Source organism: Bufo bufo, chromosome 5, assembly GCF_905171765.1.
Source record: "Bufo bufo chromosome 5, aBufBuf1.1, whole genome shotgun sequence".
Lineage (NCBI taxonomy): Eukaryota > Metazoa > Chordata > Amphibia > Anura > Bufonidae > Bufo > Bufo bufo.
Window position 1 is genome coordinate 88722170 of NC_053393.1, and position 126315 is coordinate 88848484.

Consider the following 126315-nt stretch of genomic DNA (forward strand, 5'->3'; position numbering starts at 1 on the left):
ACAATATGAGGACTTTCTCAAAATGGCTCCTCTGCCAGTTGTTTGAGGCCAAAACTGCTTTCCCTCACTTCTCATATACACTTGCTGTAGCCAGCAGCTCCCTGCCAGCCAGATTGGATTACTGAGAGACATGCCTCCTCACTCTGAAGCCTAATGCAGGTATGCAGTGTGAAGGACTGCCCCTCCATCTTCCTGTCTTCTTAGCCAGAGACAGACAAGCCATAGCAACTGAAATTTAAGGGAGCAGTGGAAAGGGACAGAGGACATTAATGAAAGCTTTTATTATAAGGTAATTACAGATCTTTTGACAATCATTGACAGACTAACTCAGATATACCTGCCTAGCTCTAATAAACTAGCAAAGAAAATAAAAATGTCAGTTGCCCTTTAAGACATGTCTTGGCCACCATATCTGCCAGATCTAGACAGTATACCATCCGTTGGAGCCACTTGAACATTTTGTCGCTCCCGAAATGGGCACCCCTCTCATGGGCTTTCCGGGAGGCCTCCGGTAGCAATGACATGGGGATGACAACCTGTTGCCGGTACTGCAGCTCTGACTGTAAGTATATGATCCGACTCAGGAGGCCCTGGGTAACAGTCAGCTTATCCCACTGCCTCAACAACTTTTGGCCCTCTGGAGTCAGACGGGCCCACTCTTCTGGCCGAGGCCAGATCTTGGTCCGGACCCATTATTTCACTTTCCATAGGTCCAGGCAGCCATTCTGGACTCTCTCCCAATCCGCCAACGTCTTTCCTAGCACCATGGGCATCCTGGACGCCACCCCACTAGAATGTGCCACGTCCTGGAACATGAGTAATCGACAAAGTTTCAGTATCCTCTAGCTCCTCATCAGCACCCTGAGTTGACAACCCTACAAGGACTAGGGAGAGTGCATCGGCTTTGCCGTTCTCCATACCTGACCAGAACTTGATGCGGTATTGGTACTTAGAAAGGTGAGCTTGGCATTCTACAGATGTGCTAATGGGTTGTTGTCTGTCATCACGGTCCCCTCTGTACCTGTCAGGTACTCCACGAACCTTTCGGTCGTGGCCCACACCAGTGCCAGTAGTTACAATTTAATCAAAATCAGAATCAATTTAAAGAAGCTATAGTTGTCAGTGTTGCGCTCTGACTCCCTTAGAGACCGGCTACCATAGGCAATGATACTCTCACGTCCATCCTAGACTTGGGATAATACGACCCCCAGACCATGTAGACTTCCGTCAGTATACAGCAGGAATGGGGTGTCGAACCGCACATAAGCTAGAATCGGGGCACTGGTCAGCGCCTCCTTCACTGCTTCAAAGGCCTCTTGTTGCCGGGGTCCCCACTCGATGGGACTATTCTTTGGGCCCCCCGCAGTGCCCCTTGATAACTTGTTTAATGGGCCCACCAAATGAGCAAATTTGGGTATAAACCTCCTGTAGTAGCCGGCCAGTCCCACAAATGCCCGCACCTCTCGTAGTGTACACGGCTGGGGCCACTTCTGGACGGTCTCCACCTTGCTGGGGGCCGGCTTTACCCACTCCAGGGTGACCAAATGTCCCAAATACTCTATCTGCAGTTGGCCCATGGTCTCGCAGCCATCCTAGGACCTGTCGCAGCTTCTGGAGATGATCCTCAAAGGAGGCCCCAAACACTACTATTTCGTGCTGGTATATTAATACCGACTCAAAGGTGACATCCCCCACACAGTGCTTCATCAACCGTTGGAATGTTTCCGGGGCATTTGACAGGCCAAACAGCATCCAGTTGAACTCATAGTCCCATAGGTAGGATGAAGGCCGTCTTTGCTTTGTCCTTCTTGGCCACCGATACCTGCCAATAGCCACTGGCCAGGTCAAGAGTCGAGAAGAACTTTGCATGACTCAGGGAGGACAACGACTCCTCAATCTGCGGAAGGGGTCAGGCATCCTGGATGGTCTAGGCATTCAGCTTCTGATAATCCACGCAGAACCGGAGACTCCCATCTTTCTACCGCACCAAGACTACTGGAGCAGCCCAAGGACTTTGACTCTCCTGGATCACCCAGTTTTCCAACATGCTGGCCACCATATCCTTCACTTCCTGGTACATTTTAGGTGGGATTTGCTGATAACGTTCCCTGATTGGTGCAGCATCGCCAGTGTGGCGGAAGCACACCCGAAGTCCTCGTCTTGTCTCGAGAATGCCTCCTGAAATTTCCAAAGGGTGTCTTCCAGCAACTTCTGTTGTCCTGGAGTCAGGGTCTAGCAGTCCACCCCCATCCGGGCCATGATCACTCGACCGTTCCATTCCGCTGTCGGGGTCTCCCTTTAATAGACCTCTACAGCATAGGTCCAGGCTGATCTCCTATCTGGCTGTAGCGTGAAGCTCCTTCATTGAGGGATATCCCCTTTGGACACATAAACTTTGGCCAGCAAGGCATTCCCAGGAACGGTTAACTCTTTAACATTGAGGCAGTCTTCAACATTGAGGCAGCGTACAGGCACACATCCATCCTTCACAATAGCAAGGGCCTGGGCTACCAGTGGGCGAGTCTGCGTTTCCTCTTTGTAAGCGGACTCGCTCAGGACCTCCAGTCCATTCAGTTGTTGTCCAGCCCCCACCGGCAGCAGCAATATTTGTTCTTGACGAGGTGGGATCTTCACAGGCGTCCTCCACGGAAACTTCACGTATCCAATGGGCCGACCGGACATGTTGCTCTTTTGCAGACTACAGCTCCTCACCATCTGCTGTAAAACCTTCTGGGTCGGCCGGTGTGTGGTGGCCCGTTGCCAATACTTCGGCCCTTCTTTGGCATAGAGTTGATGGTCTAGGTCTCTCAGCACGTTCATACCTAACGCCATTTCCATCCCTCTCCGGGACGAATGGTCCACCAGCACGACCCCCTTCTTGCCGACGTCTTGCCAAAACAGTCAGACCCGCATCCAGATTATCCGTCGGACGTCCATCTCTCTGTTATTGTCAGCGCATTTCCTATAGTGCTGAGGCACATCTCCAGAGCACACGCTTCCAGAAATCTTTATCTCTAGCGGCACCAGTTTGATAAAGGCCAAGTGAGGCCGAAACGTCATATGATTGGTACAATTGCATCCTTAAATAAACTCCAACAATCTTGCAATCATATTGCTGGAGTATTTCTTCTGTTATTGGCAGCTGTCAGCCTGAGAACGCTCCCATCTTCCAGCTCCATCATATGTCCAAAGTGTCTTTCGAAGAACTCCAGAGGCATAAGGGTGCAACCCGACCCTGTATCAACTAGGCAGCGTACCTTCTAGCCTTCCAACTCGGCTTACATAATGGGGCTGCTGACATACAGATCGTCTTCCACAAGCATAGGGCTTAGCTTTTGGTGTACCGCCGCAGGATGCCCAGCTACTTCGGCAGTCGGAAGTTTAACGTCAGCTCAAACTTAATCTGTTCTGGGCAATCTCTGGCCATATGGGCGTACTGTTGACAAGTCCAGCAGACGGGCCCTCTTTTGACGAGCCCCCACACCTGAGTTATCCTGGGTGGAGTGGCGCAGGGCACTGGGGTAATTTCCGGAGGCCGGGGTGATCTTTCCTTTATCTGAGACACTTCCAGCCGAAGTTCTCTCAATTCTGTCCACAGGGCCTGGACCTCATCCTTTAAGGACTCTTAGTCTTGAGATGCAGACTGACCTCCTGTAACATGGGTGCTACTCACTACTCTTGCCGCCACAGGCATTTGCTCTTCCTCTCTCTAGGCTAGGTAGACGCTATAGAATGTCATGTCGGGCGTCGTCCGGGTCATCTCTTGCAGTTTGTCCTGTAAAAACTTGTTGGAGAGCCCCACTATGAACTGTAGTAGCCGATCCACCTCCCGGAAGGCTCCCATGCCCCTGTATTTCATTTAATGTCACCTGTAGGGCATTGGAGTACTGCATCAGGGTCTCGCCCTCTCACTGTGGTCGGTTGAAGAAGTGGCTCCGCAACTGCACTACTTTAGTATGCCCCCCCTCCCTGGGCTCTCTCCAGCAGGGAGAATATTTTCTCTAGAGTGTCTCTCTCAGATTCAGGCCTTACCATCACTGTCCGTCTGACGTCACCCTCTAGAGCCCCTAACGCAACCTCTGCCCGCAGCTCGGGGGTCAGGTTACAGATTCTAAACGCACTTCGCACCCTTTCAGTCCAGTCCTGCAACGTCATGTTTTTACAGTCAAATTTTGGCAGATGACGCAACAGCACCCCCATGGGGATGTACCCTATTGGGGCGGGCATGGCAGGGGCAAGTGATGGTGATGGTGACTCTGAACAGAACAAATGCCTTTCCAAGAAGCATATGGTCCCGCAGTGTATGTAGCTTTGCTCCTCCACTCTCATCAGCGTTCCTGGAAGCAATCCTTATTCCTCTGGTCAGGATCAGGGTCTTGGACACGATCAGCTTCACTTAGCTGTAGCTCTGGTCACTGAGGGACGCCGCGGCCACAGGCATTAATAATAGCATATCGCTCCAAACACTGTGAATAATATCTACGGCGGATAGCGGAACACATCATTTGATCCTCCGTTCATCACCGCCAGGCTGTTTCCCAACCAGGACAACAAACCATGAGTAAGGGCATTACCACCAATCCCTACTTTTCATGTGTATTGCGGGAACTTTTGAAAGCTGCTGGTAACGAATCTCCAGCACATGTTACCTCACTTTTAATACTGAAAAGATACAGTGGCAAACAAATGGAAACATATATCCATCTGTCACAACAGGCAACACGATCTTCCTACAGTGGATGAATTAGTTATTTTAATTTTTAACCCTTGCAGCTACATTGCAGACTATATAGCTATTGGAGCAATTTCCCTTCAGGTGGAATCTTTCCCTTTTTTTCCTTGTACAGGTGGAACTCTTTTTGTTTTATTTTAGGTGGAAGTACTCTCTTTTTCTAGGTGGAAAAATCGTCTACTTAGGTGGAATTATCTCACACTTTAATACAAGGTTCCTTTTTCCAACACCTACCTCTTCTGAAGGCACAGGCAGACAATGGCTGCAAAAGCGCCTTGAGGCGATTCAGTTCGCAATTGTAGCACTATACAAGTTATTCATTCAACACAACCACTATACCTTCAATAGGTGGACATATATATTTTTTTCATAATTATTTTTTATTTTTTTTTCATAATAACCTCTTTCACATTTCTTATTTTGTGATAGGTGGAGTTATTTTTATTTTCATTTTATTTTTATTTCCTTGTATTCACTTTAACAAAAGTATTTGGATTGTGGATAGATTTTAATATCGTCCTTCTTAGCCCCATAATATTGATTTCTACTGGTATTAGCATCAATACTATACTGATTTATCTGATGAATGTTGATATATGATTTCTACTTTGCCTGAATTGAGCCATATAGCTACCTGAGGACAATCCAGAATAATCATTGCAGAGATTCTAACATTTATGGTCCACCTGACCTAGGTCTACGCAGTTGAATATCTCTGACATTCCCACTTTTATTTTTTATTTATTTATTATTTATTTATTATTGAATAAAACTGTTACTATATACCAGCAATTTGTTTTAAATAAATGACACATGGATTCTTCCAAATGAGGTGTGCACAACCACTCTATATAGTATACACATCACAAATAAATAAATAAATAAATATAATATTCTATTAGAGTCAATATAAAATAAAGACAATAACTAGATATTAAAAGGTGGCAGTTACTTACAGGAAAGGAGAAGCACAAACAACCTGATAATTACATAAAAATAATACATATACAGATTGAACTGTTCAAGCAATACACATCAAGAGATATAAACACAGATAGATAAACTATCTAAAAGTACGCAAGTTTGAAAAACAGTACCAATCTGCCAAAATGTAGATATATCAATTCAGACCACAGGCCACTCCAACCCCAACACACATTTTGCCAATAGCTTCCTCCAGGGGATTATTCTGGGTTGGACTGCCTGACTCTTTCTGGATAGCGACCACACCCAGATGACTCCTGACTGGTAATTTGCTTACTGCACGCAACTTCTTAAATAGATGATTTTCTAGGTTGTGCTGCGAATATATACAAGGGCATCTTTATAGACATAGGAAAATCATGCATTACAACATGATGGCAGATTAGGAGGCTGAAAAAGCCTGACAAGTTCCCTTTAATGCCCAAACACGACCACTGTTAAAGGGTGTAAGAAGTTGTACACTTTGGAAATCCCTACTTATTAGAATGTCTCCTACTGATACCCCTAGGATATTGCCAGGAGACCCTTTCCTCCATTCAACTGAAATGGGAACAATGCTGCTGTAACCAGGTAAGGCCAGTGCAGAGTGCACAGAGCTGTGTTGCTCCGGTGGCTGGTTCCTCCGCACAGCTATGTACCTTCAAACAGCCAATCGGCAGGGTTTCCGGGCGTCTGACCTCCACCTATATAAATCCTATGAATAGCTCATCAATACCAAATTCTGGGAGACCACTTTTAAGTAAAATATATCTTAATTTTCCAATTTTAGGATCCATTCAGACGTCCGTGTGTGTGGATCCGCAAAATACGGACATCGGCGATGTGCTTTCCGCATTTTGCGGACCGCACATCGACGGCACTGAATAGAAAATGCCTATTCTTGTTCGCAATTGTTCTATATTTTTCGGGATCGGAATTGCGGACCCGGAAGTGCGGATCCGCAATTCCGGATCCGGGCAGCACATCGTGCTGCCCCATAGAAATTAATGGGTCCGCAATTCCGTTCCGCAAAATGCGGAACGAAATTGCGGACGTGTGAATGGACCCTTAGAGCGTACGTTTCCAAGGTCAGAGAACTCGCGCACAAGGTCGTATAGGCAGAGTTTCCTGGGAGAGAAAATTATAATTCTGCTGTTGGTGATACATTTCTACACAAAGGTCGATAGATGCATCACACTGTAAAGATGATGGATAGCCATTCACAAATACAGCAGGAGAAAAGACTGATTGCATAAGCAGAGGCATCATAATATGGAACCAAGAGCCGGAGTGTTCAATGGAACCTAGCACATAAATTAGATTATGGCGAGAGACTGTAGCATCTGCATTATGACAGCATTGCTAATTCACGTCACTTTGACACCATGATCTTTTTTTTATTTAATTTCCTTTTTTTTTCCTTTTAAGCTGGATCCAAATTTGTTTTTGTGTAAAAGTATTTTAGAATGTTTTATACAAGTATAGTTTGTGGATGTGGAGTTATAATTAGGGACGTACACAGATCTCATAGGGCCCCATTACAAGACTTATTATGGTCACTCCCAGGCAACACAGAACAGAAAGTGTGACGCCCCAGATTCCTGACAAATTTAAGATTTTTTTTTAAATTAAACAGAAGTTTTAATTCCAAAACAAAAAATTAATAAAAAGTCGTCCTTTGCCTTACCTACTTTTTCTGACTTCTAACTCAGAAAAAGTGGAACAAGTGTTTCAAAGATATGGTGCTCATTCCGAACACATATTTCACAATGCAGAACAGACAACTGGCATAAAAAACAATGATAACCTCCCCTTACCCCATACAGTTCTAAATCATGTTTCCCTTCAGATAACATATTACTAAACTGGTTGCCTGCAGCCACCACTAGGGGGAGCTCAGTGCATAGGAATTTATACAGTTAACAATGACAGCAATGGAAGTTGTAAATATCTCTTTCGCACTGAGCTCCCACTAGTGTAGGGAACAGAAGGATTTCCCACCTCCTCAGGACTCTTTAGCAGTTGTGTCTGTTTTCATTGAAGGTACGCCACTGGCCATGATGCTAAACTCCACCAGACTTATGTCAGAAACTTTCACTAATCCAATGGACGCTGAAGACACTGCGTGGTATCAATGTTTAGAAGGCAGCTCTAGTGTGTGTTTAGGGCTAGACTAGCAGTGTGGAGTCTAAAGGATAATCTAATTTTAGATTATCTCATTATCTAGTAAAGCTCCACAAAAAGGATGGAGATATGTACAAAGGAGGCGGGCAGTGCTCCAAAAAATATGGCATTTGCACCATGCGTTTTTTGCCACATTGTGATCCAGAATTTGGGTGCATCGGCCTTAGTAAACCACTAGGTGGTGCTCACTGCCAAGACAGTTCCTATCGTGCTCACCTACCCACCGTATAAATCCATATGTTGTGAGACCCCATGGCGGCTGCAGGCAGCCTGAGGTTTATCATTTAAAGGGGTTGTCCACTTTCTGGCTACCGTTGTGTATGTAAGATGACTGTATGGCCTTTGCTTATGTGCTATTTGCTGCATTTCCTAAGCCATGCCCTTTCACTGAGCAGATATTCTGTGCTATTTGCATAGAGGTCCTTATGCAGCACGCCAGACCCGCAGGGTATTGCGATAGTGAGGTCACGGTTATGGGCAATCGAGGGTTACTCACTTTTTGGAGGACCCTGGGCAGGCATGCGGCAGTGAAGGAGAGGTAGACACATGTTCCTCTGGGGCACACTCTGTATGTAGGGACCAGGCCTGATGGTGGATGAGGTGCCCTTGATGTTGCAGGTGTTTTGAGTGCCTGGGGCAAGGTCCCTTTAAGGATCGTGACGCCAGTGCCTGTAACGGTGGCACACCGTTTTGTAGGAGCAGTAATTAAGGTACACAGATGGTATGGTGAACCAAACGTTGCTTTACTTGGAAAACAGTCCAACTTTGTACAGACAGTTGCTTATGCAGTCCCTTATATCACAAATGCCAAAAGAAGGCTTACTTTCAATATGGCAGGTAATAGTCATGCAAGATACTTGGAGGGTAAACAGTTAATGCTTCGCAGACAAGGCTGCTCTATCCCCACAGCTATTCTAGCTGGCTGGATCCCAAGGCCCGGATGCCCAAATGCTGGCTTTAATCCTTGGTAATAAATCTTCCTCCCGTATTGACCCTTGCTTCTATTTTATTGTACCTCCGCCCATCAGGTTACTTATCTGAGCTGGTTGTACTAGCACTGCTTTGCTTGAGGGTAGTGCAGGTTTCTCCCAGGAGGTACATCTCTTCTCTTGGGGTAATCTTCAGAGCTAACTGTGGCTCACTTTATCATCAGGCAGGCTATGATCCTTCACTAGCCCCCTGGTGGCAACTAGAAGTCTGGACTATCCAGCTGCATGTCAGGAGGAGGCCCTCAGCATATCTCTGGCTAAGATGCCCTCTCACTTCTGTCTCCACAGACTCCTGACTACAGACTAACTCCTCCCTGTCTGGGCCTGAACATTTATACTAGGGGCTCTCTATCTCCCTCTAGTGTCTAGGATGCCTAACTACACCCTAATAGGCCTGCTATGCATGACACAGGGAAAACATTGCATACCAAAGCACATAGAAAATACATTAAAGTACATAGTTAAATATATTACTGTCACTTAGGAGTATGAGTAACACGTGACCCAATTGACCCTTGTGTAGTGCCCACCCCTACCTAGTGGGACACTACACTATCCACTGATGGAGGGTGATGTGACCAGACACATTACTCAAACACCGCCATTCTAACACACTGTGCTAAGCTCCCAACAGTGAAGGTTAAGATGGAAGATGCTGTATATTTGAATGGAGGAGACTGAGTAATTTGCCTGGTCACATCACCTTCCATCAGTGGCCATTTTATGGGCACAACCCATAGTTGCCAACTGTCCTGAATTTTCTGGGACTGTCCTAGACTGTAATGACAGTCCTGACAAATTTGGGCTGTCCCAGACTAACATTAGCCTAATGCATAAGTGTGCATTGCTGTGTGGAGTCAGGGTATTCTTGGGAATGGGTTTTAGATGCCTCAAATTTACCAACTTAAACATTGGTAAGTATGTAGCACCCTTGTGTGGACAGCACAAAGGATTCGTCCAACAAGCCGCTTACCTAATAAAATATAGAAAATTAAGCAGAATGTCAACAAAGACTATATTAGTAAATACCATATAATCATCTTACATACACATTGGTCAACAATAGCCAGAATGTGAACAAGCCCTTTAAGTATATGGAGCTCTAAAGGGAAGCAGAAAATTTGGGGAGTTTCAACCCTGTAAAGATATAAATTAGTGCACTTGTCTCGTGGGACATAGTGCCAGTAGGGTGAGTTTTTGCAGTAGGACCCTATTTAGTATACCCCTGACGCTGCCCCCCATCCTGAGTCCTCCATCTTGTTTTCTGCATGATCAGTATTTTTTTTTTTTCTTTAGCGCTAAATCTCCGAACCAAACAAATGTTGTGAAACTAAATGTTAGCGTTGAGAATCTCACAATCTCACTGAGAAAACCGTTCCCATATTTCTTTGTATTACAACGTCGGCTTACTTTCCATTCTCAGGACAAAAATATATCATGATGGCTGGGCTCTATCTGAGGTAGGGGTCAGAATCTGACGTTGATGCGGCAGAAGGAGGAGAAGGGTATCACTCTCACAGTTTGCCCTCTGCCCTGATGTACTGACGATACACGGAACCATTCAGGATAATGGGTGGCAGCCGCAGCTTACATAGCTTCTAGTGGGGCACTACTTTATTATTTACTGCAGATTTCAATACTAACCATGTCTCTTCTTCTCGCTTTTAAAGGAAAAACTAGCGGATAATATGGCAAACGTGGCTACTGAGAAGAGTGCTGTGCCCTTAAATCAAGGGAAACCGGAGAAAAGTGAGAATTTGAAAGCACAAGAACCTGGCGAGCAAGCGCAACGTGAGGAGAAGATGGATAATGTCATCTCATCCAAAACAGATGTACCGGCGGAAGCAAAGAACAGATCCTACATTATAAGCATGTCTCCTTCAGCTAAGGTGGGAGAAGGAGAAGTTCTCACTGTGGAAGTCAGAGAATCGGAAAAGAAAGCTTAGTTTCTGCGTGAAGGACTCTTCTTATCATCATTATACGGTAGTTTTATCCTTTATCTGAGGATATTCTTTACATTGAAGGGGGTTCTCCAGGATTATAAAAAAAAATGACAGCAGGGAGTAAGCTGAAATGTTAAAAAATAGCCATTACGCACTTCTTAAAGGGAACGTGTCGTCACTGCTGTAGGAAATGCTGCTGGAAGGCTGCAGTACTACTGCGAGCGCCGCTGCCTCCTCCAACAGCTAAAAGGCGTAGCATGACCTATCCAGAGGATAGGGCATCCGCTATAAAGTCTCATGAAACCCTTTTAACAGCATTTAGAGACAGGGACATAACTAGGAAAGACTGGGCCCCATGGCATATTTTTGAATGGACCCCCCATGAATATTACACACTGATGTGTGTATGAGGCCTTAATATGTAAAAGGAGTTTTAAATACGTAGCATGACTATAAGAAATGTGATTTAAAAATGAGCCATTACTCATCTGTTATATCCCCTGCTGCCACTAATGCAACACAAACCTTCTATGTTCAGGAGCTGTCTTGCAGGTAGTCCCCTCATTTGGCAGATCGTGTTAGACACCCCTCTTGGATATCGGGGCAGTCATGGAGGGGGTCAAGAGCACAAGTGAGAATGTAGCTGAGAACAAGCTGCAGAAATCAGGTAGAGGAGGGGGAGACACAGCACAGACTGGAAACTGTAGGCAGCTTCAGGGTCTTAACTTGCTGTTTTTACAGTAGGGGACCTCATTGACTTCCATGGGAAAGTTTTCTAGGCATGATCTGTGCAGAGGTCAGGAGGGAGTAGATAAGCTGTGATGTTTTCTATTGTAAATGGTGGTTCCTGTGTTGTCTACACTCCTTAACTTGAAATTGCAACACCAAGAATGACAAGCCGTAAGGTTATGAAAATCGGGAAGGTGGCAGGTGTTACTATGATCTGCAAGTGATCAATTTTCAAGCACCTAGCTCCAATTTGTGGCACGTGGGAGGGGCATAAAATCCAGAGTAAAAGCACAGTTTATAACCACATGAAACCTCCAAAATAAAGTTGTGTGGGGTGATTGTGTGATGGCTCATGTTCATCAATATGTCAGTTCTGGAGAAGGACAGAATCCATGAACTGAAAAACCTTGGTTTATCATTCCCGCAGATCACTATGCGCCTAGGCCAAGATGTCAGCACTGGTCAACGTTGTGTGTCCCAGTGGTTGGGAGAACAGTGATGAACTGGAATGACATCAAGAAGTGCACAATGGCAAATCTCTGTATGGATGGATCATATGATTAGAAGAATGGCACGCAGTGATCCATTCTTTACTGCAAGTGAAATTGGATGTCACATCCCAAGCCAAGGGTGGAAAACAGTGTCTACACAAACCATCAGAAGGCATCTACATGACATTAGTATATGAGCTAGATGTCCAGCTACAGGTTTTCCATTGACCTTAGTCCACCACTCTCAAGGGCTATCATGGTGCACAGCAAAACGGCAATAGAGGCTGGAATGGAGGTCTATTTTCTTCAGTGATGAGTTCCGCCTTTGTCTTGGATGCAACGATATCTGGAGATTGGTCTGGAGACCACGTGGGCAATGCTTCACAAGGGAACATCACACCAGTCCTACTCCCGGGATTATGGTGTGGGGTGGCATAATCTATGGACTGCTCTAGTCTTCATTTCAGATACACTAACAGCTTGGCATAATATTGATTTGGTTGTGGCACCAGTGGCCATTTCTCTAAAGTGTCCCAGGAGCCATTTTTCAACAGGACAACACCAGGCCGCATGTTGCTTGTGCTACTGTCTCCGGTCTTGTCTCCCATTGAGCACATCTGGCACATCATTTGCTGACAATTGCAAAGGGAGCTGCCAGCAGCAGATCTTAAAGATTTGTGTGCCCAAGTGCATTCAGCGTGGCAGAACATTCCTCATTGATAGAATGCCAAGGCGTGTAAGTGCCTCTATTTCACGACTTTTTATTTTTGGTGTTGCAATTTAAATAGTTCAAGTGTATGTACATTATCGGACAGGTGATATCTGTCATTGTAATCCTGCCTGTGATAAGGAGATAACTGCTGACAAGTAGCATCAATTATTAGGCTTAGTCGTTTGTGCAAAAATTTCAATATTTTTGGATTTTCTTTTAACATAGATGGAAAGTTAGAAATAACACCAACAAAAATTCTTTAAAAATATGATAAACAAATAAAAAAATTGATTTAAACAATAGGTTATTTTCTGATGGCACATTCCCTTTAAACCTCTCTGCCATTCCAGTGGTCCGTGCTGGTGTTTGCTTACTTTGCTGCAGCACTGACTTGTCGTACATGCATGTGACCACTGCAGCCAATCACTGGCCTTCATATGCTGGCATGTACAGCACAAGACTGCTGAGGCCAGTGATTGAATACTGTAGTCACATGGGTAGACTGGCGTGTCATCGCTGCAGGACAGTAAACAAAATGGGGGACCACCAAAGGGTGGAGTGGTGAGAATTTTTTTTAATGCACTCCCTGTTGTAAGACTTTTTTAGTTTTTTGGACAGTCCCTTTATATTGTTGAAGAGTTTTAAAATGCATACCTGTCAGTGAATGAAAATTAAAGAGTAAAAAAAAAAAGCAGATTTGTGGACCTCAAATTGTGGATCGAAAAACACAGACACCGGCCATGTGCGTTCCGCACATAATTTTTATTGTAAGGGTTGTTACTACTGCCATCAAGGCCCAGTGACTCAAGGTGGCCCAGCGCCAGCTGCGATGTACTGAATTTGATTCAACAAACACTCACCCTGTGTGTTTGGCACTCCGAAGCAAAGAGGACCTGGGAACACGCAGCTGTAAGCAAATAAAGGGGTCTGGTCTGGGGTCTAAATTAATTTAGGGTTTGGTCTGAATTAAAGGGATTGTACCATTAATATTAATGTATCCCTCCCAACAGTTATAGCCGTTATATCACTTTCCCCAAATGCTACCATTGTCTTCTAGGTGCGGGTCCCGCACCTATATCGAGAACGTAGCCCCACAAGTGAAGGAGGGTGCACTGCGCATGCGCAGCCTCCCTCTATTCATTTTCTATGGGGCTGGCGAAAATAGCCAGGCTATTTCCGTCGGCCCCATAGAAATGAATGGGAGCGGGGGCCGTGCATGCGTGGTACGCTCCCATTCACTTCTATGGGGAGCCGGCTTGGTGGTGGCCGGACCGGAGTCCTCCAGCCACTACCTTGCGGGGCTCCGTTCTCGATAAAGGTGCGGGTTCCATCGATGGGACCCGCACCTATAAGACAATGGGGGCATATCCTAGCGATATGCCCCCATTGTCTATGATGAGACAACACCTTTAAAGCACACGGAATAAGATAAGACTGCAAATAAGGTCCATTTGAAAAGAACCATCCAAGGAGAAATGGGAGCTAGAGTAATGGATGAAAAATAACTTTAGAGTGAAAATTCATTTATGGCACAACCCCTTTAACTTTTGACATCTGCAACGGAAAGGATAAATGGTGGAGTATTTCTAGGGGTAAGTGTCCACCACAGGATTTCTATGGGAAGGAGTAGTCTAATGATGATCAATTGTGCAGACTATGCTGGGATTTGAACTTTTTTTTACCACCACTACTACTTGGTCAGAAAGTGTGCCGACACAATAACTTTTACAATGGAGGTGGTTGATACTCCGGGGGAAGGTGGATTCAAAAATGTGGCACAGCAATTTCCAGTTAGGCCCCTAGCTGTATATACGCTCTTTGGTTTCTATTATTTTTGTAATATAAAATTATGAGCAGATCACCGCATAGCAGGCTACAAATCTTACAGCAGGTAGATCTGGGGGTACTACTATGGTAAATGGTTTGCAGTGTAATGTAATGTCCTGCTATACACCTTGTACACCAGCAAATGGGGTACGCCTGGCAGTTGTTGGCAACAAGAATGGAACCTACCATCCCTGTCCTTCCCTTTTGGTAGGAGTGGACTTGTCTGTCTTCCTACCAAGGGAGGGGGAAAGCTAGTTAGGGAGTTAGAAATTAGAAAGTGAGCAGTGAGGGAGCCTGTGATCCAGCTCCCGCTCCTCTGGGCCATGAGGACCATAGAGTCAGCTCATTTGTGAGGACCACTACTACAGGCAGTCTGCAGGGTCCCAGGCTACAAAAAATCTGTAAACTATGGCGTATTTGTGTCACTAGAGTGATCAAGCAATTGTCACGGCCTTTGGTTTGCGCTGTGACACTGTTGCCACACTTGCCCGCGACAACGTGTTGCTGTGAGAGCATGCTGTGGCAGTGTCTCGGCCTTCTGGGTGATTGCCGTGACTTGGTTGCCACGCATGCTGTTGCCGGTGGTAACGTATAGTTTTGTATGCTTGTGTGTGCACTTCCCCTTTAAGTGGCTTCCTTCCCTTGTCTGGTGTTGGAAGAGTTAACTCCCTTCCTAGTGTTTTGTGAACACTGGGTTTATGTGTGTGTGGCTGCTTTGGCTATTTAGCCTCTGCTGGATGCCTGAAGCTCAGGGGTACTCCAGCCTTGGTGTATGCTGGAGCTATCCTCCTGGTCTTCATATTCCATCTGTCCAGTTAGGCCCCTTTTACACGGGCGAGTATTCCGCGCGGATGCGATGCGTGAGTTGAACGCATTGAACCCGCACTGAATACCGACCCATTCATTTCTATGGGGCTGTTCATATGAGCGGTGATTTTAACGCATCACTTGTGTGTTGCGTGAAAATCGCAGCATGTTCTATATTCTGCGTTTTTCACGCAACGCAGGCCCCATAGAAATGAATGGGGGTTGCGTGAAAATCGCAAGCATCCGCAAGCAAGTGCGGATGCGGTGCGATTTTCACGCACGGTTGCTAAGAGACTATCAGGATGGAGACCCGATCATTATTATTTTCCCTTATAACATGGTTATAAGGGGAAATAATAGCATTCTGAATACAGAATGCATAGTAAAATAGCGCTGGAGGGGTTAAAAAAAAAGAAAAAATTATTTAACTAACCTTAATCCACTTGCTCGTGCAGCCGGCATCTCCTTCTGTCTTCATCTTAGCTGTGTGGAGGAACAGGACCTGTGGTGACGTCACTCCGGTCATTACATGATCCATCACATGATCTTTTACCATGTTGATGGATCATGTGATGGACCATGTGACGACCTGAATGACGTCACCACAGGTCCTGTTCCTACAATCAGCAAAGAAGGAGACAGAAGGAGATGCCGGCAGCGCGATCAAGTGGACTAAGGTGAGTTAAAAAAAAATTTTTAACCCCTCCAGCGCTATTTTACTATGCATTCTGTATTCAGAATGCTATTATTTTCCCTTATAACCATGTTATAAGGGAAAATAATACAATCTACAGAAAACCGATCCCAAGCCCGAACTTCTGTGAAGAAGTTCGGGTTTGGGTACCAAACATGCCGATTGTTCTGACGCGAGTGCAAAACGCATTACAATGTTTTGCACTCGCGCGGAAAAATTGCGCGTGTTCCCGAAACGCACCCGCACCTTTTCCCGCAACGCCCGTGTGAAACCAGCCTTAGGGCCACCATTGTGGTCATAGATGTTCTTATGGTGTCTCACGTTATTGCAGCTATGGTGTCCTGGGTTCCTGTGTGGTTTGTGGTGTGTGCTGTGTCCTTTTATGTTGGTGTGGACATCAGCACTTGTGCACGGGTTCCAGTCAGTGTGTCTGTGGCAGGTAAGTGTGTTATGGGTGTCGCTTACAGCATATGGAGATGGCAGGTATGTGTTCCCCTTGTTTTAAGAAAAAAATAAAAATATCAACAAGTTGCCACCGGCAACCAGCATGCGTGGCGAAAGTGTCACGGCACACACCAAAGGCCGTGACAGCAATTAAGCATACAGACTCCGCTTCAACGTGAGGGGAAACACATTGAGACACCACCACCACCTCAGTTCAGGATAGGCATAGCTAGAAGCCTGCATCATACAGTGTCAGAGTACAGCCATAGGGAAGGGAATCAGGAGAGAGACATTGTCCGCTAGCAAACTTCTGTGTCATCTTCTGCTACATTGCAAGCCACGATACCAGGTGCACCTGCTGTATTAAATGGTTTTGAAACCTACAATGTTGTAATCTGTTCATATATTTTGGATTATCTGGATGGCTTATCTGGTAGTCAGGGGCACGGTGGGTGGTAGTCCTGGTTTGCCGATTCCTCCTTTGTCTACTAGCGGCTTGTTAATTTATATAGTTTTTATGCATGCTGCATGTTGTAGAAAAACCGGTCTACCAAAGATGCTTACTTGTGTGGAGGTGACCCACAGTGCCACCTACAATATATACAGATGTCCTACCAAAAAAAGATGAACAAGTTATATACAGGTTCACATCTCCAGTTTATATTACCATTCTGTGTATATTTCAGTCCTATATGTCATTTATCTTAATTAGTGAGATGAGACTTTTAACATCCATATTAAACTTATTACCCTTATAAATAGCCATATAATGTGAATTCATGTAAATATTGCAGCAAGACGGATGGAAGTTTAATAGACTATAGACTTATATTTTCTACTGTCCCTGAGACATTTTCAGAAGCTTAAGTGTCTTTGTATAAAATACAATTAGGTTTCTGTCCCACAGCAATGCATTTGCTTATACAAGGTCATTTCTCCTCGCAGACGTAGATAAAAGATTACGCGTGATTGATCTTTGTTATGCTTTGTTCGTGGATTTTAAACTGTGTCATGATTTTTCAATATATACCATAGGATACATTATAATGAGCGTTCAGCGTGCCGAACAAGTCAAGAAGTAAAAGATGTGACCGCGGCACCTTTCTGGAATCAGCAATGGAGGAAAAATGCCACAGAGTTATATTATGGTATAGGGAGCACTTAAAGGGTATGTATACCTTTGGGGGGTATTTTCTTTGTATTATGGTATTGCACCTACTAAGGGTTGGAAATCATTTTCCTAATAGGTGTTCATTAAAAATTGTGGCCGGTTTGTCTTCTCTAGCTGTTAGTTTACACACACACTGCAGGCTCGCCTGTCCCCTGTTCAGAGAACTGCATCAGACGATTGCTCAATAGATTTGATCTATGTTCTCTAAGTGGTTCTGAACACTCATTCAAGCCGCATTCTGGTCAGTTTGAGCAGCCTAAATGAGTGTCTCTAACTACTTTGAAGAACAGAGATAAGAGCTACAGGATGGGCCGTCAGATCCCGTCTCTGAAGGATTTCTCTGCGCAGGGGACAGACCAGCCTGCAGTGTGGGTGTGAAAACAAGCAGTTATAGAAGACAAAGGGAGCAAAAAATTTAATAAAGGCCTATTAGGCCTCCTGCACACGACCGTTGTGTTCACCCGTGGCCGTTGTGCCGTTTTCCGTTTTTTTTCGCGGATGCATTGACTTTCAATGGGTCCGTGGAAAAATCGGAAAATGCACCGTTTTGCAGCCGCATCCGTGATCCGTGTTTCCTGGCCGTGAAAAAAATATGACCTGTCCTATTTTTTTCACGGCCAACGGTTCACGGACCCATTCAAGTCAATGGGTCCGTGAAAGAACACGGATGCACACAAGATTGGCATCCGTGTCCGTGATCCGTGGCCGTAGGTTAGTTTTTATACAGACGGATCCGAAGATCCGTCTGCATAAAAGCTTTTTCAAAGCGGAGTTTTCACTTTGTGAAAACTCAGAACCGACAGTATATTCTAACACAGAAGCGTTCCCATGGTGATGGGGACGCTTCTAGTTAGAATACACTACAAACTGTGTACAAGACTGCCCCCTGCTGCCTGGCAGCACCCGATCTCTTACAGGGGGCCGTGATCAGCACAATTAACCCCTTCAGGTGCGGCACCTGAAGGGGTTAATTGTGCTGATCACGGCCCCCTGTAAGAGATCAGGGCTGCCAGGCAGCAGGGGGCAGACCCTCTGCCCCTCCCCAGTTTGAATATCATTGGTGGCCAGTGCGGCCCCCCCCTCTATTGTAATAATAGGTTGGTGGCCAGTGCGGCCCCCCCCCCTCCCCCTATTGTAATAATTCGTTGGTGGCACAGTGTGCGCCCCCCCCTCCCTCCCTCTATTGTAATAATTCGTTGGTGGCACAGTATGCGCCCCCCCCCCCTCCCTCCCTCTATTGTAATAATTCGTTGGTGGCACAGTATGCGCCCCCCCCCTCCCTCCCTCTATTGTAATAATTCGTTGGTGGCACAGTGTGCGCCCCCCCCCCTCCCTCCCTCTATTGTAATAATTTGTTGGTGGCACAGTGTGCGCCCCCCATCGGCCCCCCCTCCCTCTATAGCATTAACAACATTGGTGGCCAGTGTGCCACCAACGAATTATTACAATAGAGGGAGGGAGGGGGGGGGGCGCACACTGTGCCACTCCGATCCGATGGTATAAAAGGGACTCCAGACTTTACATTGAAAGTCAATGGGGACGGATCCGTTTGAAATGGCACCATATTGTGTCAACGTCAAACGGATCCGTCCCCATTGACTTGCATTGTAATTCAGGACGGATCCGTTTGGCTCCGCACGGCCAGGCGGACACCAAAACGACTTTTTTTTCATGTCCGTGGATCCTCCAAAAATCAAGGAAGACCCACGGACGAAAAAACGGTCACGGATCACGGAAAAACGGGACCCGTTTTTGCGGACCGCAAAAAAATACGTTCGTGTGCAGGAGGCCTTAGGAAAACTATTTTTAACCCATTACAGATGCTATGCAATAAATTGAAAAAATGTCCCCAAAGGTGTACATATCCTTTAATTAAGGAAACTTTGTTTTAAAACCTATACATCTAGGCCTGTGATGAGCATTAGGTTAGGTTACCTATGATGTTTAGTTACCTATGCTCACCTTTGATACCTATCATATGGTCTATGAGGAGCAATACGTTAGGTCTCTTAGGTCATCTCGCACCCCTGTACTGTGTCATAAATGCCTCTGAACTGTATTCTGTGGTTAAAGGGATTCTGTCACCTCTTTTTACCCTATAGAGATGCGGACATACACGGCTAGATCGCCGCTAGCATGTCCGCAATATACCTGTCCCATATCTCTGAGTGGTTTTATTGAGTGTAAAAAAATATTTTATATATATGTAATCCAGCCTGGTAAGGAGCCCAAGGGGCTGCACTAACTGTTCTGGAGCCCAGCCAGCCATCGCCTGTATCCAGGAATCTCCTCCTTGCTCACAAAGTCAGATCGCTTGAATCTCGCGGTGCGTGAGCTCGCGCATGCGCAGTTCCTTCCCTGAGGCTGATACCAGCACAGGGAAGGAACACTATGCCAGCACTGCGCACCGCGAGATTACGGCGATCTGACTTTGTGAGCAAGGAGGAGATTGCTGGTTACAGGCGGTGCTGGGCTCCCTCACAGGGGGGCATGGCTGGGCTCCAGAACGGTTAGTGCAGCCCCTTGGGCTCCTTACCAGGCTGATTTACATGTATATAAAATCATTTTTTACACTCACTAAAACCACACAGCGCTATGGGACAGGTATATTGCGGACATGCTAGCGGCGATCTAGCCGTGCATGTCCGCATCTCTATAGGGTAAAAAGAGGTCCTTAAGGACAGTTTTTTGTGACAAAATAGTATTTTTGGCACAAATTATTACTTTATTTCAAACTATCAATTTCTTTAGTGCTTTAAATTTATTTTGTGAAATTTGGATTAGATTAGGGGTTCGTGCTAGCTTCTTCTCCTGTGACTTGCTTGGAAGAAGATTCTGCCTCCGCCTCATACTCTGAGCACACGTTATGTCTCTGCGCCCTTGGGGCCTTTATAAAACACTCCGGCAAAAGGAATGGCCCTGCAACGTAGTAGGAGTCCTGTTGCAGACTCTGTGACCTGGTCGTACTGCTTCGATGGAAGGAACACCACCCATCCTGGACCTGTATGGTGGCCGGAAGCTGCAGGCTATTACACTAATCCTTCTGGATCCAGGCTTTCCACCTCTATGTAGATTTACTTTGCTTCTTTTTTCTGAAGGATGGAATAGCTTTTTAGAATAACAGACTGATTTCTACAGATAGCTGTAAGCCTGACCACTTCTGAACCCACTGTTTTATTCTGTAAAATAAAAAAAATGCAGAGCAACCAGAAATTGTGTGTGTAATATTTCTAAATGTACATTTTCTTCCTGCATGCTTAATATGCGGGTGCTGGTATGATGTAAGAGATGTGCTGTGTCACCTACCTTCATAGGAAACTGCAGCTGCATCCTCCTCCTTCAGTGGCCTACCATGCACGCAGGCAGACCACACAACTGTCATGGCCTGTGGCCAAAGGGGAGCCCAGCCCTGAACTGCTTCCACAGCTTTTCAACTTGTGAATTTCCAGTAGCTGTCACTAGAGGGAGCTCATTGCATAGAGATTTATACAGCTCCAACTGAGTCCTATAGAAGCTGTATAAATCCATATGTACTGAGCTCCCCCTGGTGGTGGTTGCAGGCAGAGATTAAAGTGGATGTCAAGGACAAGAAAAACACAGCTGCTTTCTTAGTAAAAGAGCACCACACCTGTCTATAGGTTGTGTGCGGTATTGCATTTGAGCTCAGTTGAAGTGAGAAGAGCTGAGTTGCAACCCCACGCACAACCTGTTTTGGGGAAAAATGCAGTCATGTTTGTGTTACTGTGGACAATTCCTTTAATTAGTATATTTAGTTTTATAGCATAAGCATATTGAAATGTATAACATATAAGGGGAGAGTTATCAAAACCAGTGTAAAGTAGAACTGGCTTAGTTTACCATAGCAACCAATCAGATTCCATCTTTCATTTTTCAGAGTTCCTTTGGAAAATGAAAGGAGGAATCTGGTTGCTATGGGAAACTAAGCCAGTGTCCCTCCAGTGTGTTTTTCTTCACTTTTGATATACTTTTTGGGTCAGTGGCTTTTTTCCCCAAAATGCCGCACGATGTAGGTGTGACCCAAAAAAAAGTAAAAAAAAAAAAAAATGGGGGAAGAAAGTCTTAGAAAAGTGACAGAACACTGTGCCTGGTCCTGATTTCTGTGTACATCCCTGCCTTCCTCCCTGGTTTTCTTTTTACTGCCTTAGGCCTCTTGCACACGAACGTATTTTATTTCCGTCACCGTTCCGTTTTTGCAGTTTCCGTTTGCGGTCCATATGCGGAACCATTCATTTCAATGGTTCCGCAAAAAAATGGAATGTATTCCGTGTGCATTCTATTTCCGTATATATTCGCTCTGCTAAAAGATAGAACTTGTCCTATTATTGTCCGCATAACGGACAAGGATCGTACTGTTCTATGAAGGGCCAGCTGTTCCATTCCGAGAAATACGGAATGCACACGGATGTCATCCGTATTTTTTGCGGATCCATTTTTTGTGGACCGCAAAATACATACGGTCGTGTGCAAGAGGGTAGTGTTTGTGAACAATTACATAAAGGGCACAGGCTTCTGGAAGGGAAGGAAGATGCTGCAATCACAATATATTGAGATATATTACACTATTTAATTTAGCCACATGAACAAGTGACTTTTAAAACTAACAGTTCTAACAATACAGTAGGTACAATGGGGGTCATTTACCAAACTGGTGTAAAGTAGAACTGGCTTAGTTGCCCATAGCAACCAATCAGATTCCACCTTTCATTTTCTTTTGGAGCTGTGAAAAATAAAAGGTGGAAGCCAGTTCTACTTTACTTTTTTGTCTCCTAGGTGTTATTTTTGCAGAAATGAGATATCAGTGGGATCCATGTAATGCGGTGACTTCCACAAGGTCATTTCTGACGGCAAGACCAGATAAAGGCTTATGTGTGACGCAGCTTCCTAATGACCTGTCCATGGATTTCTATCTGTCATTAGTCTTCATTATATTCCATAGGACACATTATGAGCTACATTCATATTTTAATCAAAATGCAACATGTAGAAAAGTGAAGCTGTAACCGCGAACTGGCTGGCGACAGCCGGCAATATGAATCAGGTCAATAAAGAATGATAGACGGCGGTGACCGGGACTGAAGGTCTGAGGAAACAATCATAGAGGGAAATGTAGAATAAATTATGGCATCTGGCTGATAAATGGAGAAAATAAAAGCAGACGTCCGACCATGGTCCTACACGTTATATTACAAGTTCTACCACTGCATGACGCTGGTCTACTAGTTATGGCCTTCACTGCTGTCCGCTATGTATTTCGGCTTCACTCCAGCTCAGTTACATTATATAAAGCAGGCATGCTCAACCTGCGGCCCTCCAGCTGTCGCAAAACTACAACTCCCAGCATGCCCTAATAGCTGTAGGCTGACCAGGCATGCTGAGAATCGTAGTTTTGCAACAGCAGGAGAGCCGCAGGTCGGGCATCCCTGATATAAAACATTAGAAGTAAACTGAAATCCATTTCCTGCATCATCTAATGTTTATGTGCCCTGTCTGTCCCTCATGCTTTAAACTGCAGCTCTGCTTGTTCACATTCCCTGCTGTCTAAGCAGGCAAGCTCATCAAAAAAAAAGTACCAGGACAGAATGATTTCAACTGTAACAAACCTTTCTACCAGAGAGAAAACAATTATCAATTCTACCAAGGCAGGTCAACCCTGGCGGGATCCTTGAGATTTGTTTTCAAGATCATATAAAGCCCTGTTCACACGGCAAAAAGGCAGTTTGAATGATGCTGAGCCGCTAGAAGTTCAGCCCCACTGAATGGAGCTAAACCACGAACGGACACCAGCGGCAGCTTCCAGCTCACGTATCTGGACACCAATGTGGCAGCTTTAAACCACTGGCCACACGAATGGAAACTGCTTCAAAATGTTGCCGTCAAAAGACATTATGTGAACGAGGTCTGAAAGTCTCATGTCAAAATTCTGCAAAGTTTGGAACGAGTTGTAAATTGCACAAGAATTTATACAAATTAGTAACAAACACCAGCTATAGACAAGAATGGTGTGGTTTACAGAAGAAAGCAGACTTCTAGCTACCTGCCTAACAGGGATATCATGTGAAGTATTTAGTGCTGGATATCAAAATAAAAATTTACGAACGCTAATTAGATGTAATTAACCACTTGCCAACCGTCTGTTAACTATGTACATCTTGGCAGTTGGCACTTACCTCTTTAAGGACGTTTCTATATGTCCTTGCAGAGATCGTCGCTGCCACAGCTATAGAGAAAGGAGGGATGTTTTCTCAAAATGAGCGCGATGTGATCGCCATGCATCTGCACAAGCTGCTGGGTCTTAGCACACTCCGATCAGCACTGCATAAGGTTGTGCAGCCTCTCTGGGAGCTGTATTCCGACTGTAACTGGCCCTAATATGTAAGCCCTAGATTCAGGAGAAACCAGCAATAAAAAATGTTTTATGTTAAATGTCCCACAAAGATCTTGTTTGACCTTATGGGGGGGGGCAGTCACAAAGTGTGAAATAAAAATTAAAAAATTTAAAAGTATGCCACCATACACCACAGCTTCTAACTCCCCGAAACCATAATCCATACATCCCCTAATCAAAAAAAACTTTATGAAAAGGGGATATAATAAAATTACATATATATATATGTTTTTTTGTTGCATGTTGTGATATTAACAAAGAAATAAATACAAATGTGAAAATCAGACTAACATAAAAATAAGCCCTGTGTATCACTGAAAAGAGGTGCAAAAATGATTTACATTAATTAAACTGAAAAAAAGTTACATGTAACTAAAAATAATAATAATGCGCCTGTCAGGAAAGGCGGTAATAGCAACATCTTGAACTGGTTTAAAATACTGCCACTGTTTTTTTCATTTGTGAGCACAGGCACAGTAAAAACAATACATTTAAGGCCTGTTTTTAATGCTCACCTCTGACCATAATTGCCCACTGAAATTATAAAAGTCTTTTAGAAATGTTACTCTTCACATGCGGTGTTGTGATGTTATGCGCCTACACATCCACAGACAGGCAGATCTGTAGTTTGGAGCGCTGGCGGCATCTAGTGGTCATTTATAGTTAGACATCCTGTACAACTGCTTCTGAAAACCAAGTAATTACTCATTGCACAGCATAGGACAAAGACTCTAACAAGCAATTTCTAAAACGTGCGAATATTCTCCATGAGTAGCAAACGTTTCACACACAAGCTACAGTAGATGTGTTGCCTTTCTAGCAAATTTTTGTGATGCCACCCAGGGCAAATCCAAACTCTAAAATGCTCCTAGTCATGAGCTCAAAAACACCATTTGGTCGAATCCCTGTTGATCTAGCATTTATCAGTAGTTTGGAGCGAACTTCTGTTTTCAAGTTCGGCGTACAAGGTTCAGGTTATCTAAGAATTCTGTTATGGATTCCGCTAACCCGGACCGTAACTAGCGGGATCCATAATGGAATTCTTAGATAACCCGAACCTTGTACGCTGAACTTGAAAACAAGTTCGCTCATCCCTATTTATCAGTTATCTAGTGCAGGGATGCTCAACTCGCGGCCCTCCAGCTATTGTAAAACTATAACTCCCATCATGCACTGTAGGCTGATAGCTGTCCGGGCATGCTGGGAGTTGTAGTTTTGCAACAGCAGGGGGAGGGGACGGCCGGCAGCTCCGTGTATCCTGCTGCTGCTAGGGAATGAGGTATGTGGAGTTTATTATTATTTTTTAGTTCCTATGAAGGGGGCACAATCCTGGGCATATTACTGTGTGAGAGCAGATATCTTGGCATACTGTATTACTGTGTTGGGGCACAATCCTGGGCATATTACAGTGAGAGGGCACATATCTGGGTATATAACTGATGGGGCACAACTGGGTGGGTATAATACTATGAGGCACAATCCCGGGCATATTACTGTGAGAGGACACAATCCTGGGCATATTACTGTAAGAGGGCACAATGCTGGGCATATTACTGTGAGTAGGCACAAATGGGCACATTACTGTGAGGAGGCACAAATGGGCATATTACTGTGAGAGGGCACAAATGGGCATATTACTGTGAGGGGGGAACATATCTGTCATAACTACTGTGAGGAGGCACATAGATGGGCATAATCTGTGAAGGGGGCATAAATACTGTGCGGTGGCATAAAGGGGAATAATTACTATGTGGGCACATTTAGGGGACTGGGTGGGATTAGGTGTTTAGTTATGTTTTGGATGGAGTAAGAGGTGTGGCCTAGTGTGGAAAAAATTTGTTGCAGCGCACATAGTGTCCCTCTGCCTTCTTTTCAAAAGTTGGGAGGCATGCTGGGAGTTGTAGTTTTGCAACAGCTGGAGGCCCGCAGGTTGGGCATCCCTGATCTAGTGAATAGATGATTATTGGTTCAGATTGGAACACCCCTCGAAGAGAAGAAAAATAACCAGAGTGGGTGCATGGCATGCTAGGAGTCGTCCAAGGGGTGCAGTGAAATATAACCCCATTCCTGCCCAGTGGCGTACCAAGGGGGGGGGGGGGGGCGGCCCGCCCCGGGTGCCACTCACAAGGGGGGTGCCAGCCGCGACTGAGGGCTCCAGATGGTCTCTCCCTCCCCCTGTGCTGCTGCCGCCGCGGCCAATAAGAAGAGGGAAAGGGCCGGGGGAGGGGCTGTGGCCACTGCGCCATCAATGAAGATAACTGACCTGTTAATACAAATGCAGGAGGCAGGTGCCGGAATCAAATAGCCGGCACCCGACCTCTATGACAGGGAGCTGCGATCAGCCTCATCAGCGGCAGTTAACCCCTCGGGTGCCGCTCCCTGTCATAGAGGTCGGGTGCCGCTATTTGATTCCGGCACCCGCCTCCTGCATTTGTATTAACAGGTCAGTTATCTTCATTAACATTGAGTGCGGCCCCCCCCCCCCCAGTATAATAAACATTGAGTGCGGGCCCCCCCCCCAGTATAATAAACATTGAGTGCGGCCCCCCCCAGTATAATAAACATTGAGTGCGGCCCCCCCCAGTATAATAAACATTGAGTGCGGCCCCCCCCCAGTATAATAAACATTGAGTGCGCCCCCCCCCAGTATAATAAACATTGAGTGCGCCCCCCCCAGGATAATAAACATTGAGTGCGGCCCCCCCCCAGTATAATAAACATTGAGTGCGCCCCCCCCCCAGTATAATAAACATTGAGTCCGGCGGCTGCGCCCCCCCCCCCCAGTATAATAAACATTGGTGGGCAGTGGGCAGTGCCAATGAGGGTTAAAAAATAAAAAATTAACTCACCTCCTCCAATTGATCGCATAGCTGCTGCCGGTCTCGTTGTAATTTCTTCAGGACCTGTGGTGACGTCACTGAGCTCCAGCCTCTATCACATGGTCCATTACCATGGTGATGGATCATGTGATGTATCATGTGATGAGCTCAGTGACATCACCACAGGTCCTGAAGAAAGTACATGAGACCGGCTGCTACGCGATCAATTGGAGGTGGTGAGTTAATTTTTATTTATTTTTTTAACCCTCATTGGCACTGCCCACCAATGTTTATTATGTAGGGGGGGGCGCACTGTGCCACCAATGTTTATTATGTTGGGGGGGCACACTGCGCCACCAATGTTTATTATGCTAGGGAGGGGGGGGGCGCACTGCCCACCAATGTTTATTATGTTGGGGGGGCACACTGCGCCACCAATGTTTATTATACTAGGGTGTTGGGGGGGGCGCACTACACCACCAATGTTTATATGTTTATTATGCTAGGGAGGGGGGGCGCACTGCGCCACCAATGTTTATTATGTTGGGGGGGCACACTGCGCCACCAATGTTTATTATACTAGGGTGTTGGGGGGGGGCGCACTGCACCACCAATGTTTATATGTTTATTATACTAGGGAGGGGGGGCACACTGCGCCACCAATGTTTATTATACTAGGGTTTAAGGGGGTGCAGGTTTTTATTTTATTAAGGAAGGGTTAAGGGGTCTATTAAGGGGTGGTTAATGGGTTTTATTAAGGGGGGTTAATGGGTTTATTTCGTTAAGGGGGTGTGCAGAGGTTTATTTTATTAAGGGGTTTTATTTTTATTTATAAATATTATTGAAAACATTGAAAAAGTTTGTGCATGTTTTCTTAACTATCTTAAGGGGGGGGGGCAAACAAAGGGTTCGCCCCGGGTGCCAAATGCTCTAGGTACGCCCCTGTTCCTGCCAAGAAGTCAGGTTTGGCGCAGTGAGCAGAGCACAGGTACAGTATGACAGGAGAGCAGCTGCTGTAACCAGAGAGCAGGAGTGCAGCTGTGGATGGTCAGAGGCAGCCTGAGGTCCTGGCCAAATAGGACGGTGACTCTCCTATGTGGAAAATGTTTGTGACCTGTGATTGACTGCACCATCAATGTTCAGCAGTAAACTTCTTCAAGGTCCTGGTAGGTTTGCAGCGAGCCCCTGATGAGCCGATGCAGAGGACGGGAGTGTTAGTGGCCCTGATGAGATGTTGTGTCACGATGTACTACTTAAGTCACTCTCTGGGGTTCGGTGCAGTGAACAGGGTGTGTGAAAGGATCAGACAGACATATAAGCACAAACATTTTTTTTCACTGAGTGCAAAGGATGAGTAACAGTACATCCAGCTGTTGTCTGTACAAGGTGCAATGTCTCTATCCCCAGATGATGAGTAGTGATGAGCGGCAGGGGTCATATTCGAATTCGCGATATTTCACGAATATTTTGTAGAATATTCGCAAATTCGAATATTTGTTATAGTCTACGTTATTTTTACTCGAAAAATCGACAAGGTAATGATCGCGTAATTTGCGAATTTTCGTAATGCAAATTTTTATCGCAAATTTTTCAATTGCTGAGCAAGAACATGATTCCTCCCTGCTTCTTGCTTGTGGGCCAGATGAGAAAAAAATTACAACTATTAGACAAACAAGATTATAGCTCCATATTAGCTAAATTGCTCTATATTCGTTTTTTTCGAATATTCGCTATATTGCTATATATTCTTGTTTTAGAATATTACGAATATTCAAAAAAAACAAATATATTCGATATAGTGCTATATATTAGTTTTTTAGAATATTCATAATTTATCCCATTTAAAGTAATGATTCCTTCCTGCTTCTTGCTTTTGGGCCAATGAGTCATTGGCCCACAAGCAAGAAGCAGGGAGGAATCATGTTTTTACTCGGCAATTAAAAAATTTGCATTACGAAAATTCGAAATTACGAATATATCACTATATTCAAAATATTCGCGAATTTTCGAAGTACCTATATTCGCGATAAAAATTTGCAATTCGAATATTCGTGATCAACACTAATGATGAGGTATAGTGGCAGCCAAAATGGCAGACAATAGCACTATAGACTAGTCTCTCTCTCTCCTGATTTCCCTTCACCAACAGTAATAAGCTGACACTTATGGATATGTGTGCCTGTCCTGAACTGTGGTGATGGGTGCCTTAACTGATCCCCTCACCTGCAGCAGAGTCTGTATAGCTGTAGTGCTGATCACTCTGCTGACTGTGTACACTGTACCTTGTGGGAGATATAACTTCATCTTGTTCTTCTGAACCAGAGGTCAATAAGAGTTTAGTGATACAGTTTTGTTCAAAATAATAGCAGTCAGACATCACTAACCTGATCAATCACTGTTTTTGGTAGAAATTATATTTCTACATGGCAAATGATTTACTAGCAGGTGTAGTAGAGTAATAGAAACCCAACAGCCATGACATGCATGCTGCTGATTCTCTGTAATTCAATCACTTATTGAAAGGGGCATGTTCAAAATAATAGCAGTGTGGAATTCAATGAGTGAGGTCATTCATTCTTTGAAAAACAGGTGTCAATTATTGCCCTTATTTAAGGAAGGAAGGCAGTAAATGTTGTACATGCTGGTTACTGTGCATTTCTCTCTGAAATACTGAGGAAAATTGGTCGTTCCAGACATTGTTCAGAAGAACAGCGTACCTTGATTAAAAAATTGATTGGAGAGGGGAAAACATATAAAGAAGTGCAGAAAATGATAGGCTGCTCAGCTAAAATGATTGCAAATGCTTTAAAATGGCAACCAAAACCTGAAAGACGTGGAAGAAAGCGAAAAACTTCGAATGGATAGAAGAATAGCCAAAATGGCAAGGACTCAGCCAACAATCAGCTCCAGGATGATCAAATAAGGTGTAAAGTTACCTGTGAGTATTGTTACAATTAGAAGATGCCTATGTGAAGCCAAGCTATCTGCAAGAAGCCCCCGCAAAGTCCCACTGTTGAAAAAATGACATGTGCTGAAGAGGTTACAAGAGCACATTGACGGCCTAAAGAGAAATGGCGCAACATTTTGTGGACTGATGAAAGTAAGATTGTTCTTTTTGGGTCTAGTGGCCGGAGACAGTTTGTCAGATGACCCCCAAACACTGAATTCAAGCCACAGTACACTGTGAAGATCATGATATGGGGATGTTTCTCATACTACGGTGTTGGGCCTATTTATCACATACCAGGGATCAGCAGTTCTCAGAAACAGCGGTTATACAACTAAATATTAGTTAAGCGATTCAAAGGAAAGCAAAATCTTCAATCATTTTTCAGTTTATATAGTGAATGTTTGAGTTTGTAAAGAAGAAGACAAACACTGCTATTTTTTTGAACAGTCTAATATTCACTTTTCTTCAATTTTTTTTAGAGGAACAACACAAATTCGATATATTTTTCTTCATGTTTTGATGTGGAATAGAATGTGTAGTGTTCCCAATGCATTTGTGTGTATGGAAATAGAAGCTATTAGAAGGATTTTGAGCTTTATTTACTTTTTTAAACTTACTGCTATTATTTTGAACACAACTGTATGTCAGCTTCATGCAGGTGTGGGGGAACAGATGACCCCCCTCTCTATTCTCAGAAATGGAAATTCTTACTGTTTAGTTTCACATTCTCTTTCTGATAAGATGTCTCGCTTCTGTGTCTCCGTGGTTTTTGCTCAAGCTATGTAACGCTCACAGCGGTTGGACCTGTCAGTAAAATTCTGATATTAGACTATAGAAAGCTGCAAGGAATGATACCTAGAGGATTGGAGGAGTGACAAAGAACTCCCAGAAACTCACCGTCTACCAAGCACTGCAGAGGGAGTACACAATGGCCCCTTATCTGGAGAACCTACACCACCACAAAGACAGACAGACCCTAAGCCTGTACCATCTGAGCGCCCACAGCCTGAAGATAGAGACAGGGCGGCACAGACAGACATGGAAGCCCCTGGAGGAGAGACTGTGTAGACATTGTGACCAGGGGCCCCTGGAGGATGAGGCCCACTTCCTGCTACACTGAAGCAAATACGCACCAGTGAGAACTGCCCACTTCCAGAGACTCTCCGCTCGCATCCCAGATTTCACCTCCACAGATGAGTAGAGGAAACTCTACATCCTACTGGGGGAAAAGGAAACAACCGCGCAAATAGCCGCGTGATACGTCACTACCTGCCACCAACTGAGAGGAACATGATACCCCTTATACTGCCCCCTATACTCCCTCCCCCATGGACTGTAGCTCTCACCCCCCATACTGTCCCTTATATTCTCCACACCCTTATGGACTGTAATACCCTAACCCCCTATACCCTTCCCTTATTCCCACAACTGAATTCTCCCCCCTTGTTAATGCTTTGTTTTGCTTTGGCAATGCTAAATGTATTTGGTCCTGCCAATAAAGCTCTTGGATTTGGATAATGTATTTTTTCAGACAATAAACGAGATCACTGTTTTACAGCATCTTGCCTGTATCAGCCTTCTCAATATGTGTCCACATGATTTCTTCTTTGCTTTGAACCCCAGTAATCATAGACGCAGGGGTAATTTCCCCAACAACCTTGCAGATCCATCATGGCCTTAGACTGGAGTAGTGGTCCTCACAGACTAGCTGTTTTCATAGTCCCAGGGACCTTGGAGCAGGAGCAGATGGACGTGTTCCCTCACTCCAGGCTTGCTCAGCTATCTCTTTCTAGTCTTCTCTAGAGCTCCCCCTCCTTGCAGAAATTAGGATCCGCCCACTCCCACCAAGAGGATAACAGAATCCATAACTGAATTGTAATAAAACCCAAACTTGTAAAACACAAGTTCGCTCATTCCTAACTCTGGGAAAGTAGGAGGCCAGGGTAGTACTTGGAAGTCTTGGTCATGCTCTTCCAACCAATGTCAGACATTTGTAGCCGTGTGACATCAGCATGTCTGGGTGTACATGATCTGAAAGGATGGACTCATACCCAAATTGGTTGAGAGGGCCTTCCTCATGGATAAGTGGGCCCAGGAAATGCCACAAAAACATTCCCCAGACCATAACACTGCCACCACCAGTTTGTGTTCTTCCAGCAATGGTTGCATGCGGTTTGTTCCCTGAACCTCCATCCGTTCGTTGTGACTCAGACTCAGAGAAGGCAATCCTTAAACAATCAGGGGAGGTCTAATTCTGATACCCTATGAAAATTAAAGCCTTTTCTACAGACACCATTTAGTTACCAGAGGTGCAGCGACCATCTGTTGGCCACCCTTGGTCTGAAAGCAAATAATTATGCCTTTTTGCAACTTTTGCAGCAGCTCAGGCGAGATTGATGCCTCTATAAACCGGTGACTCGCAAAGACTAAACAGGTAGTTGCAACCGTATCTTTTTTTTAAGGCACAAAAATGATGTACAGTAGCTGTGACTTGAGGTACCAGCATTCTTTTAACTTTGGAAAGAGAACTAATTTGCATATTTTCTCTTTTAGAATCGCAGCACTGTGTGAACAAGACATTCACACTATAAAAGGGTATAAATATCCCAAACTTTTCATACAGTATGTTGGCAGAGTTTAAAGGGCATCTGTCAGCAGATTTGTCCCTATGACACTGGCTGACCTGACATCTGTGTTGGTCCCATGTTCACATTTGCCCGCATTGCTGAGAAAAATGAAGTTTTAATGTATGCAAATGAGCCTCTAGTCTAGAAGTAACAGGGGCATTGTCGTTACACGTACAGGTTCTGCTGTATCTGCAACTGGTTTACTGCCATGCACATTCCAAATTGTAAGGCCTCATGCACACAAGCCTATTTTCCATCCATGTGCTGTCTGCATTTTTTGTGGATAGCACACTTAGCCATTCATTTTATTTATTGTGGATCTGTGTGGCCATTCCACAAATTATAAAACATGTCATATTCTTGTTTGTATCGCAAAACGAATAGTCCTTTCTCTTGATAAAGCCTAAATCAGCACAGAATGTCCAGACAATGAACCAGAAGGTATTCCTGGGAGTTGTTAGCTCAGAAACAAGCAGAATTTTTCATATAGCTTAGGACGTGAATAGGGTATTATGCAAGTAATATATGTGATATTACTTTTTTTTTTTATAATAAATTAATACCGTATTTTTCACCCCATAAGACACATTTTTCTACCCAAAGTGGGGGGGGGGGGGGGAATCCCTCTGCGTCTTAAGGGGCCTTCTAGGATTACTATGATTTTTAACAGATATGCTCACGTAGTTGCTTATTTCATATACGTCATGCCGTTGTTTTTTTTTTTTTCAGTTTGGACTTTCCTGACCAGTTTTCACCATCTACACAAATCTCTCTGGTTTGTTTCCATCCTGTATGTAGCACTTCCTGTTCCTGTATCCAACCAAACCCATGATGCACTTCTCCTTTCTCTTCCACAGCTCCAGCATCGCCTCTACAAATGCCCAGCTAGTTTATTGCTCCTCCCACCCAGCTACTTACATAGACACTCCTCTATCACTGCCCCTAACAACACCCAGCTAGTTTATAGCTCCTCCTACCCAGCTACTTACATAGACACTCCCCTATCACTGCCCCTAACAACGCCCATCTAGTTTATAGCTCCTCCCACCAGGTACTTACATAGACACTCCCCTATCACTGCCCCTAACAACGCCCATCTAGTTTATAGCTCCTCCCACCAGGTACTTACATAGACACTCCCCTATCACAGTTGCTGTTTTGACACATATATGGACATATCACAGGAAGTAAACAGCTGCATGGACATGGTCACATGACCACATCCCAGAATGGAAAACAGCAATAAAGATAAAAGGATTACATTACAGAGACCTTTATAAATGATAATTTTAAAGTACATTAATGCAAACCAGAAAACCCTTTTGAAGTCTAGAACCTATTTCACAGAAAGTCCTGTTATCAGACATAACTGTTTCCATCCCTCAATATTGGAGAAAGTAAAAACAACATTTTGTTGAAATGAATCTGCTTTATATAAACATAAATGAGTCACAACCTACAATATAAAACAATATATAAAAATTTTACAATAATCGATAAGTAAAACTATTAAAACAATGGCCGACAAAATAACTAATATGTTTGCTCTCAAGAGTAGTATGCTGTAATTTTCAATATGAGTAAATGTGCAAAGAAAACCTGCAGTTTTGCGCATGGAAATAAGTCAGTTTCATAAATGGGCTGTCCCATCTCAGCTTTTCATGCCCAAGATGGAGATAACCCAAGTAAGCAAGTTACAGAAGCAGGAGAAATAACTGTGCTATTCTGTTGGTATCCCATTCACTGCCTTGGGAGTTATGGAAACCGCAGAGCCCCGACCGCTCAGATGTTTCCATAACTCTGGCCACCCTGGGTCAGTGCTTACTGTGGGTTTTTCCCATCTCGACCATGAAAGTCTGAGATAGGACAACTCCTTTAAAGGGGATGTCCAGTTGGGAAAAAGTTTGGTGAAAGGAGTGGATAAAAAAATTAAAGAAGTTATACCCTCCTCACTAATCCCTTCTGTTCCCGTTTCAGCATTTCCCAGGTTCCTGCCAGTATCTACTTCCTGGTCCTGTCTCCACACACAGGGAATGCCATCTAAGCACTAGTTGGAGCGTTGACCCGCCTCACCCGGTGGTTGGCCGAGCAGCTATTTCCTGTTTGTCAAGCTAGCACCAGGAAGTAGAGACCAGCAAGGACCTGGTAAATGATCAAACAGGAGCTGTGGTGAAAGTGGTGAGGCTGAGTTTTACTGCTTTTATTTTTTTAACTCCCCCTTTGAACCCTTTGCCAAAAAAAATTCTTCACTAGGCAGGTTGGACAATGCACTTCTAATGTGAGGGACAACTGCTCCAATGGTACTTACATACTGTATCTTAGCTTTCTTTTTGTGCATAGTCATTGCAGGTATTTGGTCTACAGCAGGTGTTCACAACCTGCAGCACTGGGGCCACTAGCCATCTGGATGCATGCAACCATCCTCATTCTAGTTTTATAGGAGCAGTGAGGCACTTGGTCATTTCGGAAAACTACAATGGAGACAGCCACATGCATGGTTACCTCGAACAGGGAAGAAGGGAACCCCCAATCTCCTGATACCTGGGTGTTCTGTAAGTGGAAACAACATTTAGGACAGATACCTTTGATATACCATAAATTTCTGAGATGATAATACCCTTTCAAGTTTTATTGCGGTCCTTGGGAGTGGTTCAATAGGACTGTGCGGCCCTTGGACCAGAAAAGGGGCATCCTTGGTCAATAGTAACTCCTGCCGCAATGACTTTTTGAAGTTGTAAGTTCTGCAGAACTCTCACCTTTACCTCAATATCAGACCATTTTAAACTAATGAGAAAGATGAACTGCGAATTGTGAAGCACCGCAGACAGTTCAAACGTATCCTAGAATTAAGAGGAGTCTCTTGGGTTTTCCATTTTCTGTTAGACTGTCTAGTTCAATATACAGTATGTTGAAATGATAAACCATGAGAGATGAATAAAGACCTATCCAATTACAGTCCCACATTATACACAGCATTTCCCAGATGTACTACAGACCCATCTCTGCGTCTTTTATATAATGAGGCTGTCACTGTGGATGACCCGGCGGCTCCAGCAAGTCACATAAGCTGTCATAAAAAATGATGAAATCAAACCCGCAATAGTGTGATAGTCGGCAGATTTGGCAGATAAGTAAAAGTTATAAAATAAGAGTTGTAACTTTTCTGTGGCATCTTAGCATATTACAATAAGGACATGTTATATACAGAAGGGTTATTATACATATATAATCTAGACCACTTATTAAGGTCACGGCAGCGTCTTCATTTGGCAGCAGGGTCATTTGGTGGCTTTAGTTTGTATGTATTAAAATAGGAGACGACTTGTTGTGGGATCTCGGCCAAGACGCTCTGTTGAAGCGCTTCCTTTGGAGCCTATGGTAAAGGAAACAAGGAAAAATTATATTAAAGAGTCACTGTACTTTGCCAAAATGTAATTTTATACAGAATGGTGTAATTAGCAAATTTCTAAATCGCTTCATTTAAAAAATCTGCCTGCATCCATCTGAAAAAAACTGTAAAGTCACGACCACTAGAGGGTCTCAGTTCCACCTAATAAGAAGTCCACTGCCTGTTGTCAGGCAAGATCTGTCCCTGGTACTCAGAAGAAGGCAGAGAGGAATTGGGGCGTTTCAGAGCTATGTAGCTGAGATTGTGAGCTTCTACACTGCTTCTGAAGACCACAGGAGCCTTTTGTGTGTCAGTAAGTGTGACCTCTCCCTCTATCTGTTCTGTGAGGTACAGAGCTGAAAACAAGCACAGTGGGAAGTAAGGGAAAGGACGTCACAGCAGTACAGTGCTGGCAGAATTCAAAGGATATACCCCTGCTTCTTAGTGAAATGCATCTATATGTGCAGCTAAAGCAAGGGATAATAATGTCTGAAAAGGACTTTAGATACGTCCAAAAACACCTATGTTTTCACAGTTATGATTGTACAAAAAAGCACAGCCATTATGCAAACTTTAGTACGCTTTACAGAACCTTATATATCAACACACATAATAAGTGCAGGCAGAGTACACAATGACCAATGCAGAGGAAAATCGGGGCGTGTCAGAGCTAGCTGAGATTGTTCACATTAAAAAAAATTAAAGTGCTAAAAAAAAAACTCTCCTGGACTGGGCTTGTCTTCCAGACTTACCATGGGTTTCAGACTATAAGATGCAAGAAAAAAAAAAATCTTAAATAGTCCCCGAGTCTATTCTGCAGTCAGGGAGCATATTCTCAGCAATTTAGTGAAATACCTGACTATTTTAAGCAAAACCAACTACTGGCCTGTTCTCCGATTCTTTAACTTTCTCCCAAATGGTGTACACGCCATGTTCACAGCCTGCCCATGCCCCAAAGTCAGGACCTCGATTTTCACCACCAGCAGACTATCAGGCAGATAGCAAAGCCTATTGGTGATTTATGCCGGCTAAAAAAGTCCTCTAATAATATCAGGTTCATAGACCATGACCAAAGAGAAGAACCAAACCTCTGCACTATAGCCTACTGACGACTTACTGTGCAAACCTCCTCGATGCTTATTGTTAGTCAGTGTCGGACTGGGGTGCCTAGGGCCCACCAGTAAAAATTTGTTTTGAGGGCCCAAACATTTAAATATTACCTGGTCACACAGCAGCAGACAAGAGTCCCTGCAGCGACTTTGATAAGGTTGGTCCTCAATAACAGAGGATACTGGTTGGCCTGTCTCTGTACCTAGAAGCCATCTCAGCCACCTGATGTATCTATGATAATAAGCTGGATAGTTTCTTAAATAATCTACCCGTTATATGAACATGTACTACATATAGATACATGTAGGCAGCATACAACATCTCAACCAGTCTACCACTCTATTGTGTTATGTGCCAGTTGTGCAGGGGATAGTAGACTTGCTCAGGGGCCCACCGGGGGATTCACCTGTACCCCTGTGGGCAAGTTCGAGCCTTCTGTTAGTGCCAAGAGCAGCAGCCTACAAGGCAGGGATCCTTGCTTCCCTCACAAAGCAACCTACAAACCAAGGAGGACAGCACCATGTGGGGCAAATCTGCCTAACTCTAAGTACCCCTTTAATACCATGCTCGAGAAATATCCTGCCCATAAATCTGAGTTACCCCCTCTCCCAGCCTGGTGATGCATTGTGTAAACCTGCCTTCTCTCTGGACGAAGCCCCAACAACGCAGCTGGAGTGGCTGGCATATTGTGCCTTTATTATACCCTGTGGAGGGGACAAGTCTTACAATGATTGTGTGCCACAAGATAATATAGCAAGTGTGGGATCATATAAAAAAAAAAAAAATAGTCTAACGCCACACATAAAAATGATTGCGTGCCACTGGCAAACATAGGTACCAGACAGAATGGCAACTTCACCAGATGTGATTTATATCAAGCAGGGTGTTAGGGGGCACTGGGGTGTGCTGACCGTGCTAATAAATGATGGTGAATAAAGTAGTAACCCACTCTTCTAACCTAAAACACCAAGAAAGGACGCACTACCCTAGACTGATGTTGGTCACATGTTGGTCACTTTTGCTTCCTTAGACGACCAGGGAATTTTCATTTTGATTAAACATTTTTCTGTTGCCTAACCCCGGGGTGCATCCTATAATCATGTGCGTCTTATAGTCTTAAAAATACCCTTTAGTGCTGGAGGTGAGGGGGGTCAGAACATGGCAACCATGCATATTACATATATTGGTGAAACCAATGGAAGCGGCCAAGACATTTGATTTTTATTTCAAATTCTGTGCTACAGTACGTAAAGGGAATGTATCATCAGAAAATGACCTGCTCTTTAAATCACATTTTTGTGTTAAACATATTTTTGGAATTTTTTATATTTTTCATAGTCACTATATTTAAAAGATGTATATAATTCTGCAATTTTCACACTGGCCAATAGGTGGAATAGGTCAAGATTTCCTGTTCTGTACAGGTAACTTCTCAGTAGCCATTATCACCACAGGCTGGATTACAGTGACAAGTAACACCTCTATATAGATAGGGCAGGATCCCCCATTCACAATAGGTGATACCACAGCCTATCTACTCCCTCCTCACCTCTGCACAGAGCATGCCTAGAATACTCTCCTATAGAAGTCAATGAGGTCAGCTCCTGTCCATTGTGTCTATGGCCCATGTGGTTGCTCTCAAAAGACAGGAAGCCGTAACATACTTTAGGCCTAGTGGCCAGTGTGAAAACTGCAGGATTTTTTTTTTAATACAGATGGCGACATTGGAAAAAAAAACACTCACCAAAAATTCTAAAAAATATATGGTTACCATAAAAATTTTATTTTAACAATAGGTCATTTTCTGATGATTTGTTTTTAAAGGAATCTATGTAAGAAAAACCTTTCTGCATATTTGTTGCTGTCAGTGAATGGAAGCATTCTTGTTTTCATCCATTCGCTGACAAACAACAGGGGCAGACCTAATATATTTCACAGCCGAGAGTCTGCTACAATTGTATCAAGTCTCGGCAATCACCTGTAAGCTAAACAGTGTGAAACATTAAAATAGAGCTATACTTTATGTATGGCGGCAGATGCATATAGATGCTATACTGCTACTCTGAATCCCTAAGGCCTCATGCACATAACGGTATCTGTTTTGCAGTCCATAAATCATGGATCCGCAAAATACATGTGCTGTCCACATTTTATCTGTGCTTTCCGCATCCCCGTTCCACAAAAGGATAGAATATATACTTGTCCACAGATAATGAGTCTGCAAAAAAAAGGGGGACGCAACATGGACCACATCCGTATTTTGCAGATCCATTATTTGCAGACCGCCAAACGGGTACAGTCCTGTGCATGAGGCCTAAATCATATTTGTGTCTTCTACCTAACATGACATTTGAATGTGTAAGGTTTTTTTCTGCACAAACCCTATCAGATTAAAATTGGACTATGTTCCATCGGATGCCATATGACAGTAACGCATGACATACAGGGCGCAAAAAGCACCATACAGCAGCACAAGCAGTCCCTGCAGCTCTGTAGTAAAGAGCCAAGACAGACTTATGTGCAGCTTACAGCCTCCAACACAAGACTTAGCCGTGCGCATGTGGCCTTCAGCAGAAAAATGCATGCAGGCATCTGCAACCTGAATAACATAAGAAAATAGCATGAATATCATCATCATAATCATCTCATCATCTACCTAGCAATAAACAAACCTGTGCAAAATTCCTGAAAGGCACAAACTGCACAATGTCTCTGATAGCCATCTCCCCAGTAGGTGATCGCAGGCCTCCGTTGTCTCCATCCAAAAATTCCATGGCACTAAAGTCAGCACCCCCAACGCCAATTATTATTATGGACATTGGGAGTTTGGCAGCGTTGACGATGGCTTGTCGAGTCTGATCAAGATCCGTTATCACCCCATCGGTTATGATCAGGAGCACAAAGTATTGCTGAGAAATAAAGAACGACAGTTTTACACAGGGGAATAGGTATGCGCCGCAAATGGATCATAGGTACATTGATGGGCGCTGAGAAATATACAGGTGTAGTAGAGGAGACCCAGAATCCTGAACAGAAAGACCTATTTGCAGAGAGCTGAAAACAGTTATTGGAATTATATGTCAATTTTGGCAAAGTCCTGCAGCCATAAAGAAAGTATAGTTTTTGAATAATCCCAGCACTTACTGAAGCCGTCTGTTGTTGCGAGGCAGCCGCAGCAAACCTGGCCACGTGGTTGATGATTGGAGAAAAGTTGGTGGGTCCGTAGAGTTTTACTTGGGGTAGGCAGCTGCGATACGCAGATACAATTCCCTCGATACCTGCGATCATAACGAATACGTGAATACAGTGCTGTATGAGAAAACAATATATAATAGACCAGTGAGGTGTTCCAGGCTATACACAGGCTTACAAAGTGGGAGCACATGGAGTACTTAATACTATATGAGATTTTGCTGCCAAATTCGGGGTGCACAGGAGTGGGCATGGAGTCTATACCCAAGTTTGTATTAGCTACTAGAAGACTGTAAAATAAGCTGGCAGGGGCATAAATATAGGGGGCACATTTATTAAGACCGGCGAATTAGACGCCTATCTTAATAAAGCCTTGCACTGGCGGTGGATCTGCCGAAGTTATGAAGAGGTGCCGGCCTCTCCACATCCAGCGCCAGTTCTAAATGTAAGACAGCTTCCGAGCCGTCTTACATATGGACCTTTTACTACGCCTGGTGTAGAAAATGGTAAATGAGACTGGCCTGGCGCCACTTCCACACCATGCCCACTTTTTTAGACCTGGCGTGAGCGGGGAGAAGTCGCAGATTGTGTAGCAACTAACTGTTGTCCTGCAATCTGCGCCTGAAATACGCCTAATATAGGCGTATTTCAGCTGAATAAATGACCCCTATAGACTTTATGCCCATGTCCTTCCCACAAGAAGTCATGTAATCCTTAGAGACATTAAACAGTATATACAGGGTGGCACAGTCGTCATATATTGTTAAAGGCGTTCTCTGGACCTCTATAGAAAAAGCCTCTTTCTGCAAACCTATGGACAGAAGACACTTTAAAGGGGTTGTGTCACTTCAGCAAATGGCATTTATCATGTAGAGAAAGTTAGTACAAGTATTGTGATTGTCCATCAGGGACGGACTGGGAAAAAAGTAAAAGTGGCCCCATGTTGTAGGGGATATCCTAATTTACAGAAGTCGGAGCAACACAAGTAGGCGGGGTCAGCAATACCATATCGCAAAATACCGTCCCATCAGAACCATATACCACAGCGCAGCATAACATATTGTCCCAAAAGCTGTCCCTCTGTGGTGGCCATCAATAAATACCATTTTCTGTCCTTCTCCTCCAGTTGTCTCCGATATGGAGCAGGGGGCTTAGGAGGTGAGATGAGGGCCACGGCAGTTGAATTATGGAGGGCATGTGTGGTTGCTGGCCAAGTATATGAATACCCGATTCTCACAGCAGACCCACCCAGCGGCAGAGAGGAAGGCGTGGGCAGCCCCCTGGGCATCGGAGTTTTCCCTGTAAGGTCTATGGCCAATCCGCTCCTATTGTCCATATTGCCTCCTTTGCTGGCTTGATTCATTTTTCCATCACATTATACACTGTTCATATTCAGGGGTCACGACCACCACTGCGGCGCACAGACAAGGTGGTCAGAAAGGAGAGTTGCTGAGCATGTATACCTATGCGCACTCTCAGGGTCCCACCCACCAGAGAGGCTGGCACCTTTTCCTATAGTGTGCAAGCCCGACCATCACTGCTTGATTTCAGGGTGCACGTAACCCCTGGATACAAGCCGTGTATAATGTGATGGAAAAATTAATCCAGCCAGCAAAGGCGGCAATATGGACAATCACAATACATTGGTAAGTGCCTTGTATTAACTTTCTCTACATGATAAAAGCCATTTGGTGTTCTGCCGCTTTGCTGATTCTGCAATTCTAGCTGGGATCATGTGACCACCTGACTGCTCCTCTTTCTTCCTGTTCAGTTGCATATTGTAGATGTAGCGAACAGAAAGAAAGAGGAGTACATCTGGTTGTGACATCAGAGGAAGAGCCTGCACCCAGTCCAGTGGTTATGTGATCCCAGCAAGGATCGCGGAATAGGCGGAGCTACAGAAGAGTAAGTACCGCTCAATGTGTCTTCTCTCCTCAGGAGAACCCCTTTAATGGATGAAGATGTTTTCGTTCAGCAGGGCAGAGTCAAGAGGTAGACACAAACATTTCACCTTTTTCCAGCTGTATTTGTGTAAGGTTGTATGCGGGGTGTTTGCCATTTGTTTAATTGTACCTGCAGAGACTGTGTTATATATGATTATTGCCTGTAGAACTATTTCTAACCTGTGCGTAGAACGACGGAAGAGGACGGATATTAGTTCCCAAGTACTGGTTCAACGAGAAGGGAATGGAGTGACCTAGTGAAAGCAAAACTGAGCGTCGCCCCTAAAGTCCGGTGAAGAGCGCCAGTCTGGAGACACCAGCCAAATGGGAAGGACTAAAGTGGGTTAGCGTAAGAGACCCCAGGAAGCATAGTGTTGCACGTCATCATTAGTGTTGAGCGAAGCGAGCTTCGGATGCTACATCCGAATTCGCTTCCTTCAAAACTTCAGAATACTACTGTATGGAGATCCGTCTCTGTACAGTATTAAAACGCATGGATCTCCGTACAGTATTAATCCGAAGTTTGAATGAAGTGACTTTGTATGTAGCATCCCAAGCTCACTTCGCTCAACACTAGTCATCATGCCAAGTGTGCCTGTTAGGCTGGATTCACAACGCCGCTATTGATTTCCATTGCTCTGCTCAATTTTAGGAGCAGAACAACAAAAAACTGAACGTCTGATTCAGGACGTAACTGACCCGAATGTAGCCAAACAGATCACACTGAAGCCTCATTCACACGTCAGTGTTTGGGTCAGTGATTTCCATCAGTGATTGTTAGCCAAAACCAGGATTAGAGCCTCCACAGACATTAGGTATAAGGCCTCTTGCACACGAACGTGTGCTGCCTGTTCCCGTGCTGTGGACCACAAATTGCGGTCCAAAATGCACGCTCACTGACCACGGGCCAGCCGCATGCGGATCGCGACGCCATTCACTTGAATGGGGTCCGCAATCCGTCCGTTCCGCAAAAAGAAAGGACAAGTTCTATCATTTTGCAGAACGGAAGCATGGAACACCACAGAAGCACTCCGTAGTGCTTCCATTCCGTGGTTCCGTTCCGTTCTGCACCATTCCGGTGTCCCGTGTAATGCGGACCCGCTGTATGCGGGCCGCAATACGGCCACGGGGGACACACGGTCGTGTGCAAGAGGCCTAAGGCAAAGATCTGCACCTTTTCTGTGTTTAGAGCCGGACCTGGTTTTGGCTCAAAATCACTGATGGAAATCACTGATCAAAACACTAAAGTGTGAATGAAGCATGACTATAATGGTAGCTGCACATGGTGAAGATTTGTGTGCAGAAAACCCGCCCAAAAAAAATGCACAAAAATCTACACCATTTATTGCTTTTTTGGGTCCAATTTTGGTGTGGGTTTTATGTGGTTTGGTGTAGATTAGATGCTGATTTTCCGCAGATCTCACCCTTCCATTGCAAAGTGCGAAATCCGCACAAGAGCCTTTTATTCACCAAACTGGCATTCGAACCCCTGTGGGTATCCCTCTGGTGCTGTAATATTATATTGCCATACTACAGTAAAGCTGACTGTTTCTGCTGTGCCCGGACTGCATCCATGACATGTGTAGCTAGCCAGCTAAGACCTGTCCTAGGTTGCTAATATAGCTTGTGTGTTTATACAGCTAGACCTGCCAATAACCTTAATACAGTTCCTATGTTTGTGTGTTAAAGACAAAAGCAGAGTTATTCACAGTGACCTCATGTTTGGATGTCATATAACTGTTATATATATTGTGTTCACAGAAGTAGAAAAGATAATATGCCTTTAAGACTCATTATATGGATGTGAGGTAAGCTCAATGACACAACAGAAACAAAAAGCATAGAGTTAAACTGTTGTTGCTGGGCAGGAGTCTAGACCAATCACAGCCAGCCTCACACACAGCCTGTTTGGGAAATTCCCCTAGCAGGAGCTGCTGGAATCATTATTCACCAGAGAGAGAATCTAAACAGACATTCACTCAACTAAGAGCTGTGTTTTATGGAAGCAGAGAGGCCAAAATAGCTATTTAGAACAGTTATATAATATTCCTATTGTTAATGTAATTATTAGAACTGTATACTGAACCAGTTATATATGCGTTTACTTACAGTTACACCAATTGCAAACTACAAAGTTCACATACAAATTCAAATTCCATATTGCAATCCAAATTGCCAGATCATACTCAACTAATCTGCAAATAGTTACTGCTAACTGCATATTGCAAATTGCGACCAAATTCAGCGAGTGAACTATTAGTTAGACCTCAGATATACCTCAGAGAGATCATAAAATGCTTAAATAACTTAAAGTGAGAGTACAGATACTCAAGAGAGAAATATATCCACTATTTTATCTTGAATGACAAGATTGAACCACCATCTTATGCATACCGCCATTTTATGATACTTTATTCAACACGTGTTTTGTACATGTACTATCTGCTGCGGAGGCGGCAGTGTTATATCAAGAAAAGTTAACGTTAATAAAGAAGTTATTTCAAGCATTTGGTGTGCTCTTTAAACCTACTGTTTCCATAGAACGGTGCTAGAGGAATTACAGAGTAACAGACAGTCTGGATAGACTAAAAGTCAGAGATATCAGAATTCTTCTAATGTCACAGCGCAAAAGGCACTTCATAGTGCGGCGCCTGCCACGACATGTACTGGTCATCCTTCATCACCTGCCTTACACTTGGCTCACATTTGTAACTGCCATTTTCTCTATCTGTTTATTTAGCTAAAACAGGTTGGTTCAAGAAAATAAAAAAATAAAAAACTCCAAATAGACAAGTATGCACACACTACCACAGTGCCCCCATGACAGAGGAGAAAACAGACCCACTTCTGTTCTTTACAGTCAGGCAGGGCGCTCCGTGTACATACATGACCATTATCATTGAGAAAGCAGATGCAGAATATGAAGCCACTTTCCCTTGCAGCCTTGTGTCAGGCTCATGAGGGCCACATTCATCCCCAGGCAAATAGGCATCAGTGATCGAGTTCAAGTCATTACCCTGCAGTGTGATTACCCCATGTGCTCACACTCTGATTACAACCTAATTGTGCAAACTCTTACCAGCACAGAACGGATTTGATGGGTCAAAATTTAGCGGGAATTCATGCGAGACCTGAAATAGACAAAATACAAGAAGTGTAGATATAGAAAGCCCATCTGTCTGAGAGCAACATGCACATACAGTCAGGTCCATAAATATTGGGACATCTACACAATTCTAGCATTTTTGGCTCTATACACCACCACAATGGATTTGAAATGAAATGAACAAGATGTGCTTTACCTGCAGACTGTCAGCTTTAATTTGAGGGTATTTACATCCAAATCAGGTGAACGGTGTAGGAATTACAACAGTTTGCATATGTGCCTCCCACTTGTTAGGGGACCAAAAGTAATGGGACAATTGGCTTCTCAGCTGTTCCATGGCCAGGTGTGTGTTATTCCCTCATTATCCCAATTACAATGAGCAGATAAAAGGTCCAGAGTTCATTTCAAATGTGCTATTTGCATTTGGAATCTGTTGCTGTCAACTCTCAAGATGAGATCCAAAGAGCTGTCACTATCAGTGAAGCAAGCCATCATTAGGCTAAAAAAACACAACAAACCCATCAGAGAGATAGCAAAAACATTAGGCGCGGCCAAAACAACTGTTTGGAACATTCTTAACCCCTTAAGGACACAGCCTTTTTTCACCTTAGGACCAGGCCATTTTTTGCAAATCTGACCAGTGTCACTTTAAGTGCTAATAACTTTAAAACGCTTTGACTTATCCAGGCCATTCTGAGATTGTTTTTTCGTCACATATTGTACTTCATGACACTGGTAAAATGAAGTCCAAAAAATTATTTTTTTTGCACGAAAAAATACCAAATTTACCAAAAATTTGGAAAAATTAGCAAATTTCAAAGTTTCAGTTTCTCTACTTCTGTAATACATAGTAATACCCCCAAAAATTGTGATGACTTTACATTCCCCATATGTCTACTTCATGTTTGAATTATTTTGGGAATGATATTTTAATTTTTGGGGATGTTATAAGGCTTAGAAGTTTAGAAGCAAATCTTGGAATTTTTCAGAAATTTACAAAAACACAATTTTTAGGGACCAGTTCAGGTCTCAAGTCACTTTGCGAGGCTTACATAATAGAAACCACCCAAAAATGACCCCATCTAAGAAACTACACCCCTCAAGGTATTCAAAACTGATTTTGCATACATTGTTAACCCTTTAGGTGTTGCACAAGAGTTATTGGCAAATGGGGAGGAAATTTGAGAATTTAATTTTTTTGTCTAATTTTTCATTTTAACCCATTTTTTCCACTAACAAAGCAAGGGTTAACAGCCAAACAAGACTGTATCTTTATTGCCCTGACTCTGCTGTTTACAGAAACACCCAATATGTGTCCGTACACTACTGTATGGCCACACAGCGGGGCGTAGAGTGAAAGGTGCGCCGTTTGGTTTTTGGAAGGCTGATTTTTATGGACTGGTTTATTTACACCATGTCCCATTTGAAGCCCCCCTGATGCACCCCTAGAGTAGAAACTCCATAAAAGTGACCCCATCTAAGAAACTAGACGCCTCAAGGTATTCAAAACTGATTTTACAAACTTTGTTAACCCTTTAGGTGTTGCACAAGATTTAATGGAAAATAGAGATACAATTTCAAAATTTCACTTTTTTGGCAGATTTTCCATTTCAATATTTTTTTTCCAGTTACAAAGCAAGGGTTAACAGCCAAACAAAACTCATTATTTATGGCCCTGATTCTGTAGTTTACAGAAACACCCCATATGTGGCCGTAAACTACTGTACGGCCACACAGCGGGGCGTAGAGTGAAAGGTGCGCCGTTTGGTTTTTGGAGGGCTGATTTTGCTGGACAGTTTTTTTGACACCATGTCCCATTTGAAGCCCCCCTGATGCACCCCTAGATTATAAACTCCATAAAAGTGACCCAATCTAAGAAACTACACCCCTCAAGGTATTCAAAAGTGATTTTACAAACTTTGTTAACCCTTTAGGTGTTGCACAAGATTTAATGGAAAATAGAGATACAATTTCAATATTTCACTTTTTTGGCAGATTTTCCATTTTAATATTTTTTTTCCAGTTACAAAGCAAAGGTTAACAGCCAAACAAAACTCATTATTTATGGCCCTGATTCTGTAGTTTACAGAAACACCCCATATAAGGTCGTAAACCTCTGTACGGGCACATGGCAAGGAAAGGAATGCCATACGGTTTTTGGAAGGCAGGTTTTGCTGGACTGTTTTTTTGTCCCATTTGAAGCCCCCCTGATGCACCCCTAGAGTAGAAACTCTAAAAACTCTAGAAACTCTAGAAAAAAGTGACCCCATTTTAGAAACTACGGGATAGGGTGGCAGTTTTGTTGGTACTAGTTTAGGGTACATATGATTTTTGGTTGCTCTATATTACACTTTTTGTGCGGCAAGGTAACAAGGAATAGCTTTTTTGGCACCGTTTTTTTTTTGTTATTTACAACATTCATCTGACAGGTTAGATCATGTGGTAATTTTATAGAGCAGGTTGTCACGGACGCGGCGATACCTAATATGTATAATTTTTTTTTTATTTATGTAAGTTTTACACAATGATTTCATTTTTAAAACAAAAAAAATGTTTTAGTGTCTCCATAGTCTAAGAGCCATAGTTTTTTCAGTTTTTGGGCGATTATCTTAAGTAGGGTCTCATTTTTTGCGGGATGAGATGACTGTTTGATTGGCATCTATTTTGGGGTGAATATGACTTTTTGATTTCTTGCTATTACACTTTTTGTGACGTAAGATGTTAAAAAAATGGCTTTTTTTTACACAGTTTTTATTTTTTTACGGTGGTCATCTGAGGGGTTAGATCATGTGATATTTTTATAGAGCCGGTCGATACGGACGCGGCGATACCTAATATGTATACTTTTTTTTATTTATGTAAGTTTTACACAATAATTTCATTTTTGAAACAAAAAAAATCATGTTTTAGTGTTTCCATAGTCTAAGAGCCATAGTTTTTTCAGTTTTTGGGCGATTATCTTGGGTAGGGTATGATTTTTGCGGGATGAGATGACGGTTTGATTGTTACAATTTTGGCGTACATGCGACTTTTTTGATCACTTTTATTAACTTTTTTGGGAAGTAAGGTGGGCAAAATTTAAATTTTATCAAAGTTATCTATTTTTTATTTTTATGGCGTTCACCGTTCGGGTAAAGTAACATGACCGTTTTATAGATCAGGTCGTTACGGACGCGGCGATACCAAACATGTGTAGGGAATTTTATTTTTTTCATTTTTAATCAGTGATAAACGTGTTTTTTGATTTTTACTTTATTTTCACTTCACTTTTATTCACTTTTTTTTTGACCCAGACCCACTTGGTTCTTGAAGATCCAGTGGGTCTGATGTCTGTATAATACAGTACAGTACAATATATATTGTACTGTACTGTATTTTACACTTTGAACAGATCTATGCCTTTTAGCACAGATCTGTTCAGCACCATGGACAGCAGGACGCCTGAGACGGCGTCCTGTTGCCATGGGAACCTTCCCAGTCTGCTCAGAACTTCGCAGACGGGGAAGGGTAAGGACAGGGCTGCGGGGGGCTGTCTGGGGGCTCTCTCCGTCTCCATCGGGGGGCTGCAAAGGCACAGCAGCCCCCCGATGGGAGAGGGAGGGAGCTCCCTGAGCTGTTAACCTTTTCCATACATCGGTCCGTACGGACCGCTGTATGGAAAGGGTTAAACGGCTGACATCGCATCGCAGATGTCAGCCGTTTATACCAGGGTGCCAGCAATGTGCTGGCACCCTGGTATACCCACTAGACGCCAACGATTATTCAAGGGGAGGCGGGCGGGGGATCGCGATCCCGCCTGCCGCACCGCCCGCCTCCCGCACCGCCCGCAACCCTCCCCCTGCACCTCCCACCGGGCTAAAATCATGCAGGGGTGCAGGGGGGGGGGGAATACAGATATATTTTAGAAATACTAAAGTTTCTGATCCCCGCGGTCCCAAACCGCAGGTCTGAATTGACCTGCGGTTTGCCGCGATCGCCGACATGGGGGGGGTCACGGGACCCCCCCGCGCATTTAGCCTAGGTGCCTGCTCAATGATTTGAGCAGGCACCGGGTTCCGATCACTGCCGGCCAGCCGGCAATGATCGGAACAACACATGACGTACTGGTACGTCATGTGTCCTTAAGGACTCGGGAAACATGCCGTACCGGTACGTCATGTGTCCTTAAGGGGTTAAAAAGAAGGAACGCACCAGTGAGCTCAGAAACACCAAAAGACCCGGAAAACCACAGAAAACAACTGTGGTGGATGAGTGAAGAATTCTTTCCCTGGTGAAGAAAATGCCCTTCACAACAGTTGGAAAGATCGAGAACACTCTCCAGGAGGTAGGTGTATGTGTGTCAAAGTCAACAATCTGGAGAAGACTTCACCAGAGTGAATACAGAGGGTTCACCACAAGATGGAAACCATTGGTGAGCCTCAAAAACAGGAAGGCCAGATTAGAGTTTGCCAAACGACATCTAAAAAAGCCTTCACAGTTCTGGAACAACATCCTATGGACAGATGAGACCAAGATCAACTTGTACCAGAGTGATGGGAAGAGAAGAGTATGGAGAAGGAAAGGAACTGCTCATGATCCTAAGCATACCACCTCATCAGTGAAGCATGGTGGTGGTAGTGTCTTGGCGTGGGTGTGTATGGCTGCCAATGGAACTGGTTCTCTTGTATTTATTGATGATGTCACTGCTGACAAAAGCAGCAGGATGAATTCTGAAGTGTTTCAGGCAATAGTATCTGCTCATATTCAGACAAATGCTTCAGAACTCATTGGACGGCGCTTCACAGTGCAGATGGACAATGACCCAATGCATACTGCAAAAGCAACCAAAGAGTTTTTTAAGGGAAAGAAGTGGAATGTTATGCAATGGACAAGTCAATCACCTGACCTGAATCCGATTGAGCATTTCACTTGCTGAAGACAAAACTGAAGGGAAAATGCCCCAAGAACAAGCAGGAACTGAAGACAGTTGCAATAGAGGCCTGGCAGAGCATCACCAGGGATGAAACCCAGCATCTGGTGATGTCTATGCGTTCCAGACTTCAGGCTGTGATTGACTGCAAAGGATTTGCAACCAAGTAGTAAAAAGTGAAAGTTTGATTTATGATTATTATTCTGTCCCATTACTTTTGGTTCCTTAACAAGTGGGGGGCACATAAGCAAACTGTTGTAATTCCTACACCGTTTACCTGATTTGGATGTAAATACCCTCAAATTAAAGCTGACAGTCTGCAGGTAAAGCACATCTTGTTTGTTTCATTTCTAATCCATTGTGGTGGTGTATAGAGCCAAAAATGTTAGAATTGTGTCCATGTCCCAATATTTATGGACCTGACTGTATGTGGGGCAAAGGAGACGCCTCCAAAACGTGTGAGTAAAATGATGGCCGTTACCACTATTAAGATTAAAGCCGTGCCCCCGGTGAAGCCACTTGATTGGGGTCAGATAAGTGGGTCATCCAGTTTTAGTATAGTAAGAAATACTGGAATATGGAATATAGTAACAAAACAGATGGAAGAAATTTAAAGGGTTGTCCAGGATTAGAAAAACATGGTTGCGTTCTTCCAAAAAACAGTACCACCCCTGTCGATGGGTTGTGTTAGTTATTGCACCCCTATTGGAGTCAAAAGGACTGAGCTGCAATATCACACACAACCTGTGAAGAGGGGTGGTGCTGTTTTATTAAGAAAGCAGCCATGTTTTTCTAATCCTGGAGAACCCCTTTAACACTGCAATGTCCATGTCTGGGGCTATATTAGTGTGCTCGGCCAAGTACCCGAGTATGATGGAAGTCAATGGGAGACAACCAGGCACCCCCTGCTCGGAAGACAAAAAGTTCTCCGATTGTCCTAGCATAATATTCAATAACCTTTCTATACAGTTTTGTCATGTAGAATCTGCCTCGTTTTTCATAGAGTTATGAACAGCGCCCTCTATTGGATTTTCCATGCAAAAGGCTAATAAGCTTGTCATAAGAATACAGTCTAATATTCTTGTCAGAAGACTATGAAACCAATAGAGGTCACTGTTCATAACTCAATAGCGCCCTCTATTGGTTTCATAGTCTTCTGACAAGAATATTAGACTGTATTCTTATGACAAGCTTATTAGCCTTTTGCATGGAAAATTTGCGATTAGAATATTCACGATCTACAATAGGAGGATATCTGACACTGGGAAAGCTGGGCAAGGCTACTTTCACACTTGCGGCAGAGTGATCCGGCAAGCCGTTCCGTCGCCAGAACTGCCTGCCGGATCCGGCAAAACGTATGCCAACTGATGGTATTTGGACTGATTAGAATCCTGATCAGTCTTGAAAATGCCTGATCAGTCAGAAAAATGCATTTAAATGCCGGATCCGTCTTTCCGGTGTTATCTGGGAAAACGGATCTGGCATTTATTTTTTTTCACCTTTTTTTCAGTCTGCGCATCCGGCATTCAGGCAAGTCTTCAGTTTTTTTGGGCCGGAGATAAAACCGTAGCATGCTGCCGTTTTATCTTTTGCCTGATCAGTCAAAAAGACATCCTGATGCATCCTGAACAAAATGCTCTCCATTCAGAATGCATGGGGATATGCCTGATCAGTTCTTTTCCGGTATTGAGCCTTTTTGATGGAACTCAGTGCCGGAAAAGAAAAACGCAAGTGTGAAAGTACCCTAATAACTCAGTGATAAAATCGGACACTGGGAAAGCTGGTTAATAACTCCCAATCTACACTGAGTTATTACCCAGCTTTTCCAGTGTCAGATATTATCACTGACTTATTACATAATTATTACATAATATTCGCTATATTGCTATATATTCTTTTTTTAGAATATTACGAATATTCTAAAAAACAAATATATAGCAATATAGCGAATATTATGTAATAATTATGTATTAAGTCAGTGATAATATCTGACACTGGAAAAGCTGGGTAATAACTCAGTGTAGATTGGGAGTTATTAACCAGCTTTCCCAGTATCAGATATCATCCGAGTGTAGATCGCGAATATTCTAATCGTTAATATATTCTAATCGTGAATTTTCCATGCAAAAGGCTAATAAGCTTGTCATAAGAATACAGTCTAATATTCTTGTCAGCAACTATGAAACCAATAGAGGGCGCTATTGAGTTATGAACAGCGCCCTCTATTGGTTTCATAGTCTTCTGACAAGAATATTAGGCTCGTCATAAGACTGTAAAACCAATAGAGGGCGTTGTTCATAACTCCATAGCGCCATCTATTGGTTTTCATAGTCTTATGACAGCTGAAAAACAAGGCAGATTCTGCTCATTTGCATGTCTTTCCCATAAGCCCATGTTTATGCAAATGAGTTTTTACATGACAAAACTGTATAGAAAGGTTATTGAATATTATGTTAGGATAATTGGAAAACTTTTTGTCGCCCTGATATTGATCTAGGTGTGCAGGTCCACCCAAGCCATCCAATAGATGCAAAATAACTGAGGTTTACAGATGAGAGCTGGTTTGGAATGTCTCATAGTACATTAGGCTGCCATTGTAAGGTATTCTGGCTGTTATCTGTCTCATGGATAGATGGATGGCTTGTACATACCTGGCTTTTGGCATATAGTTTTTGTGTGGTTGTCTATTGTATGTTGTATATAATAGGAGTCTAAGATGCATCCAGCTATCCTCTTAATGCTGTTGCTAAACCATTTTGATGGGGTTTCCATCAATTTCTAACCTTTTTTTTATGAACCAGACAGCCTCTTCTCTTCCGAGCAGGGGGTGCCCGATTGTCTCCCATTGTATTAAAATGTATTCGAGCACCCAAATTATTCGGCCGAGCACTATGCTCGAGCCGAACAGGTATTCAGCCAAGCATTCTCGCTCATCACTACAAACGTAATATCTCTGGGAGAACACCATGTAATTATTTTCATTGTACTGTACTGTGGGACCTAAAATATAGGGGGACATTTATCAAGACCGGCTTTTTCATTGTGAAAAAAAAAAAAAGCATGTGCTACTTCCCATTGAAATGCATGGAAGGCTGTTTTGAGGTGTTTTTTGGAGTTGATTTTGAGGCGGAAACTCAGTGTGAACTGGTCCTAATTGTGCATTTTATTACCTGCCCCGTTGGTGGTATCTGAGCTCCAAAGCCGAAGGCCGGGAACATTTTATCACTAAAAAATAAAACAAATGCAGAAATTAAGGAAAAAGAATGAATAATATACAAGTATACTAGTCAGTGGCTGCTGACGGCTAATTTCACATGAGCGAGTTCTGTCCGGATGCGATTCGTGTCGCGAACGCATAGCATCCATCTGAATCATGACCCATTCATTTCAGTGGGTCTGTGCACACGTTTTTCACGCATCATCTTCTTTGCGTTCAGGAAAAATTGCAGCATGTTCTATATTGTGCTTTTTTTCACGCAGCCCTGGCTCCATAGAAATAAATGGGGCTTGAAAATCGAAAGGCCTCTGGATTCAATGCGTTTTTCACTGACGATTGCTAAGGGTACTTTCACACTAGCGTTTTTGTTTTCCGATATTGAGTTCCGTCACAGGAGCTCAATACCGGAAAAAAAAACGTATCAGTTTTATCCTAATGCATTCTGAATGGAGAGCATTCCGTTCAGTATGCATCAGTTCAGTCCCTCTTACGTTTTTTAGACGGAGAAAATACCGCAGCATGCTGCAGTTTTCTCTCCGGCCGAAAATACTGAACACTTGCCGGCATTAATTTACATTGAAGTGTATTAGTGCATGCGCAGACTTTTAAAAATGCAAAAAAAAAATAATACCGGATCCGTTTTTTCCGGATGACACCGGAGAGACGGATCCGGTATTTCAATGCATTTGTCAGACGGATCCGCAGGTATAGCAGAATTGGGGGGTTTTGCCAAACCCACCCATTCTTGCACAACCCCTTTAAGTTTTTGTGATGCAGGTATCACTATATATGAACATGCGCTCGCTGACTACAATTCCGGGACAGCGGGCACTGTAGATGCTATTTTATTCTATTTCAAATTTGTCATAAGACTATGGGTAGAACATTAGTTATGGCTTTGATCAAGACAATCTGGGTAACACTATAAAGTATTATTATGTAACTCCTGGAAATAAAACATCTTAGTTTTGCTAAATAGCTATCACAGTAACATTATTCAACATTACGCCAGATATCTCACCCCCACATATCCTCAAGACAAAACGAAGAAAAAAAATATTAAGACTCACGTGTCGTAATCCTGAATAACCAAGCCCACTGACCAGATGGCATGCAAGTACTCATTGACTCCGTTGGGACTAATGTAGTGCAGGGAGTTTGGTGATTTAGGATCGCCATTTGATCCCGTGAAGTCAATTCCAACCTATTATAAATCACAGTAAACAGAAGTCACGATATAAAACACCACAGCTGTTCCTTTATATAATCCAAAAAAAAGATTCAATAAGAAAAAAAACTTTTTCTCTTTTTTACATTATGTTACGATGGGAGAATATTTTGCCCCAGTCATGGTGTAAATCCATGTCACATACTTACAACAAAGTTCATCTGGCATCCTCCCATAACGTAGTCAAGAAATGTGTATTCTACTGTAATCTAAAAAGAGAATAATCATAAGTAAGTGATGGTAAATAAATATGGCAAGCCATACGCATGCTCATCATTTTCGAATGGAGGGTAAACCACTGCCAGGCTCTTCTAGCAGCAGCTTATGTTCTCTGAGAACAAAAGGATTGGGCAAGTTGAAATTGTACAGCCTGATCCTTCCTTTCCCCAGTGGCAGATGCTGGGCCTCCCCACATGACATTTTTTTTTTATTTTGAGGTGTTTTCAGTAAAAGATCAAATGTTGTTTCTGTAGCTTCTTTATCTAGATTCCTTAATCTAGATTGAAGAAAAAAGAGGATATTTGTGCGTAGGTGAGGAACTAGTTATTTTTTAGGTTATATTTAATTTTTATTTATTTTTCTGTAAGCCATCTTTTATCAGATTCATGCATTAGTTGACCCACTGTGCGAATTCCCTTTTCTTTCCATTCTTTAAATAATGGTCTGTCTTCTCCAGGAGTAAATTCTATGTGGTTCCATAGTGGCATGTGTTTAGAGAAGAGATACGGTAGTTTGTGAATTTTTCGGATTTCTTTCCATGTTACCAGTGTGTCTCTTAGGACTATTGATCTCTTTGCTATGTTCGGCCAGTAGGTGTATTTTGTGTGCAAGAGACTTTTGAGATTTTCTGGAGTTATTAATGCTTCCACTAAGGGCTTGTTCACACGAACGTATGGGTTTCGTTGCCGTATGGCGGACCGCATATGCAATAAAATGGACACCGTTCCGTGTGCATTCCGCATCACGGATGCGGACCCATTCACTTGAATGGGTCCGCAAATCCGGAGCGGTGCGGAACGGAAGCACGGAACGGAAACCCACGTTAGCACTATGGAGTGCTTCTGTGGGGTTCCGTTCCGTACTTCCGTTCCGCACAAAGATAGAACATGTCCTATCTTTTTGCGAAACGGAGGGATGTGGACCCATTCAAGTTGAATGGGTCTGGACAAATCCCGGAGTCCTCAGGAACGTTCTCCGTGCATTGCAAACAGCAAATTGCGGCCCCAATGCATGGAACTGAATCCATACGTTCGTGTAAACAAGCTCTAAAAGAATATAAGAACTTTGCCATAGAAATTTTGTGAACATTTTGTTTATGTTTGTTGTATCTGTATGTTTTAATAATATAGGGATGGTTTGAAGTGGATTTAGTAATTTTGGAAATGTTCCCATTTTTAATTTTAGTTGACATCGTCCCATTAATGATAGTGGTAAATGTTCCCATTTTTTTAATTTTTCAGTTATTTTTTTTGAATAAAGGGGATAGTTTAATTTATATATTGTGTCAGGGCTACGTCCAATTTTTATCCCTAAGTGAGTGATGTGTGTGGATATTGGTTTTAGATTTATGCCTCTCTGACACCAGAACTGTTCAGATTTGGGATTTTTTTTAGTTCTAATAATTGACTTTTAGATATGTTAATATACAATCCTGCTATTTTAAGTCTTGAATATGTGTCAGTACTTTTTTTTATTGTTTTTGTGGTTGGGACATAAATAATATTATGTCATCTGCGAACATAGCTAGTTTTACTTCTTTTTTGTCAATATTGATTCCCTTTTATAGTTCTGATTCTTCTAATGATCTAATGTTCTATGGCCAAATCAAACAGAAATGGGGATAGGGGACATCCCTGTCTTGTTCCTTTATATAATTTAAATGTGGGAGATAGGAACCCTGGTGTATGTATTCTGGCCATAGGTTTTAAATAAAGGCCGTTGAGAAACGTTCTAAAGTTCTGTATGTTCATTTTGTCGAGCACTGCCCCCATCCAGGACCACCTTAGATTGTCAAATGCTTTTTCAGCATCTAAGGTTATTAATGTTGGATGTCCATCTGGTTGGGAACAGTGCTTAGTTCTTTCTAGTATAGTTAAAACCTTTCTAATGTTGGTGACTGATGCTCGTCCTTTGATGAATCCAACTTGTGCAGGTTTTATAAGTTTTGGCAACAGAGAGGCTAGCCTATCTGCCATTATTTTGGATATTATTTTAATATCTTGGTCTATTAGAGAAATCGGTCTGTATGATCCAGGAATTGTTGGGTCTTTGCCAAATTTTTTGGAAGTAATTTTATATGAGCAATATTAGAATGTAGCGGTATGTCGTTAAAGAGCATAGTGAGTGTTAGTGTGATATCATCTTTTAGTGTTTTGTAAAATTCTCCTGTGTAACAGTCTGGGCCTGGTACTTTTCCATTTTTGATTTGTTTGATAGCATTTTGGACTTTTAGTTCTGTGAGATCTTTATTAAGCATTAGGTTTTGTTTGTTAGTTAGTTTTGGCAATTGTAAGGTTTCAAGGAAAGAATGTAGATTCATATCTCTGTTGTCTTCGAGATATAGTTTTTCATAAAATGTGTGTAAAATAGTTTATATCTTAGGATTTGTACGTATTGTTCCTTGTGTATTTTTTAAAGCTAGTATATGGGAGGTTGTGTGATGTTTTTTTGCAAATCTTGCTAATAGTTTTCCTGCTTTGTTACCGTATTTGTATAGGGTGGCTTTGTAAGACCGACCATATAGATTTTATTTTCTATCCATAGTTCAAAATCTGATTTTGCAGTGATCCATTTTTCTTTGTTTGTTTAGTTAGGTTGTGTAATGAAAGCGGTGTATTCTTCTTTTAATTTATTTCTGGCTTTGTTGTATTGTTCGTTTATTTTGCGTTTGAGTGTGGTTATATATGAAATGAATTGTTCCCTTATTACAGTTTTTGTTGTTGTCCAATATAGATCTGGTCTTGTTTGTGATTTTTGCTATCCGATTCAAATTCTTTCCACAATTGTTTTAGTAATTCTATGAAATTGTCATCTGAAGTTAGTTGTGATGGGAATCTCCATATGCATTTGTTTCCTTTTATATGTTTGGGATGAATAGATATTGATATTGGTGAATGATCTGAGATTACTAGTTGGTTGACATAGTCGTTGACATATTCCTTCACTGATTAGTATGTAGTCAATGTGTGACCATGTTTGATGTGTGTGTGAAAAATGTGAGAATTCTTTTTCTTCTGGATATAATAAATACCATGCGTCTTTTAGTTTATTCTCTTTTATGTACTCAGGTAGTATTTTATCCCTATTGCGTGTAGTGCTGGGGCTTATTGTCTGTGTTTGAGTCATTTTCTTTCTGTCTTCTGATGTGGATAGAACTGTATTTAAATCCCCTCCTATTATTTTTAAATACATGTTGTCTTGTATATGTTCTGTTAAATTATGTAAGAATTTTCTATTTTCGCTGTTTGGTCGATATATATTGTATATAGACCAGTGTTCACCATAATGTTCTGTTAATATTTGTGTCCATCTTCCTTCATTATTATCATGTGTGTTGTGAAGTATTTTTGAATAAAGTAAGGACTCCTGCTTTTCTGTGTACTGCTGATGAGCCATATACTTCACCTACCCAGAATTTTTTCATTTGTTGAAAATCTGGGGTTTCTAAATGAGTCTCTTGTAAGAGAGTAATATCTAGATGAAAACGTTTAAGATGGCGTAAAATCTTTGATCTTTTATTTGGTGATTTTAATCCTTTTACATTCCATGAGATTATTTTCATGTTTTAATTGCATCTTTGTGTGTGTGTATCATCATCTTTTGTGAGAGAATGATACTTATAATGTATAACAGGCATCCTCAAACTGCGGCCCTCCAGCTGTTTCAAAACTACAACTCCCAGCATGCCCGAACTGCCTACAGGTATCAGCCTACAGCAGGGCATTGTGGGAGTTGTAGTTTTACAACAGCTGGAGGGCCGCAGTTTAAGGATGCCTGATATACAAGAATGGTCTAGAGTATTTAGTTTTAAGTATTTTTTCTACACCTGTGTCTTTTACAACTATTTTCTTAAATATTAATAAAATAATATACCATAAAACATAAGATATGTTTAGCTGTATGAGATTAAATATGAGAATGGATTGTTTTGCATTTTCATTTTTGTGCCTCTCTCTGTTTTGCATTTTGGACCTCACTTTTTCAGATATTTTGAGGATGTCCCATTAAATCTTCCCATATTTTTTTTTTCATTATTTGTTTTAAATTTACCCTTTAAAGAGGAGTGAGGGATTGAGAGTGGATGAAAAAAAATGTAAAAATAACAGTTATAATTGTAAGATTTTACTGTTTCTCCTACTGATATGTAAGACATCACTTTTTCTACATTTCAACATGAAGTGCAAGGAAAAGGACTTGGAGGATAGTAGGATTTAAAAGTCTAAATTATCTAACCCTCTATCGTTTCTCACCCCCATGTTCCCTACCAGTCCAGTGCCTTAGTTCCTTGTGGTTTTCTGTATATTTAGTTGATACATTTTTGGAAGAGGTGATCTGGATCTTTCACAGGTTTGGGTGCCCTTTTGTGTGTCTCTTTTTGTAGATTGGTGTAGTCTATCTTCATTTGGTGATCTCGTTCTTCTTTGTGGTTGGATGGTCGTCTTCTGTTCCGTTCTTGGAGATGTCATTGTAGTTTTGTCATCAGTTAGTGATCTGGATCGCTTTCGTAGTTGGTTGGTCTTTTGTATTTCTCTATTAGAATATATGGATGTGTTTCGATCTTCATTTGGTGAGCTGGTTCCTTCTTGTTCTGAGTTTGTTTCCCATTTAGCTGATGTATAAAGATGTTGGTTTCTATTTGGATATATCATGTCCTTTTTGAGGATTTTGTGTTTGATTAAAGCTTCTTCTGCTTCATCTGAGGTGTTATAGCTTGCTATTGAGCCATCATTATAGAAAATTCTGAGAGTAGCTGGATACATTATTTGGAAGCGAATTTTCTTATGGACTAGAACTGTGCATATGTTACTGAATGTTTTCCTGCGTTTTGAAACTTCAGCTGAATAGTCTTCAAAAATGAGGAGCCTTCTATTTGTAAGTGATCTCATTATTGCTATTTTGTCGTTGTAGGCCAGGTATTTTATGATTATTTGACGAGGTCTAATTTTTTGTAATTCTTTGTTAGTTAATGTTGCATTGCGTGTTTTGGGGTCATGGCTTAACCTATGCGCTCTTTCAACTGTGCAATTGTGTGATAAATCGAGTAGTTTTGGAAGTTCATTTCCACAAAAATATTGCACGTCTTCTTGTTTTATTGTTTCTGGTAGTCCAACAAGGCGTAGATTGTTTCTTCTGGATCTGTTTTCAAGATCTTCTCATTTGTTGGTCATTTTTTTTGTTTTCTTGTTGGAGTTGTTTCATTTGTTCAAGGTGTATATTATTTAAGTTGTCAATTTGACACACTCTTGTTTCTATTTCAGATATTTTAGAGTGTATTATTTCTTGTTGTAGAGTTATGAGGGTGGATTGTACTGTATCTTATAATGTTTTTTTAATATACGGAACACGGCGTAAAGCAACTTCAATTGCTAAGCGTTTATAGTCTATGATTTTTTTCAATATTGTGTCTATATTTACATCTTAAGATGTGTCATCCATTGGTGAGGAAGATCTTTGTGGGGATGGTATTTCTTTAGTTACAATTGGTGGACTGGGTGATCTTTTTTCCTGTTTTGGGGGGGGGGGGGGTTTCATTGTAGGGATTTTTCTTTTCCACTTTTTTTCCACTGTTATATACATTGTTTGTCCTTTTATGTTATATCAGCATAATTACAATTTTCTATTATTTATCATAAGATAGAAAAACAACTATTAATTGTGGATGTTATATTTTTCTATTGTCCTTTTTTAGACTTTTATTTTATTTATTTTTATTTCATTTACTTTGCTATACGTGTATCTTGGATTAAGTTTCTCATTTTTTTTAATTTAATTAGGTAGTTATTTGTATCTGAAGAAAAGGAAAATATCCGGTACTGGAATGATATTCAGTAAAAACTTCCTCTTTATTAAACATAACGTAAATCCAAATACAAACAGATCCTCGTAACGACTAAGGACACCTGTCCGAAACGCGTCAACAACCGCTTCGTGCGAGGATCTGTTTGTATTTGGATTTACGTTATGTTTAAAAAAAAAAAAAAAAGTTTTTACTGAATATCATTCCAGTGCCGGATATTTTTCCTTTCTTTATATTAACCTATTCCTTACGTGCACGCGGAGTTTCTACACAAGGTGAGCTGGATATGTAACATTTTGGAAATTATTTGTATCTGTCTTATTTTACTGCATAGCAGTATATGATCTGTCTGTTTCTTCAGTTGATGCTGACTATTTTAAAACTGTGTCAGCTGTCTCATGCAGGTCTTTACTTTGTATTTCTATGTAATGGCTGTTTGTTTTTCTTGTATATCTCCTAGCCTTTATCTCTCCCCGTCTCCTTCTTTTCTGTCAGTCACTCGATGTCTTTTATAGCTGGACTCTGTTTCTTATTACCTTTCTTTTATGATCATGTTTTTCTCAGCTGGGTCTATATTCTGTGTTTCTGATCACTCTTCCTTCTCTATTTATTTTTCTTATCTCCTCTCTTTCTTTTCTCTGTTCTCTCCTCCTTATCTGTTATAATTTCAGTCTGTTTTCTTTTTAGGCCTCATGCACACAGCCGTTGCGATATGCGAGCACCGGCCGTGTACTTCTCGCAGCACGGATGCAGACCCATTCACTTGAATAGGTCTCTATCCGTCCTGGCCGCCGCACGGATGTTGCCCGTGCATTGGGACCGCAAATTGTGGTCCTCAATACACGGAACGGCCGCGTGCATGAGGCCTTAATCAGCCTTCCTTGCTGTAATGAGCCCCGAGTTCGTTTATCCTCCATGACACCCTCGGCTAGTGATGGCGTCTGCTGCTGCCGCCTGCACTCCAGTGTCTGATAGCAGAGCTGTGATAACGCCTCCTTATTTCTTTACTCTAGTTTCCTTTTAGGTCATCATCTCTTACAATGTGTCTCTTATTTAAGTGTGTCTTTTGCCTTTGTGGGTAATTTATTGCTGGTCTGTGGGGGATGTTATCGGGAGCTCTTCTCTCACACTCCTCTCATATCTGCGCCTGAACCAGAAGTCGTCTGGGTTGTCGGTTTCCAGACTAAACAACCCCTGCAAGGCCTGTTTCACACTTGTGTTGTGGCTTTCCAGTTTTGAGAGCCAGCAGAGGATCTCAAAACCAGGCCAAAACTGATCAGTTTTGTTGGGTTTTTTGACCGCACACAAAACCGCTGCAATATGCGGTTTTGTGTCCGGTCTGCGAAACGGAACAAACCGGATCTGGCAAAAATATCAATGTAAGTCAAAGGTTCTGGATCCAGTTTATTTTGTCAGCGAAAAAAAACGGATACGGCGCCTATTGACTTACAATACCGAATCCGGTTTGTTCAGTTTAGATTTAATACAACCGGATCTGGCTGAAACGGATGCATCCGGATGTATTAAATGGCATGGATCCGTTTAATTACAGTTTTGAGATCCTCTGCCGAATCTCAAAACCGGAAATCCACAACACAAGTGTGAAACAGGCCTAAGTAGGACAAGCTAATAGCACTGACTACTTGTCTTCCCAAATAGTAAAATCTTAATCCACCAACCTGGCAATGCTTGACACTGACTACCCCAGAGTTTCTGTAGCTTTTCTTCTTCTGCTTCTTCTTTTCATTTATGCAGTCAAATTCCACCTGTAATGACAAAAACCTCATTAAAGTTGTATTATGCATCCAGGGCATTTAATGAGGCTAGAAGCGAGATGAATTAATGGAAGCATTACACATAAGGTCTATTCACACTGTGTGCATCTGATCGGCGGGGGTCCGACACCCGGGAACCCCTGCCGATCAGCTGTTTGAGAAGGCGGAAGGTTATATGATGGTTGTGGTGTACAGTGACCAAAAGCGGCTGTGAATCCCAGCTCTTTCACAAAATAATTGCCCATAAAACTTTAAAGGGGTTTCCAAGTATTTTTTAAATTTACTAAAGTGCTGATCCACCACAGCTACTGTCATCTTCCCCTGGCTGCAGCCAGTAACATTGTTAAGCTGCAGTGGTCACATAACTTAATAGGATGGAAGAATTTCCTCCGGCTACTAATACCTAACCTGTTCCCCTTAAATAATCACACAGACACCAACTTGCTTTGGTGAAAATGACCATGACGGCCAAACTTTATTATTCCACACATTATAAGCAACATCTTACACCATATAACATGAATAATAATAACAGGCACTTTAACACATCCTTCAACGTTATCACCTACTGCACCGTAACAAGGATCCTGGAGGGCAACCCAAACAAGTGGTATCCTCCCTAACCGTCTCACCTTATACTTCAAACTTACCCTTGGCCGCACTCACCGACCCAAGGGCACCAAATCCTTGAAGTATACAAGTATCTCCCCCTGTAGGCCTTTTAGCCCAAACAGGAGCCCCATCCTCGGCATTAACAAACCACATGAGATGCAGGCGCCAAAATGTCATGCATCTCTTAACCATTGAATTGCTCCCCAGGATCCCATATCAAGCAGCCACCAAAAGACCACCAGTGACACCTCACCTGTGGGCGTCCCGCCACACCTTAAGGGCCGTCTCCAAACCCTCCTGAATACCCAATGCCCACATGTCAATGCCCACGTCGTTAAGGTGCACACCATCTGCTCTCAAGAATTGAGGCGACGCTGCCTCCAATTCCCGATGACGTACCACTAAACCACCTTGCCTGCGAACAAAACGCCCCACCTCTTTATTCAACTTCGCCCGGGCTTTATTAATACGGTCCACCGACCTGGCCAACCGCCAACAACGTCTCGCAACCACCTCCGACCATACAACCAACAAATCAGGAAATTCCGACAATAAATCGCAGCACATCTAACTTAATATTCCGAATCACATCCCGCGATCGACGCACCCCCAGATCGTTGCCACCTACATGGAGCACTAAAATATCAGGTGGCCGATCTAAAGTGGCACACATATGAATTTCAGGCAAAACCCGCCCCCAAAGGAGGCCCCGCACACCAATCCACTGGATTAGCAGCTCTTCTGTCGGGAAACCTAATTGGCGTCTGTTCCGTCTAACGTCAGCTCGTAAGGCCCCCCAATGGACGTACGAGTGCCCGAATATCCATGCCAGACAAGGCGCCGCCCCTGAAACAAAAAACAAACAAACAGAGTTGTACCATAACCACCAACGCCAAGTCGATCATATCGCTCTTAGCAACCCCTCCCCACAACCATTCATAAAAGATGAGGCCGAATATAAGATTGAAAACAATCCGACTCCCAGTGCCTAATACGTTTTATAACCTTTTCCCCCAGACCCCACCTCAGTTGCTGTCCCTATCCGAAATGAATGAGATGCATAGTCATTAGCAGGCAAACCCGCGGCCAACAAGCATTTTCTAAAAAACAGATACAAATTGAAAGCGAGACAACTGCGAACCGTCCTGGTGAACCAACAATGTGCCTGCACTTTCAGGCCGCACACCCAAAAATTCCTCCACACAGCGCACTGGACAAAGCACCAACCCCCCCAACGACCTAAGCCACAAAACCACACCTTTTCCTTCCTGATCAGTTTTAGACTTGCGTACTACACACCACAAACCACCTTCCCACAACCCTACATCTTCCCGCAACAAACCCCCACCACCCGTGCGACTTGCTGCTACCAATTCTGAAATTCGAAAGGCTCTGAAAAAGGCTAGCGAAAAAGCAGCCCTAAACAAACGCACTTCAAATTCGGACACACAAACCGACTCCGCCTCCTCCCACAACATCTGCAACACCACAAAAGAAACTGGTCTTAGAGTGTCCCTCCGAATCACACCGCGACGATAACCATTTAACGCCTGCCGAACCACAAAACACTTAGACACATCAGCCAGTCCCCGAAGGCGCAACCAAAAAGCCACCGCCGCTACCCTCTTTGACGCGACCGAGAAAGACAAACCCGCAGCATAAAAACGTACCCACCCAAAAGACCAATAACGTCCGAAAATCATCAACTGAACTGCAACCACCCACCCGCTCTATCAACTCCTCCCACAAAGACCACACCAAGGAGTAGGCTGACCACGTACCTCTACTAAGCGACCGCCTAATCAGGTCTGCTGACAACCCCAAGGCCACACTCCAGAGCCATTGGGGACAGGGCAACCCCTGGACTTCGGCACCCGGCGCCAAGCTGCCGAAGCGATCCCACTGAAAACGAGAAAGGGAATCAGCAAGTGAGTTATCTACTCCCGGGACATGCACTGCAACAAAACATGCATTCAACCGCAAACCCCTCAACACTAGATGCCTGAGTAAATTCAACAGCGGCGGGGAGTTGGCTGTCTGACTATTAATCGCTTGTACAACGCCCATATTGTCACAGTAGAAACGCACCCGCCGATTCCTAAGCCAGTCCCCCCATAACTCAGTAGCCAAAACAACAGGGAAAAGTTCCAACAATACCAAGTTGCTAAGGAAACCAGCCTGTTTCCACTCCACCGGCCATGCCTCCGCACTCCATTGCCCCTGACAAAAAACACCATATCCACACGAACCTGATGCATCCGAAAACAATTCCAAATCCACACTACTAATCGCTGCCTCCATCCACATAGACCGCCCATTGTACTCCCAAAGAAAAGTCTCCCACACCGCCAAGTCATCCTTTACCGCAGCCAGTAACCGCAAGTAATGAAACGGGGTAGTAACCCCTGCTGTAACCAGCGCCAAACGACGACAAAAAACCCGTCCCATCGGCAAAATGCGACAAGTGAAATTCAATTTGCCCAAGACCGATTGAACCCGCCTGAGCTTGACCTTCTTAGCCCTCCGTAGGAAGACAACCTCATTCAACATATCAGACACCTTGTTTTCCGGCAGCCGACATTCCATGGCCACACTGTCAATCTCAAAACCCCAAAAACGTTATGACCGTGGAAGACCCCTCAGTTTTTTCCGCCGCTAAAGGGATCCCAAACCTCGCCGCCACTCGCTCCATCGTATGTAACAAAATGGCACACACCCTGGATTCGGCTGGACCCAAGAACAAAAAATCGTCCAGATAATGCAAAACCGAATTCCATCCCGCCTCCTGTTTCACAACCCATTCTAGAAAAGAACTAAACGATTCAAACAATGAACACAAAATCGCGCAGCCCATCGGCAAACAACAATCAACGTAGAAACAACCCTCCCATTGAAAACCAAGTAAATGCAAACTATCCGGGTGGATGGGCAACAACCGAAAAGCAGCCTCAATATCCGTTTTTGCAAGCAGGGCGCCTTGCCTGAAACGCCAAACCCACCGCACCGCCGCATCAAAAGACGTGTACGAAACTGAGCACAACTCATCAGCTATCCCATCGTTCACCGACCCCCAGCGGATAGGACAAATGATGAATAAAGCCTGAACTTATTGGGCTCCTTCTTAGGTACTAAACCCAAAGGGGAAACCCACAAATCCGGCAAAGGACATTTCGTAAAGGGGCCTACAACCCTGCCAGCCGCCACCTCCTTCTCAATCTTATCCCTCACAACGCCCGGGTGGCGCAACGCTGAGGAAAAATTCCGGGACGCCATTCTCGACCCAACTAAACTACACAGAATAATGAAACCCCCAGTAAACCCCGCCAACAACAACTGAGCTACCTCCCTATTTGGATACCTCCTTAAATAGGGCTCCATCTCCACCCTTAGGCGCCGCCATCAACCGCATCCAAAGACCAATGTCCTTGTGATCCCACCGTATGCTAGGCCTAACCGCCTTCCGCTGCCGGAACTGCTCATCATACCTAAGCCACGCCACACCCCCATAGGTCCGATGAGCCTTCCGATAGCATCCATATAGCAGAAAAGGGCCGAGCAGTGTTCGGGCGATTTTTCCCCAACTACGCTGGCCAAAATCGCAAAGGCTTGAAGCCAATTTTGAAACGTACGTAGGATCAATCTATACTGCCTCCTTTCTTCCTCCTCCTTTTTACTCTCATCCGGTTTACACCTATCTAAATTAAATTTCTCCCATGGAAGCAATGAGAAAATTTCTACATATTCATCCTTCCATATCTTTTCCCTAATCTCCTGTTTCAAGTGAGCCCCCAGCGGTCCCTCAAAACACATATATTTCCCCTTTTGCCGCGTCCGCCAACCGAACACCATCCCCCACGTCACCTCTAACTCCAGCCACCACTCCCGATCCTGAGGCCTGTGTACCGGCAGCGGCGACACTCTAACCAGCCCCAACTAAACCCCATACCATCCCCTGTTCCAGCGCCCCCAACGAGCCCAAACTGACGCCGGGGATGCGGGCGCTCCGGTACCCAACCGCGACCGCAATGACAGCATACCAGACAATACCTCCCGCGCCAAAATTTCAGAACCCCCCCCACTATGCTGTACTGAACCCCCATCCCCCCCCAACAGGAATCTGACACAACGTCCTCTCACCTGGCCGTCCCCGGATGGATTCTCCGGCAGCCGCAGGTCCTCTCCTAGGCGTCACCACAGGCGTGCCCGGCCTGTATGGCACGGCGTCCTCCACCGACGAGACGTCCCTTCCGCCTGCCGCTGCATCCTCTTCTGGATCCACTTCTCCCTCTTCCAGCAGTGATACCTCCCCCTCATGCTGCCGACGGAGGGGGAGGGTACCCGTCTTTTCCGCTGTAGTGGGGGCCTCATCACATGGCCGCAGTCTCCTCATCAATCCAACCCCTACCGGTCCAGGCTCCACAGCTGCGGCGCTGTAAGCCGCGTCCTCGTGCCGTTGGTCAGGGGGCGGAGCCACAGTATCTGCTCCTGTAACCAGGAGGGTGCCTTGTCGCCGACTCACCGCTAGGGGCCGCGACGCTCTCGCCTCTGCACTAGCTTCACCGCACTCCCTGGTCCTCGTGCGATGGGGCCGCCGGCCTGAAGACACTTGCCGCGGCGCAGGAGACGCTTCTACCTCCCCAGCCGGAAGGCCCAAGCCGACAGGCAGCCCGGCCGCACTCCCTCCACGCGCCGCAGGTAATACACTCCTGGCTCGTTCCCCGCGCAGAGCATCTCGCGGGGATACAGCCGCATGCGAATACTCCCTCCCCCCTGCAGCAAGGAAGACGGGCCTGGGGCGAGCCCGGCCCTCTCCCGCCGGCCTGCCATGCGATACTGGATTCCTCCCTGGTGTGGCTCCTAAGGCGTCGGCGGACTCGGGGGGTAGATTCAGGGCTCAAGCGTTCAGGGGCACGGATCTCCTAGCCTTGCTAGAGCGAGCAGCCATAATAGGAGGAGAAGGGGGATTCAAAGCGGACTGAATGGTCTGCTGGAGGAACTCTGCCCTGTGTACCTCCACAGCAGTCCTAACCGCCGCTAACAGCTCTTCTAGCGAACACATGACACCACAAAACTCACTGGCTCTCCGAAACACACTGGCTCTAAACTGGCAACTGCCCAAAACCCCTCCCTCTACACCTTAAATACAGCCCGCCAACCTACTAACTCCAACCCCTCCTTAGTTTAAACCAACCCTTACAATACCATATCCTAACAACATTAACCCCATCCTAGCCTACAGTCTTTCCTCCCAAGTCAATCCGCACTACGCTAGGTCTGCGCCTCGCTCCATTGCTATTATTCCAGAAAAAGCTGCAGCGGTCTTGCGTCTTATGATTGACTGCATCACTATACAGAATGTCACCGCTGCAGCCAAACAATATGTCACTGGTTGCAACCCAGAAAGAAGACAAAGCAGCAAAGCTGGATCGGAGTGGATGTAGTAACGGACTTCAGCGGCCAGGAGGTGATGAGGAGAGGATGAGCGTGATGATAGTTGCACAAATTGGAATTGTATTACTCACAGTGACTGTTCTCCTCAGTGCTCCCTAGGGTGGTGCAATGATGGGAAGGTTGCAACTTTTCTTCCCTTTGGGGCACTCCCTGGTTTTGGGGTTCTCCTGCCTGGTGTTAGTTGGTTTGCCTTTGGTGTAGGTTGGTTTTGAGATGCAAGGCAGGGTCTCCTGAAGTGTGAAGCAATGATGAGGCCAGGTTTAATGCAACAAGTCCACTGTACTTTACTGTACTGAGGCAATTCAACACCAGAGGGGGAGTTAGGTTGCCATTTTTGAATGTGCCAATGAAACTCAAGAGTTGAAGTTGTTGAAACCACTCCTATCAAGTTAAGGAGCCAATAGTCTTTTCTTAAGGAACACCCCTTTTGTGATGTCATGTCTGCTATTTAAGTGAATGTAACTTGAATAAAGCTCTCTTGTGCAGGGGGATGAGAAGATCTCTTCATGAAACCAACTTGTGTGTCTGGTCTCATTAGGAAAGCAGTATGGCGAGCTCATACTTATACTTCTAATTGATTTGGCACCACACAAAGAAGATGAGAATCGCATGAATTGCGATAACACAGGCACTGATCATATTAAATGCAGTCTTTATAGTTGGCATATGCAGTTTCCCAAGGCTGTATATGGGAGAGTGTATAAGGTAGTTTAATAGTCCAATTTGGGGCACTCTCCTTTCACTCAGTCTGTACAATCTCTCTTTTCGGCCTAAGGGCTTTAATTTCTCTATCTTCAAATATCCTACCCTCAGCAGGATACAGGCTCTCTAAACAGATGGCCAGTCTGTACATGTAATATGGTACGGGCCCTGAGGTATATTGTCCCAACCAGAATGCAGGGAAGTCTGTAACTTCAACATAGGTGTTACCCTTTCAGACCCTCTCCCTTATGTGACTGCTGGATGTGCTACTAAATCCAGTAGCTATTTCCCTCAGGGTCTGGCACATTTTCTGTCACTTGTTCCTTGCTGCTTTTTGTGGTTTACTCACTCACATTTTATCCTAGACTGAACCACTTGCTCAAACAAGGGAACTTCCTCCCTTCCCAAACACAGCCTATAGAACACACAGTGCATAAAGTACAATAAAAAAAATAAAAAAAAAACATTGGACAACCGCTGTAAAAAGAGTTCAAGGGATATCCCAAGCACAGTGGCCTATTATTCTGTAAATTATATCAGAATAACTAAAGGATAAATACCCCTTCACATACCAGGCTCCAAAACTCGAGTTGAATTAATCTGCTCAGTTTATTGCATTTCCATAGTAATATATTTTCACGCCATGAGAAGGATATTTACTTGCTGCTTGTTACTTACTGGCATTGAGCGACTTGCTTCCTTTAGGGTGGACATCGTGGTCTGAAAGATTCCAATCAAGTCATGGGAGCCATTACTGTCGTAGTCATAACACTCAACCTGAAACACAGAGATCAACTCAATAAGGCTATTTATTCTACATGTATAACAACAAGCTGGAGAATTTATTGGAATTTGCTATAATTCTGGCAGTGCTATACTGACATCCACCAGCAGGCTGTGCCAGAGAGCAGCATGCTAGGATACACGGCAGGCATGGCTGGGGCCTTCACAGACATCGGCAACCGCAATCTCATTCATGGGGTGCCGATGGGAGACAGAGCCAGTAACCGCTTACATGTCAATGTCGCTTTTGCAGACGGCATCTATGGTATTAAATGGCCTGGGTCTGCTCTTCTAGTGGTGCAGGTTGTTACAGCAGAAAAAAAACGCTGTGTAAAACAGTACTAGCAAAGTGAATAAGATTCATGTACACTTTGCTTTTCTCTTACGTACGGATTTTAAAATCTACAGCATGTCAATTGTTGGTGCATTCTGCACGTTCTGTAGTGTGGTTTTCCCCCATAGACTTCGATGGGGTTATTGTTATAAACAGAAAGTCTGCAACAAAAACTGCATAAAAAACACAGAAAACGCACAAAAAACGCAATAAATTTTGCAGATTTCTGTGGAGTTTTTTGTGTGGTTTCGGTGCTGATTTCTTTTGGATTTTCTGCATACAAATCTACACTGTGTGCAGGTACCCTAAAAGGAGATTTCAGAGTCAAACATTCATCTATACGTTTCCTATTACATCAGTTAAATGGAATTTCTTCCATTAGAACATTAGTATCCACAAGGTCAGAGGCCTTGTCCGTGACGCCCTACAGTCATGCATGAAATGCTGAAAACCTCTGCCCTGTTTACTATATACAGATAGTGGAGTTTATCAAACACGACCCATACTGCAGCACGCTTGTGTGCAGAAGACATAACACACAATGTAAAGTCCTGGAACTTTCTAACAAAGTTCCAAGCCATTTTCAATAACTCTCCGTGAATTAAAACTTTTTGGTTATACCAAAGTCTAAAAACTTGTCCTAACCATGTGCTGTTTACACCGGTACAAAAAGAGAACCCACACACACGTGCAGTTTTACTACAAATCAACGCGGTTTTCAATGCTCATTTTTTTGCAAGTGTTTAAGATATGTAAAAAAAATGCTGCAAAACAAATTGCGGTAAAATTGATGCGCCTTGTGTCCACATCTTTTGAACCATAACCATTATATGTAGCCTTAGCCTAAGGCTCCTTTCACACGGGCGAGAATTCTGCGCGGGTGGAATGCGTGAGGTGAACGCATTGCACCCGCACTGAATCCGGACACATTCACTTCAATGGGGCTGTGCAGATGAGCGGTGATTTTCACGCATCACTTGTGCATTGCGTGAAAATCGCAGCATGCTCTATATTCTGCGTTTTTCACGCAACACAGGTCTCATAGAAATGAATGGGGATGCGTGAAAATCGTATAGCGTCCGCAAGCAAGTGCATATGCAATGCGATTTTCACGCATTGTTGCTAGGAGATGATGTTAGAAAATTGATAAAATTCTATTTACTGTATTATTTTCACTTATAACATATTTATAAAGGAAAATATTAGCATTCTTAATAAAGAATGCTTAGTAAAATGTTGCTTGAGGGGTTAAAAAATTAACTCACCCCATCCACTTGTTCACGCAGAAGGCATTGTCTTCTTTCTTTAACTTTCAGGACCTGCAAAAGGTCCTTTGATGACGTAACAATCAGCGCAGGTCCTGCTGAATGAAGATAGAAGGATCTTCTATCTTCATTCAATAGGACCTGCGCTGATTACGTCATCAAAGGTCCTTTTGCAGGTCCTGAAAGATGAAGAAAGAAGACTATGCCGGCTGCGCGAACAAGTGGATGGGGAGAGTTAATTTTTTGTTTTATTTTTTAACCCCTCAAGCAACATTTTAGTAAGCATTCTGTATTAAGAATGCTATTATTTTCCTTTATAACCATGTTATAAGGTAAAATGATAAAATGAATAGAACACCTAACCCAAACCCGATCTTTAGTGAAGAAGTCCGGGTTCGGGTCTGGGTACCACATTGTTTTTTCTCACGCACATGCAAAGCGCATTGCACTTGCGCGAAAAAACTGAACATCGGAACGCAATCGCAGTCAAAACTGACTGCAGTTGCATACCTACTCGCACGATTTTCCCGCAATGCACACGCAACGCATCCAGAGCAAATCCGGGACACCTGTGTGAAAGAGGCCTAAGGGTGCATTCACATGACCGAAACGTGGATCTGCAAAATACACATGACGTCCATGATGGATCAGTTTTTTGGAGTTTTTTTTTGCGAACCCATTGACTTCAATAATTCCTTAGTGCGCATTTGCGGCCAAGCACATGAAAGCCATGAGTAGTTATCCTATATGAACGTTTAAAGGGGTTATCCAACTCCTATAAAGACCTCCAGAATGCCCTACTCTAGAGCATACTTACCTGCTCCCCAGCACACGCGTCCCTCCGGATCCCTGCACGGCCGCCGCTGCATCTCCAAGTTGCGCGGATCAAAACATCTGGCAACAGAGGAAGCAGCCGAAAGCAGGCCGCGACTGTGACCAACCTCCCTAGTTATCTATAGGAGGGGCCCTGACATTCTGAGGGTCATTATGGGGATTGGATAACTCCTTTAATTTGTATCACACAGTCATGATTTTGTGTACAGATGAAGTGCTGGAACTTTCTCCGTGAGGTTCTGGTCATTTCAAATGGTGCAAAATAAGTATGAAAATACTGCCTTGTAAACTCAGCACAGATCTACAATACTGACATTTCCTACAAGAGTAACTACACCCATCTGAAACTTTTGATTTGTTATAGGGACATATCATACGTTTTGACCGGTGGGGATCTCAGCATTGAGACTTTCAATTGAGGCCGTCTTCACTTCCGTGGTCTGCATTGAGGAGAAGCACCACTCAGCTGAGTGCTTCTAACGCCTCATTTTGGCGATTGGCGGGGGTCTTAGCACTGGGACCCTCACCAATCAAAAATTACTTTTGATATGTTTTTTTAAGATTTAAAAAGTAAAAAAAAAAAAAAAAAAGCATAGTTACTCTTTCATTAGGTTATTCCCTTTTCTTTATAGGAACACAAGTGAAGCTCTCTTTTATACATCAAGTAGCATATTTTACAAACTTAAAGATGCCTACAAAATGGCAGTAGGCAGGAGACAAGAAGTCTAGCGTCTTGTTCAGACCACCAGACAAACATTTTAGTATAATTTCTCATCTTACAAGCTCATGCTATATACAGTAAGATGTGCCCATATTCTACCCACTCAACACAAAATGACCATAGCAACTCACCCGGATAGGCTTCTCCATGTCCCCATTACAGAGAGCCTGAAGTGGTATCTTGAAGGGTCTCCACACAGGATTCAGATTGTTTTTAATGACCTACAAAAATATAGAGACCTGATACTCATAACACAGTTATGGACCATGATGCTCACATCTACATATTACATGCAGTATATACAGATGCATAGTTTTATTTTGTTAGGATCATGTCAACCACCGGGTATACTGATTGGTCTAGGACTTGGCATATACAGACTGGCAAGGATGGAGCTGTTGGACCCTCCATCAAAGTCTCGTGTATACCAAAGTAATGACTTCACAGGTTGGAAAAAATTTGAATTAAAATGCACCAACTACGTAGCATGCAATAGGATGGACTCATAGAGCTGCTTGTAGCTATAAGAGATTGATCATTACCTCTGTTCTGTGGGCCATCTGCCATCTTCCATCATCAGCTTGCCTGTAAAATTCCAAGTAAGGGTCCGATTTTCCAAAAAAATCCTGCAAAAAAAGGTGAAATGGTGAGTGATAATCAGCGTCGGACTGAAGCCCCTTGGGTCCACCAGAGAAAATGATTCTGAGGGCCCAACCACTGTATATACAGGCCCTGTTTATTAGCTGTCCATTATTGTCAGAGTTTTTATCAACCACTTATTTATTACTTCTAAATGACAGACCGCTGAAATCAACTCACCTGTTTCTATTGCATTCTGCCATTAGTATGGGCAGCATAAAGTAGATGACAGGTTCACTTTAAGTACCAAGCCATTTTTCACCTTCGTGTTAGTAATAACTTTGGAATGCTTTTACTTATCCAAACGATTCAGAGAATGTAATTTTATTTTTTTACGACGTTAGAAGGGTTAGGCTAGTTCCACACTAGAGGCAGGGGAGTTCCTGCATGCAGTACTTTTAGTCCAGCTGCCTCTCGCCGCGCTGCTGACGGAACTCTTCCCCCGCCCCCATTATAGTCAATGGGGACGGACCGGCGGTACGGGGGCACACGTGAACTAGCGGCAGGACGGATACGACAGGCTGTTCACCCGCCGGAACAGCCTGCCGGACTCCCCTGCCGCTAATGTGAAAGTACCCTTAGAAGCAATTTTTTTTAATTTTCAAAACAGACTTTAAAAAGGACCAATTCAGTTCTGAAGCCATTTTGAGCGCCTTAAAAAAGTGAAACCGCCCATAAATGACCCTATGTTAGAAACTAAACCCCTCAAGTCATTAAAAACTGATTTTACAAACTTTGTTAACCCTTTAGGTGTTCCACAAGAATTAAAAGGAAAATGGAGGTGAAATTCAAAATTTTGATTTATTTTTTTTGTGGATTTTTCATTTTTATCCATTTTTCCTATAAGAAAACATGTGTTAACAGCAAATCGAACCTCAATATTTATTACACCGATTCTGAAATTTACAACAACACCCCATATGTGATTGTAAACCTCTACATGGGCACACAGCAAGGTTCAGAAGGGGAGGAGCGCCATAAATACTTTTGCAGGGCGGATTTTTCTGGAATTGTTTTCGGGCACCATGTCACTTTTGAGGTACCCCTAGAAAGGAAACCCCAAAAAAAAGTAACCCCATTTTGGAAACTACACCCCTCAAGGAACTTATCGAGGGGTGCAGTTAGCACATTAACCAAAAAGTGTTTCATAGAATTTAGAAATGAAAAATTTTATTTTTACAGGAAAATGTCCCCAAAAGGGGTATTAGGAGAAAATGCACCCCACAATTTGTTACTCATTTTCTCCTGAATACAGCAACACCCTGAAGATCCAGGGTATCAATGTTTTGTGGATCCGACATTTGCGGACCACAAATCAACAACGGTCGTGTGCATGATCCCTTAGGTACAAGGAAAGCCTGGAGGCCTTTGTAAGGCATCTAGCTGCCATGGTAACCTTTGGGACACTGCCATCGCAGCGTGGTGGCCCGACAGGGGAGAGAAGGAGCTCCCTCCCTCTGTTAACCCCATAGATGATAATAATATTAATAATATTTATTTATATAGCCACACCATATTCCGCAGCACTTTAGATGCTGTGGTGGCTACTGACCGCGGCATCTAAGAGGTTAAACAGCCGGGATCGGTGCCAGCATCATTGCAGCACAGTGTCAAAAATTCCGTTCCACTGAGGGGGCTGCAGGGACACAGATGGCCGACAGGGGACCACAGATGGGACAATGGGGGCACAGGAGGGGGTTCAGAGCCATACCTTATTGCAGGCTCTGATCTGCACGGACACGATCTGTGGATATCAAAGCCTGCAAACAGCATTTACGCTCTGACGGCGGGACAAACATCACATGGCTGTCAATCACAATAGCTTCACCCTTGTCTGTAACGGGCAGTGGGTGTGGGACCACTGTACCAACTAACTGGTTTTGCTTTGGGTTAGTCCTAAGGGCATTATCCTGGCGGTCCCCTGGTTTTAACCCTTTAACCCCTATACAGGAATCTGGTGTTCACTCTAGGGGAGCCACCAGGCCACTACCTCTTGGAATAGTCCCAATGTAGTTGGTGGCTGACCCAAGGAGGTCAGAGAAACCAGTGTGAAGCACCGAGGCATCAGGCAATACTCATAGTCAGTTAACAGGCAGGGCAGGCAGCGGAGGGTCAGTAAAACAATCTGAGGTCAGGGCAGGCAGCGGAGGGTCAGTACAGTAGACAGGCAAAGGTCAGGAGAGGAAGCAGATTCTCAGAATCGATTAACAGGCAGAAGTTTGATACACAGGGAAACAAACATGATAGCACACTTTTACTGGTCAACTAGGAACCTAAGCTTTGGTACCCTCGAACTGGAGAAGGTACCCAAAATACCCAGGGACCTCCTACCATAGGCTGAGAAGAATTTGGGGGGTTATAAGTCAGGGAGCGCATGCGCGCTCTATGGCAGGGAAGGCCAAACAGAGAACTAAGACCTGCTGGATCATGATGAGACCCAAGGAAGGTGAGTAAGATGGTGCTCATGCCAGCCCAGAGGAGCGGGGCAGCAGTAGGCACGGGCTGCTGAACGAACAGGGTCATTAACTACTTGTGTTATTTGTGGGATTCCACCAACCACTTAATATAGATACTGTCATGTGCTTCTGTGGGTTTTCGTGACCACTAAACCACTGCCTTTCATGAAATTGCATGACTTCCCACATCGACAAATTGCAGCATGCATGTCACTCAATACTCTATGTAGCAGAAGTATAGTCCCAAGTGACCAACATAGTCTCAGTCCATGTCCTTGATAGACAAGTGGTATGGTCTCTTTAAGGACTTATTACAGTAGGAACAGCAGTAATGCTACCAGGAATAACAGCAGTAACTTCTCATGGGCTAAATGTAAAGGGGTTTTCCGGGAGTTAAATATTGGAACTCATCCTTACAATAGGTCATTAATACCTGATCAGCAGGTGTCTGACTTCCAGCAGCTGTTTGAAGGGGTGGCAGCACTCAGAAAACTGCCATGGAGTCTGCATAGTAAACCAAGCACAGTGCCATACATCTTATAGCAGTGGTACTTGGTATTGCATCTTAATTCCATTCACTTGAATGGGATAGGGCTGCACCCACATGACTGCTGTATGTGACGTCAAAGGCCAAGGAAGAGGCAATGGCACTTATCCAACAGCTGATCAGCAGATATTAATGACCAATCCTGAAGAAGGTCATCAATAATTAAATCCTGGAAAACCTCTGTCAGTTACAGGCACAGTACAACACTTAAACCTTTACTTCATACTCTCTAACACTTGGCTTGTCTTCAAGAACCACTTGACTTGATACTGTTCCTCTCCACCAGTCCATTCACTCCACCGAGCCTGAATGAACAGACTTCTCGATAGGCCTCAGATCAGCCAGTCTTTCATACCCTGGTCTCCTCAACCCACACAAACTCAACAATGGCTCCCAAACTGTAACAGTCTCTCTTCCACTGGTTTCTTTCTCAGACACAGCACAGGCATTCATATGCAGCAACGCTGTGGTACTTCCGGTCTCTCCCTTTGGCCCACCAACAGCATCATGATGGCTCCACTAGACCACGCTGCACCACTGAGGCCTCCCATCACTCTGTCTCAGTATGTAGCTCACCAGCGCTCTCTATTGGAAGGGCCTGACTGGGAGCAGGCTCCTCAGACATCTTACATGGTCTGGCTGCACACAGCTCCATCCCTCATCTCAGCTTGCATTGTGATTTATTATTGCTCAATCCAATACCTTTTTGTCCAGTTTTCTTGCTTCAACTTCAAACTGCACCACTCGGTTATCTTTTATTTCTTCTGCAAATATCTAGAAGAAAGTTATAGAATGTTATAGAGAGATATTACGGTAGCTTAAAATATAATTGGAAATCTACTTTAGTAGAAGTCATAGAGAGGGAAGCAAATATCCACAGCTACGACTCCATTGCGATCTGGTGGACCGGTCACGTTCATACATTATACAGATACCTATTATTTTCAATAGGTGCTGAAGGGTACATTCATACTTCATGGCTGCTTCACCTCATTTTAAACGGCTGTAAACCAAGAATCTTCTTTACAAAAAGCGATTTCCAATGTGGACAGCTCCTTAAAGGGGTTATCCCATCTTAGACAATGGGGGCATATCGCTAGGACATGCCCCTATTGTCTGATAGGTGCGGGTCCCACCTCTGGGACCCGCACCAACAAGGAGAACGGAGCCGGAGAGAGTTGTGGCTGGAGGACCCCGGGTTTCCCGGGGTCCATCCACCACCAGGCACAGCTCCCCGCCTCTCCCATTGAAGTGAATGGGAGAGCACTGTGCATGCGCGGCCACCGCTCCCATTCATTTCTATGGGGCCGATGGAAATAGCCGAGCCAGCGCTCGCCTATTTTCGGCGGCTCCATAGAAATGAATGGAGGGCGGCTGCGCATGCGCAGTGTGCGCCCTCCTCAAGTTTCTCAGCTCCGTTCTCCTTATAGGTGCCAGTCCCAGAGGCAGGACCCGCACCTATCAGACAATGGGGACATATCCTAGCGATATGCCCCCATTGTCTAAGATGGGATAACCCCTTTAAGGTTACTTTCACACTTGTGTTGTTTGATTCCGGCAGGCAGTTCAGTTGCCTGAACTGCCTGTCTGATCAGGGATACTATGCAAATGCACGTCATTTGCAGACTGATCAAGATCCTGATCAGTCTGACAAATGCATTGCAATACCGGATCCTTTTTTCCAGTGTCATCCGGAAAAACGGATCCGGTATTTATAATTTTTTACATTTTTAAAGGTCTGCGCATGCGCATACCTGGAAACCGGATCCGTTTTACCGGAACATTTGATACCGATTCGGCATTAATACATTTCAGCATGCTGCGGTATTTTCTCCGTCCAAAAACCGTACAGTGACTGAACTGAAGACATCCTGATGCATAACGAACGGATTGCTCTCCGTTCAGAATGCATTAGGATAAAACCGATTCGTTTTTTCCAGTATTGAGCCCCTAGGACAGAACTCAATACCGGAAAAGTTTAACGCAAGTGTGAAAGTACCCTTAATCATTTATATCGGAATTATTTATGTCAAGTTCTTAAGCCATAATGAGAAAAATGCACTTACTTTAGAGTTTACTTATAAATGGAAAATTATATATATATATATATATATATATATATATATATATATATATATATATATATATATATATATAAAAGAAAATCCGCAGCACTCCTTGAAGTAAAAAAATGTGCAATTTATTCACACATGTCACAAAAGACAACGTTTCGGTTCTCTCACAGAACCTTTCTCAAGTCAAGTCTTGACTTGAGAAAGGTTCTGTGAGAGAACCGAAACGTTGTCTTTTGTGACATGTGTGAATAAATTGCACATTTTTTTACTTTAAGGAGTGCTGCGGATTTTCTTTGTTATTTATCCTGTCCTGCATTGGGGGACTGCCGCGGGCACCCACATAACTACAGCTACATATGACGGAGTGCTGCCTGACCTTTTCTATGTATATGTATATATATATATATATATATATATATATATATATATATATAATGTATGTTTTAGAACCTGGCTAAACTTGCACCAAACAGTTAAAGAGTCTGTCAGCAGTCTTGCCCATTTAGGCAGAGGCCAGAGGAAGCATACCTTTTGTGGAGTTTTTGTTATTATATGAACATTTATTCTGCCAGATTCTGCTCCTGCAAGTGCCCAGTAGGAGGGATTTTATCATTCAGAACACAGGGAAGGGCTGTGAAACAGTTCAGTATAGAGAGCACTGCACAGTGAAACTCTACCTCTCAGTCATTTCAGGAGCAGAACCTGGCAAAATAAAACTTCATACTCACACTACTCCTGATGAGAAAAGTTCCACAAAAGGTATGCTTGTCCTGCTCTCTCCAGCCCCACCTAGTGCTGTCAGCAGTTTAGCATGGTTAAAACTGCGGACAGACTCCATTTAAATAAACTCAAATTCGGTTATAATGTAAGCCTTTGTTCAGGCTATCGTTAGCATAATCTATAATCACAAAAATACCCCAAACAACCCTTTATAGGCCAAATACAAAATTCCCTGTACCGTAATTGTTCCTTTTCCTGCTGGTCTTCCATTTTTTAATACAAGAGGTTTGGTTATTTTCTTACTGGAGACAATCTTGAGGGAAAAATAAATGTAAATTAGTTAATGTATTAAATTTATAATTTACATATTTTTCACAAAGACATAAAAAATCTTAATAATCACTGGTGAAAGCCTGCAAACAGTTCACTTCTTTAACAGTGGTTTTCACTGCGTTCAGCTTAAGCTTTCAAAAAATCTATGAATTGGGCCCTATTTCTCAAAAAGATGGCAAAAAAATTGTTCTTTTGGTATATTTTGGTACAGCTTTTATTATTGGCATCCCTAATAATAATAATACATACTGCTGTATACATATTAATTTATCCTGAAAGCCTATGGGCACGGTATGCCACTGTATATGTCTCTATATTCTTATCTGTAAACCTTGGTCACTATGATGACACTAAGGGCCCATTCACACGAATGTAAGCCACCCGTGCTGCAGACAACAAATTGTGGTCCGCAATGCACGGGCACTAGTAGTGCGAGTCCCGTATTGCAGCGTGGACCCATTAACTTGAATGGGTCCGCGATTCACAATATATGGCAAAAGATAGGACATGTCCTATCTTTTGCCGTGTGGAGGAATGGACCAAAAACCCACAGAAGCGCTTCCGATCCGTATCTTGAAGATTGATAGGGGATTCACGCGGCCGATGCCTGTATATTGCAGAACCGCCATCTGCGGACCCTTAGTATGAAAGAATGCTACTCACTTGTCCCAAAGTACATTCAAACTCTCCCAAGAAGTCATCATCATCCAGATCATATGTTTTATTATCAATATCATAAATCCCAAACTTCAGCTTCTGGACTATCTCAAAGTAGTAGTCAACCAAAAACCTCTTGCAGAATTTGGGGTTTAAATTATTCTGAATTCTTTCTGTGCGATCAATCTGCCAGAAAGAAGAGAAACACATCAGTAAGGAAATAATACATTATATTGTGCAATGCAATTACGTGGGATTAAATAAAATCTGTTAGCCGCTGCTGGGCTTTCCGTTGGGTTATACCTTTAGATACACAAAACAGTATTCAAACATATAATTGTGACAGATCCATTTACTTCCATGAGGCAAACTCATTGGGATCTTTGGGCTCCCGATGATCTGCTCTCCGTTCATGTCAGAAGAGCATGGTCGGGGACAGCTTGCCCAATAGAATGCACTACTATTGCATTGCAGCGTTATATGCCTGTGGCATCATCCTATTACACCCCGACTCTGGAAAGGTGTAGTGGGAGTACTAAGTTGGCAGGTCCGGGGTGCCTTCCCTAGACCCGCTGCTGCCATGAAAAACCATTGACACCTAATTTTGTCACACAGGAACGCAATGGGGGGAATGATAGCTCAGAGGCTGCAGTCGCATATGCCTTAAGCATCTGAAGGGTTAAGCAGCCAGTCTCTCAGTTATCTCTTGTAGGGTAAATACCTATGGGTTTAGGTATTTGTCAGGGTATATGACTGGCAGCGGTATGCCTTAGCAGGTACTCACAAAAACAGTACTGGGGACCCTTTCTCCATTGTTTATCTATACTGACACTGAAGAGGTTAACTGCTAGGGCTGACCACAATCCTGGCAGCGAGGCCAAAATATAGCTGCAAACTGCAGCCTGCTTCCCCACTGCTCCAACTGCAGCCTCCTCCCCCCACTGCTCCAACTGCAGCCTCCCCCCACTGCACCAACTGCAGCCTCCCCCCCACTGCACCAACTGCAGCCTCCTCCCCCCACTGCTCCAACTGCAGCCTCCTCCCCCCACTGCTCCAACTGCAGCCTCCCCCCACTGCACCAACTGCAGCCTCCCCCCCACTGCACCAACTGCAGCCTCCTCCCCATACTGCACCAACTGCAGCCTCCTCCCCATACTGCACCAACTGCAGCCTCCTCCCCATACTGCACCAACTGCAGCCTCCTCCCCATACTGCACCAACTGCAGCCTCCCCCCACTGCGCCAACTGCAGCCTCCCCCCCACTGCGCCAACTGCAGCCTCCCCCCCACTGCGCCAACTGCAGCCTCCCCCCCACTGCGCCAACTGCAGCCTCCCCCCCACCGCACCAACTGCAGCCTCCTCCCCATACTGCACCAACTGCAGCCTCCTCACCCCACTGCACCAACTGCAGCCTCCCCCCACTGCGCCAACTGCAGCCCCCCCCCACTGCACCAACTGCAGCCTCCTCTCCCCCACTGCACCAACTGCAGCCTCCCTCCACTGCACCAACTGCAGCCTCCTCTCCCCCACTGCACCAACTGCAGCCTCCTCTCCCCCACTGCACCAACTGCAGCCTCCTCTCCCCCACTGCACCAACTGCAGCCTCCTCCCCCCCACTGCACCAACTGCAGCCTCCTCCTCCCCCCCCCACTGCACCAACTGCCGCCTCCTCCCCCCACTGCACCAACTGCAGCCCCCCCCCCCCCCCCACTGCACCAACTGCCGCCTCCTCCCCCCACTGGTCCAACTGCAGCCTCTTCTCCCCCCCCCCACCGCTCCAACTGCAGCCTCCTCCCCCAACAACTCCAACTTTGGCCGCTTCTCCCCACCACTCCAACTGCAGCCTCCTCCCCCCCACTGCTCCAACTGCAGCCGCCTCCCCCCCACTGCTCCAACTGCAGCCGCCTCCCCCCCACTGCTCCAACTGTTAACAGCGAACTATGAGGGCAAAAAAATAAATAAAAAATAATCTTTCATTAATTGTAATCGAGGTAAAATGTACAATTAATCTTGATTTAGATTTTAGTCCTAATCCCCCAACCCTACATAACAGTAAGGTGCCTGATCTACCTTAGGGTTATATTACACGAGTAGATCATGCAGGCGATTGTCGGGTGGGAAGCGGTCCTTCCCGGCAATCGCCTGCTCGCTAGTGGAGGAGAGCACTGCTATTACATGCAGAGATCTCCACCTCAGTATTGAGACGAGCGATCGCTAATGCCATTGTTCGTCCCCATACTGAATCATTATTTGCCGGTGGCAGACTGTGATTGCACCGCGCGATCTGCCACCAGCAAACGAGGATTTTTAAACCTGTTGGCGATGATCTGAAAGATTATGTGCCCGTATAATATAAGCTTTAGCGTCTTTACGTAAGATTACAGGTAGCAGTTAAGCTGGTTAAAAGAATGCTCCAGGCAAAATGAATGCGCTGTGTTATGTGTAGTGTCATGACCTGCGTCACGCTCCACCCTCCCAGGCTCTGCGCCAAGAAGAACTCACACATTAATGTTGTGTGTGGCCATGGTGTCTAGCAGTAATGTAATAAGTCTGTGCTTAGCCCTGGCTGTGGAGAACTTCAGATGAAAAAGCAGAAACACTAATCTAGGAAGAACAATCTAATAAATGTATGAACAATGACACACCGAGGGCCACAGCAAAAAACTAAAAAAACACACAAACAAATAAGTTGTGTCCAATAGTGAATAAAGTGGTGGTCAAACACTTTACAAGTGATGGCCTGTCCCCATCTGATGATCAGCTGTTCTGTAGTGGATCCGGTGCTGGAACTCTGTTGGGAAGCGCACAGCTCCATATATTGTGCTGTGGACAGAGCTGGTTACTGCAGCACTGCTCCCTCTGAGTGAATGGTCAACAGTTCCATCCAAAACACCATGGATGGAGCTGTGTAGTTCGGGCACTGGAGCTACTGCAAAACAGCTGATTGGCGAGGATGCAGGGTGTGGGACCCCCATCAGATGGCCTGTCCTCAGAATAAGCTATCACTTGTAAAGTTTTGGACAACTCCTTTAATCATTGAAAATACTGCAAAGTGTTCATGTGACAATAGCTTAGCTTCAGCTTTCATGCATCCTCTCATGGATTTCTGATGCATTGGCCACAACACGTGGACTCCACCAAAGTGAGATTGATGGAGCCCATGAGTTAGGGCCAAATTAATTTTTATAAAGCACCATAGTCTGCAGCTGCATCTGGCCATCCATTTACCCCTCTGTCGTCACTTTTGACAAAATGTAGCATTACATGCCAGCCATATGCCCTAATGGACATTACAAGAATAAACATATGGACAGTATAACTGGGTACTGGCATCTGGCGTTTTCAATAGCCATGTTGTCTGGTGTCCATCCAGACATCACAAAATCAAAATAAGGCCTCTTTCACACTTGCGTTGTCCGGATCCGGCGTGTACTCCACTTGCCGGAGGTGCCCGCCGGATCCGTAACACCGCAAGTGAACTGAAAGCATTTGAAGACTGATCCATCTTCAAAATGCGTTCAGTGTTACTATGGCACCCAGGACGCTATTAAAGTCCTGGCTGCCATAGTAGTAGTGGGGAGCGGGGGAGCAGTATATTTACCGTCCGTGCGGCTCCCGGGGCGCTCCAGAATGACGTCAGAGCGCCCCATGCGCATGGATGACGTGATCCATGCGATCACGTCATCCATGCGCGTGGGGCGCCCTGACGTCACTCTGAAGCGCCCCGGGAGCCGCACGGACGGTAAGTATACTGCTCCCCCGCTCCCCACTACACTTTACCATGGCAAACAGGACTTTAGCGTCCTGGCAGCCATGGTAACCATTCAGAAAAAGCTAATCGCCGAAACGACGTTTAGCTTAAGGCCGGATCCGGATCAATGCCTTTCAATGGGCATTAATTCCGGATCTGGCCTCGCGGCAAGTGTTCAGGATTTTTGGCCGGAGCAAAAAGCGCAGCATGCTGCGGTATTTTCTCCGGCCAAAAAACGTTCCGGTCCTGAACTGAAGGCATCCTGATGCATCCTGAACGGATTTCTCTCCATTCAGAATGCATTGGGATAATCCTGATCAGGATTTTTCCGGCATAGAGCCCCGACGACGGAACTCTATGCCGGAAAAGAACAACGCAAGTATGAAAGAGCCCTTAGAGAAAGAGTTCGCCTGTTACCAAAATAAATGCTTTTATTTAGGGCCGCTCACATTTAGTCAACAATCGTAAAACTTGTTATGGGCCCTCTGCCCCACCCAGTTTCCACTACATGTACGTTAAACATTCCTAGGCAATATAGAACACAACGCGTGATGACCCAGATTTATAAATAAGAGTTTTTTTTAGTGGGGAAAACTTTAAAGGGATTCCGTCACCTCTTTTTACCTTATAGAGATGCGGACATGCACGGCGCGATCGCCGCTAGCATGTCCGCAATATACTTGTCCCATATCTCTGTGTGGTTTTATTTAGGGGAAAAAATGATTTTATATATATGTAAATCAGCCTGGTAAGAAGCCCAAGGGGCTGCACTAACCGTTCTGGAGCCCAGCCACCCCCCTGTGAAGGAGCCCAGCACTGCCTGTATCCAGCAATCTCCTCCTTGCTCACAAAGTCAGATCGCCGTAATCTCGCGCATGCGCAGTTCCTTCCCTGAGGCTGATGCCAGCACAGGGAAGGAACACTATGCCGGCACTGCGCATGCGCGAGATTACGGCAATCTGACTTCATGAGCAAGGAGGAGATTCCTGGATACAGGCGATGCTGGGCTCCTTTATGGGGGGGGGGGGGTGACTGGGTTCCAGAACGGTTAGTGCAGCCCCTTGGGCTCCTTACCAGGCTGGATTACATATATATAAAATCATTTTTTACACTCAATAAAACCACTCAGAGATATGGGACAGGTATATTGCGGACATGCTAGCGGCGATCTAGCCGTGCATGTCCGCATCTCTATAAGGTAAAAAGAGGTGACAGAATCCCTTTAATTAAAAAAAAAGTAATATTAAAAATAAAAAAAAAGTTTCCCTCCTCATCCACTATATCTGACCTATATGTTGGAAAAAGTGGAACACGTGCTTCATAAATGATACACTAATTCTGTAAGTTTGTTAATTCATTCTTAACACCATATTTATGAATGCATATGCACAAGACAACTGGCATAAAAACACCCACACAGCTCTATGTCTGCAGCTTTCATCATACAGTGTATTATAAAACTATCTGGCTAAAGCCACCACTAGCTCAGTGCATAGGAATTTCTACAGTTACCATTGTCTACAATGGAGGCTGTAAAATCTCTTTGCACCGAGCTCCCCATAGAGGTAAGAAAATGCAAGGTTTTCATGCTGGGAACAGAAGAAGGAATTCAGCACCGCCCCGTACCCCTTGATTTGGGTGCCATAAGCGTTTCTTGGTCTACAAATAGTTAAATGCCAGCTCTTAGTAATAGTTGCCGGGTAGTGGACTGGTCCCATTTCCCCTGGCTAGTGAGTCTGCTAATAAGCAAGCCAGAGTGAACACCTGATTTTGGTGTGGGCTGCTGCAAATTAGGCTAAGAAAGAATCATTCTTCAGGAGTCACCATTCCCGTCAGTGAGGAAAGTAGCATTGAATTATTGCAGAAGGGTGAGGACCGCTTAAAGGCCGTGTTAGACGCACGCATAAAGATAACGCACGCATATGGCTTTAGACTTTACTGCCTGTGGTTTAGGTTATATTGCTTTTGGAACCTGCCACACTACAGAGACGGACAGTCATCCGATCTAGGACTGCACTCTGTAGTTGGACATTGCATTGAAACATTGAGGAGTGGCACTCTGTTGGTCAATTGGGAGGATTGCTAGTGTCTATGGAGAGAGACTTAGGGAGGACCACCATTTTAATACTCACCTCCTATGCACAGTCTTTGGGGAAAATTCTAGTTTGTGAAGTACTTGAGAACTGTGACTTTCTTGTGTGTGTGTGTACTAAACCCCCCATTATACATTCAGCAAAGGAGAGATTTTATTGATAACCAAGACGGCTTGGTCATTGGTCACCCTACCCAATCCAAGTTGTTCTTCCAAGTTCTCCTGCCTTGCACCCCGCTGCTCACCTAACATTAAGGCCACCCCAGACACCACCAGGCAGGAGACCTTGAAAGTCCAGGGTCAGCCCCAAGGATAAGAAGCGTTGCTCCCCTTCACTTTGCTGCACATACAGCCTGGGAGAGTGCTGGAGCAGGGAATAGCCACTGTGAGGACTATGACCACCCTTATTGTCTTCACCTCCACTCCCATCCTCCCCTGCAGGCTGGTGCACTGCAGACATATTTAACCATTAGTGATTTTTATTTGCCACACTGCTACTGTTTACTCCAGCCAGTGTATTCCCTATGCATCTACTACTGACTTGAAGACTTTTGATATTACCAGGCGTGCAGACTCAATGCCCTAAAAAGGTTCAAAAATATAAAAAACACTTAATATAAAATATTTTATGTAATAATGGATTACCTCAAACCACTGCTGCTGACCACTTGTGTTCATGAGGAAGACACATAATGGATCTGATTTGGACCCAACATCTTTATCTAGTAGATTGTCACAGGAAACGCTTAGTTCCACTTTAGTTACACATTGTGCTGCCATTTGCAATTCTGAAACAATAGAGAAGATGGTTAGAAAGGAATATCCATCCATGATGCATGACTGATTACAGAGGAGGAATAGAGCCAAGCGCTTTAAATCTTCAGAACAGAGTACACTAAAGCACATAATACAGTTAATATCGTTAGATTTATGTCTATACCACCCTACAAGTTTAGACATGATTTACTGTGTACTCCATTTCTTCACATTCTGTGGTTCTGTACCAGGCTGGGCCAGAAGATTTTGGGACCGAGTTGCCTGATTTATAAATAGTTTTGCAGGAACCATTGTGGCAGCTGGTGTTTTATCAGTCCTCATCCAAGGTCAGAAAACTATGGCCTACATTTGAGAAGTTTGGCCTAACCCTACATCTACACTTAAGACATACTCCTCAGGTACAAGAGCCCAAGTGCAACCTCAACCTCCTATAGATATGTCACCACCTATAAGTCAAGAAAGGAAGTCATTTTTCATTATGTAAATTCCACTTCTCTGCCAGGTTTACACTGATAGATCACCACTAAGCTCCAATATATATTGTAAGTGTAAGGGGCACTAACATCAAAATAGTTTTCCAGTAGGATAGGTCATCAGTATCAGATTGGTGGGGGTCATACTCCCAGCACCCCCATCAATCAGCCGTCTTCATGCCAAGTCACTTCGGATGACCGATGTGGCCTCTTCCTAGGTCAGTGATGTCACATTCACCAGTCACATGGCCTGTGTCCAGCTCAGTCCTTTTCATATGAATGGCCCTGGGCTGCAATACCAAGCACACACTATACAATGTATGGCGCTGTGGTATTCTTCCAAGAGGCTGATCGGTGGCCATGCCGGGTGTCAGATCCCCACCGACTGGGTACTGTTGACCTAACCATGACGATAGGTCATCAATATTCTACTCACGGAAAACCCTTTTAATAACCACTTAAATACTACAGGGGTTTACAGACAAAATTTGCATATACTCCAGAATGTTATGAAGAGTGATCAGATGAATTGCATAGTCCTTCTTTGCCATGAAAATTAACTTAATCCCAAAAAAAACTTTCCACTGCATTTCATTGCTGTCATTAAAGGACCTGCTGAGGTCATTTCAGTAATCGTCTTGTTAACTCAGGTGAGAATGTTGACGAGCACAAGGCTGGAGATCATTATGTCAGGCTGATTGGGTTAAAATGGCAGACTTGACATGTTAAAAGGAGGGTGATGCTTGAAATCATTGTTCTTCCATTGTTAACCATTATGACCTGCAAAGAAACGCGTGCAGCCATCATTGCGTTGCATAAAAATGGCTTCACAGGCAAGGATATTGTGGCTACTAAGATTGCACCTCAATCAACAATTTATAGGATCATCAAGAACTTCAAGGAAAGAGGTTCAATTCTTGTTAAGAAGGCTTCAGGGCATCCAAGAAAGTCCAGCAAGCACCAGGATCGTCTCCTAAAGAGGATTCAGCTGCGGGATCGGAGAGCCACCAGTGCAGAGCTTGCTCAGGAATGGCAGCAGGCAGGTGTGAGCGCATCTGCACGCACAGTGAGGCGAAGACTTTTGGAAGATGGCCTGGTGTCAAGAAGGGCAGCAAAGAAGCCACTTCTCTCCAAAAAAAAAAAATCAGGGACAGATTCATCTTCTGCAGAAAGTATGGTGAATGGACCTCTGAGGACTGGGGCAAAGTCATATTCTCCGATGAAGCCTCTTTCCGATTGTTTGGGGCATCTGGAAAAAGGCTTGTCCGGAGAAGAAAAGGTGAGCGCTACCATCAGTCCTGTGTCATGCCAACAGTAAAGCATCCTGAGACCATTCATGTGTGGGGTTGCTTCTCATCCAAGGGAGTGGGCTCACTCACAATTTTGCCCAAAAACACAGCCATGAATAAAGAATGGTACCAAAACACCCTCCAACAGCAACTTCTTCCAACAATCCAACAACAGTTTGGTGAAGAACAATGCATTTTCCAGCACGATGGAGCACCGTGCCATAAGGCAAAAGTGATAACTAAGTGGCTCGGGGACCAAAACGTTGACATTTTGGGTCCATGGCCTGGAAACTCCCCAGATCTTAATCCCATTGAGAACTTGTGGTCAATCCTCAAGAGGCGGGTGGACAAACAAAAACCCACTAAGGCTACTTTCACACCTGCGTTCAGGTGTCCGCTCGTGAGCTCCGTTTGAAGGAGCTCACGAGCGGTCCCGAACGCAGCCGTCCAGCCCTGATGCATTCTCAATGGAGGCGGATCCACTGAGAATGCATCCGCCTGCCAGCGCTCAGCCTCCGCTCCGCTCAGTGAGCAGACACCTGAACGCTGCTTGCAGCGTTCGGGTGCCCGCCTGGCCGTGCGGAGGCGAACGGATCCGTCCAGACTTATAATGGAAGTCAATGGGGACGGATCCGTTTGAAGATGACACAGTATGGCTCAATTTTCAAACGGATCCGTCCCCCATTGACTTTCAATGTAAAGTCAAAACGGATCCGTATGCATCATCATGACCATCATCATGACCAACGGATCCGTTCTGAACAGATGCAAGCGTTTGCATTATAGGAGCGGATCCGTCTGTGCAGATACCAGACGGATCCGCTCCTAACGCAAGTGTGAAAGTAGCCTAATTCTGACAAACCCCAAGAAGGGATTATGAAAGAATGGGTTGCTATCAGTCAGGAATTGGCCCAGAAGTTGATTGAGAGCATGCCCAGTCGAATTGCAGAGGTCCTGAAAAAGAAGGGCCAACACTGCAAATACTGACTCTTTGCATAAATGTCATGTAATTGTCGATAAAAGCCTTTGAAACGTATAAAGTGCGTGTAATTATATTTCACTACATCACAGAAACAACTGAAACAAAGATCTAAAAGCTGTTTAGCAGCAAACTTTGTGAAAACTAATATTTGTGTCATTCTCAAAACTTTTGGCCACGACTGTACATCAATTAAGCGGATCAAAGCATTAGACTAGATTATAGACTTTCTGTTGTGACTTTTCAGGAGAAATCACTGTTTAGCATTTTCACCTTGGACCCTTATATAGGTATTATATTGAAGTTTACTGTATTTGGTTGTCAAGTAGGCTGAACTAGATAGGCTTCTGCAACCCTACAAATCTGATCTATTTACACGGACTAATGATCGGAGCAATTATCAGGAACGTTCCTAGTAACATGCTGCTGATCACTCAATGACTGAACACTAGTCCATCGGCGGAAAGCATTGTTGATGCAGACACCAAAATCATGATTTCTGGGAAGTGGTAGTGCTGTGTATACAGGGGTCTACTGCCCAGAAACAATGGGGTCATTTATCAAACTGGTGTAACGTGGAACTGGCTGAGTTGCCCATAGCAACCAATCAGATTCCACCTTTCATTTTTCACAGCTATTTTGGGAACTGAATGGTGAAGTCTGATTGGTTGCTAGGGGCAACTAAGCCAGTTCTACTTTACACCAGATTGATAAATCTCCCCCAATGAACCTCTATGGGCACAGGCAATCGCAGCAGCAATGGCTCGTCCCAATACAGATGAGATAGCTGCTGCATATAAATGCACCTCTCACCTCCACTAACGTTAAGGCATTTATCGGAAATTAACATTCAAGATAAACGCCTGTTGAGTCGGCCGTGTAAAGGGGCCTTTCCTGTTACATCTGCTTTATGGGAAGGAGATGTGTCAGATGGGGGAGAGGCGGGTGGCCTTCCTGCAAATCATTTACCAGAGACTATAGCAAGAATGGTAATTGTATCATCTGATGTAGGCCTAATCACCAGATTCAATCAACCATGTGTTAATAAGTAACAGGTACTTAGTAAACGCAGGGCCTCACAGTCCATGATCTCACAAATACTTTCACAAATGACATACAATGTGAACACTTGCTTTCTATGGATCGTTATCGTCATCTTTATTCTGCGGATTCCACATCTCCTTAGGCTGGGTTCACACCTGAGCGTTTTACAGCGCGTTCCTACGCGCTGTAAAACGCTCAACAGGCAAGAACCAATGCTTCCCTATGGGCATGGTTCTCACCTGAGCGTTTTACAGCGCGTACGAACGCGCTGTAACACGCCCTACGCCACAAGAAGTACAGGAGCTTCTTTGGGGCGTAGTGTCGCGCGTTCCCGTACATAGACTTCCGGGAACGCGCGACAATGGGCGTTCGCATACTTCCAAAGCCGCGTATGTGAGACCCCCGGAGAATCGCGCATACAGAGCGCTCAGGTCAGTACGCTCAGGTCTGAACCGGCTGTCAGTGGTATTGCAGCTCAGCCCCATTCACTTCAGCTGAGCCTAGCTACAGTACATGGACAGCTGTTTTCTGGGGTGGGGGGGGAGCAGCCATGTTTTTTCAAGCCTCTGCAGCTCATTGTAATGAGAATGGTCCATGCTCACCTGCATCCTCCTGCGGAATGCCTTTAATATGGCAGATTAATCTGTTCACTGGGGAAGGGCTCATTTCCTACATTGACCTCTGAAGGAGAAACTAGTATTACATGTAGCCATTCAGATGAATGACCATCCATGTAATGCATGGACAACCCAAGCCCACTAGAGCCATTGTCACCTAGCAGTCCTCCATCCTGGAGTCCATATAGACAGGGGTTATCTTGATGAAACACACCTTTTGAAAGCTATAACATTCTATATCCTCCGTGTTCATTTGGTGCTTACATTTCTGCAGGCTGATATACAAAGTACCCGGCATCAAAAGGGTCCATTCACACGTCCGTTATAACACTCCGTTTCGATTTAAATCGGAACGTTTTTTCGGATCCATTAATTTCAATTGCCTCTGCAAAAATGCGGACACCAATCATAGTGCTGTCCGAATCACGGAATCTGTTCCGTTTTCCTATTTTCGAGTATGCGGATCCTGCAAAAAAATTAAGCTTGTCCTACTTTCTGTCCGTTTTTCGGGTCAGTTGTCTCACTCAAGTCAATGGATCCGCATAAATGCGGATGACATGCACAAAACCATCCGAATGTCATCCGATTTTGCGGATCCGTTGACAGGAAAATGGATGGAAAAAAACCACCCAAAAAACGGAATAACGAAAACACGGAACGGATTCGGAAGCACTTTAATAAAAAACGGAAGGTTGTACTGAAAAACGGATCCGCAAAAAAAAGGAACATTTAGGCTCCATTCACACGTCCGCAAATGGGTCCGCATCCGTTCCGAAATTTTGCGGAACGGGTGTGGACCCATTCATTTTTTTATGGGAATGGAATGGATGCGGACAGCGCACAGTGTGCTGTCAGCATATGCATTTGCGGAGAACGGCCCCGATCTTCAGGTCCGCAAGAGATAGAACATGTCCTATTCTTGTCCGCAGCTTGCGGACAAGAATAGGCATTTCTATAGGGGGTGCAGGGCGGGTGTGTTGCGGATCCGCAATATGCGGGTCCGCAACACACCACGGACGTGTGAATGGAGCCTTAGGCCTCATGCACACGACCGTATTTTGTTTCCGTGTCCTATCCGTTTTTTTTGCGGATAGGATGTGGACCCATTCATTTCAATGGGTTTGCAAAAAACGCGGACAGCACACCGTGTGCTGTCCGCATCAGTATGTCCGTTCCGTTGCTCCGCAAAAAAAAATAGTGCATGCCCTATTTTTTTTCTAGTTTGCGGACAAGGATAGGCATTATTACAAAAGATCCGCAAAAAAAAACGGATCCGCAAAAAACATACGGTCGTGTGCATGAGGCCTTATCTGGAAAGGTAAAAATACTGACGTGTGAATGGAGCCTGAGCAGCAGTCATGTTTTCTGCAGCTTCATTATTCAAGCTATTAAGCTGGCATGGCTCTTGCGTTACATCTTTCCACCACACCCTGTATATTGCTGGCTCACTTCAATGCCGGGTGATTTACTTCCGTCATGTGTAAATCATTCCAGCACTGTATTCATCCATTACCGTGTCTGTAATTAACACAATCTGAACATCATCATCTCCACAGCTTTCATCTGGCAAGGCAGAGAGGAGGATGGGAGACTTTATTCATTTGTATGTATTGGAGCCAGATCCTCGTGCAGTAAGAAAAGTAACAAGACAAGCACAGTAAAGTGCATGCACCCCATACTGCACAAGAACCATAAGGGTCTCCACTATAGACCCATAGGCACCATGTGTGGCCTCTCTGTATGCTGCTGCCCATGACAGCGGTGGTACCGTTCCCCTCCACTTGGATTATACTCACTTTCAGAACTTTCTAAATGTTTACACAGGGGAGTTTAGGAGTTAAAGGGGTTGTCCCACAAAAAAATATTCTACAGTTTTCAAACCAGCACCTGGAGCTGAATACTTTTTTAATTGCATGTAATTAAACATTTAGCATAGCCACTGAGTTATTCAATAAAATGTATCTGTATAGCGCCACCTGCTGTTTGCTTTTTTCTTATTTCTTTGACCTGCTCACTCAGAAGGCCGCACATGCTCAGTTTCATCCTTCAACTGCCTCCTGGGCTGTCATAGGGAGAGCTGAGACACGCCTCCTTAACTGCAGCAGAAAGGACACTCCCCGTGAGCTGTCAGCTTGATGTAACTCTAGCAGAGGAGGTACAGGGCTGGTTCTAGCTTTGTTAGAAAGAGACTGTCATGTACAATATGATGTCTTTTTTTTTACATTAGTCATAGGATAACCCCTTTAATCAGTATTTCTGTAATAGCTCTGCAGTGTAGAATGGCTTAGGTGCTCATATAGATATCCATTGTCCATGGTGGCCTAGAGTAGTTATGGTCCAATATGCCTGGATGTCTAGGGCAGGTTTTGTGGCTAACATTTGATATTATATCAATATATTAGATGTGGAAAGATGGTCCTACAAAAAATATTCAGAATTTTTCAAACTAGCACCTGGATCTCAATACTTTTATTCAATAAAATCTGTATAGCGCCACCTGCCGAATGTCCCTTTTCTTATTTCTCTGTCCAATTCACTAAGGTGGTCGCACAAGCTCTTTTTTTATTCTTCCACTGCCACCAGCCATATCTTCTGTTAGAAGCTGAGACAATTACATACCTCCCAAGTGTCCCTCTTTTTGATCCAAGTCCCTCTGTCCCTCTTTGATCCTTAAAGGGGTATTCCCATCTTAGACAATGGGGGCATATCACTAGGATATGCCCCCATTGTCTGATAGATGCAGGTCCCAACCCTGGGACCCGCACCTACAAGGAGAACGGAGCGGAGAAAGATTAGAAGGGTGCACTGCGCATGCACAGCCACCCTCCGCCAAAAATAGCTGAGCTTCAATGGGAGAGACTGGGAGCTGCGCCTGGTGGTGGAAAGACCCCAGGAAACCCGGGGTCCTCCAGCCACAACTCTCCCCGGCTCCATTCTCCTTGTACCTATCCTAGCGATATGCCCCCATTGTCTAAGACGGGATAACCCCTTTAAATGTCCCTCTTTTTGACTTGAAGAATTAATGCATAAATGTGCATTAATAAATTTACTAAATTGCTCCTTACTAAAGCGACTGTACGGTTTCCACCTGTATATTACACCATCACTTCATTATTTGGTGCAATTTACACCTTAAAATATCTATAATCTGATAGTTATGTGCTAATATTTATATGGACATTGAAGCGCAAAAAAAAATAAAAATTTGCCGCAGGGCTCCAGTAATTGTGCTTTGGGATGAGTTAGAGGTGTGACCTAGTATGAAAAAAACTGCTGCGATGCGCGCCGCACATATTGTCCCTCTTTGAAATTTTCAAAAGTTGGGAGGTATGCAATTAGGGCGCCTTCACACATCGCAGATTTTGCTGAAGAATCCGTTCCATTCACCTGACCGAGGCCTGAAGAAATCCATGCGCTTGCTGCCCCCATTCAAAGGAATGGAACTGATTTTCAGTTGTGGAAATGTCTGCAACAAAATCTAAAGCGTGTGAAGGCCGCCTTACAGGCAGAGAGTTGCATCAGAAAGGACACATCCCCTGAACTGTGATAGGGAGAGATCTGCAGCACAGAGGCATACCCCCCGCACTGTGATAGGGAGAGATCTGCAGCACAAAGGCATACCCCCCGCACTGGGATAGGAAGAGATCTGCAGCACAGAGGCATACCCCCCGCACTGTGATAGGGAGAGATCTGCAGCACAAAGGCATACCCCCCGCACTGGGATAGGGAGAGATCTGCAGCACAGAGGCATACCCCCTGCACTGGGATAGGAAGAGATCTGCAGCACAGAGGCATACCCCCCGCACTGGGATAGGGAGAGATCTGCAGCACAGAGGCATACCCCCCGCACTGGGATAGGGAGAGATCTGCAGCACAGAGGCATACCCCCTGCACTGGGATAGGAAGAGATCTGCAGCACAAAGGCATACCCCCCGCACTGTGATAGGGAGAGATCTGCAGCACAGAGGCATACCCCCCGCACTGTGATAGGGAGAGATCTGCAGCACAGAGGCATACCCCCTGCACTGGGATAGGGAGAGATCTGCAGCACAGAGGCATACCCCCTGATCTGCCCGCTTGAATTAAATCCAACAGAGCAATTGGAGCCATGAGTGGCGAGATCTCTGGATCCATGTGAGGTACACGGCTGGTTCTAGCTTTGTAACAAAGAGACCGTCATCTACTATATGATGTCTATTTTTTTATATTAATCATAGGATAACCTCTTTGCAAATTAGACCACCAACATATGTGGCACGTGCCATCTCTACCGAGTACCTGTAGGCCTCTATTGACGGCTACATGGCGATATAATCATTCAGTAGGACAACCATGAAATAATAATTCTTTCATAGCAGCAGGTTACAGATTTATACGGTCATAAAAGATGAAGCTGAAACATGATATCTGTACTAAATAAACACAGCTGACTAAACATAGGCTTGTGCCAGCTAGGAGTAGAACTTGAGGCATGAAATCTTGATGGTCATCAATAGGGGGGGGGGGGGGGGGTACCCAGAGTCAGACCCCAACCAATCAGCTGTTGAAAGGGGCCACAGCGCTCAGGAGGTGAGCCTTGTGGGCTCTTCCTCAGCCTGTGACATCACGTCCACCAGTCATATGGCCTTTGTGCAGCTCAGCTCCATTCAAGCGAATGTCATTGAGGTGTAATACCAAGCACAGCTGATCGCTGAGGGTGTTGGGAGTTGGATCTTCACTGGACAGACAGACACTGAAGATCTGTGCTGAGCAGAGGCGGATTGGCCATGGACCCTACAGGGAGCGCCAGCCAAGCTCTCCTCATGGCCGCCAGCAAGGTTCTTAATAAACCAATTCTCTCTTATGCACCTGGCCAGCAGCCACAGGTGCCCTCCTGAATTCAAGTGTATCAACATCCTTAGGACTGTGATACAGTTCAATACTGTGGCACAGGTGGCAGTATTTTTTGCTTCACTGTGGTATTTGGTTCATTTGGGGTGGTATTTTGCGCTGCACTATGGTATTGCTGGCCCTGCCTACTTCTGTTGTCCCTACCTACATATGTTGCCCCATCTTCTGTCAATTTGGACCCGCCTGCAACATGGGGCTAGAAAATTCTAACTGCCATCAAACCAGCCGACAGATTCCCCTACTATAAATATAATCCAAATCTCCACCCCCAACCCCACCTTAGTAGACGCATCGCAACCCATCTCACATCCCTCCCCCCCACTCTTCTTGATCTGCCACATCACTGCACAGATCTCTTACCTAAGACCACCCCTCCCCCTCCGATATTTAAAGTAGAAAAACGAACATAAAAAACCTGTTTAAGTATTATTCCGGTCCAGCCAGTCTATAGAGTCCGAGGTTTCAAAAATATGGGTTTCACCATTGAATATTATGCTCAGTTTAGCTGGATAAACAAATTAATATCTAATGACCTTTTCCTGTAAATGTTTTTTTTGGCGCCATAAAACTGCGTCTCCTTTCCTGGATCTCTTTAGAGAAATCCAGAAAGAAAAGCAATTTACTTCCATTATACACAATAGTAGGACACTCTCTTGCCCTTCTCAAAACCGTATCCCTATATCGAGATGTCAATATCTTCACCAAAAGCATCTGTGGCTGTCTCCCAGGGATAGATTTACCCCCTGGCACCCGGTGTGCCCTTTCCACCAGAAACAGAGGGGAGAAATGCTCCTTCCTAAACTTTTCCTGAATATGGGTCTGTATCATGTCGGCAGGATTTATTTCTTCAGAGCCTTCGGGTAGACCTAAAATTCTCAGATGACATCTCCTAGACCTGTCCTCCAGATCCACCACCTTCTTTTTAAGAGTATTAACCTCCATTCTTAAAGTGGAAATTTCAGATTTGGATAGTTTCGCTTCGTTCTCCAAAGCCCCCACAGTTTTTTCTATAGTTATAACTCTGTCCCAGATCTTTGTAACATTATCCCTTAGCAGGACCACATCTGTCTGGATTACCCCGAGCTGCGTTGAGATGTTCTGTATTAAATCTCCATATTTTTTTACTGCGGCCAGCATTTCTTTTAATGGGGCAGACTCCACAGTAGATGAATCATTTAACTCTCCCTCCTCACCTCTTCATTCTGAAGATCCTCCTCCATTACTTCACCCACTCTTGTAATTACATTTGGGGACTTTAAAAACTGGTCTATTTTTGTTGCTTCTAATGTTTTCGGGCCCCATTTTTTTTAGACGCATGTTCCACTGAATGTCTACTTTGTTTAGGGGCCATTTCCTTCCCCCCTTTACCTTCCCCTCTTTTTTTTTTCTTTTTAAATAACCCTTTCCCTCTTCTCTTTTTTTTTCCCTTCCCCTTTCCTCTCTCTCCCCTCCTCCTCTCCCTTCTTTTCCTCCGGTTCAATTATATTTCAATACTCCAAAATGAAGTTGAGGAGCAAGGGAGGAGAAAGAAAAAACAAAAACAAAAAAAAGGACAAGCCACATAAAAAAAAAAAAGCAAAAAAATTGCCTCAATATAAACCATTCCAATAGTTTCCAATAATTTCCAAGCAGGTCAAGAAGATTCAGCAACAGTTCATCCAAGTCAGTCCCAATGCTTATTTGATATCAGAATCAAGAGTATCACAAACAGCACAGGCTGTGGGCACTTATTCACATATATATGTCTGATAAACGGCCGAGGGGTCAGGGAGACACATTCAAAACTAATAAGAAGGGTAACTTATTCATAGAGGTGGAAGATGAATTTTTCATAAAGCCAGGAGCAGACATTGAGGGAGATGAAAACAAATAAAAGCGACAAACTCAAACAGCCAAACCTTTCGATGCTAATCAGGAGTGAAGTGGAGGAAGGAGATAGCTTATTCATGAAACCGGGAGGCAGGAGGAAGCGTTGAGTCAGAAGGAGGTAGATATAGATGAATGAATCAGACCGCCAGCCTTCCAATCCTGTCTATGGTAAGTGGAGGGGACAAAGAGACCCAAGTGGGAGCCCGCAGCCTCCTAGGTCCAGGGAGCGCCAACTTAACAGACAGCACGGCGGCAACACCATCATCCAGAGTGGCTCCGTTCCATGCGGACGCCGCAATTCACCATAGCGAGGTAGAAGGATTGGGAGGAAGTGCGACGTACCTCCTCCCTACGTCATCACGTCACCAGTAATTATTTTTTTAAAGATCTTTATATTGATATGCAAATTTGCTAAGAAAAAAAAAAGGCCAGGGGGCAGTACCCATCGGCAAGAGCCCAGCTGCTCCAATTTCAACTGCACCACACTCCTCCCCTCTCGATGATTGCTTGATTGCTTAAGACGCTCATCACTGCTCTGTTGACGAAACAGAGCAGTTATATACTTCAGTTATATACTTCAGCGCGAGATTTCAAGGCCTGGCCGGTGGAGACGGCTCCCTTTAAGGCCTGTTCATACAATGCACATTTGGTAACTTTTTTTTTTTTTTGTGAAAATCCTGACCCATTCATTTCAATAGGTCTGGGCGCACGAGCATTATTTTTCACTGATCATCTTTGCGTTAAGAAAAAATAAAAATTGCGGCATATTCTATATTGTCCGTTTTTCATGTACCCAGTGTCCCATAGAAATAAATGGGTCTGCATGAAAAACAGAAGGTCTCCAGATGCAGTGTGTTTCTCACTGATGGTTGCTGAGAGATGTTGAGTTTTATTCTTCATTTTTTCTTCGTGAAAAAAATGGATGCTATCTGGACAGAAAAATGAAAACACTGCAATCACAGTGACTGAGCTTGCATGCAAAGCCATCAGTTTTTCACTGAACAGACCCTTACGCAATCCGTATCATTCATGTGAAAGAGGCCAACTGCGCTTTGTAAACACGGCCTAATTATAGACAAAGGATGTGTTTATACTATGGCATTAGAACCAGACTGGTGAGAAGAGTGGTGGCTACATCTGCCCAGAGGCATCCACGGCTCGGACCCTGCTATTGTTCTCTCACACACGTAAGAATAGCGGGAATGCATGGCTGTAGTATGCAGTAAATTATTTCTTAATTTTCTTAAAAGGTCAATCAAAACAAAAATTTCTTCAAAGTAACTTCTGTGCTCCTCTGTACAGAGGGTTGGTCAATACTGATCCGTCATATGGTCGTGTGCATGAGGGCCAGGGTATAGCTGTAGGAAGAGCAGAGGTGGCACCAAAGTCCCCTCTGCCTCCTAAAAATACATCAATATCATAAAGGACACCTGGATTTCTGCATAACTAGGCAGATTTTCTATTAATAAGATTATGAATCTGAATTACAACTGTAACAGCGGTAAACTTTGCACGCAGCTGATGTGGAAAGTCTGCAACCATCCAATTTATCTGCAAAACATCCACGCACATGCTGCAGAAACCAATTAGATGTATGCAAAATGTTTGCAATGAATCTATTTGGTGTGAATGTACCTTTAAAGTTGAACTACTTTTCGGTCTGCGGGTTTAATTTCTTCATTCATTGTCAGATATTCAGTTTACTAGCTTCATACTTTTCTCATGTGGGGTAGGCTGCCCCTTGTCCCTCCGAGTAATACATGCAGGATCTGTGTGTCCAGGATGCTGCTGTCTTCCCCCTGCAAACTACTCTGTGTATGCTTTATCTACAGCCTCTGTGAGCTGCCTTCCTTGGATCCTCTTCCCTTTTCCACAATGCTGAAATGTACAACCTCCTCCCCCTCCCTGCTGCCATTTCTAATGGTTCATGCAGACGACCGTAATTTCGGTCTGCATCTTATCCGCAATTTTTGTGGATCGAATGAGGACCCATTCATTTCAATGGGGTGAAGCAGAAGATGCTGTCCACATCTGCAAGTTCATTCCACGGCCGTCAAAAAAAAAAAAATAGAACATATCCTATTCTTGTCCTTTTTGCAGGCACAGATAGGACTTTTCTACAGAAGTGAAAAAAAAAAGAGAAAGTGGCAGACACACATGAGCCCTAACACAGAGAAGGGAAGAGGGGAGCAGAGAAAGTCATTAAAACAGGAGGCGTACTCTGACAAACTATGTCTGAGTCAGCAGCACCACCAACTAGGTGAAGGACTTAGACACATTGATTCTCTGTCACCTAGAGAATCAATATTAAATCAAAAGTATCCCCTTACAGCACTTCATACCTTCTTTCCATATGTTTATCTTTTTCCTTGGAGTTTGTGTATATATATAATTGCAAGCAGAGCCCTTGTAGCACACGGTGGATTGGTTGCTGGAGTAGGGTTCCCACCCCTTTCAATAGTAGATACATGGCGCCTTTCTTCCTGTCTGCGGTACAACCGCATGTTTATCCTCACACTGCGTCCTACCTTGTTATCGTCGGTACCTCAAGCGGCACTAGTCTGATGAAGGCACGGATGTGCCGAAACGTCACTGACCTTGCCGTAGCAATCACCATTGTGTACCTAATAAAACGAAAATTGCACTTTACACAATTTCGGCTGGAGTCTTTGTATCTACTATATATATATATATATATATATATATATATATATATACACACTGCTCAAAAAAATAAAGGGAACACAAAAATAACACATCCTAGATCTGAATTAATTAAATATTCTTCTGAAATACTTTGTTCTTTACAAAGTTAAATATGCTGACAACAAAATCACACAAAAATGAAAAAAATCTAAATCAAATTTTTCAACCCATGGAGGTCTGGATTTGGAGTCACCCTCAAAATTAAAGTGGAAAAACACACTACAGGCTGATCCAACTTTGATGTAATGTCCTTAAAACAAGTCAAAATGAGGCTCAGTAGTGTGTGTGGCCTCCACGTGCCTGTATGACCTCCCTACAACGCCTGTGCATGCTCCTGATGAGGTGGCGGACGGTCTCCTGAGGGATCTCTTCCCAGACCTGGACTAAAGCATCTGCCAACTCCTGGACAGTCTGTGGTGCAACGTGACGTTGGTGGATAGAGCGAGACATGATGTCCCAGATGTGCTCAATTGGATTCAGGTCTGGGGAACGGGCGGGCCAGTCCATAGCATCAATGCCTTCGTCTTGCAGGAACTGCTGACACACTCCAGCCACATGAGGTCTAGCTTTGTCTTGCATTAGGAGGAACCCAGGGCCAACCGCACCAGCATATGGTCTCACAAGGGTTCTGAGGATCTCATCTCGGTACCTAATGGCAGTCAGGCTACCTCTGGCGAGCACATGGAGAGCTGTGCGGCCCTCCAAAGAAATGCCACCCCACACCATTACTGACCCAATGCCAAACCGGTCATGCTGGAGGATGTTGCAGGCAGCAGAACGTTCTCCACGGCGTCTCAAGACTCTGTCACGTCTGTCACGTCTGTCACATGTGCTCAGTGTGAACCTGCTTTCATCTGTGAAGAGCACAGGGCGCCAGTGGCGAATTTGCCAATATTGGTGTTCTCTGGAAAATGCCAAACGTCCTGCACGGTGTTGGGCTGTAAGCACAACCCCCACCTGTGGACGTCGGGCCCTCATATCACCCTCATGGAGTCTGTTTCTGACCGTTTGAGCAGACACATGCACATTTGTGGCCTGCTGGAGGTCATTTTGCAGGGCTCTGGCAGTGCTCCTCCTGTTCCTCCTTGCACAAAGGCGGAGGTAGCGGTCCTGCTGCTGGGTTGTTGCCCTCCTATGGCCTCCTCCACGTCTCCTGATGTACTGGCCTGTCTCCTGGTAGCGCCTCCATGCTCTGGACACTACGCTGACAGACACAGCAAACCTTCTTGCCACAGCTCGCATTGATGTGCCATCCTGGATAAGCTGCACTACCTGAGCCACTTGTGTGGGTTGTAGACTCAGTCTCATGCTACCACTAGAATGAAAGCACTGCCAGCATTCAAAAGTGACCAAAACATCAGCCAGGAAGCATAGGAACTGAGAAGTGATCTGTGGTGACCACCTGCAGAACCACTCCTTTATTGGGGGTGTCTTGCTAATTGCCTATAATTTCCACCTGTTGTCTATCCCATTTGCACAACAGCATGTGAAATTGATTGTCACTCAGTGTTGCTTCCTAAGTGGACAGTTTGATTTCACAGAAGTGTGATTGACTTGGAGTTACATTGTGTTGTTTAAGTGTTCCCTTTATATTTTTGAGCAGTGTATATTTCTGTCTGTCTGTCTGTTCTTTATGCGTGACCAAACGACTGAACCGATCTTGACCAAATTTGGCACACAGGTACATCAGGTGTCCGGGAAGGTTTTAGACCGTGTTTCAGCTCTCTACGACGTACCGTTCCTGAGATATTCCCAAAAAATGACCTGCATTAGCCATTACAAGCCTGCAAATCTTTCTCTTCAAATCCCAACTGCTAGTGTTGATCAAGCACCAAAGTGCTCGGGTGCTCTGGCCGAACACATCGGGATGCTGGGGTGCTCTAAAAGTCAATGGGAGAACCCGAGCATTAAATCAGGCACACCCTGCTCTGAAGAGGGGAGAGTGCCTGGTTTATAGGAAAAAGGTCAGAAATTGATGGAAACACCACCGAAATGGTTCAGGAACAGCATGGGGAGAATGTCTGGATGCATTTTGAACTCCCAGGTTGCTGCTGGGAACGATGTTGTCCGAGTAGTACGCCACTTTTACAGACTGACAATAATACGCACAAAATCGAAGATAAAATTGATTTTAGAGGAAAAAAATTGTTAGGAAATATTCTTTCCTGTATATTTACTTGTATATAAAGTACAAGTGCTTCCAAAAATTACAAGGAAGTGGCACTCCTATACAACCTGTATATCACATAAAGGAGGGCCTCATTTTACATTGTGGTACAATTGTTCAGGTAGTGGGACTCCTACACTCATAAAGCCTATGCACCAAGTGAAAGGGCTGCCAAAAATTACAAGGAACTGGTACTCCAATACCCTCTTGGTTACACAGCCTTGAAAAATTATGATTGATGACCTGCTGGTGACCCTCAAAAACATTTGGAGCAAGGGCCTGCTGATCTGACCATCTAAAACATTATGGGCGAGGGCCTGCTGCCGCTTTGGTGACTCTAGATAACCTGGGGACGATCGCACGTCCCAGTGACGGCGACGATCCATTTGGATGTCTGCCCTATCAACTTTCGATGTTCTTTTCAGCGCCAACCATGGTGACCACGGGTAATGGGGAATCAGGGTTCGATTCCGGAGAGGGAGCCTGAGAAACGGCTACGGCTACCACATCCAAGCAATGCAGCAAGCGCGCAAATTACCTATTAGGTATAATTAGGTAAGGGCCTGCAGGTGAGCTGACCCTGTAAAATATTTTAAGTGCAGGCTGACTCTGTAAAAAATTATATGCGAGGGCCTGCTGGTGAGCTGACCCTGTAAAAGATTTTATGTGCGGGCCTGCTGGTGGGCTGACCCTGTAAAAGATTTTAGGTGAGGGCCTGCTGGAGAACTGACACTATAAAAAAATATTATATTTGAGGGCCTTCAGGTGAGTTGACCCTGTAAAAGATTGTAGGTGAGGGTCTGCTGGTGAGCCTACCCTGTAAAAGATTTTAGGTGAAGGCCTGCTGGTGAGCTAACCCTCTAAAAAAAAAATTATAAGCTATGGCCTGCAGCTAAGCTGATCCTCTAAAAAAAATTATATGCGAAGGGCATATATGCAAGGGCATTATATGCGACGAATAAGCATGTTGATATAATGGAAGAGGAGAAGGAGGATGAGAAAAGGAAGATTCAACCATATAATTATAAACACATTTAAAGTGCCTTTATGTTCAGCCGCTTTCCTCTGGTGGAGTAGAGAAAAGTCAGGGGCAATACAGGCCTTGTTCATTTTTATAAGTCAACCTGTCAGCATTTTCAGTTGACAGGCGGATATGCTTATCTGTTATAATGCCACCAGCATCACTAAATACCCGCTCAGACAAAACGCTGGTGGCAGGGCAGGCCAGCACCTCCAAGGCGTAGAGCGCCAGTTCGTGCCACGTGTCCAGCCTGGACACTCAGCAGTTGTAAGGCACTGAGGGATCATTAAGGATGCTGACACAGTCTGCTATGTACTCCTTCACCAACTTCCAAAAATTTTCCCTCCTTGTGACACTAGGCTGCGCATCAGGGTGAGGGTGCTGGCGGGGTGTCATGAAACTGTCCTAGGCTTTGGAAAGTGTTGCCCTGCCTCTGTTGGAACTGCTGTGTGTTCCCCTTGCCTCTCCTCCTCGGTTGGCCAAGGAACTACGGACTCTGCCTCCAGCGTTGTCAGATGGAAATTTTTGGAGCAATTTTTCAACAAGGATCTTCTGGTATTGCACAGTTTTGCTCGTCCTCTCCATCAGAGGAATGAGAGATGAGAAGGTTTTTTTGTAGCGGGGGTCGAGAAGGGTGAACAACCAGTAATCTGTGTTGTCTAAAATGCGTATAACGCGTGGGTTGTGGGAAAGGCAGCCTAACATGAAGTCAGCCATGTGTGCCAGAGTACCAACAGGCAAGACCTCGCTGTTGTCATGAGGATGACTCTAAATCTCCTCATCCTCTTACACCCACCCCCGCAGAACAGGTGGAATTAAACTTCCATGGGTACTACCCTCTGTAGCGGAGGCAACCGTCTCCTGCTCCTCCTCTTCATCGTCAATTCGCTCTGAGAAGACGAACTGAGGGTGGTCTGGCTATCCCTGTGTAATGTCTTCCCCCATTTCCACCTCCTCCACAGGCAAAGCGTCGTCCTTAATTGTGAGCAGGGAGCGTTTGAGTAGACACAGACGTGGGATGGTGACACTGATAATAGCGTTATCGCTGCTCACCATCTGTGTTGATTCCTCAAAGTTTCTTAAAACCTTAGAGGTCAGATATCCATGCCCACTTCTCGCTTGTGAATAGCGGAAGCTGACTGGAAAGGCGACGACCATGTTGCAGCTGGTATTCCACTACTGCCCTCTGCTGCTCACAAAGCCTGGCCAACATGTGGAACGTAGAGTTCCAGAGCATGCTCATGTCGCACAACAGACGGTGAGCTGGCAATTTCAAGCGCTGCTGCAGCGTTTACAGACCAGCTGAAGCGGTCGATGACTTTAGGAAATGTGCACACACGCGGCGCACCTTCACCAGTAGCTCAGGCAAATTGGAGTAGGTTTTGAGACGTGGGCTAGACATGGGATGTATGTGAGCTTCCCGAGCTCCAAAGCCGCCACCAAGTTACGGCCATTATCAGACACAACCATGCCTGGTTCTAGGTTGAGTGGCGAGAGCCACACAACAGTCTGGTCTCTTATTCCCTGCCACAGCTCTGCGGCGGTGAGCTGTTTGTCCTCTAAGCATATCAGCTTCAGCACGACATGTTGCCTCTTCCCCACTGCAGTGCTACACTGCTTCCAGCTACCGAATGATGACTGACTGGTGCTGCACGTGGATAATTCGGAGGTGGAAGTGGAGGAGGAGGAGAAGTGGGGGTTGGAGACACTAACGTAGGTGGTGGCGGAAATTCAAATAGAATTAGGGCCCGCAATCCTTGGCGTCGGTAGCACCTGTGCCATCCCAGGGTACGACTCGCTCCTGGCTTCCACAACATTCACCCAGTGTGCCGTCAGGCAAATATAGTGTCCCTGGCCGAATGCACTTGTCCATGTGTCTGTGGTTAAGTGGACCTTCCCAGTAACTGCGTTGGTCATGGCACGTGTGATGTTACGGGACAGTAATTTCCGTTCCCCACAGTCATCTTTTTGTGATTGTGGATGCTCAAGAATCTGGGAATCAGGGCACAAGATCTGTCCCTCTTCAAGCGTGCTTGGCGAAAAAGCCAAATCAAGGAATGGCGCTGAAAAGAGCTCCTCGGAATATCCGAGTGTGGGATCACTTGCTTGCCCAGACTCTCCACGGTGGGAGGAAGGAGGATCAGTGTGAGGATTAGGTTGAGCAGACTCTTGGCTACTGAGACTGGACTTGGTGGAAGACAGGGTGGTGCTTAACCGACTGGAAGCATTATCTGCTGCAATCCAACCGACCACCTGGTCGCACTGGTGTGACTTCAAGAGTGGTGTCCTGCGTGGCCCTGCAAACTGGGAAATGAAGCTAGGTATTGTGGATGATTGTTTTTCTTGTGCTCTGGCAGCAGGCACAGTTTCACCGCACCCAGGGCCACGGCCTCTGTGTGCACCATCAGCATCACGGCCACTGCCACGTCCCTTACTGCTCGCCTTCTTCATATTAAATGTTATATATGATTGAAAGTCTGTCACACGTACAGTAGCGTAGGATTTGGAAGTGTATGCGCAAACAAATTTAAAAAGGTATCTGGGATGTGGAAACGTCATACAGGAGATATCCCGCAGGAAATGTCAATGCTGTCACCAGCGGCTAATAAAAAATCACAGGGAATGTCACAGGTATTTGGGATGAGGAAACGTTATAAGTCTGCAGCATCTACACAAAAAAGTACACATGTCACAGATAAATTTTTGAAGCGCACACGTTACACTGCAGATGTGGCCCTGGTAATGTCACAGTCAGAAGTGGACACCGTCTATTGACAAAGTGCACTGTATGTCACAGATATTTTTGGGATGCGCACACATTACACGCAGATGTGGCACTGGTTATGTCACTGTCAGAAGTGGACACCGTCTATTGACAAAGTGCACTGTAGGTCACAGATTTTTTTGGGGTGTGCACACTTTACACTGGAGATGTGGCGTAGCTGTCTGCAGAGGTCTAACAACTGTACGCTATTTAGCGCAGGATGCACAAAAAATAGATATTACTTACACACACACACACACACACAATAGTCCTTGGAAGGACTTTTGGGTCTGTAAAGTTTTAGCTATTTAGCGCAGTTTGCGCTACAAATATAAGTTGCTGCTGCCACACACAATAGTCCTTAAAAGGACTTTTGGGTCTCTGAAAAAAGTTTTGGTGGTAAAAATATTCTTAAATCACTCGCTACACTGTCCCTTCCTCAGCACAGCTCTCCCTGACTAAGAATGAGCCGAACATGCGTCATCAGGGGCTATATAGCACCCCATGACATGTTCCGGCCAGCCAATCACTGTAATGCCAGCAGCCAACATGGCTACGGCATTACAGTGAGGGCAGTACTTACCTGCATGTTTTTTTGTCTGCGTAGCAGCCAAGAAAAGTGCGGGCGGAGACTCGAGCATTGCCATCGAGATGGTGTTCGGCCGAGCATGCTCAATCATCACTACCAACTGCCATACACACGGTCACATGTCCCTTATCAGCCAATAGAAGCTCGTAGGTTCTTAGTCTACACATACACACAGTTTTACTCCAGGTTGCCATAATAAAACAGCCATTTTTCTTCACTGCTGGAGGTCAGCTTTAGGCTAGGGCTACACGACGACATGTGTTGCTTGATAATATGTCGCACGACATATAGGGCACAACTACACTGCGACATTGATGTCGCACGGCAATTTTTATAATGATAGTCTATGGTGTTGCACTGCGGCATGCAACATGCTGCGACTGTGAGGCTACAATCACAGAAAAATCCATCTTAGATGGATTTTTAGCGAGTGTCGTGTCGCAGTCGCAGCATGTCGCAGTGCAACACCATAGCCTATCATTATAAAAAATTGGTGCGTCGTGTAACCTTAGCCTTAAAGGGGCGGCCACTGTGGAGGTCACTGTGAGGGGGCAGGAGCCACTTTTAAAGGGGCAGCTGCTGTGGAGGTCACTGCCAAGGGGCAGGGGCCTCTATTAAAGGGACAGCTGCTGTGGAGGTCACTGTTAAGTCAGCAGGGTACTGTTAGGTCACTGTTAAGGGAACGGGGTACTGTGGCAGTCACTGTTAAAGAGACTGTCGCTGTGGAGGTCTCTGTTAGGGGGCATGGAACAGTGAAGGACACAGATAAGGGGACGGTACCCTATGGAGGTCAGTGTTAAGGTGCTATATAGATCACTGTTAAGGGGGCAGGCCCCTGAGGAGGTCAATGCCAAGAGAGTGGGGTGCTGTAAAGGTCAAAGTTAAGGGGATGGGCTGCTGTTGAGTTCCCATTTTAAGGAGGCGGGGCACTGTGGTGGGGTCAGTGTTAAGGGGAAAGGGACTGTGGAGTTCACTAAGGGGTGGGGTATACCCGTGGGAAGCCGGGTCCTTCTGCTAGTATCATATCTCTTATATGTATAAAAATTAGTTTCTGTCTGTTCTTTATGCACGATCAAATGACTGGACCGATCTTCACCAAATTTGGCACACAGGTACATCAGGTGTCCGGGAAGGTTTTAGACCGGGTCTCAGCTCTCTAGAACGTACCGTCCTGCATTAGCCAATACAAACCCCCAACTGCCATGCACACGGTCACATATCCCTTATCAGCCAATAGAAGCTCGCATGCTCTTAGTCTCCACATACACACAGTTTTACTCCAGGTTTCCATAACAACCCAGCCATTTTTCTCCACTGCTGTAGGTCAGCTTTAGGCTAAGGCTACACAACGACATGCACAGCTCAGCAGACAGTATCACACAGGATAGGATAAGATACACAGCTCAGCAGGCAGTATCACACAGGATAGGATTAGATACACAGCTCAGCAGACAGTATCACACAGGATAGGATTAGAGACACAGCTCAGCAGACAGTATCACACAGGATAGGATTAGATACACAGCTCAGCAGACAGTATCACACAGGATAGGATTAGATACACAGCTCAGCAGACAGTATCACACAGGATAGGATTAGATACACAGCTCAGCAGACAATATCACACAGGATAGTATTAGATACACAGCTCAGCAGGCAGTATCACACAGGATAGGATTAGATACACAGCTCAGCAGACAGTGGGGCCGGGTGCTGTAGAGGTCACTGTTATGGGGGATACTGTCGATATGTTTTAACCACACACACAAACATTAAATGAAATAGATGAAATATACCCGTGCGAAGCAGAGTCCTTCTGCTTGTCTCTTCATAAAATACACTATCAGCCATATGCTAATGAGGCATTAAGGTGCCCTGAGGGGCATTATTCTCTTTCAAAGGTGCCCAGAAACTGGCTGCACTCTTCCAGTTCAACTGAGGGCATCAGCTTCAACTGTTTCACTGGGCATGCGCCGTAAACGTCACTGGATTTGGCGCATGCCCAGCAAAACAGTTGAAGCTGATTCCCTGAGTTGAACTGGAAGAGCGCAGCCAGTATTCGGCACTGCTCCTGTTGGCTATGCTGAAGGGAAAGGATGGGCGTTGTTATCGGCTGCTAGTGACGTAGCGAGGGGGCTTTGACGACGCTGCTGGGGGCGTAGTGTTTGAGGGGAGGAGAGGCGTGCTTGGGCCATGTAGGGGGGAGGGCCCTGGCACTCGATGGGGGCGTTCCTGGGCACCTTTGAATGAAAATATCGCCCCTCAGGACACCTTAATGCCTCATTAGCATGTGGATTTTATGAAGATATAATACCAGCTCCAAAGAAAAAGAAAAACATATGGAAAGAAGGTATGAAGTGCTATAAGGACTCTAGGTGACAGATTTAAGGAAGACTATACAGAAAATTGACTTAATTTAAGGAAAAAATGAAGTTAAATAAATCAGCACAAAAATAACCATAGCAATTAAAGGTGACTTATTTTATTTTAGGAGCAGATTGTCTAGGTACTGAGCAGCAATGACACTCGCAGAACACCCAGAACCTGAGAGGTGAGGACGGCTGCGAGTTCCTGCTGCAGGTTTCTATCTGAGTACCAGTGTGAATGCCAAGATGCCACAGGGGCGGACCCTCGCAGGACTCACGCCCCCGCAATTGTTCTATTGTACTGTCCTTATTGCTAGAATTGTTCCTCACACAAGACATCTACTCCATTCATTTTACAACTGATTGTCACGCTGCACGGGCAGGACAATTCCTCTTTATAGCAGTGTTATAGAGGAAAACACAAGGTCTTTTTCATCACGACTGGACATAATATCATGTACTAGGAGCCAGAAAAACCATTCCTGGTGCCAGCTCAAGTCTTAGGCTACCCGCACACATTGCAGATTTTGGTGCGGAAAAAACCACAGCATAAGGCCTCCTGCACACGAACGGATCCACAATACACGGGCGCCGTTCCGTGGGCATTCCGCATCACGGATGCGGACCCATTTACTTCAATGGGTCCGCAAATCCGGAGATGCGGAATGGTGCGGAACAGAAGCACGTAATGGAACCCTACGGAAGCACTACGGAGTGCTACCGTGGGGTTTCGTCCCGTACTTCCGTTCCGCAAAAAAGATAGAACATGTCCTATCTTTTTGCGGAACGGCCGAATCGCCGACCCATTAAAGTGAATGGGTCCGCGATCCACTGCGGCTGCCCCACGGTCAGTGTTCGTGATTTTGCAGCCCGCATTTTGCAGCACGGGGCGCACATGTTTCTGTGCAGGAGGCCTAATGCAGTACAAGCAAAGTGAATGGGATTTGTCTACTCTCATGTAACCGTGCAGATTTAGAAATTCGCAGCATGTCAATTGTTCGTGCATTTTTGGTTTATTTTTTGTGTGAAAATTTCACCCTTTGCAATGCAAGGGTGAGATCTAACGCATATGCGCATCAAATTCGCAACAAAAAACGGAAGTAGCACATGCAGATTTTGGTGAGGAACTTCTGTTTATCAACCTTCGCCCGTGTGCATGTACCCTTAGTGGGCCAACGTAATTACTTAAAGGTAAACGTGTTTCTTGAAATTCATTTCACATCCAATTCGCATGCATCAGCCATCAGATTCTATTCGGTCCGAAATAAATAAAAGAGCCCCAATTACAAAGAAGGGTCCTGTATGACTCTCGGGGGTCTCCTAGGACTGTAGCCAACCACTTTCAAGCTCTTTTACACCAAAACAGCATTATTAATGTCAAAGTGACATACTGTATATGGCTATGGCTAAACAGATGGTAGACGATTCAATAACTCACTGCAGTGCCAGGTTTTTTGTTTTGTTTTTTCATACAAAAATGGTCCAAAAATGATCCCTTTAAGGCGGCAGATGCCTTCTTCTGCTGACCTTTAATACGATGGCTGTCGTTTTTACTGAATTGTCTGAAATGAATTGTAAAAGTTTCAGACTTACTAGAATCCAAATTTTAGGGGAAATTTGTAACAAATATGATTAATTTAGAATTTATTCCCTCATCTCTACTTAAAGGGAACCTGTCAGTTATAATCTAACTAATTATATGCAATCATTAACTACTAAAAAGTACCTTAGATGTATTCACTTACTGGTGTGACAGATGGTTACCTCATAATATACACACAAAGATGCCGCATGCTAATGAGCTGATTTGAGTCCAGCGTGATGTCAGTGAGTCCAGCGTATATTTAATTCAGAGCTGTAGCCACTCCCCTGCCCATCTGCTGCTGATTCATATAGAAAATAACTGTCAATCAGCAGAAGGTAGGCAGGGAGAGTCAGGAGCTCATGAATATTCAGGACTCATCATTATGAGCTGGAGCTTTTCAATACAAGATGTTGGCAGATTGACTGGGTCAATTAAAGAAAGTGACCCAGCATTTTGCTAAGAGAATCAGTCACTTATTTATGTTGCCCTTAGTTAGGACACCATAAAACTGGTGACAGGTTCCCTTTAAGGGCTCATGCACATGACCGTATGTATTTTGCGGTCTGCAAAAACTACGGATGACGTCCGTGTGCATTCCGTATCTTGCGGAACGGAACAGCTGACCTCTAATAGAACAGTCCTATCCTTGTCCATTATGCAGACAATAATAGGACATGTTCTACCTACTTGCGGAACAGAGATACGAAAACGGAATGCACACAGTAACTTCTGTGTTTTTTGCGGACCCATTGAAATGAATGGTTCCGCATACGGTCCGCAAAAAAAAAAAAGTCACGGAAACAAAATACGTTTGTGTGCATGAGCCCTAATTTTCTATCTCCATTGGCTTTATCAACACATTACTTATCCCATGCGGCGATCCATGCAATAATTGCGTTGCGGTTTTCAGTAATTTTAAGTCCTATAACACTTCACAACAACCTACGTCTCGAACACCAGACGCAGAGTATAGGCTGCTGTAAAGAGAACCATCACTGGCCGCCTTTATAATTATATCACTCCCAAATCCAACAGGAGAACCGCTGTGAGACACAACTCCATTATAACGGACTTACCTTAGGCCCACGAGCTCTCGTATTACTCCAGGCTACAGATCACCCTGTAAGTGCCGTCAAGAACAACAGTCCTGATTCCTAGATCAGTCCCATTATATAGAAATCCGAAAGCCAGCAGTGACCTCAGCACCGTCATGATAGCACAAACACAAATCTCCTCATGGAAATAAATGAGTCATAGTCACTCCAAAAGTCCGGAGGTTTTGAGACACTCTCTAAATTCCCGAAGCGAGTCATAAATAAATCACAGAGGTGTCTTTTTCCGTGTCGTAAAATGACAGCATCATGAATGAACAGATTACTTATCAGTTATAATGTAGCTCACTATTTCTCAATTATACTACATAAGCGGAACTACTTAAAGGGGTTCTCCAAGATTTTGATATTCATGGCCTATCCTTGTTTTTCTGCTGAGTATTTCAACCTCAGGGCACCCTCTTGTCCAATTTGGTATCAGAGCTGAAAACGTCCCTGCAATAGAACCCGTGGACAAAACCTACCATCGCACCTCTCCAAACTCAATGCCAGATCAGGAGGGGGGAGTATCCCTGGCGGTACACTTTACGGACGCTTTTACAGTCTGGCCTTGTTCCCATTGAGTGAATCACGGATGTGTGCTCTCTGTGTTCTCCACGGACAGCACATGTACGCGCTGATTTTTAGTATGTCTATTCACACAATGGAAAAATCACAGAGCATGCCCTACTTTAATCCGTGATGCAGACCGCCCATTGAAGTCTATGGGTCCATGAAAAACCTCTGATAACATGGACGGCATCGCGATCCGCCAGTACCTTTTCACGGACCATTGGTAGGAGACGTTCTGGAAATCCATTTTCAGCGTGTTTGATCAGTGATTGTGAGCCAAAACCACAAGTGGAGCCTCCACAGAGATCATATACGAGGGAAAGATTTGCACTTGTGCTGTGTTTTTGACCCGCACCTGGTTTAGGGCTCATGCACACGACCGTGTGCCCCCCGAGGCCGTATTGCGGCCCGCATACGGCTGGTCCACAATACATGGGCACCGGCCGTGTGCCTTCCGCATCATGGACCCATTCACTTCAATGGGTCCGCAATCTGGGAGATGCGGAACGGAGGCACGGAACGGAAGCCCACGGAAGCACTACGGAGTGCTTCCGTGGCTTTTCTGTCCGTGCCTCTGCACCACAAAAAAGAAGTGCATGCACTACTTTTTGGCGGTGCGGACAGATCACAGACCCATTCAAGTTGAATGGGTCCAAATCTGTCTGAGGCCGCCGAACGGATGTTGCCGTGCATTGGGGACCGCAAATTGAGGTCCCCAATGCACGGCACGGCCAGCACACGGTCGTGTGCATGAGCCCTTAGGCTCACAACCACCGATGAAAATCACTGATCAAATACTGACCAAACACTGAGGCCTCATTCGCCGTGTCCATTTGATGTTCATGACAAAAATTGGTCTTTGTTTCATCTGTGAAGAATCCGTGTGTCCGTTTTTTTACCCTCGGTGTGTCATCTGTATTCCATGGACAATGTTCAGTTGAAAATTAATTTCCAGAGCATCTATCAGTGGTCATTGAGAAAAGGTCCAAACACAGATGCCGTCCGTATATTCAGTGGTTTTTCACACGGACCCGTAGACTTTAATGGGCGTGTTTGGTCTGCATCACGGACCAAAGTAAGGCCTGGTTCACAATTCAGTGATTTATTTGGTCAGTGATTTTCATCAGTGATTGTGAGCCGAAACCAGGTGTAAGTCAAAACCACAGAACAGGTGCAGATCTTTCCATTATACCTTATGTCTGTCGAGGCTCCAATCCTGGTTTTGGCTCACGGATGAAAATCACTGACGTGTGAACGAGGCCTAATGCATTTCTTTGTGATTTTTTTTCCCTGACCCACAATCAGTACAAAACTACTGATATATGAACAGACACATTAAAATCAATGGGCATGTGCGCTGCCAGCAGAAAATGAGCGAAAAACAGAAATGTGAATGAGGCCCTATTGCATCTAAGCCACCTAACATGTATGACCACCTTTAGTTGTCTGGTATAACTGGAAAGCCACGGTGACTTCCCACCGCTTCTTATCTGCGCTGATAAGGCCTCATTCACATGTCAGTGGATCAGGGACACGTGCTATCCGTGTTCTCCACGGCCAACACATGGATCTATTGACTTTAAAAGGGGCTTTCTTATATTGAGACCTATCCTCAGGATAGGTCATCCATCTCAAATTGGTGGGGTCCGACTCCCGGTACCCGCGCTGATCGGCAGTTTGAAGGCACAGCAGTGCTTGTAGAAGTGCTGCCATCTCTTCACTGTTTTCCTGCCCGCCATCACAACTGCAGCGGTGAGCAGCGTCTTACACCTCAGCCGTCCCATTCACTTCAATAGGACGGCTCCTTCATGTTCAAGTGAATACTACAGAGCCGTCCTATTGAAGTGAATGTTGCGGCTGAGATTTGATTACACTGCTCACCGCTGCAGTTGTAACGGCGAGGAGAAGGCAGGGCTCATACTGGGTGCCAGGTGTCGGACCCCCAACGATCTGATATGGATGACCTATCCTGAGGATGTCATCAATCTAAAAAAAGTGGACAACCCCTTTAATATGTTTATTCCCACATCAGTGGTATTACACCGATTGTGGGTTAGTGTAAAAACGATAGGGCCATGCAGGACTTTAGTCAGATTTGCAGACCAAAAACTCCCATTAAAGTCTATGGGTCGGGGAAAAGCGCTGACAGAACACAGATGGCATCCATGTTCTGTCAGTGATTTTCTATGACCATTGGTAGAAGATGCTCTGGAACTCTCCTCTTCAGCCTAGCAGTGCACATGGCAAACAGATAGCATACGGAAGGCAAAGAATAGACATACGGACCAAACATGGACCCTTCACTGATGAAACACTGACTGTCTTGTCACAGACACAGTCATGTGAATGCTGCGTAGCCTCGGCCTAGGGCCTCAATCTTGGCTGTGACACCCATTGCTCGGCCAACGTTCACTGTGCAGCCTCAATGTAAAGGTAGTGGCGTGCCTTAATACCCAAGAAAATGGTATTAGTCAATCTCTATAGTGCAGTGTCTACAGTCCTCAGGAGCACAACCATTATTAGGCCCCTTTCACACGAGCGATTTTTCCTCGCGGGTTCAATGCGTGACGTGAACGCATATAGCACCCGCACTGAATCCTGACCCATTCATTTCAATGGGTCTGTGTACATGAGCGTTGTTTTTCACGCATCAGTTCTGTGTTGCGTGAAAATCGCAGCATGCTCTATATTCTGCGTTTTTCACGCAGCCCTGGCCCCATACAAGCAAGTGCGGATGCAATGCTTTTTTAACTGATGGTTGCTAAGAGATGTTGTTTGCAAACATTCAGTTTTTTATCAAGCGAGTGAAAAACGCATCAAAACGCATTGCACCCGCGCAGAAAAAACTGAACAACTAAACGCAACCGCAGACAAAACTGATTGAACTTGCTTGCAAAATAGTGCGAGTTTCACTGAACGCACTCTGAACGCATCCGGCCCCAATCCGCAACGCCCGTGTGAAACCAGCCTTAGGCCTCTTTCACACGAGTGTGACGGATTAGGTCCGAGGGCGTTCAGGGTGCATACAGTGAAACTCGCACTATTTTGCAAGCAAGTTCAGTCAGTTTTGTCTGCGGTTGCGTTTAGGTGTTCAGTTTTTTCCGCGCGGGTGCAATGCGTTTTGATGCGTTTTTCACGCGCGTGATAAAAAACGGAATGTTTACAAACAACATCTCTTAGCAACCATCAGTTTTCACGCAGCCCCATTCACTTCTATGGGGCCAGGGCTGCGTGAAAAACGCAGAATATAGAACATGCTGCGATTTTCACGCAACGCAGAACTGATGCGTGAAAAACAACGCTCATATACACAGACCCATTGAAATAAATGGGTCAGGATTCAGTGCGGGTGCTATGTGTTCACGTCACGCATTGCACCCGCACGGAAAACTCGCTTGGGTGAAAGGGACCTAAGTCTCTCCTAGAGAATCCCTCTAAGGATCCATTTACACAACCACAGTGCCGCCATGCCCGTGCTGCAGACCAGACGCAGGCACTGGCATGTGAATTCTGCATCGCCATCTGGACCCATTGACTTCAATACAGCGAAAGATAGGACATTTCCAATCTTTTGCGGTGCGGAGGCATGGATCCAGAAGCCCACAGAAGGGCTTCCATGTCTGTGCCGCAAAACATAGGACTAGTGTTGAGCGAACTTGTGTTTTAAGTTCAGCGTCTAAAGTTCGGGTTATCGAAGAATCGTGTTATGCATTCTAAATTCCGTGATGGTCCGTGGTAGCGGAATCCATAACGCGATTCTTCATAACCCGAACCCGAACTTTAGACGCTGAAGTTAAAACACAAGTTCGCTCAACACTACATAGGACTTGTCTTACCTTGCAGATCACTGACTCATTGAAGTCATTGGATCAGCACCGCAACCTGGAGTTCACATGGCCGGTGCCAGTGTTTCGCACGACGGCGTTTTGTGGTCCACAATGAAGAGCACGGCGGCACTACGGTCGTGTGAATGGGCCCTAAAGCTGGGTTCACATTTCTGTTAACAGATGATCACAGCTGGATCCTATTATAGTCAAGAGGGATCTGGCAGAGGCCTAGCACACATGGCCGATAAACCTTGGCCCTTGTGTTGTGTAGAAAATCTAAACTTCACCATTTGCTTTTATGTAAATCCTAGAGGATAAGATGCGTCTACCATCAGCATGCGAATACGTACGTAACACGGACACGACGTTCAGCTGCTCACAAAAAACTTTTTCTTCTGTACAGACAGTGAGAAGAATGGGCCAAACCTTGTGTCAACAATTCTGTCACAAAGCCCCACAGTAAATACTGTATGCATGGAAGACAGATATACATACACACACCCACATACTGCGCACAGTGCCGTGTGAGGCATTACTATGGCAGTACTTAAATTAGCAGTGACCCAAAACGTTTCACTGGGCCCTTCCTTATTTAGCTCTGCTCCCACAGACACACGACTGCAGAGAGTAAATGTGGATCATCTACACCACCCAGCACCCAACACAACCCGTGTATATAGAGGCCAGAACCCAGGCACCCACCTCTGTACACCAGCCGGGCGATGTCAGCTCCTGTAGTCAGTGTGTTGTGTGCTGAGCTGAGAGAAATCTTCTCCTCCCTACTCCCTACTCCCTCCCTCACTACTCCCCTCCCAGCACCCTGACAGGATATCCTACATTCTGCTAAATCCACACAGCAGACTCATGATGGGGGCTGTGCAGCCTGCCTGACAAGACTGGTTCACACACGGGTTATATGTGTCTGGTTTATGTAAGGCCACTGTCACACTAGCGGGTTTTCTTTTCTGGCATAGAGTTACGTTCTAGGGGCTCAATACCGGAAAAGAACTGATCAGTTATATCACCATGCCTTCTGAATGGAGAGCAATCCGTTCAGGATGTCTTCAGTTCAGTCTTTTTTATCTCCGGCCCAAAAAACAGTTGCCTGAATGCGGGAGACGGCATTTTTTTTGTCCATAGGAATGTATTAGTGCCGGATCCGGCATTCAAAATACCGGAATGCCGGATCTGCGCAGACCGAAAAAAAATGTGAAAAAAATAAATGGACACCGGAAAGACGGATCCGGCATTTCAATACATTTGCAAGATGGATCAGGATCCTGATCAGTCTTACAAATGCCATCAGTTGGCACACGTTTTGACTGATCCGGCAGGCAGTTCCGGCGACGGAACTGCTTGCCGGATCACTCTGCCGCAAGTGCGAATGTACCCTAAAACATGTAGGAATTATGGATGTTATCACCCTGTGGTTATAAAGCACCACCATATTACACAGGGTTGAGGGACTAGAGGCGCCATGGAGAGTCAGGCAGATAATAATCCCGTCTAATAGATGGGTGGGGGGGTTGTCACGCCCTACGCTCCAGAATTCTGGTTTCAAAATGATGCAAAATAGGGCGTTGTGATTCTGTGGGCTTATTTGCACACTTTTCACTTTTAGGCCCCTTGCAGACGAGCGTGTCTGGATTAGGTCCGGATGCGTTGCAGATGCGTTCAGTGAAAACTGCGCTATTTCGCGAACAAGTAAATTCTGTTTTGTTTGCGACCGCGTTCAGTTTTTTCTGCGCTAGTGCAATGCGTTTGAATGCGTTTTGCACGCGCGTGATAAAAAAAAATTGAATGTTTACTATCAACATCTCTTAGCAACCGTCTGTGAAAATCGCATTGCATCCGCACTTGCTTGCGGATGCAATGTGTTTTTCACGCAGACCCATTCACATCAATGGGGCCACCGTTGCGTGAAAAATGCAGAATATAGAGCATGCTGGCATTTTCACGCAAACCAACGCTCATGTACACAGACCCATTGAAATGAATGGGTCCGGATTCGGTGCGGGTGCTTTGCAACACGCATTGCACACACGCGGAATACTCGCTTGTGTAAAAGGGGCCTTAGGCTGAGTTCACACGCCGAAATCAACGGCGGAAAAATCATTAGCAGGTCGTTTTTGGTGGAAGATTTGTAATTCGGGGGGAGGTTTCAGAGGATGCAATGCGATTTTCATGGATGGTTGCTAAGAGACATTCAGTATTTTATCACGCGCGTGCAAAACACATTAAAACGCATTGCACTCGCGCGGAAAAAACTGAACGTGATCGCAAACAAAACTGAATGTACTTGTTTGTGAAATCGCGCAGTTTTCACTGAACGCATCCAGACCTAATCCGCACACGCTCGTCTGCAAGGGGCCTTAGGGTGCATTTACATTACCATCTAGCTTTCCATTCTTCTGATCCTGTTGCATCAGTTAGGCTACATGCACACGACCTTTGTGTGTTTTGCGGTCCGCAAATCGCGGATCCGCAAAACACAGATGGCGTCCGTGTGTGTTCCGCAATTTGCGGAACTGCATAGACAGCCTTTAATATAACTGCCTATTCTTGTCCGCAAGAGCGGACAAGAATAGGACAGGTTATATTTTTTTTGCGGACCACAGAACGGAGCAACAGATGCGGACAGAACACAGAGTGCTGTCCTCATCTTTTGCGGCCCCATTGAAGTGAATAGGTCCGCATCCGAGCCGCCAAAACTGCGGCTCGGATGCGGACCAAAACAACAGCGGTGTGCATGAGGCCTTATGCATAGGATACGTTTTTTTTTTTTACAGGATCCAGTAAGAAATCGGATCCTGTTGCATAATTTTTCATCCGTTCAAGCCATTTCCGTCTGAGATTACGGATTGCTGATGTCTTGGCAGCCAAGGGGCTAAGACCTGCCTGCAGTGTGTGCGTCTGTCAGGCTGTGCCAGAGATAGGCATAAGTTATAGCTGAAATGTACACCAGCTCGCAGTGATTCACCATGGTAAAAGATCATGTGACGTACCATGTGATGACTGGAGTGACGTCATCAAAGGTCCTTGACCTATAATTAATGCTCACCACAGGTCCTATTCAGTAAAGGGGACAGAAGGAGATGCCGGCATCGCGATCAATGTTTTTTTTAACCTCTCCAGCGCTGTTTTACTATGCATTCTGTATTCAGAATGCTATTATTTTCCCTTATAACCATGTTATAAGGGAAAATAATAATGATCGGGTCTCCATCCCGATCATCTCCTAGCAACCGTGCGTGAAAATCGCACCGCATCCGCACTTGCTTGCGGATGCTTGCGATTTTCACGCAACCCCATTCATTTCTATGGGGCTTACGTTACGTGAAAAACGCACAAAGAGGAGCATGCTGCGATTTTCACACAACTCACAAGTGATGCGTGAAAATCACCGCTCATGTGAACAGCCCCATAGAAATGAATGGGTCAGGATTCTGTGCGGATGCTGTGCGTTCACCTCCCGCAAGGCATCCGCGCGGAAAACTCGCTCGTGTGAAAGGGGCCTTAAACTTCAAATGGGTAATATATTGTCTATTTAAAAGTAGTTCCTAAATCCTCCGAATCCGTCCTCTATTCTGCGTTTGCTACGTTCTTATTACGCCCAAACATTGAGGACGTCTTCCGTTGTCAGGCATAATCCGTAGACTGACTCACTGCGTGTGTGTCTACGGATTTCTTCCTGTTCGCAATGAAATGCGCGCTCCCGCACTGTCCGGAGAGCTCTCTCATTACCCAGCTTTCCCCTGAGCGGTGATGTCACAGCTAAAGAGCGCGGCAAGAGGCATAGTGGCGGGAGAGGCGCGCCTGGCGTCATCTTACTGCAGCATGTCTACATTCTACAGTGAAATCTGTGTTTGTATATGGGCCGCCAAATAGCTCTCTCGTTCTCTGATTATTCTACTTATTCCATAGCAGTGGAGCTCATGGTGGTGGGATGAGACTTGTATATCCAACATCTCACTGTAACCTTCCTCTTCAGTCTTTTTGCGTGTGTGCCAGGAAGAAATTTGGGTCTGATATAGATGGACAAATAGAGACAGACATGCATAAATCAGAATGGATTCTGTTTGACACAGGCACAGAAGTTTGTGACACTCTATTTTGGTCATTTATCAAATGGTAAAAAGGTAGAACAGGTTTAGTTGTAGTGGCGTCGCTAGGGGGGGCGAGGGGGGGCAATCGCCCCCCCCCCCCGGTTGCCCCCCCCCCTGATTCCCCCAGGTGAATACTAATGAGCGCTTCCATTATAGAAGCGCTCATTAGAACCGAGAGACCAGGAAGTGGTGAACGCTCTGTACTTACCACTTCCTGGTCCTCGGCTGTCGGCTGTGCAGGGCTGCGCACAGCGTGAGGGCGCTCTGTGACCTCACGCTGTGTGCGCCAGTTCAGAGCACAGTCGACTGAGGAGAGGCAGGCGGCGTCCAGGAGCAGGAGAGGTAAGTGATTTTTTATTTTATAAAATATGTGGCTGCTGGGGGCATAAGGGGGCTAATGATAAGAGGCATATGGGGGCTAATAATGAGAGGCATTTGGGGGGCTAATGATGAGAGGCATTTGGGGGGCTAATGATGAGAGGCATTTGGGGGGCTAATGATGAGAGGCATTTGGGGGGCTAATGATGAGAGGCATATGGGGCTAATGATGAGGCATTTGGGGGGCTAATGATGAGAGGCATTTGGGGGGCTAATGATGAGAGGCATTTGGGGGGCTAATGATGAGAGGCATATGGGGCTAATGATGAGAGGCATTTGGGGGGCTAATGATGAGAGGCATTTGGGGGGCTAATGATGAGAGGCATTTGGGGGGCTAATGATGAGAGGCATTTGGGGGGCTAATGATGAGAGGCATTTGGGGGGCTAATGATGAGAGGCATATGGGGCTAATGATGAGAGGCATATGGGGCTAATGATGAGAGGCATTTGGGGGGCTAATGATGAGAGGCATTTGGGGGGCTAATGATGAGAGGCATATGGGGCTAATGATGAGAGGCATTTGGGGGGCTAATGATGAGAGGCATATGGGGCTAATGATGAGAGGCATAAGGGGGCTAATGATGAGAGGCATAAGGGGGCTAATGATGAGAGGCATAAGGGGGCTAATGATGAGAGGCATTTGGGGGGCTAATGATGAGAGGCATTTGGGGGGCTAATGATGAGAAGCATTTGGGGGGCTAATGATGAGAGGCATTTGGGGGGCTAATGATGAGAGGCATTTGGGGGGCTAATGATGAGAGGCATTTGGGGGGTTAATGATGAGAGGCATATGGGGGCTAATGATGAGAGGCATATGGGGGCTAATGATGAGAGGCATATGGGGGCTAATGATGAGAGGCATATGGGGGCTAATGATGAGAGGCATATGGGGGCTAATGATGAGAGGCATATGGGGCTAATGATGAGAGGCATATGGGGCTAATGATGAGAGGCATATGGGGCTAATGATGAGAGGCATTTGGGGGGCTAATGATGAGAGGCATTTGGGGGGCTAATGATGAGAGGCATTTGGGGGGCTAATGATGAGAGGCATATGGGGCTAATGATGAGAAGCATTTGGGGGGCTAATGATGAGAGGCATTTGGGGGGCTAATGATGAGAGGCATTTGGGGGGCTAATGATGAGAGGCATTTGGGGGGCTAATGATGAGAGGCATATGGGGGCTAATGATGAGAGGCATATGGGGGCTAATGATGAGAGGCATATGGGGGCTAATGATGAGAGGCATATGGGGGCTAATGATGAGAGGCATATGGGGCTAATGATGAGAGGCATATGGGGGCTAATGATGAGAGGCATAAGGGGGCTAATGATGAGAGGCATTTGGGGGGCTAATGATGAGAGGCATTTGGGGGGGCTAATGATGAGAGGCATTTGGGGGGCTAATGATGAGAGGCATTTGGGGGGCTAATGATGAGAGGCATTTGGGGGGCTAATGATGAGAGGCATATGGGGCTAATGATGAGAGGCATATGGGGCTAATGATGAGAGGCATATGGGGGCTAATGATGAGAGGCATTTGGGGGGCTAATGATGAGAGGCATAAGGGGGCTAATGATGAGAGGCATTTGGGGGGCTAATGATGAGAGGCATATGGGGGCTAATGATGAGAGGCATTTGGGGGGCTAATGATGAGAGGCATAAGGGGGCTAATGATGAGAGGCATTTGGGGGGCTAATGATGAGAGGCATATGGGGCTAATGATGAGAGGCAGCATATGGGGCTAATGATGAGAGGCATTTGGGGGGCTAATGATGAGAGGCATTTGGGGCTAATGATGAGAGGCATTTGGGGCTAATGATGAGAGGCAGCATATGGGGGCTAATGAAGAGAGGCAGCATATGGGGGCTAATGAGGCATAAGGGCTGATATGGGAGTGATGAGAGGCATAATGGGGGCTAATAAGAGGCATAATAACAGTGTCATCCACAGATGCCCCCATAACAGTGTGTCATCCACAGATGCCCCCATAACAGTGTGTCTTCCACAGATCCACCATAACAGTGCGCCTGCGCACTGATGAGAGACAGAAAGAAGGGGAAAGAGTCCGCAGAAGCAAGCAGAGGACAGCACAGCAGACGACTGAATGGCTTCTTTTGTAAGTAAATAGTTTTAGTATAAATGTATCCCTGCATACCGCAATTCTCTGGTATTTTGTAATCTTATTTATATATACTTAATTTGTTTTTGCCCCCCCATTTTTGACTGTGGTATCTTTGTGCCCCCCCTATATATTGTTCCTAGAGTCGCCATTTTTAGTTGACCATAGCAACCCAAAAAAAGTCCTCATTTCTTTTTCACAATGAGCTGGCCAAAAAGAAAGGAGGAATAGGAGGGTTTGCTAGGGTCAACAAAGGCAGTTCTACTTTACAGTATTCTGATAATTTACCCCCTCACATTTTACAGGCTTAGTAATCTACGCACAAGTTTTTACACGCTAACATTTGATCGAATTGTCCCTTCTTCAACCAATCTAATCGGGTGTTACAACAAAAAATAGGATTGGTCATTGCTTTCACAAGTCACTAAGTTTTTGACATGTTTACATGTGACCAGAACATGCTTCTGCAAGGCAAGAGGGCTTTGCCTTTTTTACATTCCAATTTATCCAGCTTCTGTACGCCGAACGTACTTACACAAAACTGAATGTTGCTTGCTTCCTATCTGTGGCTTGATAATGACATACTGTCTAATTTGGAGTTATTCCCTGAAAAATTTCAATAAATAAGCATAGACAAGGCGCTCTAGTTGAGACATGCAGTTGTATAATATTGACGCATTTATGTGCATTTAAGAAAAGCCGGACTGAGGGCTATAGCCTAGGGGGAGGTGACCATGACGGGGAGGTGGTTTAAGGAGACCCTGGATGGGGATTGGGGGATTTGTGGGGTCGGGGAGGAGTTATGGGGTTAAATGAAGAGTGGTAAGAAGGGCCATTTTGTGGAGAAAGAACAACTCCCACCCACCCTCCCTTTTTCTTTTGTGGCAGGTGGCTGCAGTGGTCTTGTATTTATATTAAAAAAAAAATGAAAAAAAGTGGGGCATTGGGTTGCCGGATACAGTTGGGATCGTGCAACTTTGAGGGTTGCTTTGGAGGGCATGTTGGGGGTAGTTGTCACGGCGGCATAGGCGGTGGGAGGTCCTTGGAGTTGGTGAGTTTATCAGGTGATAAGAATGGGAGGGCCCCACGGTGGGGGCTGGACTCCCATTGGTTGGTGGGCGGCTGTGGCTGAACTGTTGGGGTGAGCGGGCAGGGGTGCCTCCGAGCCAGCGGTCAACGGCTGGAGGCAAGTTGGCTCACCCCAATATGGTTATTCAGTGGTTTTGGGGGCTTCAAGGACCTCCCCCTCGGGGACTAAACATTTGTAATGTTGGTATCTGTAAAAAGGTTATTTTGTATGTTTGTTAATAAAAGGCTGCTGTGGCCAAATTAATCCAAAATGTGGTGTCTGTGTCATTATTGTGTTAAGGTGGGGATGCTAAGGATATAGTGGGGTGGGTGAGTTAAGATAAAGGGGGATGAAGGGTCGAGTGGAAATAACCAGTACCCCCGTCATGTCAATAAGGCTTGGTGTACTTCCACAGTCATTGCTGAACAATATTGCTCTGCTGATTTAGAACTTATGACACTTAAATGTAGACCGTTCTACTTACCGAGGGAATTCACAGTCGTGTATCTCACCGTAGTTTATATTCCTCCACAAGCTAATGTTAAGCTGGCACTGTCCAAATTGCATGATGTTACGAACAGTCTGCAAAATATCCATCCAGATGGAGTGTTCATCCTAGCGGGTGATTTTAACCAAGCCAATCTCAAAACTGTGCTCCCCAAATTTTACCAGAAATACATTGGACCGTGTTTATTGCAACATAGCAAATGCTTATACAGCATCACCTGCCCCCCATCTTGGCAGGTCGGATCACATTTCTTTGTTTTTAGCTCCAGCATACAAACCTCTTATCACCAGGATTAAGCATACTTTGCATACAATCAGAGTTTGGCCTGAAGAAGCCACAATGAGACTACAGGATTGTTTTGAGGACACAGACTGGGATTTGTTTAAACAGGCAGCTACAAAGGAAAATCACACAGACGTAAACATATATGCCTCCTCTGTCCTATCCTATATTAAATTTTGCATGGACAATGTCACTGATACCAAAATCATTCGGACCTTCCCAAATAGGAAACCATGGATAAACAGAAATGTCCAAAACCTTTTGAAGGCACGTGACATTGCTTTCCGAAAGGGAGACCCAGAGGAGTACAAAACAGCCAGGTCCAATCTGAAGAGGGGCATTGAGGAGGCAAAGCAAAAATACAACATCATTTTACAAGCTCTGATTCCCGACGCATGTGGCAGGGCATCAAGTCCATTACGAATTATAAGAGCAACACCTGTTTTATCAACACCGGAAATTCTTTCTCTCTTGATGACCTAAATCATTTTTTTGCACGATTTGACAAAGACAATGAGCTGCCTATCATCAAATTAGCCCAGCAAGAGGCTCCATCATGTTCCCTGATGCTGAGAGCACATGAGGTAGAATGGGCCTTAAACCACATTAATCCCCACAAAGCAGCTGGCCCTGATGAAGTTCCTGGAAAAGTCCTAAAAAACTGTGCTAAACAGCTGAAAACAGTGTTTACCAGTATGTTTAACAGCTGACTAGAGCAGGCCATTGTCCCCACTTGCCTGAAGTCCTCCACAATTGTCCCAATTCCAAAACAGGCAGGGGTGAAGACCTTAAGTGATTATCGCCCGGTGGCTCTCACTCCTATTGCTATGAAGTGCTTTGAACAACTTGTCCTCAGGCACATGAAGAGCAAGATCTGCA

The 126315-nt window shown here is 44.7% G+C and overlaps 2 protein-coding genes across 3 annotated transcripts in view; one reads left to right on the forward strand and one right to left on the reverse strand.

Annotated features, from left to right (window-relative positions):
- Nucleotides 1–11173, forward strand: part of CNGB3 (cyclic nucleotide gated channel subunit beta 3) — a 286679-nt gene extending 275506 nt beyond the window's left edge. Inside the window, exon 18 of the mRNA XM_040433859.1 lies at nt 10539–11173. Coding sequence (XP_040289793.1) covers nt 10539–10814 — 276 coding nt within the window. The 3' untranslated portion in view covers nt 10815–11173. The remainder of the gene's footprint in view (nt 1–10538) is intronic.
- A 22716-nt stretch (nt 11174–33889) lies between these two features.
- CPNE3 (copine 3) lies at nt 33890–117767 on the reverse strand. 2 transcript variants are annotated; one of them, XM_040431877.1, is made up of 16 exons: nt 117674–117767; nt 86990–87132; nt 80508–80687; nt 79750–79824; nt 77419–77490; nt 73617–73700; nt 73206–73295; nt 69816–69914; nt 62277–62363; nt 54731–54790; nt 54424–54557; nt 53307–53361; nt 45201–45252; nt 40131–40264; nt 39659–39895; nt 33890–35861 (listed from the first exon to the last, which is right to left on the reverse strand). In XM_040431877.1, exons 2-16 carry the CDS (start codon nt 87122–87124, stop codon nt 35751–35753), a joined length of 1605 nt encoding a protein of 534 aa, XP_040287811.1. In that variant the 5' UTR covers nt 87125–87132; nt 117674–117767; the 3' UTR covers nt 33890–35750. The 2 variants fall into 2 exon arrangements, with proteins under 2 accessions (XP_040287811.1, XP_040287812.1); XM_040431878.1 differs by lacking the exon at nt 117674–117767 and adding an exon at nt 117523–117631.
- Between the last annotated feature and the right edge of the window lie 8548 nt (nt 117768–126315).

What these genes read in the sequence shown, in the direction of transcription:
- CPNE3 (XM_040431877.1), bottom strand. Translation starts at nt 87,124, where the DNA reads ATGGCAGCACAATGTGTAACTAAAGTGGAACTAAGCGTTTCCTGTGAC. An exon ending in CAGGAAAAGGAACAATTACG is followed by an intron (nt 77,491 to 79,749) that starts GTACAGGGAATT and finishes ACTTTCTTCTAG; the next exon opens with ATATTTGCAGAAGAAATAAA. An exon ending in ATCAAATCCGTTCTGTGCTG is followed by an intron (nt 40,265 to 45,200) that starts GTAAGAGTTTGC and finishes TTATGATCGCAG; the next exon opens with GTATCGAGGGAATTGTATCT.